The sequence below is a fragment of the Acinonyx jubatus genome, chromosome C2, assembly GCF_027475565.1.
Source record: "Acinonyx jubatus isolate Ajub_Pintada_27869175 chromosome C2, VMU_Ajub_asm_v1.0, whole genome shotgun sequence".
Classification (NCBI taxonomy): domain Eukaryota; kingdom Metazoa; phylum Chordata; class Mammalia; order Carnivora; family Felidae; genus Acinonyx; species Acinonyx jubatus.
The window spans coordinates 15,706,266-15,821,624 of NC_069384.1; the positions used below are offsets into that span (position 1 = coordinate 15,706,266).

The window sequence follows — 115,359 nt, forward strand, 5'->3', positions numbered from 1 at the left end:
ATTCCCTTTGCTACAAATTCCCTGTAAATTGACAGTTGGATCCAGAAACTTGATCAGATTCAGGTTTGATTGATTTATTGATTGATTATTATTATTTTTTTTTTTGGTGGGGGAGAGGGGAGGAAGGACTTCATAGGTAGTCAATACTATTCTTTTTTTATTATTTTTTTTAGTATTTATTTATTTATTTATTTATTTTTAGAGAGACAGAGAGAGTGCAAACAGAGGAGGTGCAGGGAGAGAGAGACAGAGAGAGAGAGAGAGAGAGAGAGAGAGAAAGAGAGAGAGAGAGAGAGAGAGAGAGAGAATCCCAAGCAGGCTCTGCAGGGTCAGCACAGAACTCAATGTGAATACCATCCTTTTAAAAGAAAAAAATATTCTCCGATAGTGACTTAGATCATTTTGATAAAATGTTACTTAAGTAAGTACAAGCATAAAACTATGGGTAAGCTTCTTATGAAACTCTTATTAAAACCAAATTGATGAAGCACTTATAAAAACAAGTTTACAAATTAAATACAAATAAAGCAAAGTTAGAATAGAGTTTAACCACATCAATTTAGTGTGACAGAATGCTTTCCTGGAAATAAGAGAGTACACACAGCTTGAATATAGTACTCATTCTGTGGGGTATGATTCATCAGGGTTCCTCCCATCCACAATGCTCCAAATGACTGGTTGCTTATGGACTCTTCCTGTGTGACCTGCCCGATTGTTGCCCATGACATTGGTCCTCTGTGACCACTCATGCCTGATTGTTGCCCATGACATCCTTGCCCTTCACGCAATAAGTACACATGATGAAGAATGTGCTGAGCATCTGGTGTCTGCAAACATTGGTCTCCTTTTGTTTCTAACCACAACTTACTGTTTCTTTTGTACCATATTAGCCCGTGAACACAGCCTGTTAAAATTAGAAGGGCTAAACCGATATATCCTGAATGCCTTTCTGACATTTCTCAAATGAGCTTGTTTTAAGGTCTTTACTGAATTTATTAACAATTACTAATTAAACAGACTCATTGAACTATTACTAAAAATCCCTGACACTGAGCTGTATGGTTCATTAATGATTGTGGTTGTCTGTCTTCTTGGTGTATGTCTTTACTTTGAAAGCCTCCAACTGGGAGAGTGGACCAAACGCCAGTCCAACCTCTCGTGTTATTAAGGGGAAAGAAAAAAGAAGTTTTAACTTTAAATTAGGCAGGATTCTTTCGGATATAAGAGTCACAATCCAATTTAATATTGGCTCAAATAACAAAAGGCATTTATTGGCTCATATAACTAGGAAAACCAGGGACCTTCTCATTTAAGAAGTGGATTTATCCAAAGGCACAGAGACATCAAGAATCTGTCTCTCTTCACCTCCTGGGCCATCTTTCTCTTGTGTTAATTCCATTTTCAGATGGAGTCTGCCCCTGAGGGGGCATCAGCTTTCTAAACTCACATCCTATCAGCTTTAAAAACTCAGTCAAAAGAGAGTATCTTTTCCTCAGAATACTTGGGCACAATAGTCATTGGCCAAGTCATTGGCTATATCCATCACTGTAGACCGACAAGGAGTAGAGTATTTGGACAGTTGAGGCCTGCATCACAGGCCCACCCAGAAAGTTGGGTAGAGAAGAAATTATTACCCAAACTGATAAATTGATGTTGGATATACCGCAAAATAAAGGAAGGACAGAAAGAAAGAGGGAGGAAGGGAAAAAAAGAAAGGAAAGGAAAGGCTGCTTAAAAATCCTATGCTAATACTTTTGGAATTAGGATATGTTAGTGTCCCAAAAGGCACTCTGATTTCAAGATTTTGGTGAAAATGACCTTGATGGGGCAATAACTATATTCCAGACACTCAGCTAGGTTCTTTTCATACACATGACATCATTTAATGCTCAAAACACTTGTTTAAGATACCTACTGTCATTTCTGTTCTACAGAGGAACAAATTGGGACTGAAAAAGTTTTAGTAATTTGCTCAAAGTTCTGGAGCTAATAAAGTACTAGACTAATTTTTTTTTTTTTTTTGCCAAAATAAATCACTTCATCTACAAACCAAAATCCTGTTCAAGGTATATGGCTAAAGTTGCCTTTGTAGGAGATGCCTTTTCCCATTACCAGACTGGAAGTCTCAAAAAGCCAATCCTTTATGAAGGAGAAATGCAAAGTCTTGGAATATACAAAGTATTAGCCCATTAACAATACCAATAGATACAAATCTGTTCAGCTCATCCAATAAATTAAATGAGTTATTTCTTCTGCAAGGAATCAATAAGAAACCTCCATCATTAGCATTCAGAGAAACACAGAATATTAGACTAGACTAGGATCTTTATCTTCTTCCCGGGGAAACTGAGGCCCACGAAAAGAAGGGTATGCTTTTGAACGGGAGAACAAAAAGTAAGGAGATAAGCACTAAAAGTTCACACCTGTTCCAGGAGCATCATCCTCTTTATGAGCTCTAATTCACATGGGAGTACAGATATACCAACCAAATAGTACTTTTGAAAGCAGACTAGGACTCTTATAAGGTAGGGATTTAGAACATTTAAATTTTGAAAGAAAGAGGTGAGGCAGGAGAAATTTCTAATCTCACTGATCCTTCTCACACAGGACTTCCTTTCCCTCACTTCTGCATGCAGAACTGATCACCAAATTGGGTGATTTCTTCCCAGATATGCTTCACAACATCCAGGTGGTGACTCAGTCACTGAAACTCCTACCTTGACTCTCCTCTAGCTCATCTGCACACAGTCACCTTTGTTCACCTTCCTTTAAAAAGAGGAGGGGGGCCTGAGGCTCCTGGGTGGCTCAGTTGGTTGAGCTTCCAACTTAGGCTCAGGTCATGATCTCGGGGTCTGTGAGTTCTAGCCCTGAGTCGGGCTCTGTGCTGACACCTCAGAGCCTGGAGCCTGCTGTGGATTCTGTGTCTCCCTCTCTCTCTGCCCTTCCCCCGCTCATGCTCTGTCCGTCTGTCAACAATAAAGAAACATTAAAAAAATTTTTTTTTTTTAAGACGAGGGGGGTGGGCTCCTGGGTGGCTCAGTCCATTAAGCATCTGGCTTCATCTCAGGTCATAATCTCGTAGTTCATGAGTTCGAGTACCGTGTCAGGCTCTGTGCTGTCAGCTTTAGCTGGAGCCTGCTTCAGATTCTGTGTCTCCCTCTCTCTCTGCCCTTCCCCCGCTCACACTCTGTCTCTCTCTCTGAAAAGTAAATAAACATTAAAAAAGTAATTAAAAAAAAGAAAAAGAAAAGTGTGAATCACTATCATACTCTGGTGAAAAACATCCGTTGAACAGAGGCAGCTTTTGGGAACCCTCACTCCCATAAACTCCTTCCAAGAACCTGGAAGGGGCCCTTACAATGGGTTCACATAGTCATATGTCTTTGTAGAATCTGCAAAAGTGGGATCGTTTAACTGCACTGGTTGAGATTTCCACGTCTTACCAATCCAACTTACCCTCTGTCACACTTCCTCTAGGGTTGAGTGGAAATGAGCTACGGTGGGAATGTGGCTAAAGGGAAGTTGAGTTAGAGATACATTTATTATCCATGTATGTATGTGATTCCCTGTCTCAGTACAGAGGATGTTTCTGGCTGAGCCAGTGTAGGAATGTCTTCCATTATTACCTCACCACCAACTCACAGTGTGACAGCATCATCGTACAGAGCTACTGGTCATCTCATGGTATTAGTGTGCCCCAGAGGGCATGCATGATTTTCTAGACTATCTCTCCAATAACACCCATGAACTTCAAGCCCTACTAACCAAGATCCACACCCCTACCTCTTTACCTTTAGGTAAAGATGGCAGCTTAAACATTTTCTATTTCTAAAGCCCTACGAAAATGATATAAAGTTTTGTTGTTGCCATTGGTTTTTCTTTTTATTGGTTTTGTTTTTGCTTTTAGGTATAAATCCACAAGGGTGGGGAAAATAGGAAAAGACACAAGACGAACAAAATTTTGCAAGGCTGGAAAGTAGGTGGAAGAGGCCTGGGGAGGCCTGAATCAAACTTTAGCAGGGAAAGTTGAGAATCAAAATAGATTATAATCCTTGTAAGCGGAGGGAAAAAAAAATAAAAGAATCAGTGGTCAGAAGTGTTTTTGGAGCTCTCAGTAACAACACTGAAAACCACAAGGAAATGGAGCTAGTCTTAAATATTCTAAAGAAAGAATTCTTTCTAACCTAGAATTTCATATCTGACCAAACTATCAATCAAGACTGAGGCTCAAGATCATAAAAAAATAATTTATATCCCGTGCGCTTTTCCCAGAAAGCTACTGGGGTAAACCAGAAAAGAGGAAGCCTTGGATACAGGAGACACAAGAGAGAGTAAAATACTTTCAGGATGACAGTAAAGATTTAAATTATCTTCTACATGGAAGAAGCAGAGGGCTGTCTCCAGTCCCCACAGTGACAGGTCCAAAGCCCACAGGAATGGCTCCTTAGGAATAGGAAATGGTTAGACTTTATTGGGACTATATGAGAAGAGATTTATACCATTGGCAGAAGGGCAAACACATTTAGGGTTGAATTAGTGACAATACATGAAAAGACAAAGCAAACTAACAAGAAAATGAACTCAAGAGGCAGTCTGTAGGAAAGTAAAAGTAACTGTAGTTGACTATTTGCCTCTTCTGTGACTAGCATTTACATGACCTTAATAATGTAAATAATGAATATTTATTTAACTAAAATCCTGCTGTTGGAAAGAGGCGGTATAGGAAGGGTGCTTGTGTGCATGATGGCATCAGGGTGCAGAGAGAAAAGAGCCAAATCCTCATCCTCCATGGTGGGAAGCCAGCAGATTATGGCAGAGACCAAAAAATGCAAGAAACTGTAATGCAAACACAATAGGAATGGGGAGGTAAAGACCAACATCATTCTAGACAGTGGGTACCTCTGAATGGAGAGGAAGGGAAGGAGGGCTGCTGGAGGGGTTTGCAACAAGCCTTGAAGAACTACTTGACTTTTCAGTGTACAAGCATGTCAAACTTTGATAAAAATGTCTAAGTTTCCATTTGGGGACTGAGCCTTGCCTAGAAGATAACATTCAGCATTCAAAGACCTTCCCAATTTGGCCTCTTTGCCTGTGTTCATCTCATGTACCTCTCCCCACCACCACAAGGGGGCCACACTGAGACATTAGTGTCCTGAAACATAGCCACAGGGGCGCCTGGGTGGCTCAGTCCCTTGGGCGGTTGACTTCGCTCAGGTCATGATCTCACAGCTCATGAGTTCCAGCCCTGCGTCAGGCTCTGCGCTGACAGTTCGGAGCCTGGAGCCTGCTTTGGATTCTGTGTCTTCCTCTTTCTCTGCCCCTCCCCCCCTCACGCTCATGCGCGCTCTCTCTCTCTCTCTGTTAAAAATAAATAAACATTAAGAGAACAAGGGGGAAAAAAGCATAGTCTTGTTACCAACGTTGTGCCTTTGCAGATCAAGGCCATTTCTGCTGTCACCTCCTCTGTGCAGCCATTCAAGCTCACTATTCCCAGAGCCGTTTGTCCCTTTGCTAAAGCTAAAGGGACTAAGCTAAAGCACTCAGCAGCACCTTGTGGTTTTGTTCTCTTTACACCTTTGTTCCCTTCCCGCATTAAACCACTAATGCAAAGGCACATGCACGGTGCCTGGTTCATAGCAGGAGCTCAATAAATATTTCTGGAACTAAATCGAATCTGGGCTACAAGTGTCTAGTGGGAACGGCACCCAGAGAAGGCAGGGGTATTAGGAGAAAAATTAAGAGATATCAGTTGACTCTGCCAGCATCTCCAGTTTTGTCTACTGCCAGACCTGAATCCAAGATAACCTCTTAACTTTAGATCTGTTGCTGTGAAGAATCCATAACCAAAAACCCACAGCTATGACCAAATGAATTGAGGCACCCCTGCCCTTAAAGTCATGCATAAAGAACATACCAGATCATTGTTTACCAGGGCCTTTGTTTTGCTGAGCGGCATAGAGTAGTTCCCCAATTTATCACCACTTTTGCTTTCTTTGGTTTCTGTTAACCCCCCAGGCAACCATGGTCCAGGAGCAGATGATCTTCCTTTTGACATATATCATCAGCGGGTCAATAGGCCTAACGCTACGTCCCAATGCCTGTGTCATTCACTTCACCTCATCTCATCACATGGGCATTTTGTCATCATCACAAGATGGGTAAGTGCAGTACGATGAGATATCGTGAGAGAGAGAGACAACATTCACATAACTTTTATTACAGCATGCTATTATAATTGTTTTATTTTATTACTAATTATTGTCGTTCATCTCTTACTGTGCCAAATTATAAATTTAGCTTTATCATAGGTATAGGAAAAAAGCATAGCATACATAGGATTCGGTACCATCCATGGCTTCAGGCCTCCACCGAGGGTCTTGGAACACACCCTCCAAGGATTAGGTGGATTACCATTCACTCTTTAGGCCAGAGCTGAGGGGCTCCAGAAAACAAAGGGAATTGAAAAAGCTATGTGAGAAAGAGGAAGTGAAGAAAGGGACCGAAAACAGGATGCCAAGAAGAGAAACATGAGATTCCCAAGGGACAGTGTACGTTTTGGGGGGCAGTATGTGATGAAATCATTCTCTCTATTTCCCTAGGAAACATTCAGGAAAATCCAGTTCTTGATTAATTAAATACCACCACTACCGTCAACCAGTATTTCTGGACGTGTGTATTTTGAGGATGTTAAAAAGTAGTGAGGGGGCACTTGGTCGACTCAGTCAGTTAGGCGTCTGACTTTGGCTCAGGTCATGATCTCACAGTTTCATGAGTTCCCACTTCGGGCTGTCTGCTGTCAGCACGGAGCCTGCTTCGGATTCTCTCTCTCTCTCCTCTCTCTCTCTCTCTCTCTCTCTCAAAAATAAATAAACATTTAAATAATAAATAAATTAATTAATTAATTAATTAATTAAAAAAGTAGTGAGTCTGAACTGAAAGGTGCTTGTGAGGAGACAACAGAGATTACCCAATGGGTATGGTCGCTTTGGAGTATGACACTATTCCTGAGTGGTATCACAAAGGCCAATGACACGGAAAGCTGTAGGATTCATCTAAAGGGGAAGCTGCTGGTATGGAAAAATGTTGTTAATGGTGGTGGTGGTATTTAATTAATCAAATCGCCAACTCAAACTTTTCCATTTGATTATCGGCTCATGTAGATTCATGTTGTCAGAGGTGGGAGGAAAGTAAAATGACTTGGAAGTAAGGTAAGGATGAGAGTGGGATACGGCTCAGCAATTTGCCTTTTTGTGGAAAAAGTCACCAAGGCAAGAATAAAGGAAAAAGGAGTCCACAGAGTGTTTCAGCAACCTTTTCATCTTGGTTCCGCCTCCCACTCACTTAGCCACATCGAGATGGTTACTGCACATCCCTGGGCTACAGTTTTCTTCATCCGGAAAGGAGAGATTTAAATTTTAGGCTCTCTAAAGTTCTTATAACTCCAAACCGTTCATTTTAGGAGAGAGAGCAGCCCCCAAAAATGAAACAAATAATTATCCTCAGGATTCCTTCCCCAGTTTTGAGTAGTAAAGGGTCAACTGGTTTGTAATAAACCAAAAATACATTTTACAGCAACTGTCAAGAAAAGAACAGAATGAAGATAATCCCTCTTCTTTTTCCTGTTGAAGCCAGTTACCAACACCACCCCCAATTTTACTGCCAAGCCCATTTAGTCATCAGATATTTCATACCCCAGCAAAATCCATTCAGTCCCTGATTATACTGTGAAACCGGAGGAAAGTGACAAGGAAGAGATCATGTTTTGTTCATCAAAACATTTTTCAAATTAAGCCATCACGTCCCAAAATAGTGGATTAGAATCACCCAGCAGGACTTCTTCCTGAAAACATGCAAATGCACAATCCTTGTTTAGAAGTGGAGCGTCAACTACTTGTGCAGATACAAAAATGACTAATAGCTACAGCCTAATGAGACACCTGTCAATTTCCCTTTTTTTAGCTTAGCTACTTTCAATTCATAGAAGTCGCCCAACACAAACAGCACTTTGCTGACACTTCTGTGTGTGCTTAAGCAGTGATAGCATTCAAATGAAAATGGAGTTTCAGATATCTCCATCCACTTCTTAAAAATACGTCTTAAGAATTACAGTATTAGCCACAAACGAATGGCGGCCTAGCCTCTCCAATGAGATGCAGAAATAGCATTGTTAAGTCCATCAGAGAAGCGACAGCTTCTCATCATTGTTCCAGCTACATGAGAATGAAGAAAATTTCCTAGAAGAGTCTACAAATAGAAACCGGCATGTTCCTGGAACTGAAAAATCCTAATGAAAAACAGGAGATGATCTCCTTTTGAGATCTGATTATATATTAAATATAAGAAACCTACCAGTAGTTACAACGGAGTTCACAAATGCATTTGTGTTTGTGATAAGAGTTTGCATCATGAACAAAAAGCCTTACTCAAAGTGAGCATGACCAAGATAAGAACCAAAGTGATATTTCACAGGTTGCCAAATTAGACCAAATAATTCAAATTAGACAAGTCGGTAGTACAGAGCCTTTTATGGCCTGAGTTCCATGAAAATGGAAGTTATTTATCAGGAAAACATTCCTGAACATTAAAAAAGCTTATTGCTCTTTTTTTAATTTTTTTAATGTTTATTTATTTATTTTGAGAGAGAGAGACAGAGACAGAGAGAGCATGCAAGCAGGGGAGGGGCAGAGAAAGAGAAAGAATCCCAAGCAGGCTCCCTGCTGCCAGTGCAGAGCCCAGCATGGGGCTTGAACTCATGAATAATGATAACATGACCTGAGCCAAAATCAAGAGTCGGATGCTTAACCTTCTGAGCCACACAGACACCTCCCAAAAAAGTTTATTGCTTTAAAAAGTCCTCTGAACTAACTGTAGCTACTTCATACTTTGCATGTTAAAATTACATATTCAAACTTTTGAATTTATTATTGATGTCTAGTTGACATACAATATCAATTATTAGTTTCAAGCGTACAACATAGTGATTCAACAATTCTATACATTACTCAGTGCTCCCTAGATGGGTGTAGTCAATTTTTAAAGAACTCTTTGCAAAGCCTTATTAACATGCTTTTAGGATTCCATTTCCAAATTTAGATTCTGAAACTCACATGAATCTGAATTATATTCCCTTTACCAAGAAAAGGAGTAAATGAAGATTCATGAGAATATAGAATGAACAGTATTTTGTATTCCACTTAGGGTCTTTAGACAAGATTTTAAGAAAATTTTATCTGCCATTGATCTGTTTTTAATAATTTTCTTTAAGGACACATTAAGAGCAAAACAGAGTAATTTTAACTAAGTCTTTGTAGTTGTGTCTACATGAGCATTCACAAATCTGGAGCACATATGATTACATCACTAACGCTGGAACTAGATTTCTTTTAAATCATCTAAATCATCCTCTGGTTGAACCCACGAAGAGACTGACCCACCATTTATATTTACATTTATATTTTTAAAATAATTTACACTTCTAAGTTCTGTTTATATTTTGAGGACAAGATCCCAATGTTGTTTACTTGACTCTTCTAAATTGATAAAGCTTAATAAGGTAAGAATCCCAAGGCCCAACCAATGACAGTTAGTATAACTGAGGTCTAGTCTAGAGTGCTATGCACTGTAAGTAAAAAACAAAACTCACGAATGACGTATTGCTACAATCTCCCACTGTGCATGGAACATTAAAGGATTCGAAAATGCTGATTGAATGAATGACTTTCGCTGAAAAAAAGCATCGAGCATATTATGTAAATAAACTATGAAGGAAGCAATTGGGCAGACAGAGCCTGAGCCTCGATTTACCACCAACCCACTGTTTCCCTGAAGTAGTGACAACCTCTTCAGTTCCCAGATCACTCAGCTGTCATTTTTCACATCTAATATTTACATAGATGGTATATATGCCAAACGCTACTTTAAGAGTTTTAAGAACAATAATTCATTTTATCTTCACAACAATCTTAGGATCAGGGCCAGCTTCCTGCAGTGACACAGGGTTCCGTGCTCACAAGGACCCCATGCTTGGTTTAATGCTCTGCTGTCACTATCTTGAAATTGGAACTAGAGGCCCAGCATTTTCATTTCACTGAAATTTGAACAGGGGACTCTGCAAATTATGTAACCGGTCATGTCGATGAGGTTACCACTCCCATTTTACAGATGCGGGAACTGAGGCAAAGAGGTGTTAAGTAACTTGCCCAAGGTGAAACAGCTAGTCCTCACTGGAGCTGGGATTCACACGCTGCACACCTCTGAACTCACCGGGAGACACTGGAAGCCATTGCGCTCAGTTCCTAGCTAGTTCTACAATTCTAACTTAGGTCCTTTACTAAGAGGAATGTTGATTTCACTCTTCCCTCCCTCAATCAAGGCTTTTTATAGATGCAGAATTGCAATGGAAAAAGAAAAAGAGATGTTGCATTCACAAACAAGCTGAATTTGAAAAAAGAACTGCTTAGCTAAATGAAAGGCGAGAGGGTTTGAAATGGTCATGGCAGGGGCTTAGCTATTTAAATGACAAGCTAAACAGGATACCTTTGGGGCTATTTCGGGCTCTGATCCCCAAATTAGAGCTTTTAGGAGTGGGATCCAGAGCCCTACATGGGAAAGACCAAGTTAGCCAGCGATGGCGATGCCACAACAGAGGCGGAACACATCAAAGGAAGCACTCTGTGCTGCCTTTTATAGACGTGAAGACAGACCAACTGCCCCGTTGTCCAATGGGCAAACATAAATAAAAGGTTTGCATCAGCTGAGGATCAAATACTCAAGAAAAGGGTCATGATTTCCTGAGGACTCTGAGTCAAAGGTCGAGTGTCCTGTGGGGAGAAGCATCTGGCCTCCTTTGGCTGAGTTTCCTGCCAACCCCCTCCTATCCCCGTCTTCTATCTAAGGTAACTGTGGGTGTTTCACTTTGACTAAAATCTATGAGCTCAAGGGTATGGACTGCAGACATTCCCCATTAATCTAGGGCCTGGTCCATACCACCGAAACTCTGAGAGTTCTTATTGTTTTTATTATGATGATTATTTGCTGTTATTTAGTTTTCTGTCTGCATTCTATGTTTGATTTTTTTTTAATCAGAATAAAACTCTTGTTTTATTATTTGCAAAACTAACTTTGAAATATAGGTCAACAAAAAAGGCCACCCAGATTTGAACAGAAATGGTGAATCCAAAGAGACCCCTGGAAACTGCTGTTTGAAACCCTGCACACTTCTTATTGCTAAATGCCCTTGCCCACTGCCGACCAGAACCATGAAATGAATGGTTTTAAAGCATGTTCGAGTCCTCTGATAAAACTGCATGTTTGATGATTGGATTACGTAAGGGCAACAGGGTCCCATAGTTCTTTGACTATTGTGATTTTCTGATTGGTCAACAGGGTCTCTACACCTTGTAATATTTAGTCAATTGGCCTACAACAGTCTTCTTAGGAGGTCGCCCAACTTCTGTCTCCCTTCTCAGAACTACCAAGGGCCAGGTCAAGATTCCCAAAGAGGCTTCCTTGTCCCCAAATACAATCTGCATTTGGCTGTTATCAGATAACCTGTCCCTCCTGGAATTCCTTTCAGTGACATCATTGTTCCATGTGCAACCAAAAGTCAGAAGCACTGACCCTAAAAGAGCAAAGTTGAGGATGCACCTGTGAAGGCCATAGTTGGCAGCAGGGGAGCTTGGAAAGATGGTGCCTGACCCAGACCCCTGAACACAAAAACCATCCGCATCCACACAGGTCCTTGTCTACATCAATGTCACATTACTATTCCAGGAAACTTGAAAGATGAAGTGTAAAGAAGTTGAGTGTCTCAGGAACTTCCCTAAAATTCATTTATCCAAACACCTAGACGATTCATTGGCCCTCATTAGAGTAAATAACTACCTCTCGGAACAGTACAGCCCTCATCCAGACTCATCAAATGATTCTTTATGCTTTATTACAGCTTTCATTTTCAGTTTGTCCACCAGTTCTGAACTATTCTATAACAAACTTTGCCCAATCCCATCAATCCCCGCCATGTTGAAAGACTCACTTTAAACCAGAAGCTATAAATATTCCACCTCTACCCTCTCACTGCCAAGAGGCTACAGACTCTACTTTGTTTATCAACATTTTTATATTTGAAGGCTCTTTTCAGGGAGTCTGTAACCAATACTCCCTTCTCCTCCACGACCAACTCCAACCCATTTGTCTCCCGTCATGGCACAAATGCCACATAATCAACAACTGGATACAAGGAAGTCTTGGGCTCTGTGCAAGTTGCAGAGGAGAGAAACTGGTACAGGCTTTCTCTCCCATGGGTTGGGAGAGGACCTGGGAATCAGCACTGCAGGGATCTATGGAACCACAAGGAATGGTCTCCTTATCCCTCGAAACAGTGAGGTAAGCCCTCCCCAACCTGGAAGGTGGGAACGCCTAAGAGAAAAGGACGAGAGACTTTCCCTCCAGGTGTCTCAGCAATGAGTTAGCAACCTGCCTGTGTCTATTCTACCTTCCCAGGACATTTGGCTGCCACCATTTGGAGGCCCCAGTGGGCAGAACTACCCCACAGTGAGTGGGCAAAGAAATACAGATACACATATAAAGAGGTTCAGAGGGAGAGAGCAATCAGATTGTTCCAATTTAGCACATGCCAAGAGAAATAGAGGTGGAAGAGAATACCAAGAGAAAAAAATGAAATCCCAGTTCAGGTCCAAAAACAGGTTGGTGGGGTGCCTGGGTGGCTCAATCAGTTGAGCGTCCAACTCTTGATTTCAGCTCAAGTCATGATCCCAGGGTCGTGGGATTGAGCCCAGCATCGGGCTCTGTGCTGAGCAGGGAGCCTGCTTAAGGTTCTCTCTCTCTCTCTGTCTCTCTCTGCCTCTGCCCCTCTGTCCCACTTGAGCTCTCTCTCCCTCTCTAAAAGAAAAGAAAAAACAAAAACAGGTTGAAGCTAAAAATTATAATTTTCCAACTAACATTTCATGAGATGAGCTGGAGGAAAGGAAGGCCATGTTGATATTCAAAAGAGTGGTGTAAGATATCTAAGGAAATGAATATCTTAAGGCACAAGGCAAAAATATAAATAGAATCATGAAAGGAAAATACAGAATTTTGAAAGAAAATGGTTAGAATCCAAGAATCCTATGTCCAAACCCCTGTGAGTACAAATTATAATGAGGTTTCAAGGCACAGAGGGAAAAGACAGGAGGGAATAAAAAATAAACCTTGAATATATACACGCATTCAAACAGATAGATACACTCAAACATACACACATGTATATAGATACATTCATGTATGTCTTGATGATATACATGTAAATTAATAATGATATAATATTTAAGAATGTGCATGAATGTATTAAGAAGTTAACGTTTATTAACGTATGAAAGAGGCAGTGTTTCAAGCACTTGCATGCAGTAACTAGCATAACCCTCACAGAGTCCTCATAAGGATGGTAATGGTATTAACCCCATTTCACCAAGGAGGCACAAAGTGATTAAGTAACTGACCCTATAGACATAAAACAAGGAAGGGGCAAAACCAGGATTAAACCCAGACAGTCTGGGGGCACCTGGATGGCTCAGGCGGTTAAGTGTCCAACTTCAGCTCAGGTCATGATCTCCCTGTTTGTGAGTTTGAGCCCTGCATCGGGCTCTGGGCTGACAGCTCAGAGTCTGGAGCCTGTTTCAGATTGTGTGTATTCCTGTCTCTCTCTTTCTCTCTGCCCCACCCCCTGCTCACTCTCTATGTCTCTCTCAAAAATAAATAAACATTAAAAAACAAAACAAAACAGCAGTCTGGCTCCCAGATTCTAAGTTTTTAAACATAATAACCCTGAATTGTTCTCAAATAGGGACTTTTGAAGAAGAAACATACTGCAAGGAGAAATTCTAACAAAACCATAGAATCAAAAGTTAAATGTTTCATTAAAGAAATATTGGCATTGAGAGTTATATCTGGGGGGGGGTGGGTAGGAAAATGTTAAAGTTCAAAAGGTCTCCTTTGTCAGAAGAAAAGGCAGAAGGAAGAGTAAAAAATATTCTAGGGGCCCCTGGGTAGCTCAGTCAGTTGAGCGTCTGATTTCGGCTCAGGCCATGATCTCACAGCTCATGAGTTCGAGCCCCACGTCAGGCTCTGTGCTGACAGCTCAGAGCCTGGAGACTGCTTTGAATTCTGTGTCTCCCTCTCTCTCTGCCCCTCCCCCGCTCGTGCTCTGTCTCTCTCTCTCTCTCTCTCTCTCTGTCAAAAATAAATAAACGTTAAAAAAAAATTTTTTTAATATTCTGGAGTCAGCTAATCAAGATGGGAGGGACATACAGTGAAGTATAAAGAGCGTCTTGATAAGGGAAATTATTGGTGTCTTGTTTTTAACAATGGTAGAAAAATAAGTAACAATTATAAGAAACAAAAATGGAAAATAGAATGGAAAAACATAGTAATTTTTATAGTAAAAAGAATGAATTACGATTTGATCAGACCTACCAAAGAAAGGAAAAGAAGAAAATAAGCATCTAACAAATATAACAAATATAAAATCAGAGGTAAGGAATAAAATCTAATACCTATCAATCCTTAACCTACAAAGCAGAGAATGTCCAACTGGGTTAACAAAGAAATCCTAACTGTATGGAAACAATTACAAGGAAGACACGTAAAACAAGTGATAAAGAAAGATTTGCCTTCATAAGGACAGCGGACTGCATTTAATTTCCATCTTTCCGAAACTACAGCAAAAGATTTTGTAATGAAAAAATGCGGAGCCTTAAGGAAACAGAGAAGGAGAGGAGGCAACCCGAAGTTTGGGTCTGGAAATATCCAGACGTCAGAGTGACAGATTCTGTGTCTCCCTCTCTCTGCTGTTTCCCCCTTAAAAATAAATAAACATTGAAAATATTTAAAATAAATAAATGAATAAAATAAGGTGGATGGGTTGAAATCTGTTTGAGGCAGTCAGACCCTGACATTTCCTGTTCTACCCCATACTGCCAGTAGAGGACAGTTGTTTTATTCTCCAGAGAAGGGAGAGGAGAGGATGAGCGGGGTCACCAGCAAAGGGGGCAGGGCAGGGTTTGGGGGGTGTGGGTTAAGTGAAAGTATGGGTCTTCCTGTCCTCCCCTCCACAGTGCAGGCAGGCAGGAGACTGGAAGATTCTTCTCAGGAAGATGTGACAGGCCCAAGAAGACAAGTCTAAAAGATACTAATACCAGGAGGAGGAAGAGTTGCCAACAAACACAAAAGCCAGATCACCCTAGGGTACACAGGTCCCCCTGTGCCTTCACAGCTTCCGGCCAGCGTTTAGCTCCTTATTTTTATTTCGTTTCGTTTTGTTTTCTCTTTCATGTTTTGCTTGTTTACATTTTTTGCAATGTTTATTTATTTTTGGGAAAGAGAGACAGACAGAGCACGAGCAGGGGAGGGGCAGGGAGAGAGGGAGACACAGAATCCAAAGCAGGCTCCAGGCTCTGAGCTGTGGGCACAGAGCTGGAGGCGGGGCTCGAACCCCCGAACCGCAAGATCATGAGCCGAGCCAAAGTCAGTCGCTCAACCAACTGAGCCATCCAGGTGCTCCTTAAATTTTAGTTAGTTGGCATACAGTGCAATATTGGTTTCAGACACCAGAGACCAGCAGACACCTCAAGAACATCTCTAACATGGAAAATAAAGAGGAGAAAAAAAAGCAATTTGGAAGGTACAGAGACTGCTGAGAAAGGAAAAACATACTTCTTAAAATATATGTAGCTAGGGCAGGGGGATGGGTGGAATGATAAAGGGAATTAAGAATACACCTATTATGATGAGCACTGAGTAATGTTTAGAACTGTTGAATCATTATATTGTACACCTAATGTAACTAATATAACACCGTATGTTAACTATACATCAATAAATATATGTTCAAATTTGATATACATATTCAGAATATATATATGTTTATTTATATTCAGATTTAAAAGAGGAAACATGCATGAAACAAAAGTAGAATAGCATTTTTTTAAATTTTTTATTTATTTTTGAGACAGAGAGAGACAGAGCATGAGCAGGGGAGGGGCAGAGAGAGAAGGAGACACAGAATCTGAAGCATACTCCAGGCCCTGAGCTGTCAGCACAGAGCCCGACGTGGGGCTTGAACTCACAGACTGTGAGATCACGGGCTGAGCTGAAGTCGGACGCTTAACCGACTGAGCCACCCAGGCGCCCTGGATAGCATTTTTAAAAGAAGCATTAAGAGGGGGGCCTGGGTGGCTGAGTCAGTTAAGCGTCTGACTTCAGCTCAGGTCACGATCTCACGGTTCTTGAGTTTGAGCCCCGCATCGGGCTCCATGCTGACAGCTCGGAGCCTGGATCCTGCTTCGGATACTGTGTCTCTCTGCCCCTACCTCTGCTCATGCTCTGTCTCTTTCTCTCTCAAAAATAAATAAATGTTAAAAAAATTTTTTTTAAAGAAGCATTAAGAGAAGGAAAAGAAGTTCTTTGAAAGTAAGAACATGAGAAGGGCTTGGCTGGCTCAGTGCATAGAGCATGTGACTCTTGGTCTGGGGTTGTGAGTTCAAGCCCCATGGGGGATCTATAGTTCACCTACCAAAAAATTAAGCACATGAAAGTCGAAATGAAAAACTCGATAGAAAGGGTGGAAAAGAAAATTAAGGGCCCACCGGCAAGGAGAACAAAAAGGCACAGAGAAAGAAAATGGAACACGGGAGGGGGGGAGATAAGGAAATTAGAGGACTAGACCCACTTTCAGAAAGGGAAAAAGTAGAAAACGTACTTCAAAGTTAATGGCTTTAGTTAAGATCTGGAACTAATTAATCACGGGTGATTAAAGTACATAATGGCAGAGAAATAGGAATGTATGTTCATATAATGGATGTGAGGTTTTTTATGAAGGAAAAAGATAGATTAATTTTGCATTTAAAGTAAAATATCTGAGCCCAGGATATAATTTAAGATAGTAAAGGAAAAAAAAGCTGAATGAGTACAAGTTGTAGAATTTTTGAAGAAAAGTAAAAGTGCGCTCAAATTTGTTGAATCAAGGAAATGTAAGTCAAATACACAACATCGTGTCACTTTATATGTCATTGTCCTGAAAACCTCTTAAAAACAGATAGCATGGCTTATTGGCAGGAGTGCAAGAAAAACACACAGCTGTGCATTGCTGCATTAATGTCTTCTTGGAGAGCAACCTGACAACATCAACTGAAATTAAAAATTCTGTATGCCCTTTCACCCGGAAGTCCCGCCCCTGGAAGCCTACCCTACAAAAAATGAAAGCAACAGTACAGAGAGTATACGTACAAGATTATTTGTTGGAGGGGCTCCTGGGTGGCTCTGTCGGTTAAGCGGCCGACTTCGGCTCAGGTCATGATCTCACAGTTTGTGTGTTCGAGCCCTGTGTTGGGCTCTGTGCTGACAGCTCAGAGCCTGGAGCCTGTTTCCTTCAGATTCTGTGTCTCCCTCTCTCTCTGCCCCTCCCTCACTCAAGCTCTGTCTCTCTGTCTCAGAAATAAATAAACATTAAAAACAAAAAGATTATTTGTTGGAGCATGGTACATAATGGCAAAAATGGAAACAAAGTGAGGCCCCATGAGCAAGAGAAAGCTAATTCAATCACAGTACTGTCATACAAGGGATTGTTATACAACCATTGAAAAGAATGAGCTAGAGCAATGCCTACGTGGCTTAGTCGGTTAAGAGGCCTACTGTTGATATTGGCTCAGGTCATGATCTGGAGGTTGTGATGTCAAGCCCCGAGTAGGGCTCTGCGCTGACAGCAGAGAGCCTATTTGGGGTTCTCTGTCCACCCCTCCCCTGCTCCCATACTCTCTCTCTCAGAAATAAATTTTTTTTTTTTTTTTAAAAAAAAGGATGAATTAGAGCCATTGAAGCTGGCTTGGAGGGATTATTCCAGAGGTTGTTGAGTTAGAAAAACAAGATGCAGAAAAGCATGTATAATACAATTTCTTTGTGTAAAACATATACATACTCCTAAGTAGGCTTATACATAGCTATGTTTGAATATGATTATGTGGGCATGGAGAAAAATTTGAAAGAACACTTTTATTAACATGATTTGGTAGCAGGAGCAGTGGGGAATGTGGGGAATCTAAGTATGGGGAGAGAAAAAGCCAAGCCAAAAAAGAAAAGAAATTTACTTAAATACGGAGGCAAGTTTTGATCATATTTATTCATTTATACATAGGTATATGAAGGTTTTTTTAAGTTTTATTTTCAACAAATTATTTTTATTTTCAACAATTATTTGATACAATTAATTGTCACTTTGTGAAGCACAGTCTGAAGAGGTAGACGTGTTTCCAAAGACGTACGATGGCCAGCAGGTGTGTGAAAGAGAAGGCATGAACACCTCCAGGAAGACCGAGAACCATCAGCGAGAAAGGCCTTCTTGAAGCACAGAATTCCCCAGGACAAGCTCTACTTCCCATGTTGGAGTCCTAGAGACAGAAAGCAAAAGATCTGGACTGGCCCAGAGGCTAATCCGTAACTTGGTCCCACCACGAGGCCAGGACCAGATACCTGTGTAAAAATCAAACGGCCCCTGGGACAATAAGAGGAAGCCAATGAGAGCTCCTTCCCTTCTCTTCAAGAATCACGCACTTCTCAGCGTGAGAAGTCCAATCTCTAGACTCCTGTGGGTGGTCCTTCATGGGACCCAGAGTTTGGCTGGGGAGAGCTGGTTATTCACAAATAACTATTAAGTGTATTGAGTCAGAGGCAGAGACAGGCCGGTGTGCCACCACGAGATTGATCAATGAGTCGCCAAGGCATGAGAAGACTGTAGGAAGCACCGGTTGAGAAGCCGCATGCAGAAAGAGAATCTCCACCTCGGTTAATGAGGATTAGCTGGAGGACATGGTGTGGTTCATAGCAGTCGTACTTTCGGGGTGATGCTTCCTGGAGTGCTGTAATTAGAGATGGCCACACACACATTCTGTCATTTAGGCAGGTCAACAAATACGCAGCCCTTTCCTGTGTGTGATTCCAAATACTCCCGGCTCAGGACAGTGTCAAGTTTCTACGCAGGACTTTTCTAATCCAGACAAGCTTTCCCTTTGAGCAAAGAAGGTTCTCAAATTCACGGTATGTGGGTAAGGCAGGTCAGCACAGAGTGGAAAACAGCAAAGCTCGCCTCCACGTGGAGGAGTTGATTATTGTTCAGACCACTGTGCAGTTGGAAATAAAATGACCGCCGTGGGAGTCCCAACGCAGACCACACACAATGGGAAGGGAAGAAGGGAACACATTTAACTGTGGAAAGGGGTATGTTCTGCTGGGACAATGAGAGTTTATGTTAACCATAGCTCTTTGCTGAGAGGAGACCTGGAAAATGTTTCTGGAAGGAGAACAGAAAGAACCTCAAGGGAAAATAGTGTGCTGTTTTTAAAGGATCATCTGGCACAGTGCTGATGCTGCTGGTTCAAGGACCACCCTTTGAGTAGCAGGTCCTTGGGGGACACAAGCCCTTGCACAAGACTGATTTGCAAAAAAAAAAAAAAAAAAAAAACATGTGTCAGAAAGAAAAACATGTAAATACACAGCATCATGGCTGGAGTTTGTGCTGAAGGGAGCTCAGCACAGTATGCCCATTGGGCTGCAAAGCCATGAAGGATGAGGATAGAATGGCCCTTTTGAAGTAACTTGCCCCACAGTAATAAGTTCCTAATACAAAGGAATTTGGCAAAAGTTCTTAAGAGGAACGTACAAAAATAGCCTCATTACCTTGATTTTGTCATCTGACCCACAGAACTCAGAGTCAGTTACCAAGAAAGCAAGCAAGAGATGCCCTATGCAAAAGAAGAAATCAAGGAGCTGCTTTGTGTCAAAAACAAACCCAGAAATGAGAAGAAGTACATAATACAAAGCCCACCCCCACTTGGTCAATGCCAGGCTAACGGTGGGAGTGAGTCCCCACAGCACAGTTTTGATCCCACCAGACCAGGCCCACTCTGCACTCCCTGGACCACTCACTGGTCAGAGCAGGGGCAGGCAACGAGGCCATCATGAAAGCAATGGACATGCCACAGGCAATCAGTGTGTCCTTTGGACCCATTCTTCTTTGGGTCAGATCTTTAACTTAGTGTGAGTGGCCTTCAAGGCACCAGGAATCCAGGGTAGTCCAATGTGTTCTGGCTCCCTTCCCTGAGACTGGTGCAGATTTGGAGGGGAGGAGGAAATGATGGAAAGTGGGAAGTGATTTGAGGTGGGAGCAGTTGAAGTTTTGTTACATGGAGCCAAGCTCCCCTGACCCATTCCCCAGTTGCCTTGACAAATTAATATGCTTTTGAGAGGGTTTAGGCTCCTTTCGCTTGCAGAGCCACTTTGTACAAATATGCGGTCACATAATTAAGATGATTTTAGCTGCAAGTAACCAAAACCCCAACTCAGAGAACTAAAACAGTAAGAAAATCTGTTGGGTACAAGACAGAGTTGAGGTAGGCTAGTTCCAGTATGCGTTAATTCAGCGGCTTGATGACTTCATCACAGACCCAGTGTACTAATCAGGATGCTCCAGAGGAAAAGAACCACTAAGATTCACAGAGATATATAGAAAGGAATTATTATAAGAGATTGGTTCATGTAATTATGGAGGCTAAGAAGTCTCACAATCTTCCATCCACATGCTGGACGCTCATGGGAGCTGGTGATGTAGTTCTACTCTAAACCCAAAGGTTTGGGATCCAGGACAGCCAGAGATGTAAGTTCCGAACTCAGACTCAAGGCCCAAGAACCAACAGCACCAGTGGCCAAGAGCAGGAGAAGATCCATATCCCAGCTCAAGCAAGACAGCAAATTTGCCCTTCCTCTAACTTTTTGTTCTATTCAGGATCTCAGAAGATTGGATTATGCCCACCCTCATTGGTGAGGGTGATCTTTACTTAATCTACAGATTCAAGTGCTAATCTCTTCTGGAAACACCTTCCCAGACACATTCAGAAATAATGCTTACCAGCTATCTAGCCACCCTACCCCAGCCAAGTGGACACATAGAATTAACATCACACCCAGGTTTTTGCTTCTTTAAGCTCCGCTATTCTCATTGTGTTGGCTTTATCCTTCAACTGACTCCTGTCATGATCACAAGATGGCAGTAACTGTTCCAGAGATCATAGCTAGATATGCCAAAATCAATACAAAGAAGAAAATGTCTATTCTTGTCTATCTCTCTTAGGAATCTCTTCTATATTCCTCTGTATTACATATCTACACTTATGTTTAAAAAAAAAAACTAAAAACAAAAAAATTACTCCAAAAATTAATACTTATGGCAGAGATTGGCAAATTTTCTTTCTGTAAAGAACTAAATAAGAAATATCTTTGGCTTTGTGGGTCACATAACCTCTATCACAATTATTCAACCCTGCCATTGTAGAGGGCAAGCAGCCATAGACAATATGTAAATCAATACACATGCTGTGTTCCAATAAAACTTTATTTACAAAAACAGATAGCAGGATGGATTTGGCCTTCAATTTATAGTTTGCCAATTCCTGGCTTAAAACAACAAATATCTGTTGCCTCACACTGTTTCTGTAGGTGAGGAATCTAGTTGCAGCTTCGCTGGGTGTTTCTGGCTCAGAGTCTCTCATGAGGTTGTAGTCAACAGTTGGCTGGGACAGTGGTCATCTGAAGACCTAACCAAAGCTAAAGGATCTGCTTCCAAGATGGCTACTTCATATGGTTTTAGCAAGAGGCCTCATTAAATGTACCTCTCCGTAAGGCTGCTTAAGTGTCCTCACAACATGGCGGCTGGCTTCCTCCAGAATGTGAGATCCAAGAGAGAGTAAGGAAAAAGCCATGATGTCTTTTTATGACCTTGTCATACATATTTTGCCATATCCTAGTCTTTGAAATTGAGTCATTTGCCCAGCCTGCACCCAACAGGCAGAGGATTAGTGTCTCCCTTTTGAGGGGTCAAAAGATAAAAACAAGATGATGGCATCGATTCAGTCTTGATGTCTCAGGCCAAGTCTGCTCCATTTCTAATAATTGAGGATTAGTCTTATTCCTGAAGCTTGTTTCTACAATGTACTTGATTTCTCTGTTCCCTGGGCCTCAGTTCATTTACACGTGCTCCTGGGAAACAAGCCACAGGTCTGTCATGCATGGTTGTACAGTTTGAACGCTGTGTAAGGGGCCCAGATGAGATAAAAAATTGGGGCTGAAATCCAGCCTGCACTCAGCTCATCAAGCCTTGTTCCCTGAAGGAAACAACTTTTGTCATTCTTTTGCTTGGAGGGGCCACCTCTGCAAGGATCTACATAAGGTGACTTATGTGCCTGGGATATTGATTTTGTACATGATTTGTCCCCAATCTTGGTATATTTGTCTGTTACTCCAGCCTGTTGAGATTTATTAGGATCCTGGCTCTGACATTCACCACCTTCCCTATCTCTCCATCACTTTCTTTTTTTTATTTTTTTAATGTTTTGTTATTATTTTTGAGAGAGAGACAGAGAATGAGCAGGGGAGGGGCAGAGAGAGAGGGAAACACAGAATCCTGAGCAGGCTCCAGGCTCCGAGCTGTCAGCACAGAGCCCGACACAGAGCTCGAACACATGGACCACGAGATCATGACCTGAGACAAAGTCAGACACTCAACCAACTGAGCCACCCAGGTGCCCCTGTCCATCACTTTCTATGTCAGTGGGTTATATATACCCAGAGAATACACAAGACAATCCTTTCAGGTTCAGGTTTAGACAAAAACAAACTTCTATTTCTAGGAGTTGTTTTGTTTTGTTTTGTTTTTATGTAGAGAAAGAAAAAAATTAAACCTTACTATTAGTTGATTAACGTTGGCAGATGTTTATACATTAATATTGGTAGATGTTTAAAATTTATAAATAAATGTGTATATTGAGGTAGATGCTGTGAAGTTTTTATAGATGCATGATCAAGAATTGCTTTGTATATCATCTAAGTCACTGATAAAATTTTAAATGAGGTCAAGCTGAGAACAGAACCTAGAGATGAACATTGATCCTATAGGCTGTCTGGGTACCATTACAATTTGACCGGCATCTAACCCAAATCAACCATTATGTAACCATTATGTATGTACTCCATGCTGGGCAGCCTCTAAGATGATCCCCAGTGATCCAACCTCATGCTTTTCACACCCACGTAAATGACATTCTGCACAACATATCATGCAGCTTTGTAAAGACCCTGAGCCAGACGTGTCCAGCTAAGCCACCCCCAGATTCCTGACCCAGAGAAACTGTGAGATCAAAAATGTTTGCTGTTTTAAGTTGCTAAATCCAGGGGTTATTTGTAACATGCAATAGATAACTAATACATTTTTCTAAAGGTTTGTAATAGGTATCTCTAAACTTGCAACATTCAGCAGTCCCACAATCCAGATATTATCATCCTGGTTTCACAGATGAGGAAACAGAGGCTCAGAGTATTTAAGTGACTTTCCCAAGTTTAAAACAGCTAGCAAATGACAGGATTCAAATGTTAAATCCAGTTTGGCTCTAAAATCCACACTCTCTCCACTAACAAGAAATGATTCCCTTATCTAGCTCTATGACCTTGGGCAAGTTACATCAATCTCTTATTTTCCTCATCAGCAAAATTAGGAACTGAAACAAATTCTTCATTTCTAATATTATACAATTTCATCCCCCTCCTCTGCTTCATGCACAGCCCAAGAAGCAAGCTAAAATAATTTCTATACTAAGGAATACCTGGGTGGCTCAGTCGGTTAGGCGTCTGACTGGCTCAGGTCATGATCTCACGATTCATGAGTTTGAGCCCCACATCAGGCTCTCTGCTATCAGCACAGAGCCTGCTTCAGATCCTCTCTCTCTCTCTCTCTCTCTCTCTCTCTCTCTCTCTCTCTCTGCCCTTACCCCACTCATTCTCTCTCTCTCTCTCCCTCTCTCTTTCAAAAATAAATAAATAAATAAAAACATTTAAATGATTTTTATAGTAGATAATGTTGGGGGTGAGAGGCAACGGTTTGAAGATCACTTGATTTAGCTGAAGAAATACATAGAAGTCAAAACCCACTGAGGCTTACATCTCCATTGTTTATGTAGCTGATGCCAGCAGCTTCTCTGATGTCCCAGGACTGTCACTCAGAGGATAGAAGGGGGACGAGGTCTATTTCTTAGGAGGAATGAAAGAGGCTTCTGCTCTAACAGAGATCCCCCAGCTGCAATAAATGTAATGAAAGTAATAAAACTTATACATTTGCTGTAACTCAGTGTACACATTCTTACTAGAGCGATGTGACAGAATGTGTGAAACAAAGCAGGGAAAGAAGCAGTGTGGTCTCAGAGAGGGACGCCATGATGAACAGTGTGATAACGGTAGATAGATTTACATGTTCCGAGATGCTGCTTTACCTCATCATACTTTGCTATCATTTTTACTGGCTTTTTCTGTGTTCCATTTTGACTCCTCCAATCTGTCCCAGTGTGCCTTCAAAAACCAATATTTTCAGCTAAGCCTCAAACCCCAAACTGTGGAAGCCACTGCCCTAAGCCCTAGGACAATGGCCCAACTTGGTCAGAATGGGGATCCTTCCAGGAAAAGCCACTTCAAAACTCCATTCACTGCCTTGGCATCTTTGGAAGTTAAAGGAATAGAAAACTTCTACTTTAACCCGATGAGAAGACTACGGTCCTCATAGCTGAGGGTGCAAAGTCCAGATAAACAGACAGGTAGATAAAGGTAGATAAAGATACATATAGTTCCTCTCTTCCTTGATGGAAGGAAGCCCAATAACAAATCTCTCTCAGGGTTTAATAGTATTTGGCAAGACTGTCTAGTTGGAAGCCTATGGACTTTGCTGTCTGATCATTCATTAGCTTCTTCAACGGCTCTGCCACTTAGCTAGGTGAACACAGACAAGTTATTTGCCTTCTCTGAGCCTTAATTTCCACCTTTGCAAAAATGAGGGCATTACGAGACTTCCCTCATGTATCACTGTGAAGGTTAAAGAAGACAGAGCAGTGCACAGTGGTGCAAATAGTGGGAATTCAGTAAATGTTAGATTTTCTTCTTTTGCGTGCTTTTTTTCTCTCAGGGAATGTAAATTTTTAAAATCACCATGACTGCTCTAGGAAACCATATATACATGCAAAGAATGGAAACAAGGAGATGAGTCGGAAGGCTACTGCATTTGTACAAAAGGGATTATAATAATGGCTTGGACTCAGGGTATCAGTGGAAAAGAGGAGAAGTGGGTAGGTCTAGGATGTGTTTTAAGAGTTGATAGCACTTACTGTAGGGCACAAAGAAAGAGAAAAACCGCTGTTAAAATTTATATTTAGCTTACTTCATCCCAAAGAAAGGGAACTTGACCCAATTCTGTCTAGATTAGTGTTGTCCAATAGAACTTTCAGGGATGATGGAAATGTTCTTTGTAGGCGCTGTCCAATATGGTAGACATTAGCCCATAAGCTTATTGAGCACTTGTGGTGTGGTTAGCATGACTAAGGAACTGATTTTTTTTATTTAACTTAATATTTTTTATTAATTTTTTTATTTTAATTCCAGCATAGTTAACATAACAGTGCTATATTAGTTTCCAGTGTACAATACAGTGATTCAACAATTCTATACATCATTACTCAGCGCTCATCATGGTAAGTATACCCTTAATCCCATTCACCTATTTCACCCATCGCCCAATCAGCTTCTGAACCCCCTTGAAATTAAGCATTTTTCTTAAAGGCACTATGGCCAAGTTTATGTATTTACCATATTGCACAGTGCAAGTCTAAGTAATATACTCCCCAGATGGTTTCCCCCATAATCCCTTCAAATTATACTGACACAATTTACAGAACCTACAATTTGCTCTCACATACACTCTTATGATCCTATCCAGTCTTAACTACTTGACCAGTTTCTACTGACTGAGGTAAAACCTAGAAAAAATTATCAAGATTCCACTACTTCTGCTAATCTCCATATTATAACATTAATAGGTAACCCATTTTGATCAACTGTAAGCATCATCATAAAAATTCTATCTTTACATGTTTTAATTAAGCTGGAATATTACTCTTCTGCCTAAATTATGTGAAATCAAATACTGTGGAAACTATGTATCATGTTGTTTGGCCATGGTGCCTCTAGGAAAAATGATTAATTTCAGGGGATTCAGAAGGACGGCTATGACCTAAACAAACTGGTAATAAATCTCACTGTCTTCTAGCCTAAGAACTGAAGTTGTCATCATATCACAGGTACTTACCAGGCATCTCAAGGTTGACTTACAGGGAATTGCAGTGGTGATTGTTAACGTTGAGAAATGTTAATTTTGTTTACCTCATATTTTATTCATAATAGTAATATTTCCAACTTCCTTTTCTCCTTTCTTCCTTTCTTTTCTTTTCTCATTTTCCTTAGGTGAGTTCCAAATATCTGTTGGCTACCATTTAGTCCACATACACGCAATGTGTTCAAAATCAAACTTATCATCTAAGCTGCATTAAAAGTCCAAGGTCTTATCATGACAGGCACACTCCCTCCATGTTCCTACTAGTTGCTTGTGAATATTTATTCTGGTTCTGCCTGCCCCATATCACTTTGCCCTTTTTTTCTGCTAATTGCATCTCCTTTCTCTCTCAGATGATATCCCTGTCCCCCACCTGTGATTTTGATGGTGCAGCCGATCACAGTACTCCTCCTATTCCCCAGCTATAATCAGTGGCCTAGAATGGTACATGATGTGATCAGAGTTCTTATCTGAGATTTTATATGCATCCTAAAAAAAAAGGGAGACCTCGCTTTTCTTCATAGTAGCTAAATGAGATGCTGTAAACCTTGAGCTAATCATGCCTCTACTCATTCCTTGTCATTCCCCAACCATCTGGAGGAAGATCCTCTGAAAGGGAAGAAGCTAAGGCCAGCACATAACGGGAGGTAGAGGACAATAAGAAAGCAAAGAGACAGGCCTGATGGTTTCATTCCCCTTGAGGCCAACTTCACTGATGGACTTCCCAACCCCATAAGCTGGAGGGAGGAAGATAGGAAGGGCTAGAAATGGGAAGGTGAGTCAAGAGAAGTGTCTTAGTCAAGACAATAAATAGAGACATCTGAACTAGGAAGGCAGCTGTACATATGAGCATGGGGGAACAGGGGCACCTGAGTCCTTGAATGCATCTCCCTCCAGGAAACTGTAATGTACTGTCTGTGCCCCATCTCTGAGATAGGGAGGCCTATCTCATAGATCACATAGATCACACAAAGGATTTAGACCTGGAGCCAGACTCCTCGACTAGCTAATATGAACTTTGCACCATTCAACAAGTAAAGACACTGTTTTGCTCTATTGACTAAGCAAAGAAGCCTATCAAATCAACCAGTGCTTATTGATGGAATTGTTTCCAGAAATGGTTCTGAAAGTATGGTCCCTGGACCAGCAATATCAGCATCACCTGGGACGTTCTTAGTAATTCAAATTCTTGGCCATCACCTCGGACCTTCTGAATCAGAAAATGTGGGGATGGGGCCCAGCCATTTGTGTTTGAATAAGCCTCCCAGGTGATTCTGATGCATGCTACAGGTTGAGAGGCACTGCTCTAGAGGAGAGTTTCTCCAACTCAGCACTATCGACATTTTAGGACAGAGACTTCTTTGCTGTAGGGAGGTGTGTGTTGTAAGATGTTTAGATGAGTCTCTGGCCTCTACCTGCTAGATTCTAGTACCAGCCCCCTAACGTGACACTCCAAAATATCTCCAGAATAAATCTCCATTGCTAAATATCCCCTAAGGGGACACAGTTGCCCCCAGTTGAGAACCACTGCCCTATAGTAACAAGTATGGCCTAGACTGGTCCAAACCTAAATCATGATATATAAACAATCATGTCAATAACATATATGTATTCGAGCATTCACAGGTATGTGACAATGTGACATAAACTAAGGTTTGAAGACTTTATAGTTTACAAAGTGCTTTCATATGTATGGCATTTGTTCCTCACATGAATCCTACACAGAAGATAATTATCGTTCTTGTATTTCTGGTAAGAAAACTGAGATTCAAAAATGTCATTTGATGTGCCCAAATTCACTGTCTACTAAGTAGCAGAGCTGGAACTCAAACCCAGATCTTTCCTTTTCATAGACAAAGAGAAATATCTTAGTAGAAGGGTTATAAAGGGAATATCTCTATCCTTGAAAAATATTGCTTTTGGAATAAATTCAATATTAGCTGAGACATAATAGGTGTAGAAATACTTAAGCAGAATGTTCAATATGAAAAATGTGCTGTGTATGAACGAGTAGGGTAAGCCCATCCATAAACAGCATGGGCTGTTACTTAGAAATAAAATCCTTGTGACAGTTTGCATGAGCCTTAGAGATACTAGGGAGATTTACACTCAAATCAGAGAAGTAAAAAATAGCACAGCTAAACAAAGTCAGGAATATTTTTCCTCCCCTAAACCACATCTTCTAGGAGAAAGTGAAACAGAATCAGAATCATTGGCCGAAGGAGAAAAGGAAAGAGAAAGCCCAGAACACCAAAGAGCCGTTGTCCCCCTGTGACCCAGGTCCTTGCAGAAGGAAGTGTTGTTCAACCAGCATTAGGTTCCTAGGGAGCGGTGTGCAAAAAGCCTGCAAAGCTCACAGCTTCCAGAGAGTGGATGTAATACTCATCCCTCAGCGAGCTGGGGATTTCCATGGGCACAGTAATAGACTTTGGCTTCTCAGTGAGCATCCAATCACCAACAGCCAACTCGCTGACCTTTGGACGGTCCTCCAACAAGGCCAAACTTGTTACAGAGCATAAAACTGAAATTCTAAATAAAGATCAAGGCCAAATCAAAGTCACAATGAGACAAATGACCCCAAAGAAACCTTTTGATGTCAGTTCTTTTTTGCTCTGAGAATTTGAAACCGCTTGCCTCTTCTTTAGAGAGGATTATTAATGGTCCTATAAACTGGAGTTTAAATCTGGAAATATTTCTAATCAGAGGAAAGAGCACTGGGCTTGGAGTCAGAAGGCCTGGGTTCTGATCCTGGATGTTCAATGGAGAAGCCAATCAGCCTCCTTTAGCCTCAGGTTTGGGTTTTATTTTTTTCCATAAAGCAGAGAGATGTGATTACAGAAAGCCTAGGATTCCTTCCATTAGTATGATTCTCCTCTTTACCAACATCGTAAACTTGCAGTTAATATGCCCACAACTTGGGAAACACCATGGGTAAAGTTTAAAAAGCCAGGCATTAGAGTCACTGAGACCTAACATGAAGTCCCAATTCTGCCATGTTAGCTGGGCCACACAGGACAACTCCCTCACCTTCCCATCCTCAGATACCCCATCTTTAAAATAGAGGTGATGGGGGCGCCTGGGTGGCGCAGTCGGTTAAACGTCCGACTTCAGCCAGGTCACGATCTCGCGGTCCGTGAGTTCGAGCCTCGCGGTCCGTGAGTTCGAGCCCCGCGTCGGGCTCTGGGCTGATGGCTCAGAGCCTGGAGCCTGTTTCCGATTCTGTGTCTCCCTCTCTCTCTGCCCCTCGCCCGTTCATGCTCCGTCTCTCTCTGTCCCAAAAATAAACGTTGAAAAAAAAAATTAAAAAAAAAAAAAATAGAGGTGATGGTAATAGTACCCAACCCAAAGGGCGATTGTAACTTTTAATGTTTATTTATATTTTTGAGAGAGAGAGCACTCAAGTGGGGCAGGGGTGGGGAGGGAGGGACAGAGGATCCAAAGAGGGCTCTGTGCTAACAGCAGCAAGCCCGATGCAGGGTTCAAAATTGAGAACTGCAAGATAATGGCCTGAGCCAAAGTCAGACACTCGACACGCTGAGCCACCCAGCTACCCCCAGGTCTACTATACCTTTTAAATGGAAGCCTACAGATAAACAATTAACACACAATCCTTGGCACAGAGGGAGTATAAAATAAATGGTAGTTGTTTGAAAGTGGACACCCAGAAAAATAAAATCGAAGGCTTTGATTAAAATCTATACCTCATATTGTTGAGGCGCCTGAGGGGCTCAGTCGGTTGGGCATGTGACTTCAGCTCAGGTCATGATCTCGCACTCTGTGAGTTCAAGCCCCGTGTTGGGCTCTGCACTAACAGTTCAGAGCCTGGAGCCTGCTTCAGATTCATTCTCCCTCTCTCTCTGCCCCTCCCCTGCTTGCACTCTGTCTCTCTTTCAAAAATAAAGTAAAAACATAAAAAAATTTTTAAACTATACCTCATGTTGTGACAGAAGAAATTAGAGCCACTTAAAAAGTGACTAAGAAATATTATTTACATTCTATTAAAAGTCTCTCAGAACTGGTAGATGAAAGTCTCTCAAAGGAGCACAGTCCATTTCTCATGTTTCCTGCTTCCTAATTAGTAGATTATTAAACATAAAGGGTCCCTGCATACATAGCACCATTTTGTAATACACTTTTAGTTATGGATACCCCCCTAACCCTCCCTCACACACACACACAAGTGAGGAAAAAAGGAAGCCCCAAGGATGTAGCAAATTTTTTTTTAAAAAGACTAAGTTCATGAGGGAGGATACAGGCTTGATGATCCTAGCTCCACATAAGGAAAGGAAGACATCAAGATTGATTTTTCTATTAGCAAAAAGGTAATAGAGGTATGCCTTTTACATATTCCATTTTGTAATATTTGGTAGAGGAAAGAAAAGAGAAATTGTACCTCTCTCACCTCTTTTTATTGCATAAGTTTTCTTAATTTTTATTATTGAAGTTGAGTTCACACGCAATATTACATTAGTTTCAGGTGTACAGCCTAGAGTTTTTAAAATTCTATACGTTACACAATGCTCAGCACAGTAAGTGTAGCAGCCATCTGTCACCATATAGCATTGTTATATTATTGACGATATTCCCTATGCTGTGCTTTTCATCTCTGTGACTTATTCATTTTATAAATTGGATATTTGTACCTCTTAATCCCCATCACCTATTTCACCCATTTTCCCACACGCACACCCGTCCCCTCTGTCAACCACCGGTTTGTTCTCCGTATTTATGAGTCCTTTTCTGGTTTTTGTTTGTACATTTGTCTTGTTTTTAGATTTCACATGTAAGTGAAATAATATGATATTTGTTCTTCTCTGTCTGACATATTCCACTTAGCATAATACTCTCCAGGTCCATCCATGTTGTCACGAATGACAAGATAACAGTTTTTCATCTTATGGAACAATTTGTTCTCGGTGGGTCAGCAAGTCTTTGAAAGGACATAAATTGAGGAAAGTGCGCCCTCTGCAGGCTGTTTAGTAGAATTTTAACAGAAAAAAATAAGCCCAGGGAAGGAATCTGTAAAAATCTTGTAGAATGAATAAATGAATGAATGAATTACATGTCACATTATTGCTTTTACAGTTTCCACCATGGATTCAATAATGATGAAAATAAAGGCAAGGGGCTCCCGGATGGCTCAGTTGGTTAAGCGTCCAACTCTTAATTTCAGCTCAAGTTATGATTCACAGTTGGTGGGATTGAGCCCCGCATCAGGCTCCGTGCTCACAGCATGGAGCCTGCTTGGGGCTCTCTCTCTCCTTTGTCTCGGTCCCTCCCTCTCTCTCTCTCTCTCAAAATAAATAAAATAAACTTTAAAAAAAAGAAAAGAAAGGCAAGAAAAGAGGTTTGATAATGTAGAAACTAGTTATTAGGTCATGCCAACTCTTTCTACTTTTCTTCCCTCCTGCCTTTATCCCTCCTTCCTTCTTTCCTTTCATTTTTTTTTCTCTCTTTCACTCTGAGCCCTTCAGACACACCTTTTATATAAATCCTGTGTAAAGACAGAAGCCATAAGGTCAAATTCAACTTAGAGATGCATGCTGCTTATTTCTGTACAATGTCTTCTGAGGTTAATACCTCATTCATGTTTCCAAGCCCAGCCACACAGACAAGGTCAAGACACAGCGAGACCACAAACATTCACCAGCTACAAACTTAATAGGGTCTAGTGCATCATGGTAAGCAGCCCTCAACTTAGGAAGGGGTTATCCTGTTCCAAAGGCAGCTTATACACTGGCCGTTTACAATTGGAAAACTTTTTCTCATTTGCTCAAGGGCAAGCTTGAAAATATACAAATACACATTACACTAATAACACTATTATTTCTACTCTGTCAAATAGTAGTATATCAGTATTTTTTTTTTTTTGGTGGAAGGAGACAAATATAAGGCTCATCTTGGTATCTCAGGAGCCCATCCTCCTTTCCCTGAACAGTATGAGCAGCTCTCATAGCTCTTGGATTTAGAGATGAGAGGTACATACCTCTGGGATACCTATGGCAGATACCTTGAGCACCAGTGTCTTGTTAGCTTTCTATGTTGCCAAAAAAGGGAGCTCACTCATTGGCACAACTACACCCCAAGATTTCTAAACTAGAGAAAAAAGGAAACAAAGGGAATTTCTCATATTAGTGACATCAAAGAAAGCAGAACTACAAAGAAAGAAAGAAAGAAAGAAAGAAAGAAAGAAAGAAAGAAAGAAGAAAGAAAGAAAGAAAGAAAGAAAGAAAGAAAGAAAGAAAGAATTACAAAAGGTAGATTGCCCTGTCTTCTCCAACACACACACACACACACACACACACACACACACACACACACTTTTCCTTGTGTCACCAAAATTCATCCATAAATTGGTCAATTGTAGGCTAAGACTGTCTGTAATGATAATAATAACTGGGCTTCAGTAGCCTCAAGAAATATAGCATTAGTGTTATGGAATATATTTCCTATTAGCATTTTTATTATTTGCAGTGTAATTTATTTTAAAACCAATTTAATTCCTTTTAACCTATCAAATAAAACTAGCATGGTTAAATTAAACTTTGCAGGGTGTGAAATAACTTAAGGAGAGCTTCAGAGAAGGAGATTGGGAGAGCCCAGAAATTATATTTATTTCTTACACATAATTCAAGACATGATGAAAATGTAACGCAAGGCTGCAAACTTGTACACTTTTTGTCAAATACGGATTACATATCTTAAAATAAACAAATGCAGAACAATGCAACAAAGATGTTAGCATTTGTTAGTTGGTGTTTCCTGTGCCTATATTTAAACTTCTTAAGCAAGAATATTTAGAACAGCCTAAATTGTGTGTCTAAACATTTCAGCTTTGCTTCCCATCAACTACTGAAAAAATGAAAGCATCTATCTTGATCAGAGTTATTAGAACATAAGTGAAATATTTTCACAGTTTTGCTCTCTCCTGAGTGCACAATCTTGAAATCCAGCACTTTTGAGCAATATAGGCACTATTTAATAGTGGTTCCGAAAAAAAGTGCATAGCCGTTCAAAAAAGAAGCTCTGAACCCACTCAATTAACTTAGTAGATTAAAACACAACCAGAATCCCCCTCATGGGCATCTAAGTTTTGTTTTCACTATGACCTTTGTATGAGCCCAGGTTTGATGTAAAGAGATCTATTAATCCATGTCATAGCACAGTGGTTAAGAAAATGGGTTTTGGAATTAAGCCTGGATAAATCCTGCATGCGTCTTTACTATTTGTGTGGCCTAAGACAGATATCTTAACCTCTTGATGGTTCAGTTTTCTTGCTCTGGAAACTGTAGTTCATTCATTTATCCAATACTTACCGTGTGCCAAGCACTGTTGTAAGAGATGGGAACATAATAATAAAGAGCATGTGTGGTCCAAGTTCTCAGGAAGTTTACATTAGAATGGGTGGGGATAGAGAGTTTTGAAATTATCATGAACATTGTCAGAGAGTATTCGGTGTTAGGATGAAAATAAAGCATAGTGACTTGAAGGATGTATCCAGAGGTCCTTTGGATGGAGTTGTTGAGCTAGCCCTCTCTGGGAGGTGAGATTTCATCTGGGACCTGAATGACAAGGTGAGGCCATCTGTGCTGAGGTCTAGGAGAAGAGATGTCCAGAGAGAACAGCTGGTAGAAAGGCTCTAGGGAGGGAATGAGGTTGGTGTGTTCCAAGAGCAAAATGAGGCAGAATGAGTGAAAAAGAAGCAGCATGTGAGATAGAGACAGGGAAGATCATGCCGAGCCTTAGAGCTCCTGGTTTAGGGTCTGGTTTTTGTTTGAAGTCCAATGGGAAGTCACCAGAGGATTTGCATCAGGGTGGTTGCAAAGATTAAATGAGATAACCTCCATGAAGTGTTCCACGTAGCAAACTCAAGGCACGTAGTGAGGACTCACCTGGAAGTGATGTCGTCATCATCATTGTCACATGAATAACTCTGACACATGATACCGTAAGTGAGGCCCAAAATGTTTATTCCTATAAAAGTCAGGGTCAAGGCTGCAAACTTGTATACTTGGTGGCTCGGTCAGTTAATCAACTCTTGATCTCAGCTCAGGTCTTGATCTCAGAGCCATGAGCATTGGACTCTGCACTGGGCATGAAGCCTACGTAAAAAGAAAAAACAAAGTCAGGGTCAGTTCATTGTAAGATTAATTGAGAAAAGGGCCTGATCAGAGGGTAGAAGTCAATTGCCAAGCACCATAAAGTCAAATTCTCATTATAATGAGGCTTCTCATTTTTCTGCGGCCTCTTTTACTGTACTGTCTTTCTCATCATGACTATCATCAATTAAACTGAGGTCCAATCTTAGGCCAGCACTTTTCACCATCCTTGACTTTTGCCATCCAGAGTGAAATGATAATGTGTCTATGGCAAAATCAATCTGAAGGAGCAATACTTAATGCTATGAAATGACATAAACATTCGTTAATTTCTTCCAGAGCATCATTGGGTAAGCGGACTTTCTATTTCCCAGGTTTGGTGACAATCCTTCTACCCATTTCCCAGAGCTGGTAGGGAGCAAACACTTAACTGGGCTGGGAATATCAAGAAGTCCATTTCAAGTTGCACACATGGGTGTGCCAAAGAATTATTTTTTTTTCCTGGCCACACTTGACCATCTGTGCCTTCTCTTTCTGTGACACCACCATATAAAGTCATCCTTACTGTGTGGACCATTTAGTTTACTAAATCATGGTTTATTTTTTCCTCAGGATATCACATGCTATTTTAGAGAAGGTTTTCAAAAGGTCTTAAATGACTTGGCTGGAAACTGGTTTTGTATTAAAGGAAAGAACCTTAGAGTTTCAATCGGCACTTCAACAGACGACTAACCTCACGCAGATTGCCCACAGTTGACCAACAACGATAGTTGGCTATGAGACTTCTGGGTTCACTTCTCTCTGCTGCTTTTCTACATTTTTCATACCCTATTTTTAATGAAAACAAGACTGTGGCTGAGGGTCTTACGAGGAAGGGGTGGGGAGAGGGCCGCCATACGGTAAGGTCTGTTGTCACATCCCATCTGACTACTAAAGGTGCAGTGATTGAACGACTTGGTCTCTTCACATGCAAGTGATGCTAACTACCCCAGTTGTCTTTCACAAAGAGTGGTAAAGAGTTAGGGTTCTACATCAAAGCCATCACAGCACTGCTTCAAACAACATACTAACCAGTCATTAGCATTCGATACTGTTAACCATAGTCACATTTCACTCATATATAATATGGGGGGGAATGAGGTTTTCTACAGACATGAATTTTCCAGACAAGTGAATCTTCCCCCCCATCAAGGATCAAAAGATGTTTTTTCATCATTTTTGATAGAATTTAAATGTATTTTACATATTCAACAACCACTTAAACAAGATGCAAGAACCATTATTTGTTTTGTCTTATTTATTTATTTATTTATTTATTTATTGGAAGAGAGAGAGTGAGGGCAGGGCAGAGAGAGAGACAGAGAGAATCTCAAGCTAGCAGTGTGCAGCCTGATGTGGGGCTCGAACTCATAAACCATGAGATCATGACCTGAGCCAAAGCCAAGAGCCAGTCACTTAACCGACTGAGCCACCCAGGTGCCCCTGTTTTATCTTTTAACAGCCAGTGATCGCTGGAAGCATAACACACTGCTGCAAAGGCATGGCTTAACCAGATAGCCCCACTTGACCTCCTCTGTTCCTTCACGTCTCCTTTCAGCATATCAGCTCCTAGGGCGCCTGGGTGGCTCAGTCGGTTAGGTGTCCAACTTTGACTCAGGTTATGATCTCTGGGTTTGTGAGTTCAAGCCCCATATTGGGCTCACAGCTGTCAGTACAGATCCAGCTTCAGATCCTCTGTCTCCCTCTCTCTCTGCCCTTCCTCCACTCGTGCTCTCCCCTCTCCCTATCTCAAATATAAATAAACATTTAAGTATGTCAGGTCCTCGTCCGTCTGGCTATTATCTGTCACTCCTCACTCTTATCAGTAGGACTGACTATTAGCTTGTGCATTCTCACACCTGTTCCCATTTGCCGTGTGTGAGAACCTGGGCTATGGCACAAAGTTTATGGGAGTGAGTGGCATTTTGGGACAATAATTTTCAGTCCAAAAGGCCCCAGCTAAGGGCCTAAGAGTCATTTCATATCTTAAATGAGAAGAAAGTGGTGGGCTTGAGGTTGCATTTTCCTTGCTAACGTGTTTTCCTCTGTCCTTTGGAATGTTTTGGCACCATTGGAGAGTCATCTGGAGATAAGTGACCTTGTAGTATTGCATTTTCCAAACATATTTCCCGTATCTTTCATTTATGCATAAATTATCTTATTCATCTCAGAAACTTAATTTTGGGGTGCCTGGGTGGCTCAGTAGGTTAAGCATCTGACTCTTGATTTTGGCTCAGGTCATGATCTCACGGTTTGTGGGTTCGAGCCCCACATGGGGCTCTGTGCTGTCAGCTTACGATTCTCACTTTCTCCCTCTCCCTCTGCCTCTCTCTCAAAATAAATAATAAACTTTTTAATAAATAGAAAGTTAATTTCTAAGTGTTGTTAGGTTGCATTTTCCTAAGTTGTCAAAAAGATTCCTGTATGGTGATGTAAGGGGATAGATCTTTTAGAAGGGATTTTTGGTAGCCATTACCCTTCTTCTTCATCAGGATCTCTGATGTGATTTAACTCTGGCCTCAGTAGTACAATTTGGCACAGCCTGAATAGTGAATATCTGTGAAGGAATAGAAAACAGTTAAATCAAATGGCAATGAGAACATGTAATTTCTCTAGCCAACCACTACATAAATAGACACATGGATCCGTTCTTACTTTTTTCTCCCTGAAACTGACCCTAATGAAAATCCTAGTGGAAATCACTGCAATAAAAATAGCCAAAACATTAAGAATAGGACAAGCAAGCATGACGATGGCTGATAAGCATTTGAACCATCAAGCGTCCTTACTAATCCAACCACAAAAAATAAGTACTGCCTCATGGGCTAAGTACCCAAAAGAAACCAGGGACCATCTAATATGAATCAATCAGTGTGCGTGCCTTGAGGAAAAGAATTCTACAGTGTTCCTTTAGCTCCCCTTATTATTTTTAACAGAATCTATATATAGTAATGTGAGAGGTTCTCAAGCTTGTTTTATACCTTGGTATTGTCATACTCATTGTTGGTTGTTTCTAGCAAAAATTGTAAATTCTTCTCCCTAAATCAGTGGCGAAAAAAAAATTCTGAAGTGAGACTTCTAACCCCTTTAATCATTCTCAAACCATGTGTAAGTCCATAAACTAGCACGTTAAATATATTTTTTATCCCATTTCATTCCGTAAAGGATTTGTCGTGGCTCATAAGAGCAAACAAAATCAATATTTTTTTTTTTTTGAAGTTGAGACAGTCTGGGCAAAAATAGAAAGAACAAGGAAGAAAATAATAAAACTAAGTAGTGGAGCACCTGGGTGGCTCAGTTGGGTAAGCAGCTGACTTTGACTCAGGTCATGATCTCACAGCTTGTGAGTTCGAGCTCCACATCAGGCTCTCTGCTATCAGCATCCTCTGTCCTCCTCTCTCTGCCCCTCCCTGCACTCTCTCTCTCTATCTCTCAAAAATAAACAAACATTTTTTTAAAAATTGAATAAACAATAATCAAGTAGTAAGAGTAGTATACAAAATGGTGCACTATTGACCCCTATGGTTGGCAAAGCCAGGTTACACATTTGGCTCAAAAATTCCAGCAGTTTAACACAACAGTTGTAAGATTCATAGAGGACATAAAATAAAAAACAATGGTTGAATAATGAGATAAGTTTTCCTGACAAGTCACATAAAAAGGAAATGTAATGGGACGCCTGGGTGGCTCAGTCAGTTAAGCATCCGACTTCAGCTCAGGTCATGATCTTGCACTCCGTGAGCTCGAGCCCCGCATCGGGCTCTGTGCTGACAGCTCAGAGCCTGGAGCCTGCTTCAGATTCTGTGTCTCCCTCTCTCTCTGACCCTCCCCCGTTCATGCTCTGTCTCTCTCTGTCTCTAAAATAAATGTTAAGAAAAAATAAAAATAAAGGAAATGTAATGAAATGTTTGACATCCACAAAAACAGGCCTAGAGACAACAGTCCATTACATTTGGCTGTGCCTTTTGCTATTCCTTATTATAAGACAATGGCATGATACCAAAATGCAATTTGTCAAACTCAGTTCTCCAAAGAACTAGAATTTTGATGGTCTGGCTTGATCCAATGGCAAATTTATTATCTAAAGGAGAATGAGCTGCCTGGTTATTCAGGGGATTTCTCTCAAACATAAATTTTTGCAATTAGGCTTCTGATAAGGATAAAGGATGATTAAAAGTTATATTCTCAAACTAGAATTCCAAGGTGCAGATATTCTGTGTAGCAAAATAAAGCAGAGAAAACTGAAGAACTAACCAACACCCAAGTACCTTTAGAATGGACTAATGTCGTGCCTGCAAAAAATCTCTGAATTCACTTCAAAATATAAATAAATGGCAACGATACCAAGGCTCAACAACACAAAAAATGACCACACTAATTTTTTTTTAATTTTTTAATGTTTATTTAATTTTGAGAGAGAGACAAACAGAGTGTGAGTGGGGGAGGGGCAGAGAGAGAGGGAGACACAGAATCTGAAGCAGGCCCCAGGCTCTGAGCTGTCAGCACAGAGCCCGATGCGGGGCTTGAGCTCACAGAGTGCAAGATCATGACCTGAGCCGAAGTCGGATGCTTAACTGACTGAGCCACCCAGGCACCCCAACCACACTAATTTTTAGCTTGAATCTTTTCAGTACAGATATTACAATCATTCACTGTGGCTCAAGAAAAAGAGAGAAAAATCTAAAACACTGAAGAAAACTTTAGTTCAAGTAATAATGCTTTCTAGTGAATCCTACAAAACAAATTCATTCTGATATATTCCTAAGATGACTTTGCTGAGTAGAATTATTGAATACAAAGCCAATGAATGTTGGAAAACTCTTACCAAAAAAGATTATTAGAGTTTGAGTGGCTATGGTAGACTGCACCATTATCCTCAGCTGTCAGACTTCTTTGCATCTACACTCTCTGATACTGTCCTTCCATACTGATTCTAGACTGGGCCATGTGTCCTACTTCAGCCAGTGAGATAGTAGCAAATTGGACAAAGTGCTTGCACATTTCTGCTTGCTCTCTTGGAACCCTCCATTTCAACGAGCACAAGCCCAGGTAGCCTGCTGGAGGAAGAAGCCATGTAAAGCACAGCTGAATTGTTCTAGTTAACCTCTTAACCTGCTGACTCCCAGCCTACCCACCTGCATATGTACTCTCTAGATACATATGCAGTCCTTGCCCTAATACAACAAAGCCTGGCCCAGTTCAGCCAAGGTGCCTAACCAGTCCTGTATGTGAGAGGAATGATAAGCGGCTATTGTCTTAAGCCACTAAGCTTTGGGGTGGTTTGTTATTGATAACTGATGAAGCAATCATTAACTGCTACAGTGCCTGAATTCGAGCTATTCTTTTATGTCATATTAGAAAATAGGACCAAGAGTTGGTAAAGTCATTTCTTGAGCTTGGTACTCTCAGTAGGTAGTATTTCCTACTTTTATTCTCAATGGGAGTAGGGAGGGATTCAATTAGCTCATCCAAAAGCAATATTGAATATTAAGAAATGAGTAAAAAGAGGGGCACCTGGGTAGCTCAGCTGATTAGGCATTCAACTCTTGGTTTCAGCTCAGGTCATGATCTCTCGGTTTCCTGAGTTTGAGCCCTACCTCGGCCTCGGCAGCTTAGAACCTGCTTGGGATTCTCTCTCTCCCTCTCTCTCTGTCCCCCCACTCACACTATCTCTATCTCTCTAAAAATAAATAAAAATTAACTTAAAAATAAAAGAAGGGGCACCTGGGTGGCTCTGTCGGTTAAGCGTCCAACTTCGGCTCAGGTCATGATCTCACGGCTCGTGAGTTCGAGCCCCACGTCAGGCTCTGTACTGACAGCTCAGAGCCTGAGGCCTGTTTCGGATTCTGTGTCTCCCTCTCTCTCTGACCCTCCCCCATTCATGCTCTGTCTCTCTCTGTCTCAAAAATAAATAAACATAAAAAAAATTTTTTTAAAGGAAAGAAAAAGAAAGGAGTAAAAAGAAAAGAGGTTCTCATACATCGCTGCTTCACTCATCTTTAAATAATTGTTTAATTGATCAGGAAACTGTTCTTCCAAACCCAGATCTCTACATTGGTAATTAAGATGCAAATTCTATGGAAGATTCAGGACTGGGTCCAAGGTTGTACAGTTTAGACTACAACTGGTTCCTATCCTCAAAGCCAAATACTGAGTAAGGATCAATAAGAGATGTGAATGATCTTATCTTGTTCTTGAAAGATTTCTGCATAAAATATACAGAAAGGAAAAATAATTTACTGTGGAATGGCCTTGCCATAAGCCTGTTCCTTCCATAGAATATTGGTCTGAGAAATCCAGATTTGCAATTTGTCATGAGAAACTAGCTAAAAAATTTTTTAAAGAAACACTAATCTAAAAAAAAGAAAGAAACAGTAATCTGATAAATCCATAATTAGGAAGGAGTAGAGGATTTATCTTTTTTTTAAAGTTGGGGGTGGAAGGTTGGGACATACTATATTCTTGGTCCATCTGAGCAAAGTTACAGGGGCATCCAGGTGGCTCAGTAACTTAAGCGTCCAACTCTTGGTTTCGACTGAGGTCGTGATCTCATGTTTCATGAGACCAAACCCTGCGTCTGGCTCTGAGATGACAGCTTGGAGCCTGTTTGGGATTCTCTCTCTCCCTCTCTCTATCTCTCTCTCTCTCTCTGCCCCTTCCCTACTTGAATGCTTTCCCTCTCTCTCTCTTAAATAAATAAACATTTTTTTTTAAAATAACAACGTTAGAAAGGCCAATCATCAAGACTGTAAACTATTTTAAGAACAGAAAATCTTCACCAGAGAACTCATTAATTTGATCTTTTAAATCAGCAAGACTATGAAAAGGAATGTTTTCTGAATATACTGGAGAGAGCAATTTATCTCAAACTATAAATTTGAGAAAAGGAGGACTTGGTCTCTTGCATCATTTATTATTGGATCTTCTTCAATTGTCCACACCAGGTTCATCTCAAAATCTCTCCTGACTCAGCTCCAACTGCCACATCTGAGCCAGCCACAAGAAATTAAGCTTAACAAAACAAAAAATTTTTTAAATCAAGGGTAAAAATTGGATTTGGCAAGATCCTGAGTGACTTCTGAATTTCATTTGCTATATTAGATCACAAGGCTGGCCATGACTGCTTTTAGCTAAAAATCACATACACAGGAATTTCTCAATCAACATCCCATGTGAGAAACAGAAACCATTCCAAGTATTCTAAGCAGAAAGGCTTTAATACAAGGAATCAGATGCTTCAAACAACCGTGAGAGGATTGGCCTCTGGGAACCAATTCCAGATGTCACAGAACTGACTCAGCCTTAGGAGCTATCATTTTCTAAATGATGGGAAAGTTGGGAATCAGGAAACACCACTGGATGGATGGACTGAGACCAAGAGCATCCCCACTACAGCTCTAATGCAGAGAGCAAGAGGCCAGGATGAGGAAGCTGTCACCCCACCACACATTTTGCATGAAGAGTAACTATGGAATCTTGATGCCAAAAATGCTACCCATCATGACTCTGTCTGCTAAAGGACACACCAAGGACTTGTGAAAATAAACCGGGTTTCCTTGCCACCTTCCAGCCTCATATGAATGTGTCTAACTGCCGGGGACTCATTTACATCCAGAATTGTAACTGAGAGGGAATCTGGGAAATACAGTTGGCTTCCTGGCCTCTGCAACACAGGCCAGTCTAGCATGTCTATTGGGAAGCTATGGCAATAACTCCTAGTTTTTCTAAAAGAGGGACTGATGAGCACAGTTTTATTTTATCAACAATCTCTTCATAAAAGCCAAAGGCAAACTTCTCTCCCAGTCCCCCGAGACAGAGGTTTCATCAATCTCCCAAGATCCAAAGCATCACCGATAGAATTTAAACATGTCTTGCTCCATTTCAACTTTCTCATCCCCATAACCTAACCCGTGTAATCCTGGCTAGGTACAAATCGGCCCAGGGACAACTAAGCCATCATTTAAAGTAAGGGGAAATGATCAGGTTCATAGCATCCAAGATCGCCATTCTCAGAATGGTAATAATCAGGGAGTGATTAACTATCGCACATTTCATTTCTTTATACTCTGCTTTGGATCCAGAAAGACTTTAGGGGAGCTATTAACTACAGCACTGCCTTGGACAGATTGACTGGCCTGCTTATGAAACTCTAAATTTGGATCACATGCACACCCCATTTTGGAACAAAACAGCCATAAAGCATCCTTTACACTAAAGTTAACAGATGATCCCAGCCCCTGGTCACCGTTAAGTATGCCAGCAGTTGTTGCTGAGGCCAAGGCAGCCATAGAGGCTTATGGTATCTTTGACTTGAGAATTCAAAAGAACCAGAAGGCTTTTCTTTAGATAGCAATTAACTGAACCAACCAGATGTTCTCTTTTGGGATGTTTAAATATGAGACACACAGATACCCACCTGAGGAGGGCAGGGAAGCTAAGGGACACATAGAGGAAAGGAAACAAGCTGAAGCTAAGATGTAGAGAGAACAAAAAGTTAAAGGAGGTGAAGAAAGCAGATGCCACCTTGGTAGAAGCCATAAGAACGAAGATAAACTAAGGTATAAAAATAGTAACTCAGAGACACCCAACATGTAGCAGTGTACATGGAAAGTCATCCGACTCTGGGACAGATGTATAATTTCTTACTTTTTTATAATCCTTAAAAAACACCACCCTCGGGGGGGTTGGGGGGTCTCAGTTGGTTAAGCATCTTGATTTCTACTCGGGTCATGATCTCGCCGTCATGAGATCCAGTCCCGTGTCAGGCTCTGTGCTGACAGCCTGGAGCCTACTTGGGATTCTCCCTCTCCCTCTCTTCCTGCCCCTCCCCCACTTGCTCTCTAAATAAATAAATAGATAGATAAATAAATAAACATTGGAAAAAAACACAAAAACATCACCCTCCAAAGTGATCTTGGCATGTAGATTTTCTTTCCCGCAACCTCAGAAGCCTAACTCCTACAATAACCCTTCCCAGAATAGAGGGAAATGACTTCTCCAGGTTTATGCCTTGTGTTCCTGTTTAGAATGAGTAGCCTCTGTTTGAAAATGAAGTTGGTGGGAAATTTGCCATTCAACATCTCCTTGGGGGCCCCAGAGAAATGGCTCATGGGAAATTAAATCTGTCTTTTGATGTTTTGAGGTTTGAGGAATGTCTCCATCTGTTCTTTCACAGACCAGGTGTTTAAATGGTTCTTCCTGCTAGGGGGTTCATAGAGTAAATGAACGTCCAAAGATGACAGAAATGTAGCCCAACACCCAGAAGATGGTGGGAAGTCTGCTAAGGGCAATATGTGCATTGAGGGGAATCTCATCCGATTTATCAGAGAAATTAATCAAGACAAAAAGTTTCTATAAGAATGGAGAATGCTACGGACTGAATTGTACCTCCCTCATAATTCGTAGGTTGAAGCTCTAGCTCCCAATGTAACTATATTCGGAGATAAGCCTATGAGGAGGTAATTAAGGTTAAATGAGGTCAACAGGGTGGTGCCCTGATACAATAGGATCAATGTCCTCATAAGAAGGGACATCAAGGATCTAGCATACAGCAGGATGACAGCCACCTACCAGCCAAGAAAGAGGCCTCGGGATAAAACCTGCCTTGCCTGCACCTTGATCTTAGACTTCCCTGCCTCAAGAACTGTGAGAAAATAAATTTCTTTGGCTTAAGCTGACCAGTCTGTGGTTATATTTTTATAGCAGCCTGAGCTGACTAAGAGAGAGCATGGGAGCAATATCCCTGTGCCTCCTGTAAGTTTGAAAAACATGAACATAAGTAGCACCTCCTTGTCTCTGTGAAAGTTTTCCCCCCCTCAACCAGGAAAAGAGGGACCTAAAACCTTGGATTTCAGGATTCCTTCCTTCAAATGACTAATAGTGTGAGAACACATATAGTAAGTTTACTTAGAAGTTTTTAAAATAAGGTCTTAAGGTCCCAATTATGCCACCTAACAGAGGAATTTTATTCATTGGAAGGGAAACAACATCCAGCTAATAGAGAAGAGACATATTGGTCATTGGTGTGGGGATTGGTGTCGGCAACACCTGCCTCTGCCTGTGATAGTGCAGCATCAGCCCCCCTTCTGATTCCAAACATGGCCTCCACCACAGCAATTGGATCAAAGGAAATGCACAGGCTCTCTGAACCAAGAAACCATTCCTGCTGCTGAGCTCATGGGAGATTTAATCATCTGGAGAGGATCTCCTTTGACTGTCACTAGATAAAGTGTCAGGAGTGACAACTGAAACCATCTCAACCCACACAGTGTGACGTCCACATTAGCATGATTTTACTAGTCCCGATGTCTTCATCAACATAACTATTCCAGGAAACACTGACCCAGGAAGATAAAAACTGCAAATAGCTTTATTGTTTATTCCGGGAAGTTCCTGAAATACCCACCAACTCTTCAAAAGAAAGCATCAAATGACAGTTTATACTTCGAGATTCTTTGAACACCTTGCCTCAAATCCTTACCTTGCTGTGCTCATCAATCCTGTATCATGATCTTTATTCAGACCGACCCAAACCCCTGCACTGAAAGACCTTCATGACCCAGATTTCAAAAACTTATCAACATCCTAACTTTGCAACTCCCCCAACTGAGGTCTTACTAAGACTGTCAAAGTAGTACTCTCCCTGACTGCAGGACAATAAACTGAGCTTTGTCTCATAAACATGTGGTCTTGGTGATATTGTAGGATGCCAGTAAACTACAGGCATAAGAAAATAATCAGGGGTATCCAAAGGCTATAAGATCTCTCACAACATGGAGCTAGGGAAGTGTTATTTCAGAAGAGCGGGGAGGAAGGATAAGCATTCAAAGGATGGAATGGTAAGATGGGCCTCATTGAGGACCAGGAATCCCAGCTGGAGTGAGCCCTCTAAGGATAGCCACAAGGAAAAGCAGTGCCAAGGAACTCTAGGGGAATGGCTCTGCCATGGCACCATGGCAATTTTGCATGTATCCACATAGACCACACAGACTAAGGCTCATCCCAAACTAATCTGAGTCTTGGCAGTATGCCTTGTAATCCTTTTGGAACACAAGAGGAGGAGAGGCCTGCAAAGAGCTTCTCCAAGGCCATTTCCCTCTCACCTCTGTTTAAAAAAAAAAATTATTAAAGAAGACTATTTAGATGATAAAAACAAACTTTATTTAACACTTCATAAAGCAGTCACCTTTATGAAGAACTGCAAAATACAGTGCAAGACAAGAAGCTCTTATAGGATACAGAATAAAGGGGCTCCTAGGTGGCTCAGTCAGTTGAGCACCCAACTTCAGCTCAGGGCGTGATCTTACGGTCCATGGGTTCGAGCCCCACGTCGGGCTCTGTGCTGACAGTTCGGAGCCTAGAGCCTGCTTCGGACTCTGTGTCTCCCTCTCTCTCTGCCCCTCCCCTGTTATGCTCTGTCTCTCTCTGTCTCAAAAATAAATAAACATTAAAAAAAAAAATAAGAAAGAGACAAATAGAAAATTTCTGATTGTATTGTCTGGGGTCACAGATTCAACCTTGTTGGGGGTGAGAAAACCCAGGGTTGGCTTGACATTTGGGGACTGGCTGAAACTGGATATACTGAATTTCTGGTCAAGCAGAGCATTTCCAGGGACACAAGAGCAGTCTAAGTTTCAGGTTGCTGATATGCCAACCTGTACAGGAGTGGCTCCATCTTGGGTCTAGAAAGTTCACCACCTCCCCTCCCCTCTGGGAAGTTGTCATGAGGCAGTTTCTCATCATCTCCAGCATTCTGATGAGGTATGGATCTTCCTATTCTACTCTCTGCAGAATAGAGGGGCAGAATATAAATCCAATTGGTCTAGAGTTAGCGCCTCAGCAAGTGAGTATCCCACAACCTCCCAGCCATTGAAATCTCCCAGCCCCTCTGTGGTTCCTTGTACCTTTATCATCCAAATCAGTCAGGACTTGTCCTTGACCTTCCCTTGCCTCAAGTGTGCTTGACAGAAACCGGAAAAGCCGTGAGATTGACATGGTAGTCTGAGGCCCAATCTCGTGCAACCATGCCCCCACCCCATAGATAGAAGGTTAGGAGTTGCAGGTTTGGAGGGAGGTGAAGACCTAAAAGTAACACAGTGGGAGGAGGGTGTTTCTTTGCATTCCTCTGGGTTTCCCCAATCCCCCTGGCCTGCTGTTTCGCTCCTTACTTCCCCTGATTAGAGGGAGTGATCTGGTTTGATAGGTAACTGACATGGAACCACCTCTCTTGATTACATGAAATTAATCCATTAAGAGCTTGTCTTTTGTCATCCTCTTTTCTGCTTCTGCACTGCAATTCAGTGCAATGCAGCAACCATGAACAAGCATGTCTGGGCTTTCACACCAAATCATATCCTCCAAAGTCCAGTGATGCTCCCAATCCCAGTTACCTGACTCCCATGGGATTATTTCCAAACTTGGAGAGGGAACACAGATTCCCTAAGACCAAAGAAATTTGATCAAAACAGAAAAAAAAAGTTTTAATTTACAAAGGAAAATTAAGAGATTTTAACAAAGAAAAAAAATGAAGGAAAATAATAAGCCAATACAAAATGAGTCATAAAATCCCAAAATCAAATAAAAAGAATTAAATTTTAATAGAAAATAGTGAAAAGTAAGGTATAGTAACACAAAATAGATAATACAAATAGGTGGGAGGGGATAGAAATAAAGCCAGAAGATTAGAGACCTAATGGGAATTGGTAAAATTAAATAAGAATACCAAAAAAGAAAAAAGAAAAATCAAAACACACAGACAAAGCAAAAATGTTAAAGCAAGTCTGAAGCAAAAAGGTTAAAACTTTAGGCAAACAAAGGAAAGAGGAAAAAATAGAAGTAGCCACAGGAAACAATTAATGACCTGAGTCTGTATCAAAGTTCTTAGATGGCTTAGACATCCCCAGGCCAACAGTGGAGTTCCTCCTGAATGGGGAGCTAAGGGGGAGGCACCCCTTATCCTCAAGGCATCTGGATGGTGGAAGCAATGTGTTTCCATTGCTACCTAACAAGAGGAACCTGGACTCTTAAATCAAAGCAGAAGAAACCTACAATCTCCTTGACCGTTTGCAAACTCCTGGGCAAACCCTTCTGATTGCTTTTTGTTGTTGCCTGGTTTTACAGCACATTTGTCCAGATGGGACAAATAGAGACTTCACCTCCACGTTCTTTGGTCTCCTATTCTTGACTTGCATTTGGTCATCCATTAGGTCTCTACGCCATGTCCAGTAAGGTGCTGGTGACACAGCACCACCTACTGGTTAGGAAAGATTATAACTAATTTTATCATTACAGTTATGGTAAGGGTGGGCCGCCTGGGTGGCTCCGTTGGTTGAGCCTCAGACTTTGGCTCAGGTCATGATCTCTCAGCTCATGGGTTCGAACCCCGCGTCGGGCTCTGTGCTGACAGCTCAGAGCCTACAGCCTGCTTCAGATTCTGTGTCTCCTTCTCTCCCTGTCCCTCCCTTATTCACTCTCTCTCTCTCAAATATAAATAAACATTAAAAATTTTTTTTAATTCTGATATGTGCTATGGAGGGGAAACACAGAAGCTATTAAAATAACCAATGGAAAATGTCTTCAGAGTCATCAAAGGCTTTCTAACTTGTGTCTGTTTACTGAAGTAGAATGAACTCAGCCAAAAGAGAGCAGAAGCACATTCTAGGTAGAGAGAACAGCAGAGGTTAACACCTGAGGCAGAAGTAAAGCAGACAGGAGGAACTATCCAGGCTGTTGTGGCCAAAAGACAGAGAAGAAGGCCAAGACAGAGAAGATACATGTGAGATAAGCAGGGACCAGAACCTAGGCCTTGAAGCCACATTAAGAACCTATGTTAGGGGTACCTGAGTGGCTCAGTCGGTTAAGCATCTGACTCTCAATTTTGGCTCAGGTCACGATCTCACAGTTCGCGAGTTCGAACCCTGCATCTGGCGCTGTGCTGACAGCGTGGAGCCTGCTTGGGATTCTGTCTCCCTCTCTCTCTCTGCCTCTCCCCTGCTCGTGCTCTCTCTCTCAAAATAAATTTTAAAAAAGAATTTGTTTCTTTTCTACCCCGAGTGAAGAATATTTGACCTGCTATTTGGATCCTGAGGAAATGTTGCCCTCGACGTTTTGATTCCATGCTGATGAATACACAGTTTAACCCAAATAATACAAAGGCAATGAATTTTCATCTAAAAAGCATTTTTCTTAGCAATTAAATCAATTTAATTTTTTGGTACATTACCATACAATTTTAATTGATTTCAGTTATTCCATTTCCTTTTCAATTTACTAAAATTAATGTGAGATTGATTTTTTATTACAAACTTTCCATGGAAACTTGGTTCATCAATAGTTGTCCTCAAGTTTAATTTTCCATGGTCCTCATCAAATTTTATTCCTTAGTCATTTTTAATAACATTTCATCAGTGTCACTTTTATCCCCTTTCAGTTTTATTTTGTGTTGGTTATGTTTATATGTAATCCTCAGGTGCAGATGAATAAAATTGTTTGTCTATTTTATCTAATCCATGAGAAAATCTCAAATGGTTCTATTGCTCAGGACTGATCTATTGCAATGGGCCTCTAACTTTTCAGTCTCAGGACCCCTTTACTCTTAAAAATTATTGAAGTTCTCAATGAGCTTTTGTTTGTGTGGATTATAGTTATCAATATTGGTTGTATTATAAATTAAAACAGATAACTTTTTAAGTATCTTAAAATAACAGTGATACCCCATCACATGTTAACCTACAGTTTTTAGGTAATCCATGTTTATGGATTGGGAGAATAAATACTGTTAAAATGTTGATACTACCCAAAACAATCTACATATTCAATCTACATATTCTATTTTTCAAAACCAATAATCAGGAGTGGCATTGTTTTATATTTTTGCAAATCTCTTTTATATCTGGCTTAATAGAAAACTGGTTTCCCATGCCCTTTACATTCAAACTGTTTTTGGGGTGCCTAGGTGGTTCAGTCAGTTAGGCATCCGACTCTTGATTTCAGCTCAGGTCATGGTCTCATGGTCTGGAGTTCGAGTCCCACATCAGGCTCCATGATGACAGCAGGGAGCCTGCTTGGGATCCTCTCTCTCTCTCTCTCCCTCTCAAAAAATAATAAACTTTAAAAAATGCTTCAAATTGTTTTAATCACACACACTGTGTATCTCTGGAAAACTCCCCAATAAAAGAATGGGAAAGGAGATGTCATAGTCTTATGAAAATAGTTTTGTCCTGATGGACCCTAAAAAGGTCTTGGTGCATCTCAGAGGTCCCTGAACCACACTTTGAGAAGCCCTGGTGTCTTGTAATGTTTCCCAACAGATGGTTCACAAACCATTTGATTTAAGGTGGGAAAAAGTTTTTATTTCAATAATTATGTATTTTAAGTGTTTATTAGAAGTTATAACTGATAATACACTGGACACATCTGATTATTACATAAGGCACACCAAATCTGTCCCAATTAAAAAAAAAAGCAATTTGCAAGTGTCCACGTCAAAGAACAAATATTGAACCAAAACATTCTGCTTCACATTTTCTGTATTTTCTACAAGAAGAATGGATTACTTTCACAGTGTGAAATTATTCCTAAAAGAGATTTCTATTTCCAGGAAGAAGCAGAAGAGAGGAATATAGGTAATGGTTAAAAACTTGCATTTTGTGGATGAAAGACCTAAATCTATAGAAGGTTTATGAAAGAAATCAAAGAAAACACCAAAAATATGGAAAAATATTCCATGCTCATGGATTGGCAGAACAAATATTGTTAAAATGTCAATACTACCCAAAGCAATCTACATATTCAAAGCAATCCCTATCAAAATAACACCAGCATTCTTCACAGAGCTGGAAAAAATAATCCTAAAATTTGTATGGAACCAGAAAAGACCCCGAATAGCCAAAACAATCCTGAAAAAGAAATCCAGAGCTGAAGGCATCACAATTCTGGACTTCAAGCTGTATTACAAAGCTGTAATCATCAAGATAGTATGGTACTGGCACAAAAACAGACACTCAGATCAATGGAACAGAATAGAGAATCCAGAAATGGACCCCCAAGCGTATGGCCAACTAATCTTTGACAAAGCAGGAAAGAATATCCAATGAAAAAAAGAGAGTCTCTTCAGTAAATGGTATTAGGAAAACTGGACAGCAACATGCAGAAGAATGAACCTGGACCATTTTTTTGCACTGCATACAAAAATAAACTCAAAATGGATGAAAGACCTAAACATAAGACAGGAAGCCATCAAAATCCTAGAGGAGAAAACAAACAACAACCTCTTTGGCCTTGGCCACAGCACCTTCTTACTAGATATGTCTCTGGAGGCAAGGGAAATAAAAGCAAAAATGAATATTGGGACCTCATCAAGACGAAAAGATTCTGCACAGCAAAGGAAACAATCAATAAAACTAAAAGGCAACCCATGGGATAGGAGAGGATATTTGCAAATGACATATCTGATAAAGTTAGTACCCAAACTCTATAAAGAACTTATCAAACTCAATACCCAAAAAACAAATAATGAGTGAAGAAATGGGCAGAGGACACGAATAGACACTTTCCCAAAGAAGACATCCAGATGGCTAACAGACACATGAAGATGCTCAACATCACTCATCATCAGGGAAATATAAATCAAAACTACAATGAGGTACCACCTCACACCTGTCAGATTGGCTAAAATTAACAACTCAGGCAAGGACAGATGTTGGGGAGGATGTGGAGAAAGAGGAACTCTTTTGCACTGTTGGTGGGAATGCAAACTGGTTAGCCACTCGGAAAACAGTATGCAGGTTCCTCAGAAAATTAAAAATAGAGCTACCCTACAAGCCAGCAATTGCACTAGCAGGCATTTATCCAAAGGATACAAAAAATGCTGATTTGAAGGGGTACAGGCACCCCAATACTTATAGCCATGCTATCAACAATAGCCAAATTATAAGAAGAGCCCAAATAGCCATCAACTGATGAATGAATACAGAAGACGTGGTACATATATACAATGGAATATTACTCAGCAATCAAAAAGAATGAAGTCTTGCCATCTGCAACAACGTGGATGGAAATAAACAAAATAAGTTATACTAAATGAAATAAGTCAGTCAGAGAAAGACAAATATATGATTTCACTCGTGCAATTCGAGAAACAAAACAGATGAACATAGGGGATAAAATAAGATAAAAACAGAAAGGGAAGCAAATCATACTCTTAGGTACTCTTACCTACTCTGAAACATAGATAACAAACAGGGTTGATGGCTAGGAGGTGGGGGTGGGGGGCATGGGCTAAATGGGTGATAGGCATTAAAGAGGGTACTTCTTAGGATGCGCACTAGGTGTTATAAATGTGATGAATCACTAAATTCTACTCCTGAAACCAATACTACACTATAACTATCTTGAATCTAAATTTAAAAAAGAAAAAGGAAAAAAAGAACTTGCATTTTGTAGTCAGTCAATCCGTAAAGGAATCCTACGTTTAACATTAGTAGTGTTGTGATCTTGAACAAATTACCATTTATAAACTTTTCTATGTATCAAATGGAGATAGCAATAGTTAACTTGTAAGATCGACCCTTAGCTAAAATGTCGCACCTAAATAACACAGAGCCCGGCACATATGATTATTCGGTGTGTAGTTATTCTTACAGTTTTATTTATCGCCTTTAAGTCGCCCGCGCTTCTAACAGAGCAGACGCCCAGAGAAAGATTTTGAAGGGGGGGGGGGGGGGGGGAAGGCAGGTGCTCTGCCTGGAGGTGAGGGGGGAAGGGCACACCAACCCTGACGTTGTGGGTGGGTCTGGAAGATTTCGTGCAAGTTAAATCTTAGGAGGAGTGGGTTTCAGGTCACAGATGGCAAATATCAAACGTCCCGACCTTGGAGTCTTGGCAAAGGGGTTAAATCGGAACGAGTCATAACGGCCCGACCGCTTGCGCGTGCGCCAGCCAGAAAACCAAATGCCCGCCCTGCGAGTGCCCTAATCGATCGACATGATCGAGGATCGTCAACTCAGTTCTGGCTGCGGGAACTGCTTTTTCTCGCGAGGCTTCTGACCAGGAGGCTAAGGAAGGGGAAGGCTCAGCTGGAAAGAAAGGAGGAGCGTAAGGTCGCCGCACGCTGCGTTCCCAGGAGGCTTTGCGTGCCCCTCGCTTCCTCCGGGATCTTCTGAGCGAGCGCGTGAACGGCGATTTGCAGAGGCCATGGCGCTTCACGTCCCCAAGGCCCCGGGCTTTGCCCAGATGCTTAAGGAGGGGGCGAAGGTAAGGAATGGAAGAAGGGAGAGGGAGGAGAGTCGACGTAAGGCTGCGGCGGCTAGAGGGAAGAAGGGCCTGGTAACGGGCCGGGTGTGCTCCCTGGGTACAGCGGTCGGAGGCAGAGAAGATTCCAGAAAGGGAGGTGTTCGGTGAAGGGGGGCGAAGGAGGGGATTCGGCCACTAAGGCGAGCGGGCATTTTCTTTCTTCCCCGATGCAGGGAAGGGTCGACGGGCAGAAGGAGCAAGAGAGGCAAGGCCGCAGGATTCGTATTCTGTGTTTCCTCGCTGGGCAAAAGGAAAGCCGTTCGTGCATTTTCCCTCCACCCCTAAAACCGGGCTCACTTGCCACTCGACCCTTAAAGGGTGTTTTGAGGGTGAAGTCGAATAATGTAGGCTTGGGAATCGCGAAGCCAGTTGACACTGTTCAAGGAGGGGGTAATCCGGAGAGAAGAGGGACAGGGGCCAGTTCTCGACAGTTTTCCTTCGGATGAGAATTAGAGGGCTCCCCGTTTCGTTCGCAGCAGTGCGTTGTGGTAGGACAAACGTTACTCAATCCAAATGGATTGTATGCCAATTTAGGTTAGCTGGCTTGATGTAAAACCAACCCCCAGATCTTCCTTGCCTCATCTTTAAATTGACCAAAAGATGGTACCTTTGACTTGTAACTGTCTGACTTTGTAAGTGTAAGAGACACCCTGGACTAATTAAAACGACTTCGTTTTATGCTCAGATTATGAATGTATTTCAAGAGCATAATTTGTGTAAAACATCTTAATATATACTGCTGATAAATTTGTCTCTTGTGTTCAAATCAAATCTTGGCTTTATTTGTCCCCCAAATTCCCTATGCCTCGTTAAAGAGATCTAATTTATTGTCGTGCAGTTTACAGTAACAGTTTCAGGGAACTAGGTCATTGTTTGCAGAATACACTTTTGGGATAACAGCATATCACATATCAGGGTTTGATGTAAATATTGGTAAAACAGCTTTGCAGGTAATGACATGGACTGCTCACTTTAATTTTTTTTTAACGTTTATTCATTTTGAGAGAGACAACGCACAGTGCAAGCAGGGGAGGGACAGAGAGAGGGAGACACAAAGTCCGAAGCAGCCACCAAGCCCTGAACTGTGAACGCACAGCCCGATGCGGGGCTCGAACTCACGAGCTGTGAGATCATGACCTGATCCGAAGTCAGACACTCAACCTACTGAGCCACCCAGATGCCCCATGGACTGCTTACTTTAAAAAAATTGAAATTTTTTCATAATTTTTATTTTGAGGCTGAAATAAACGATCAAATCAGGATAATTTCAAATAATGATAAAGGAAATAAAGAATACTGTAGTAAAAATAAATAAAAAGATTAGATAGAAAGTACTGTAGTAGAGAATGAAGTAAACAAGTCTGCCTCCCCCAAAAAAGGAAGAGTCAGGAATAGATAGAACCAGTAAATAAGATGTTCAAGGAAGAACTTTTGGCTTAGTTCTAAGTGACAGAAAGAATCAGCCAAGGTTGAAGAGGGCAGTATTCCAGGCTGAAAAACCAGTAAGTATAAAGGCCTTGAGGATGAAAGGAGTTTGACCTGTTAAAAAAGAAAACAGCAAGAGAGGTAATGAGGTTGAAGCTCATCAAGGGAAAGCAAAAATGGTGAGAGATGACTTTAGAGGAGCTGTAGGTTAGGACCAGAACATATAGGACCTTGTAGCCTTCAGGAGGGATTTACATCTTATCCTAAGAGTGACAGCAGACCATTGATGGGATCTGATTTATGATCACATGGCTGTTCCTCAGAGAACGGGTAAAGGGAAAAAACTAGAGTGTAAGCCAGGTCAGACTAAATGCTTTCATAAGAGTCCGTCAACCCTTGACTCTGAAGACACTACTCCTAAAGTAATGATTATTCACCTCGTTTGGATGACAGTTCCTTTTATGAGTAGTATAAAAGCCACGTCTTATGGCCTAGGATAGAACTGTCTCCTAGAAGCTCTTCAATGATGGAAGTATTCTATATTCATTCTGATACAGTATCCGTGAGCCGCATGTGGCTACTGGACACTTGAACTGTGGCTACTGCAGTGGAGAAACCGAATTTTTAATTTTAATTACTTGCAATTTAACCACATGTGACCAGTGGCTCCTTTATTGGGTGTAGCAACTGTATAAAAATGTTCACATGAACAAACTGGAAGCTCATGAAACCCATCTGAAGCTACATGTAAATCTCAATTCTAAAAGAAGCCCAGTGTAAAATTTGAGAATTTTTGTATTGTGAGCAGTTCGGCAATTTTTCAGTGTGTACACATTGGAATTGTGTTGCAATTCACAAGAGCGTTCAGCAGTCAGGATACTAAACATTTGGGCAGCAGGTGTGTTAAGTGGGATTTCCCAGGGATCGGAAAACTGATGGTTTTATGATGCTCAGGCTCCTAACAATAAAAGAAATATACCATATTTCAACTTTTCAAAAAGTAATGATAAACTCTGAAGAGGTATTTTTACCTAAAATATATGCTTTGCGTTTTGACATGTAAGTAGATACATGTAGTCTCTGAAAATGTCATTATATTCAACCAGTGAGCACATTTACGGATCATTTGAAGCACCATGCTTTACATACATAAACCTTGCTTGACTTTTTTTCAACAGTCCTGTGAGGTAGGTACTATTATTATCCCCATTTTACAGATGAAGAAGATTATTGTGTTTCACTGTTTTGTCTAATCAGAAGGGTTTTTGTTTTTGGTTTATTTTACAGCATTTTTCAGGATTAGAAGAGGCTGTATACAGGAACATACAGGCTTGCAAGGAGCTTGCCCAAACAACTCGTACAGCATATGGACCAAACGGTAATTTCTAAATTCATGTTTTAAAAGATACAATACTAGAATTTTGTGTGCTAGCTTCTTCCAACTTATTCTGTGAGAATATGATACATAAACTGAGTTTTAGCCATAATACAAAAGTAATTGTACAGTTCATTGCCACCAGTGTAATGTTTTCAGTTTTTAATCAACAACTCATATCTCTTTAGAAAAATAGGAATCAAAATGTTAATTTTTATCATATTGAGAGGATAGAAAAATTACAGAGCTTTCACCTTTGAGATATGGTACCTGATGTAAGGGAGAAAATCTCTCTTGCCTCCTACCGTCAACTGAATTTAATTGACACAAATGTATGGAAAGCAATAAAACTATACTTTTTTTCTAATGTTTGTTTATTTTGTGGGGGGAGGGGCAGCAAGAGAGGGAGAGAGAGAATCCCAAGCAGGCTCCACACTGTCAGCACAAAGCTTGATGCAGGGCTCGAGCCTACAAACTGAGGTCATAATGTGAGCTGAAATCAAGTCAGACAGTTAACTGACTGAGCCACCCAGGCGCCCCAAAACTAGATTTTTTTGGTCTTTTCTACATGTTAATGTAATTTACATTTATTGAACAAAACTAAGAAGATTGACATCCTCCCAAGTAAACATTATAGGAGATTAGAAAGGACAGGAATAATGACGGGGGTGCCATTAGGGTGCCAGAGTAGATAATATGTGTTGAGTTTTTACAAAGTTACCTTAAGAAATAGATACAAGTTTATATTTCTTGACTAAATTTTGGGGGGTATTTGGAGACAGATTTGAGCGATTTTCCCCCCCTAACTTTTTTTTTCTGTGTTTTGTTTTTTGTTTTTTTAGGAATGAACAAAATGGTTATCAACCACCTGGAGAAGTTGTTTGTGACAAATGACGCAGCCACTATTTTAAGAGAGCTAGAAGTAGGTCATTACTTTGAAGCCAAGAAATGTTTTGGTGATGTCAAAAATTGAGTATATATGTATATATTTTTTAAGTTTATTTATTTGGAGGGAGAAAGAGGGCGAGCACACAAGCAGGTTGAGGGGCAGAGAGAAGGAGAGACAGAATCCCCAGCAGGCTCCATGCCATCAACGCAGAGCCCAATGTGGGGCTCAAACTCAGAAACTGTGAGATCATGACCTGAGCCGAGATCAAGAGTCAGAGAGACGCTTAACCGACTGTGCCAGCCAGGTGCCCCCGAAATTAAACATATTTTAACATAGAAGAAACCTCTTAGTATAATAAGGGACTATTTTTTTTCCCAACTTGAAAATTTATTATGTAGTTTTAACTTTTTAGCCGCTTAAATTTAAAAATCTCCCAAATTATTAATTTATGGAGGCTTGCTTGTGATAAAAATACATTTGCTAATAATTATATCAAATTGCGTATGCTGTCTCATTCTGTAGAGTATGACACCAAAGTGAGTTATTCAAAAATGCAGAAACAGCTGATACTTAAAACAGTGGTTTAAAAAAAAAAAATTAAACCAGGTCTTTGGCTTTGTGAAAATGAAACACAAAAATGGTGGCATTTTGCTTTGCTTACCTGCAGTTTTGATATTGCAGAGTGTGGAGAATAGATTCTGCAGGCAGAATTATAAGTAAAGTCTGGCACCTGAACATCAGAGAACTATTGCTCGTCTAGCTGCTCTGTAGTTGAAAGATGTTTTCAACTTCACGAAATTGTCCTGAACTTAGCTCTTAGAGAATTGTAGCTTAATCTTTTCAAATGAAACTATAGGTGTGTTAACATTTCTCTAACTGCTTAAATAACTAAATAATATTGTTAACATAGTGAACAAAACAAATTTAATTCCACAAGGAGGAATTAGTCTTTGTGAGTGTTAATGTTAGACGATATGGTGGTCTCAGGAGTTATTCAGCCATGATGGAAATATTGCCTCAATAAAAACGATAGTGTCAACTTTGTAGTATTCTCACCGCTATCGGTTGTTACTCCTTGCTTGGTTTTTAAACCCTAAATCCAAAGGATAGACTACTTAAAATCTTGATACCTTTTTTTTTTAAGAAACCTCTGTCTTCTAAAAAGCCACAATTGGTACTCCTTACAATAGAAATGTACATAGGCATTGACACTCATGATTAAATAAGGTGGTTATTTTGGTTTTTAATGCCTAGGTTTGGTTTTTGGAATTACTTTTTTAACTTAGTGAACATGTAATTTTCTGCACCTTATGTGCAGAGATGTATGTACTGGGTGACTGGCCATTAAAAGAAGATGCGGTTTCAGGTTGTTTGCATTTGTAGTGATGCATTTGTGCTGATAGTCTCTGAGGGACTGGGACTCTTCTGGCCACCGCACTGAGTAGTATGTAGCAGTGTGATTTTGGAGTTACCTGGCCCACAGGGAGATTGAAGTGTATTAGCTTAAGAAAAAATGGAAATGAGGGGCACCTGGGTGGCTAAATTGTATAAGCATCCAACTCTTGGTTTCAGCTCAGGTCACGATCTCGCAGTTGGGGAGTTCGAGCCCTGCATCAGGCTGTGCTGACAGCTCAGAGCCTGGAACCTGCTTTGGATTCTGTGCCTCCCTCTCTGCCCCTGCCCTGCTCGTGCTCTGACTCACTCATTCTCTGTCTCTCTCTGGCAAAAACATATAAATATGTAAAAATAAAAAAAAAATTTTTTTTTAAAGAAATGAAAATGAAAAACTTCACGTTGCTTTCAGGATCAAATGTTTCGCACTTTAAAATTCAAACCCCTTCTACCAGGTACAGCATCCTGCTGCAAAAATGATCGTAATGGCTTCTCACATGCAAGAGCAAGAGGTTGGAGATGGCACAAACTTTGTGCTGGTGTTTGCTGGAGCCCTTCTGGAACTAGCTGAAGAGCTTCTGAGAATTGGGCTCTCGGTTTCGGAGGCGAGTGTTCATTTTGTAATGCACTTTTATTTAATTTGTGCCTGTATAGAGTCATCGTTGTAGTAATAGTTAACATTGAGCAGTTTACTCTGTGCCAGACATTGTAGTACATGTGCTGTCTATGCAGTATCTTACTCCATCCTTATAAGAATCATGTGAGTAATTAAAAATTAATAAAAATTAATTATTTTTTATTTTAGATGAGGAAAGTGACACTTAGAAAAATCTTACTCAAGATCTTAACAGCTAATAAGTGACAGCATTCAATTTCGGGCCATCACAAAAGCCTACACTCGTGATGAGCACGTCCTGCCATGAATGCTGTTCTGAAAGTGTGCTTTGTCATTTTATATGGAAAACAAATACCCATATTCGTTGGGGTACTGAGATAAGCTATATTTTAGAGTCATGTCAAAATTGTGTCTTCTGAAGAAACACTTTGGCTTTTTACATTAAAGGTCATAGAAGGTTATGAAATAGCCTGCAGAAAAGCCCATGAGATTCTTCCTGATTTAGTGTGTTGTTCTGCAAAAAATCTTCGAGATGTTGATGAAGTGTCTTCTGTGCTCCGTACCTCCATAATGAGTAAACAGTACGGCAATGAAGTGTTTCTGGCCAAGCTCATCGCTCAGGCATGTGGTGAGTAAATCTCAGTAAATGAAAAGATCCAAACTAAAAATATTTTATTGAGACTAAGATATCTTCTTTGTTGTCTCCATGCATCTTTTGACGTGTCTCGTTTTCTTAAACAGTGTCTATTTTCCCTGATTCCGGCCATTTCAATGTTGATAACATCAGAGTGTGTAAGATTCTGGTAAGTTTAGAAAATGCATAAGTGTTGTCTAATAGGTCCATTATATTTTGCAAAAAGAAAAACTGTATGTGTTTATCAAAACCCAAATTTTACCTCAGATTTTGAATATTTAGGACTTTGTTACATTTGTAACATTTTGGTATTTGGAGGTTGTAATACTACTATTAAATTTTAAAGGGTGTTTGATGTATTATCTCCTTATGAAATCATCATTTTTCCATCACAACTTTGAAGGTTGAGAATAATGCATCAAATATTACGTGTTTTGAATTCTTCATGTGTGCTGAATTAAAACCATAACCTTCAGAACCAGTTTGGAATGAGATGTTCTGTTGATCTACAATAATAGAACTCACATGTTACTGTTGTTAGTATTGAAATAAGAGTATTTTGTATTTAAAAAATTTAGTGCTTCCTGTAGTAAAACCTGTGATTGGAGTTGAGTTTAGCTTACGTAAATATAAGGGTGTGTGTGTATCTGTGTGCACGCTCATGCATGCATAGATGCTGTGCCTTTTCTGACACTTGTACTGCTTTGTTCCGTCTCCTGTCCCCAGTGCTAATAGCTGTGCCTAGTACATTGGCACCAGGTATTTGGTGAGTGAGTGAATGAATGACTTAGAAGAGTTATTCTCAGTCCTTGGTTGTTCCCGGTACCCTGAAGGCCCCCCTTTCATTAATAGCTCATTCTCAGAGTGGTTTCTACCTTAAGTAGACTGGTGTGTTTTACATCCACCACCCCACTCCTTATTCCCAAGAGTCACCCCTTGGCATATTATGTTATGTGGAAAACGTTATTTTTGGTACATGAAGAATTAACAACTGAGCCCTGATGTTATTTTCATGAGATCACTGATGATTTTGGTATTCAATTCCTTAGGGTTCTGGTATCTATTCCTCTTCAGTATTGCATGGCATGGTTTTTAAGAAGGAAACTGAAGGTGATGTAACATCTGTCAAAAGTGCAAAAATAGCAGTGTATTCTTGTCCTTTTGATGGCATGATAACTGAAACTAAGGTATGTAGACTTTAAAACCTTAAAAGTAAAAATTTGGGGTTGCCTGTTCGGATTAACATTTTATGATTTTTAAGTTTTTAGGTGGAGATTGTGCTCTTCAGTGAATACTACATAATTATGGAAGATTGTAGCATCACACACACATACGCATACACGTATATACACTCATAATGTATGTGTATATATATATGTATGTGTATATATATGTTACAGGAGTATTTATTTACTTATTTTGAGAGAGAACAAGGGAGAATCAGAGGGAGAGACAATCCCAAGCAGGTTCTGCACTATCAGCACAGAGCCCGACGCAGGGCTCGATCCCCTGAAACCGTGAGATCATGACCTGAGCCAAAGTCCAGAGTCAGACACTCAACCATCTGAGGCACCCGGATGCCCCAGGATTATATATCTGCTTTAAAAAAAATTTTTTTTGACGTTTATTTATTTTTGAAGGAGAGAGACACAGCGTGAAGGGGGAGGGGGAGAGAGAGGGGGAGACACAGAATCAGAAGCAGTCTCCAGGCTCTGAGCTGTCAACACAGAGCCCAGCGCGGGGCTCAAACTCACAGACCGCGAGATCATGACCTGAGTAGAAGTCAGATGCTTAACCGACTGAGCCACCCAGGCGCCCCTATATCTGCTTTTTAAAGTCAGATTCCCTTTCTTTTCTGAATACCTAATTCAGATACTAAATTTGAAACGTGAAATGGTGGCAGTGTTGTTTATGTTCTAGTATACAGCTCTTCTTATACAGCATGTTCTTATATGCTTGGCAAGTAGAATGTTCACTGAATACAAATACTTGTGTGCTCTTCCTTAATGTATTTTAATATTGAGGTCCTATAGCATCCTGAAACAAAATATGCCAATGTAATTTGAAATCGATAGGTTTGTTTTTAAAAATACATGTTACGAAGTTTGAAGTTCTTGTTTATAGGTCACTTCTGTCTTGGTCCCTAGAATTCTTAAAATCTGAGTTCATAGTTGTAAAAGTTCCACAGGTTGGAGATAGGCCAGGAAGAGTGATTGAGTCCATATTCTAGAAAAAAAATTCAGAACCACAGTGTGGTTGTTTTGGTATGCTAGTTGACGTTTGTCAAAAGACAAATGCCAAGACACCTGCCCAATATATCTAAAATAGGTGTAAGTATTTCTCCCAACTACTCCATCAGAGTGCCTGTCAAAGAGGAAAATGCATCAGTTTTGGGAGTGGGGGGGTCTAGGAATAAGCTGAGTTTCATACATACTTTGTATTTCATAATGCATGTATAATCTCATTATTTTCCCCAAATATTTCTTCAGTAAAATGTTACCCCGTGACTTCGGACACCAAGGTACTAAAATGGTTCTTAAGAGCATGTTTGTCTTACTAGGGAACAGTGCTGATAAAGACTGCTGAAGAATTGATGAATTTTAGTAGGGGAGAAGAGAATCTCATGGATGCACAAGTCAAAGCTATAGCTGATACCGGTGCAAATGTCATCGTAACAGGCGGCAAAGTGGCAGACATGGCTCTTCATTACGCAAACAAGTACAATATCATGTTGGTGAGGTAAGACTGCTGTGTTCCATTAACCTGTATAGTAAATGGCCCTTTGCTGGTGAAACACAAAACACATTCAATACATGGTGAATTCATGCCTGTTACAAAAGGGCAAATATAACATCTTGGCTCCAAAAGCAGGACTTAACTTGATCTAGAGACACAGGAAACACCTATGAGAAAGCTTACATTTGCACTGAGAGGTGGAGCAATCAACATGTTACTTGAAGAGGAAGAGGGAAAAGCATTCCAGACAAAAGAAACAACATTAGAGACCAGACGCAAGCCTGGTACACGCTGTCAGAGTGTGGGATCAGGAATGTCATTTTTAACCTTTGAACCCATTTGTGGGGCACACCAGACACCTGACCTACCCGTTCCCACCTCCAAACCAAATCTGCAGCATAAATCACTCCTCTTCCTCACAGCTCATGCGCTTGCCCAGAGTATAGCAAGTTTTCTGTATACCAGGCCTTCCTTAGTGTTTTAGAACTAGAACTTGTGACATTCTACTGAAACTTGAATTTTCCCAATTCTAGAACACTGCCGTATACACCTGTGTGTGGATTACACTGTGCTGTCCAGACCTGTTCTGAGCTTAAATTCAGGATGAAAAGAATGTGACTTTTGGGGACCAGTGTACGGTTTCCTGTTTCATCTCTATTTTATTGTGGCACCTAATGGTGTTAAAATTTTCATTAAGGTCTTCGGGTTTTTTTAAAGGTTGAATTCCAAATGGGATCTCAGAAGACTATGTAAAACAGTTGGTGCTACAGCTCTTCCTAGATTGGTATGTATTTTGGACAACATTAAAAGATAGTAGAATGTAATGGAATTAAACTTTGTTTTACAGTAGTCCCTTTCTTACAGACTCCTCCTGTCCTTGAAGAAATGGGACATTGTGACAGTGTTTATCTCTCAGAAGTTGGAGACACACAGGTGGTGGTTTTTAAGCATGGTACGTGGAGATGGCAAAGTATGTTTATTTAAGTGGGGGCTATTCATTTGCTTGTAGTAATATTTTTAAATTTATTGACAGAAAAGGAAGATGGTGCCATTTCTACCATTGTGCTTCGAGGCTCTACAGACAATCTGATGGATGATATAGAAAGGGCAGTAGATGACGGTGTTAATACTTTCAAAGTTCTCACAAGGGTTAGTATTAGCAGTGATCTTAATTTTAACTGTTAAGGTAGTTTATGGTTGTTCTTGAGTTAAATATACCTTCAGCTGCTTAAGCATGTTCTTAGTGCTACATCTGTGGACATGCAGATGAGGTATTGTGTGCTGCTCCCATTCCTCACTTTGGTTCTCCTCTTTCATATACCAGACCCTACGTACAGTAAGGTAATTTGCCCAGATTATTCCATTTTTACAAAGTTTGTAATTAGAATTTGAGTAACAGTACCTCTAGTCTGGTTGGAGTACTGGAGTCTGAGAAGATTAGGAAACTATAAATTGCTTCTTAGTAAAATTTTTTTTAACTACATATTGTAGGATAAACGTCTTGTTCCCGGAGGTGGAGCAACGGAAATCGAATTAGCCAAACAGATCACGTCATATGGAGAGGTATAGCTTTCTCTGTATAAATTGCCTTCCTTCATGTTCCTTGAATAAAATACAGTACTAAACACGTTTTTCTTGTAGACCTGTCCTGGACTGGAACAGTATGCCATTAAGAAGTTTGCAGAGGCATTTGAAGCTATTCCCCGGGCACTGGCAGAAAATTCTGGAGTGAAGGCCAATGAAGTAATCTCTAAACTTTATGCAGTACATCAAGAAGGAAATAAAAATGTTGGATTAGATATTGAGGTATTTGGAAAAAAAAAACTATGAATTTAAACTTTTATTTCATGAATGTGTAATATAAAAATAGAAGTAGTAAGTTTAAAAGAAAATCAAAAATGTTCTGATTTTTTAAGCAAATGATTTTCATAACAAAGAGCTCTGACAGAGTTTGTCTATGGTTTTCCTTAAAATAGTCTTTATTTTATATTGTGTGTAGGAGAGGACTTTTGCCTGGCAACTTCCAGGCAAAGAGCCCTGGGGTTTTGTTACTGAGTTAATTTTCACATAAGAATTTAGAGCGAAGGAGTGAAAATTGTTTTGTACCAACAGGCCGAAGTTCCCGCTGTAAAGGACATGTTGGAAGCTGGTATTCTAGACACTTACTTGGGAAAATACTGGGCTATCAAACTGGCTACGAATGCTGCTGTCACTGTACTTAGGGTGGATCAGGTGAGTTACAAGTGAAGTTTTGATCTTTGAAAGTACTAATTTTCATGTGGGTCAGTAGTGTATTTTTATGGAACCAGAATATAGCACAGTTCTCATTCTACTCAAAAGTGTGTTTCTAAAAGTTCCCCCGCCCCCACCCATTTATTTTTTTCTGTTACAGTTTTAAATTGTATTTAGTATATTTCAACTAATTTGAAAGGATCTTTCCAGTGAAAGAAATTTCTGCCATTTTTAAACTGGAATCGTTAAAACAAACTTAAGGTTTATAGTTTTCGGACTTTTTTTAGCCTGAGGATCTCTTTATACAAACAGTCTGGAGAGGGAGTTTACTGTGTAATAATGTGGAATGTGGAAGGCCCATAAAGCCCTGAAACACATGTGTGCCACCAACTTTAAGGAAAACGAAACCTCTACTTGTGCATGGAGGTAGAATCTATGTGTTTAAAGTTCTTCTGGGTGTGACAGATTATATCTTGAAGGAACTAAAACAAAAGTGTTAAAAATCATAGTATTTTTGACCTTTTTTTTCCAAGAGGGTAGTGGGAGGGAGATTGTGGCACAGAGGAAAATGGTAGGTTCAGATATAAGCTTGAATTCAAAGTTTTTCAAAAAGATGTTTTCTAGTAAAACAGTGAAATCCATTTTCTTGCAGATTTCTCGAACTGATTATTAAGCAATAAACTATTTGTAAATACTTAATGGAAAATTGCAATTGCAAGGGGCCTAGGGCAGATCCATTAGGTGGAAATCATGCCAAATTAATTTTGGGAGAAGCAAGTTGTAGGTAAAAACTAAACGAGAAGGAAATTAGACTTACTCTAGGCATAACAAGGACTAGTTCGTGGTAATTACAGCAAACATTCCATTTCAGTAAGAGAAAGAACAATTTTTTCCTAGCTTGAGATGACCAGAAAATGGAGCTGGATGTCCGATTTCAACCCATTGGAAATAAATTGGATGTTCATGTACTGGATTTACTAATAGGTGTTTTTATATCAGTAAATTTAGGTAATTTTCAGTGGAAGAATGCGGTTTTGGAGTTCTGCAATGATAATAGAAGCCTAAGGAAATGGTTGTTTTAAAAATTAGCATGTGGCTAATAGGGGAAACTTAAAATAGAAAGGGACAGGGGAAGCTGAGTATATTGAAGCATGAGGTAATCCGGAATCCTAATAGAGGAACTTTTTTGAATGTCCATTACCCAAATGACATAATAATTGTAATAATACAAGTTCCTTGATCACAAAGACACTTGTCAGTTTTGGTTTTAAACTGGGAAGTCTCTGTTTTACAGTAGAGGATGTTCGTTGTTATGTGTCCCTGGTCTTTGCTAAAATACATGATCTGAAGAACCCATGACTATCAATAACCAGTTCGTTAATAACTATAGTGAACTTGTACTCTTTAATAGTTCTAACTAATTTTGCATAGTATATAGTCTAGAAAGGGACATGTAAATCAAGTTTTAAGTGTTGGATAACGTGGAGCTGGGTTCATCTTTGTTCGAATGTTTATTTCACTAGTTGTCAAGATACAGTCCCCAAATCAACAGCATCAAGATAACCTAAGAACGCGAAAAATTATATATAAATCCTCAGGCCCCTAAGCAGTCCCACTGAGTTAGAAACTCTGGAAGAAGGCCAGGAGTTTATTTTTTTATTATCTTTTTTTTTAATGTTGGTTTCTGAGAGCATGAGCAGGAGAGGGGGGAGAGGAAGAGGGAGACACAGAATCTGAAGCAGGCTCCAGGCTCTGAGCTGTCAGCACAGAGCACAACGCGGGGCTCAAACTCACGGACCATGAGATCATGACCTGAGCCGAAGTCAGATGCTTAACTGACTGAGCCACCCAGGCACCCCAGGAGTATGTTTCAAATAAGCTCTGCAATGATTGGTGCCTTCCAGCTTGAGAACTGTTGTTCTGGCTGTCTTTTTTAATCAAGCTACACTTAGGTTCTAAAATTGTCCTTAGTGCCTTTAATTCAGTCTGAACTTAATCTCAGTAAAATGTTACTTCAAGGATTTCAAGGTTAGATTTCCTTCAGAAGCTTCTGAAAAGGGGTGCTGAATCTGTTGGAAGTGGTAGTGAAGACGTTTTACAATTTAGTGTTGCTTGAGACACATCCCCAACCCCTTGATGTTGTACAGAAAGATCTCAGTCCTGTCAATTTGGGAAGCAAAGAATACTGTTTACAGTTTTGAGATTCAGAATGTAGATTAGAGTTTGAGAGTTCCACTTTGAGGAAGCTAATTTAGCTTCTCCCAATTTTATTTGAACCCAGAGTTGCCACCACCCCGCTTTGTTCTCCAAACGAATCCTTTAAAAATGCTAGATGGTTATATGTGCAAAGTACTCGGTTAATGCATTCTAGATAAATTGGAGGTTTCCTGCTGTGTTCTTTTAAGTTACCAGGGAAGTCTACCTACTTGGATAACGTTTTTTGAATACACACTTCCTACCACTTGAATGGTTTTCATTTTACAGGTACTAGGAAATTTCAGTATTAAATTTTTATACATATTTGTTTATGTACCAACCACTTTAGATTATAATGGCAAAACTGGCAGGTGGACCTAAAGCTCCTAAACCACAAGGAAATTGGGATAAAGATGGTTGGCAAGACGAACTTCATATATAAGTAGCAAATCAGGTGCCGAGCTGACGGATTTATACTAGTAATGCATGCGGATATTTTTCACATTCGGCTCACAGGGCCATCGAGTTCATGAAGTGCGTGTCTCAAAATGCCCTTTACTAACGTGCGTGGATCGTGTGGCCATTCATGTCCATAAAGGCAGGAAACGCTTTGCTGGAAGCTAACAACTTGATGTTGATAGAGCCTCATATGCAGTTTATAACAGATCGCTTATGTTGAGATGATTGCTTCATCCTGAATCAGCCTCAGAAAAATATTTTCTCTTCATTTTAAAGGTTTAGTTTTAAGTATGTGCTTATGGTTTTGTTTTCTCAGATCATCATGGCAAAACCAGCCGGTGGGCCCAAACCTCCAAGTGGGAAGAAAGACTGGGATGATGACCAAAATGATTGACTGCCTTAGTTTTTACTGTAGGGGAAGACTACGTTTGTAGTAATAGTCTAGGAATTGCCTGATGTTTTCGTATTCTCCTTAAATTAAGAAGTGTTTTGTGTTTATATCCTCAGCTGGATGATAAATAAACATGTTGCTATCAAAGCCTCATAGTCTGATGAGCACCGTTCTTGGATGTAAATGACCTGTTTGTCTCAACCTTGGTAATGAAATTAGCTGTGGGACTGAAGGCAAGCCACTTAAGTAATTAGGGGCCTGTTCCTGTGTGTATCTGGCCTGCTGCCTGTTTGCCTACAGCCGTGCTTCTGTATTTACATATAGTCTATGGCTGTTTCCTGCAAGGAAATGGCAATGAAGCAGTCATGATAGAGACCGAGTGACCTACAGGGCCAAAAATATTTGATATCTGTTCCTTTGCAGGAAGTCTGTCAACCCCCAGACTGGATTTCAGGGTTTTTTTCACATCTCTGCTCTGGGAATTCTAAGACTTGAGAGGACATGTTTTTAATACCCATTTGTTGAATGGCTTAGTTAAAATAGTCTAGTAGTGTAGTATAAAGACAGTTGTAATACCGCTGAAAACATATCTGCTAATAGAAATTCGGTTTTTGTAAAGTAGATCTTATTTTTTCTTAAGATCAGTAAGGAGTTTTGAAAAAACAACATGAAAGGTCAACTGATTTTATGGGACATGTGCTAACTCCTATGTCTTGGTCACGTAATAATCTTTGGTCTTTGAATAACATTTTGAAGGCGCCTGGGTGGTTCAGTCGGTTAAGCATCGGACTCTGGATTTCTGCTCAAGTCCTGGTCTGTTTGTGAGATGGAGCCCCGGGTTGGGCTTGGGGCTGACAGCACAGGGCCTGCTTGGGAGTGTCTCCCCCTCCCCCGCATGCACACTCTCAAAATGAATAAACGTTAAAAAATAAAAAGTTACATTTTTTAAAAAAATGATATTTTTGGTATTTGAAAGGAAATTTTGGAAGCAGTAAGACTCACTGGGTCTTAGGTAGTAAGTGTTGAGAGTAATGGAAGTTTAGAGAGCGGAGGCTGAGCCTTGAGGTTTAGGATTGCATGCAACTTCCAGATGCTGGCTCGCTTGGGTAAAAGGACAGTTCGCAGACTTTCTCTGGCATGCTGGCATTAAGGGGACCTGGTACTGAATTACTTAAGAGTCGCAGGAGTGTCTACTTTGGGTCTGTTCACAGAAAAAGAGCAGTCAGGCCTACACCCCAGCTTATGTACACTGTATGGTGTCAGCAGAATTGTGGGTAAGAGACTTCTTCCAAGTATGTACCACTGCCATTATCTAATGTCTGCTTATAAAGTCAACACTTTTTAAAAATACATTTGAGGGGCACCTGGGTGGCGCAGTCGGTTAAGCGTCTGACTTCAGCCAGGTCACGATCTCGCGGTCCGTGAGTTCGAGCCCCGCGTCGGGCTCTGGGCTGATGGCTCGGAGCCTGGAGCCTGTTTCCGATTCTGTGTCTCCCTTTCTCTCTGCCCCTCCCCCGTTCATGCTCTGTCTCTCTCTGTCCCAAAAATAAAAAACGTTGAAAAACAAAAAATTTAAAAAATAAAAATACATTTGAAGTTTCATTAGCCAAACGTATTTTAAAATGTTACGTGGTAGAGTAAGAACACAACTTTACATCTTCCAAGTAACAAAACAAGGTTTGGGGGTAAGTCGATTTATTGATGTGTTACAACCCATCAACCAGACATACTTAAGCACAGAGGACTGGGGTTCAAAATCCTTTCCAGAAACTGGAAGCAAGAATAAAAACCACTATGACAATACAAAACCATTGTAAATTTTTAGGTATTTTCCCTTCAATATTTTAATAAACATTTCTTCTGGCATGTATTTAAGTGAACATGATCTTAGAGTCTTCACTTCTTTATTAAACATGATTTTACAGTCAGTCTTCGCTTATTATTAATTAGAGCCACTTTAAAAGCTATAAACTTGTTTGTGGAGAAAGCACTTTTTGAAACGATTATAGTACTCTCTCATAAAATAGGAGGTACGCCTGTGAGTTCAGGACTTTAGTTGTCGGCACAGCTTGCACGTGCGTGTCACTGATGTGAAACCACTGCCCTTTGGTTGACTGCATTTCAAAATCTGTCAGGAGAAAACATAAATGGGAAGTTCCGTTATTTTTTGGTTTGGCCATAATCCTCTGAATGCCAGAATTTCCCACGCCCTCCTACCTTGTGGAATATCACCGTGGAGAACAAGATTAGAGAGGTGACTGTTGGCAGCTCTTGCCTTTGCATAGGCAGTATAATGCCCTGACCTCATGGTGCCACTGTGTTCAACGACTCCGTATAAGGAATAAAGTACCCTTGTGTTTTCTTCCGCGACATTCTTTCAAAATGAAGAGAATTCAGAAGTTAGTTCTAGTCCCGTTTATAGATGCCATGGGCAAGATAATTTAAGCGAAGGCTTTCTAACCTTTGAGAATGTAAAATCATTCATGAGTCTGACCTTGACTACTATTTTCCCCCTACAGAGTAGTGTCACACTTAGGTTTTTATTAGAAAGTCACCGTTGCGGTCTGCCAGAATCACAAACCAGAGGCCACTTGCCTCAATTGCCGCTTCCCGGCCCAGATACTTCAGTAACCGAACTTGCCAGTTTCCATAGGAGTCCTAGGCTCTGATAATTGCGAAATACCTTAACAGCTCTATCGTTCCAGTTCCTGCCGAGACTGTAAGCCTTTAACAGCAAGAGGGTCGCGTTTAAGTCGTGCCCCAACCACCCCTTATGTTTACAAACGTTCCTCAGAGATTTGGCTTCTCAAGGGTTCACTTCGCTAGCTAGATGGTGGAGGCTGCTTATTCTTTTAAGACCCCATATGCTACAGGGTTGACTGGTGACAAGGACAGGCATTCTCTGAGCTGGGGCTGCTTTCAGACAACTATTCCACTTAGGTTCTCTTGTAAAAAGTCCCCCTGAATGGGCATCATTATCCGTCAATAATACTGACGTCTCTTTAATCTGCGGCCCCCTCTTCACAGAACTTCATCCTTCACTCCAAGTCCCGTCTGCTTCCTTAGGGACTTCAGTTGTCCTTCAGTGAGCTTCTCAGGATTTCTCCTGCCATCCCACTTTAAGTGCCAGGCCTATATTCTGCAATCGATCCCCACCCAGAACTGTTCAACTTCAAGTCTTCCCACTTTTCTAGTCTCCGTTCACAAGGCTTCCGCTCTTCCAGTTCTCCTCTCACCGATCTCCCCTCTCTCTAACCTAACTGGATCCTGGAGTCCTCACTTTCTCCTGGCCGAGGAAGCCTCTCTTGGCCTCATTCCCCTATCAGGTCTGTGTCTTCACTGCTCAAGATGGCAACAGACCGCCAGTGTCAGCATTTACCTGAGGGCTTATTAGAAATGCAGAATCTTAGACCCCCACCCAAGACCTACTGATGCCCAAAGGACATGCATATTAAAGCTGGAGAACTTGAACCGTGTGTATCAGTCTTACAAATAATCTCTCTTAACACCCACCACCAGCCTTGCCAGCACACTGATAAAACTCCAGGGGCGGCTGGGTGGCTCAGCTGGTCCAGCGTCTACTTTGGCTCAGGTCATGATCTCACGGTCCGTGAGTTCGAGCCCCACATCAGGCCCTGTGCTGCCAGCTCAGAGCCTGGAGCCTGCTTCCGATTCTGTGTCTCCCTCTCTCTCTGCCCCTCCTGTGTTTCTGCTCTGTCTCTGTCTCTCAATAATAAATAAACATTAAAAAAAAATTTTTTTTAATTAAAACAAAACTCCTTTCTGAATCCCATGATGAGCCTTCCCAGCCACACACCCAAATAGCTGCTATTGCCAGAAAGCAAAATTACATATCCCTGCAGATTGGTAAACTCACTGAGGACTCATCAGGGTCCCCATGTGACTGTCTAATCTTGGAACCTGTTCCCTAGTTAGCTCCTTAGTTCCACAGCTATCCTTCACAGCAACGGGCCCAGTCTTTAACCACTCCTATAGCCTCTCCTTATCACCTTTATTATTCTCTGTAGCTGACCTCACCTCCCACTTCAGGAAAACAGATAAAACCTACCCAACTGTAAGTTGCCCATTCTCAGGAAGATGAAGTATCCTGTCCCTTTTGTTCGGAAACAACAGTCCAACTTAGTGTCCTCATCCCCGCCCTTCTGGCTTCCTCCAGGGTCTTGCTCAGTCAAACCTCTCTTTTCTGTATCTTTAACTTCTAGATTTTCCTCTTGCTCTGCAAACCCACCTAAGTTTCCCAGACTTAAAAAAAAAAAAAAATTGATCTACCACTTTTCCTTTTCAACAATGCCTCAAACATACCTATATGCTTTATTTCCAATATTGTCATTCATTGCTCAATCCACTGAAGTCACCAATACTTCTTAAAATTTTTACCGTGACCTCTATACCTTCTAATCCACAAATACTTTCTAGGTCTTTTTCTCTGATATGCTGACACTTGAGGCCACCCAGTCTTCTCCCTTAAGCTTGAGCGCAGGGCAATGTAGGCAAACAATGGATTCCTAATACCCTTGTGTTCAAACTAATCCAACCAAAGGTATTTCTGCTTACTGGCAAAAGTGGCCCTGCACCATGGTGATAATATAAAAACAATTACAATTCACTCTGCCCACCAGCTCTGAAATACCTTTCTTGGAGAATTTTAAAATTTTAAGTTGGGAGGAGGATAGGAGAATCTATCATTTCAAATTCTGCACACAAATGATTGTTTATACTGAAGCATCTGAAATCCGAATATAATCCTACAGCTTCTCCAATTGTCCAAATTCTTCAACACGGAGATCTGTCAAGATCGTTGGTGGTGTCCTCCTCTTCTATATATGCCTCTTACACCCCTATGCTCACCAGAGTTGTCATTAACCATCTCTTCTCTTTCTCCATGCTCTACACAGGGGATCCTAGCCTCATAGTTTTAACCATCACCTATGTACTGATTTCCAAATCTTTATCTCCGGACCTGACCTCTCTGCCCTGAGCCTCAGACGTGCACATCTAAATGTGTCCCCCTGAGTATTTCAAAAATACCTGAAACTCAGTGTATCTAAAACCAAATTCATTATCCTTTCTCTACCTCCCAACCTGTTCTTCCTGTATTTCCTACCTCAATGAATGGTACTCCCATCTACCAAATGCCTCGTCACTCAAGCCAGGCCTCAGGAATCATGCTCAACTCTTTTTTGTGTACCCTTACCATCCATTTCAAGGCCTCTTCCTCAGCTTCCAGAGCCTGTATAAGTCATGAGTCTGGATAATTTTACCCCATGAAATATTCTTTCAAGCTTGCCCTCTCCTATCCTAAATTAAGCTCTCACCATCTATTGACTAAATTAATTCAACAGCCTCCAAACTAGAGAGCTCCTGCCTAAAATCCAACTTCCATGCTTCAGCAAGTAACTCGTATAATAACACAGATCTGGCTGTCACCCCACTGCTTTAAACTCTTCAGTGGCACCCCACTGCATACCTAATAAAGCCCAAGTTGCTCACCATGATAATCTTCCAAACCTCACTGCATCTCACTGCTCTGGCTTCACCTCCCAACATTCTCTAGCTTTGTACCAGAAGCTCTACAACTGCTTCTACTGCTAGTCCCTACCCCCCACCATGTCATTTTACTTGTCTTTGCTCTGGCTGGTCCCTCTGCCTGGAAAACTGAATTTCCTCTTGACCCATCACACTAACTCTTACTCCTGTAAAGAGTGGTTAAGGTGTGGTCTACTTCACAGAGCGTTTCCTGAACCACCAACATACTGGGTTAAGTGCATACCACCCCCGCTCTGTGTCTATAACACTCAACCATATTAAACTGAAATTACTTGGGGCACCTGGGTGGCTCAGTCAGTTAAGCCTCTGACTTCGGCTTAGGTCATGATCTTGCAGTTTGTGGTTCGAGCCCCACATTGGGCTCTGTGCTGACAGCTCAGAGACTGTAGCCTGCTTTGGATCCTGTGTCTCCCTCTCTCTCCCTCTCCCCTGCTCGCTATCAAAAACAAATAAACATTAAAAAAAAATTTCTTTTAACTGAAATTACTTAATGTATCTGCTGATCTTTAGTTTTGTGCCGTCAGTTCCCAAGACAATGTCTGCCACAATTAATAGAGATTCAAAAAATTAACTGAAATTAACAACCTAATAATGTTCCAAATGATTCATCACAGATCTTGAAATTGTAATGGTACAAAGATCAAAGACCCAGTCTATTCATTCTTATCAACCTCATACTTCAGTGAGTTACTGTTGGGAGTATCTGGAAAATAAGCTATGATTTCCCTTTAAAGGATTTTCCCAAAAAGACCACTTTCACCTACCTTACATTTAAGGGTACAAAAAGGAGCCAAATCTAAGATTTCTGGAAATTTTATGTGTTTGTTAACTTTGCGTAGGTTAAAACCAGCCTAAAAAAGAGAGACAACAGATTGAGTTATTTTCCTAGAAAAGCTGTACACATTAAGTAAACTGTACTCCCACCCCAATGCACAAAAGAACACCAGCATCAAACCCTAGCTCAGTCTTCTCAGGAGACTCTTTTCTTTCTGACCACTAAATGATTTTTGCGAAGTGCACACCAAACACACACCCCACACCCCAACAGATTAAGAAAGCTGCTCCCAGGGCACATGGGCTCAGTCAGTTAAGCATCCAACTCTTGATTTTCAATTCAGGTCATGATCTCGTGGTTTGTGGGTTCGAGCCCCGCCTGAGGCTCTGCACTGTCAGTGCAGAACTTGCTTGGGATTCCCTCTCTCTCTGCTCCTCCCAAGCATGCATACATGCTCTCTAATAAATAAACTTAAGAAAAAAAAAATCTACTCCCATGAGAAAATTCTCAGTGTTTCTGCTTTAGCCATCCAGAAAAGCCACATTAGACCAGAGGTTTTAAGTGCTTAAAACTCAACAACTGGAAAATACTTTCCTGTACAACACATCCTCTCGAGCCTCCCTCCCTACCCAAGCTTAGTGCTTATTTCAGAGACACCGACCCAATTAATCAAACCCATATAACAACCACAGGAGGGAATACATTCTTAAGGTTCTTTGGAAATTTGGAACTGAGTTTAAAACTTGTACTGCTTACAGTAAAAGTCTTCCAGAAAAAAACAGGGTCACCAAAATGATGAAAATCCAAGGTATCGATGTCTTTTTATCAAGGGTCAGTACAAAGAACGTACCACACACACAACAGAAAAATAGCACTAATTTCTTAACTGTGAAATACAGCTAGTACACTGGGCTTTTTTTTTAACCTGAAATTAAGGATAGAGTGAGATACTAATTTTACTAAAAAGAGCAACATGAATTCTAGTAAAACTGAGGAAGGATTGTGCCTAAGTTTCTCCTCCACCTTGACGGGTATCTTCATCTAAGCTTTTGTCACACCCGTATATATTTCTTACTTCCCTACTTTTTTGAAAGTTAGAATTAAGAAATAACAGAAAACCAAAGAAACACAGGAATATAGTGAGACAGTAACAAATAAAGCATTAAATATTTAAAACAAATTTGAAGTAACAAAAGGGTACCTGCTGAAATCTCTTTAAATGGAGAGTGAGAACAGGAGGAGCAAGAGAGATTAGCATCTGCTTTTTGGCATTGGTATAAACATGTTTCCTTTCACCTAAAGAAAAAAAGAAATTTTAGCAGTGTGGAAATGGTTTTAGATTTCTAAAGCATTCACATTTACTATACAGTTATTTCAAACATCTCAAGCAATCATCTTTAAACTTTCTGGAAAGGGCCAGATAATAAATATTTTGGGCTTTGTGGACCAAGAGGCAAAATTAAGTATATGTTGTAGGTATCAGTAAAAATTTCCTCAAATTCCCACAACTTTTCACTGATGTAATTCTAAATATAGTAACAAATGAGTACGACTACAGTCTACTGAGGGAAAAAATGAAATCATTTTTGGACAGATACCATTTAATTGGGGCTCATACTTAGTACTACCATCAGATCACTTTCAAATGTTCATCAATAAAAACATGTCTAGACCCCATACAAAAACAGATGGCAGACCAAACTTGGCCCGTGGACAACAGTTTGCCGATGTCTGCTCTAAGGCGAACAGAACTGCTATAAAATCAACACAATTTACTATTTGTATTGACATGCAAATAAATAAAAAACTAGACCTTTAAAACGTTTCAACAACTCTAGGAAGAATCCTTAGGAATCCACAATCCCACCTTACCCCACTTACTCAAGCTCAAAAAAAGGGGAGGGGGGTGTTGGGGAGAAAGGGAATTGTCAGTATTTTTCTGTTGTATATTTGAGGGAGGTTAGAGAAAGCGCTGTCCTCCTAGTACCTGGCACTGGGCATATCTCATGAGTACACTGATGAAGTGAAGCTTCCTGGATACAAAGGAGATGAGGGCCATCACAAATGCTGACAGGAAACTGAGGATGCAAAGAAGTAGCCACTATCTGTAAGGGTAAGGACCCTGTTGTGATAAATCCCAGGGGGATAATTTGGCCACAGAAAGAGGTGTTGGAGAGCGAACTGTCCCGCTCTATCTGCTGTCAGGCTGCCACACAGCATAAGCCACTTCAATCTGTTTGTCTATCCTTCTACCAAAATATTTACACAGGAGAAGGAACTTCCAGATGCCATCCAAATCCTGATACAACTACAATAGCAGTACTCTACCTATGCAGTGCAAAACGGGCCCCTGAACATGAATTTCACTTTCAGTGAGAGACTCCAAATACCTTTTACGTTTGCCTTTGGTCCACTATGCTGTCTCCGGGTGCATACTTCACAAAGCAGTTTATTTGCATCTCGAAGTTTCTCATTTCGGGTGAACTGATATAAACAATGTTGGATTGAACATTCATCAGTATGGAAAGCTTCCCTGTTTGCAAGAGTACAGAAAGCAGTTTCTGGATCTTCGTTTACAACTTCATATACCTTGGTCCCAGGAGAATGACTCTCATTCAGAATCTCTATATTTATTTCATCAGGTTGAAGAGCAGCATTCAAGTTAAGGTTTTTGAAACCACTGGAAATGTCCACTTCTCCACTGCTCCCTTCTGTCAGATAGGCACCATTTAAATTCCTAGGACATTCAGTGGGAGAAGAGGCCAGACCCTCCAAATCATTATCCATGTTGACATTTCTCATATCTACTTCCTCTGTGGATTTTTGATTGTCAGTTTTATTTTCTATCATTTTTTCTTGGCCATTCAAATCTTTCTGATTAACGCAATATTCTTTATGTGTGATTTCCTCTTCTGAGATATAGTTGGATTTAACATCCACTTCTCCCTGAAGTGACATTTCAACCTCACATTCATTATCTTCAGGATGGTCGATGGTACAGATATTATTTAAATGAAGAACTTTTCCTTGAATTTTTTGTTGCCTTCGTTGGTTCTGTGCAAAAAGCATAAAACGTTTTTTAAAAATAGGAAGAGAAAGAGTATGCATGTACCACATCAGGTTTTCTTGCTTATCAATCCAAAATAAGTTTATAAGGAAGAGTTCATTCCCAGAATTCTGATCCTAAAAGTTCCTTTACTATCAGGGATCAAAGAAATTATGAAGAAAGTTCTTTAATTTAAAGCAGGAATAAACCATCACCAATCATCAAAATACTATTACACAGGGCAAATAAAACTGTGCAAGGCATGGTCTGTGCTCTAAGAGAAGTGATCTAGACAGAGCAGTGGATGAGACGGTAACTGTTACACCCAAGCAGACTAGTATGGAACCAAGCAGGGAGTCTGACTATACACACAACAGGAATGGGTATACCCGTGCGAGTTATGATTATTGGGTCAAAGGTTCACTGAGGGAAGAAAAAGCAAACTGAAAACTCAAGGATGCACAAGTACAGGACTGCTTTGGGCAGGATGGAGGAGAACATCCCAGGAAACAAATAGCCCAAAATTAGGGAGGAAGCAAGGAAGCCTCATGTACAGAGGACGACAAAGGACTTCCTTCCTAGAAGCATTTTATTTCCCATTTGCAGCCCATTTCCACATAGAAGGGGAAGGCATTTCAGCACACTCTTGTCACTGGAATGCCTGAAGACTCTAGGTAAAATGACAGTCCCTGTGAGGCTAATCTGTAATTCCAGACGGCTGAAGGACAATATGCAGGACACATTTTCCAATGTGTTTTGGCTAAAAACAGTTAAACCATGAAAGAAAAATGGAGAACGGACAGAAGACAATAGTGCAAAGGAAAGGGAACACAAACGACTCAAACATAAAAACATACTTCACTTATGTTAAACGAAATGGAAAATAAAACTGCACTGAGATAGTATTTTCCATCAGACTGGGAGAAGTCATAGAACATAACTGCTGTCGAGGATGAAGAGAAACAGCAAGTCTCGTATGCTGCTGGTGGGAATATAAATTGGTACAACCTTTGTGGAGGGCAGTTAGATTACAAATGCAATCCCTCTTCTCAAAATGTGCCCTACAGATGACAGGTGTATAGGATTATTCCCTGCAGAGCACAGGTTATTACCTAGCAAAAGACTACAAACCTAAATCAACAGAGGAGCAGTTAAATGAACTATGGTTACATCTATAAAACAGAATAGCATACAGCTGTTTAAAACAACTGACTCTGTATCCTGACGCAGAAAAATCTCCAAGAGTCTAATTAAGTAGAAACAAACAAAACACAAGGTCCAGAACAGTGTGTATAATTTTTTAAAGCAGGAAAAACCAAGACTACGTATATGTATTTAATCCTATTTCCCAAAAAACTTTGGAAGGACACGTATGAAACTAAGTAAGTGGTCATCTACGTCGTAAGAGGACAGGCTTGGTGGGGGCCTCTCACTGTACATCTTTAGAGATTTTTAAATTTTTAAATTTTAAGAACTCAAAAAATTGTTTAAGATGAACTAAAATTTTTAAAAGTTCTCACAAGTAATGCAAGATAAAAAACAAAAAAGCACAACCTTTTCTTTCAGTCACTCAGACTTCAAACGCAACAGTTGCAGATATAAAATTAGAAAAGCATAGTTTTCTTCCCAGTTACCCACCTTGGCTTGCTTTTTGGCTTGCTTCTTTGCTTTTTTCTGTAAGTGCTTACTTGTTCCTGAGGGAATGTCATTCCTCTCTTTCATGTAACTGTCATTATCTTTCTCTTCCTCGCTGTCTTTATCTTCATCCTCCATCGTCTTTTTCAAATTTTTATCATTTATACTTTTCTTACCACTCTTAAAATATGGGCCAAAAATAAAATTTTACAACTACTATTTGGTGAAAAGATTTCATGTTACCTAAATATTTTTCTACTATTTTACACTACGTTTACTTTCCACAATGTTTGAAAATATATCCAAGACAAAATTCATTCATCTCAATTACTAGAAAGCAATCCTCACATACTGAGAAAACAAGCAAACAAACAAAACAGTAAAAAAGACAACTTTACATGCAAGTTAACTAGAAAGGAATATAATGAATGTTATTAGGTACATGCTCTATCACACTGTAACTGTGTCTGTTTCTAAATGCACTTTGTGTTTATCAGTGATGTACTTGTCCCACTAAGGCAGCCCTTTTTATCTTTCTCCTTTCCATGTTAAAGAGTTTTAGAAAAAGAGAAAATAAAGTAAGTTTGGTAAGACTTTAATCACTAAGTAACAGCGATTAAAGGGACCCCTCATTCATATTAATTTGAATAATGATTTATCCAATATTCATAATGTGTTTTCTTTTCTCCAACTACTACTTGATAGGAACCAAATTGATATGGCTGAAAATTGAGATACTCTTATTAACGTGTATGAACTGAAGACTTTAAAGGATTTGTGTTTATTCTTAAATAATGAAAAGAAATAGCAACTTTTAATATGAAGAAAACACTTCCCTATATGTATACCAATCAAGTTAATTATCTATAAAGAATTCTAGACACACCAACTATCCTCTTTAAAAAAAAGATATTTACCCTAATTTTTATTCAAATCTTTAAAATTCTTCTATCTTAAATATATGTTTAAAAATTCCTACAAGGGCTAATGTACAAACTTGGAAAAAAATTGACGAGGCTTCTGTTATAAAATCTAACACAGGGGGCAAAAATCTACTTAAATAAAATAAGTTGAGTAAGTCTTACCTGATCATCTAAAACTGGTAGAGACAAATCAAGGAAAGATTCATGAACCAAAGAGACCTTAACCAACCCAAAAAAAAAAAAAAGGTAAAAAGAAGAAAAAGATTCACTTTAGACATTATATAGTAAGATCATGGGGGGAGGGGGACATTTTAAAATAAAGACTTAAGAAAATGAAAAATTATACAACATTGAAAACTTAGGGTTAGGGGAAATAAATTAAAATGTTAAACTAACTCCTTTCAGATCTAAGGGGCGGGTTCATAGTCCCAGGACAGAACTATGCAGATTTGGGCAGCTGAACGAAGAACAGCTTATAAAACTAGATACTTCTGTTTTTGAAGGACACAACTCACAAACTACACTGCATTAATCTTAATGCGTGGATCCAGTCCACACCACAGCAACTTACAGTTCTGCACTCATCACACATGATTGTACTAGTTAGTTCACCACCAAAGATGCGGTCCACAAAGCTTGGTACGGATTTTTTCTTTTCATAATCTATAAAGGGAAAAATGTTTATCAATTACCCTTATATAATTAACTGAGTAAGTTAAAACTATTTACTTACCTAACTTTAAAATTTTATTTTTAATTCTGATCCCATAGGCTTTTTCTGTTCATTATTACTATAATTTTTATTTTTATGCTATCATCAGCAGGATATCTTCCAATTTTGAGCATAAACACAATGTAACACAATCGTGTCTTGTAAAAAGAAAAAGTTCTCACCCTAGATCTAGTCAGTGCAAAATAAACCATGCAAGTCAGTGAGACTTTCTATCTATCAATATCCCCACTAGCAAAATGAACAGATGGGGCTAAGCTACACGATATTCAAGACCACTTCTAGCTCTACCATTCTAATATTCAGCAGCAAACACAGGAGAAAATGCATGTAACTTGTTTTACGAACTCTAAGACTGAACTCCATTTAAAATCAAAACAAAACACAAGAAAACCATCAGGAAAATGTTTCAGACAAAATCTTTCTTTTGATTTTTCTATGTTCCCAGAAATAATCTCGGTAAGTTTTCTTGGTAAGTTAGTGTAAGGTGGCAATTTTACTACCTGGTCACCCAATTTTCTAAACACAAGAAATGTATCACCCTTATTCAAATGACAGGTGTACCCATTTGTACAGAAACACACTTGATGACAGATAGTGCCAACAGGGCAGGATTCTCTCTGTCACTGGCCTGGCCCTAAAGGACACCAAGGAGGCAAACAGGTGCTATGTGTTGATTCTAAACTGTGATTTACAAGTGTGCCTGGCTGGATTAGTTGGTTGAGCATCCAACTCTTGATCTCAGGGTCGTGAGAGTTCAAGGCCCACATTGGGCATGGAGTCTACTTAAAAAAACAAACAACTGTGCTTTACAATATGGTAGCCACTAGACCTTGTGAATATTAAATTTAAATTAATATTAAATAAAAATAAAAATTTAGCTCCTCAGTCACCCCAGTCACATTTCAAGGGTTAAATGGCCACATGTGGCCAGTGGCTACTATATCAGACAGCATAAATACGGAAGAGTTCCATTATCACAAAAGTTCTATTGGACTGATCTGTCCTAAACCTTTAAATTCCACACAAAACAGTAATAATGAAGTTGGTTCCACAATTAATAAGCCAGCTACTGACAACTCACAGACAAGTCTAATTCACATATCACTGCTCATTAGAAATACAGTTGACCTTCGAACAACACGGGTTTGAACTGTGCGGGTCCACGTGCAATTCTTTTCAATAAATATAGTAAGTACTGAAAATGTATTTTAACTTCCTTATGATTTCAATAACATTCTTTCCTTTATTATAAGAACAAGAACACAGTACATAATATATATTACCCATAAAATATGTGTTACTTTACTGTTTATCAGTAAGGCTTCCAGTCAACAGTAAGCTATTGGTAATTAAGTTTTTAGAGTCAAAGTTATATAAGTAGATTTTTGACTGTGTGGGAATGGCCAGGGAAAGGACTGGTACCCTTAACCTCTGCATTGTTCGACGGTCAACTGTGTCAGCTTTTGAAATATAAAACTGTGATGTCATCTTAGCTCTACCTTTAAAAATTTCACTACAATAGTGCATAAAAATACACCAAAAGTTAAATTTTTCCAAAATATTCACCCTTGGAATTCTGAATAATTTTTTTAAATCAATGGTGATAAAGAAAAATGTATGTTAATAACTGTGAATTTGAAATACACGTGCCAATATCTTGTCCTAAGATACAGAAGAATTCAACTATAGTGTTTTAGTTCAAAAAGTCAGACATTACCTTTAACTTTATTTTTTAGTTCTTCATCCAATTTTTCAGTAGAATTACCAAATGCTTTAAGAATTCCTTTACTCACTCTCTAAAAGTAATAAAATGGATATATATATACTATTAAATTTTTAAAGGTTTATAGTTTGTTTTCCTTAGAAAATATGTAATCAAGTCAAGAAAGTGATCAAGAATTAGCTCCCCAAACTTACTGAATAAAAAATAGTATTTCTAAAATCACATTTTCAAAATTAATTCAAGGAGCTAAAAAGAATTATAAAACAAGCACTAACCCCTGAACAAAGGCACTCTCTTACTTCAAGATTTTAATCTATTCAAACCAAAGCTTTTCAGCACATGCCCACCTCCTTTGGAAAGACCACTGAAATATCATGTCCTAGAAGCAGACTGTTTAAATGAGAGCTACAGGGGACTCTGGTCCTCAAAGCCAAGCGCCATCATTACTGGGTGACCCTCAACCAGGTAATGCACTTTTTCCACATCCCAGTTTCACAATCTATGGAGTGAGAAAATGATTAACAGCATCTACCTCACAGAAAGGTTGTGAGGACCAAGTAAGGAAATGCACATAAGATTCTGAGAACAGTGCTCGACATAAAATAAGAGCAAACTAAATATTATCATTAGTTATCACTTGTTATCACTAGTCTTATTATTACATTTATTAATTATACTCAACATCCCCAAATACTTTACTTTATATCCTGGCAATTTGCAGAAACTTCTAAATGTAACTATGCTCCCTGACTCTTAAAAGTGAACGCACTTCCTAGATTCAAAAAGCTGTGTTAAATCACACTCAGAATAAGAGTAGGAATGCGCTGCAACTGGGAACTGTTTTGGGAGAAACATTTTCCAACGCTTTGGAGCTCTCTGGTGTAGGCTAGTACGATAGAACTCCCAAAGAACAATAATGCTCTAACCAGCAAGGAAAACAGAGCATCATGAAAAGGAGAATCGTTTCTAATTCTCTTCATTCATTCTAGTGATAAAACATACTGGCTGAAAACACTGGTATAGAAAAAAAATTTTAAATACGATGGCCTCAGTAACTAGTTTTCATTGCTTTAACAATCCTTAAGACCTCAAATGACAGACAAGTTAATGAAGATGGGATCATAAAATATACGGGTCGAAATATGCTAACTTGTTGTTCTTCTGCTCTCATTCCATCCAATAAATAGCGAAGCAGCTCCTGGCTGTCTTGCTGCTGATAGCCTTTAAACCGTACTGCTCTACAGAAAATAAAAGATAAAGAAAGAAAACAAAACAGAAAAAAGAAAGAGAAAAAGCAATGATGAGTCTTTTAAAATATGAAACTATTTTTACAAAAATCTTAAGATCATATCCAAAATCTCAGAGTGTTGCAGTTTCTCAAAATTTCCCTTTAGTTCACCAACATCCTTGGCAGATTTAATTCTCACATAAAGTTCATATTTTTTAATCCAAAAGAAATAAACCACACTCTAATACATTTACTGGGTTGACTTCTAACGCTACTGAGTTTTTCATATTAATTCTCAGCATCTTACTGAGGCACTGAAAACAGAATCAAGGCAGATACTCACTTTTTACAGACCTGAGAAAAGAGTTCTTTAGGTGTCACGATTCCTTTTTTGGTCTCTTGCATCTCATTAAGAAACTGGCTCATGGCTAAAGTAAGAGGGCCTGGAGGCTCGAGGTTTATTTCTAAGGGTTCCTGAATATGGGAATAAAAATTGCTTTCTTCAGTCAAATTTTGGAAACATTTATTTTACGAAAATGTAGCTAGTATTGCCTGCATTGCCAGTGTTCCTGGGACAAAACTGTCCCATTTAAAAATTCAAAATGTATATCAGGAACAACAGAGAAAGTTCCTGGTCACTGACTATTGATGAAGAATTCAGTTCTACTGTTTTAGTTTTAGAGTATCAGGAGCTTACCACCTAAGAACTGAAAGAGCCAGAGCAAAATATGAATAATTAAAAAAGGGTAGGAGACACCTAGGCACCTCAGTCGGTTAAATGTCAGACTCTTAGTTTCGGCTCAGGTCATGATCTCACGGTTCATGAGTTTGAGCCCAGCATCGGCCTCCATGCTGACAGTGTGGAGCCTACTTGGGATTCTCTCTCTCTCCCTCTCTCTCTCTCTGTCCCTCCCCACTCGTGTTATCTCTGTCTCAAAATAAATAAACTTTTAAAAAAACTGATAGGGTAAAATTCATTTGGCTACACAGCATTTAAGTCACCTTAAAAGCTGTTAAAAAAAATAATGTATGCCTAGGGCTTCATGCATATCAACAACTTTCCCAAGAAGGACACTGAACGCTAGAGCACAGCAGAATAGGACATACACATAGCAAATAAATCTAAAAGCTAAATCTATTAGCCTGAAAATGTTTAACTCAGTAGCCTAAAACAAAAGCAAACAAAACAAACAAAAAAGGTGAAAATGAGCATCAATTATTTAAAATAGCTTAGAATGGCAGGATGCCTGGGTGGCTCAGTCGGTTTAGTGTCCAACTTCAGCTCAGGTCGTGATCTCACAGTTCATGAGTTCGAGCCCCACACTGGGCTTTGCACTGACAGCATGCACCCTGCTTCGGACTCTCTGTCTCCCTCTCACTCTGCCCCTGCTCTGCTCATGCTCTCTCTCAAAAATTATAAATAAACATTAAGAAGTAATAATGATAGTAATTTAGAATGTGTATATTCAGAGAGGAAAATTACTGACTGTAAAAGAAAATCCTGGGGCGCCTGGGTGGCTCAGTTGGTTAAGCGTCTGACTCCTGATTTCAGCTCAGGTCAAGATCTCCCAGCTCATGAGATCCAGCCCAACATTGAGCTCGGCCCTGGCAGGGCTGAGCCTGCTTGGGATTCTCTCTCTCTGTCTGTCTGCTCCTCCCCTGCACGCGCCTGCAAGCTCTCTCAAAAATAAATCAATAAATTTAAAAAAAAAAAAAAAAACTTAAAGTACGTACAGTTAGTGCCAAATCAGGTGGTTCAATTTTTACAATTGTTCCAGACATTTTTACTTCTTTTAGTAGTTCTCTCAGCACTGGTGTTTGTGACAAATTCTGAAACGTAGAATGGAAAAGAAAAGGAAAATTATTTAAAGGCAAATCAAATATTTATTTCATCATTCAAATATTTAAATAATTCAAGTATATCTTAATGTTTATTTATTTTTCGGAGAGACAGAGACAGAATGCAAGTGGGTTAGGGGCAGAGAGAGAGGGAGACACAGAATCCGAAGCAGGCTCCAGTCTCCGAACCGTCAGCACAGAGCCCGATGTGGGGCTCTAACTCAAAAGAGCTGTGAGATCATGACCTGAGCCGAAGTCAGACGCTCAAGTGACTGAGCCACCCAGGCGCCCGTAAATAATTCAAGTATTTCTTAAGTGTCCATTCTATCGAAACAGAAAATCACTATCAACACTGCAGCCTTTATTATATCTATCTCAGGAAACAAAAAGTAACGGCATGCTATTCTCCCTACTTTATTTGGCTCATAAGTACTTCAGTTTAGAGTTTACTCATCACTTCAAAAGGGCACTACCTACTACCCAACATGAAGTAGTTACCCTACCAAGTATTTGTTTTTGTACTAGGTTATCCTGTGTTTCCCCCACCCAAGTGGCAGAATTCAAGACCAGCATGGCCTCTAACGCACCCCAATACTTAGCACAGTGTTTTATTGTCATGCGAAGTCAACCTTTCCTTAAGTATTCTTTAAAAACCCAGAAATAAATTACTTGGGGGGAAAAAAATACTGTTAAGTAACAAGCATGCAAAAACATCCTATATTATGAGGGGAAAAAATTTCTTAATACGGGAAAAATTAACATTGGCACCTGCATAACTGCATTGAAGAAACATGTATTTCCCAAATTACTGAGTCCTTTCACAGTTATTTGGGAAGCAGAATTCGTGGAAGGATTTTCTTTAGCCAAGTTTTCCTTTTTTTCTCGCTCTTGTTCATTTTTACTCTCCTTTTCTAATTTTTTATTTTCAAGTTCAATGTTACCATCTTTTGCTGCTTTAAAAAAAAAAAAAAGGAAGAAAAAAGACTTGGCAAAATGTGTAGTACAACTATACCAAATGCAAAGTAATACTTGGGACAGAATACTAGAATTCGTGAATTTTAACCAACATCATTATTCACCAGCTGTTTCATTTTAAATGTTTTCTAACAAATATAAGTAAATTACCATCAAAAGAGAAAAATCAATAAAACAAATTCAGAAGTGATGTAAGCAACAGTTTGACAAATAAAACCAAACAGTTTATGTCTGGCACAAATCTTCCCTTTTTTACTACACAGAAGCTTTTTGCAAATGAGCAAGCACATCCTACTTTATGAAATTAGAGTATGAAACAATCAAGTGAAGAATGCAGACATGAAATAAATTTTTAAATGAAATTCCATGGGTCAAAAACAAATACTGAAGTTAGGAACAAACAATTCTGGCTGTGCCAAAGATACTTCTGTGACTGTGAAAATCAAAACAAGCTTAAAGCAGCAGATGATGTATGCCAAACCAATTTAACTATGTATGAAGAAAATCTGTGAAATACCTGGCCTTTTGAAGGAGTTACAAGCACTTCACTTGTATATCATCCAAATATAACAAAACACATTCAGTATGAGGCAGGTGTACCTCGAGGCCCCGACAGAAAGGGCATCACCGTTCGTTACTTACTCCAGACTCATCACAGACTCTTCATCACATCTGACTAGGTTGTTCCTCAGATTTCCTTCTGACACATACTTATCTCTGTTCCCACTGTTTTACATTCTTAACCAAAAATAGTTTCATAGTTTGAAATAAACCACAATTAATGTTATTGAGGTTTATGTAATGCCAACTAGTACGGTAAATTAATCTAAATACATTCATAAGACAGGTAACATATACAAGTCAACATTACAGAGTATATTGAGAAATAAATAATTTTACCTGATTTTGGAGTTGTAATTCCAGCTTGTTTTCTAACATAATCAACCACCTGACCCAATCTGTTTGAACTACAATACTGGACCTCATCATCACATAGGTAACACCTGTGTCCCAAAAGATCACAGAGAAGAAAAGTGACAAACTGTCAACCAAAAAAGGGGACAAATTATAATTCCTGGAACCCAAAGTGTGTAACAACCAATTTATCCTATTAAAGAAAGTGAAAATAAAAATTCTGTGTTTTCTTGAAGAAGACTATCCATAGTGTCCAAGATTTACTAATAGGAGACTATTAGTAAGGTTAGCCAGAACCATGGCTATATACAAACAGGGTGAAAAAAACTCCAAATATTTTACTGAAATGGATATTTACAATATTAAAGTCAAAAGTTTTTTTCTACAGATTTCAAAATATAGATCTACATCATCAAAATTAACAAATCTTACAACTGACAGATGATGTTCAATGTACACCACTGTGTAAATGGTTTTTAAAGATGTGAAAATTTGTTTTGATGATGTTACAATACAGGAAATATACACACCAGCACCACATTGATTTTCACGCAAATTAACTGTCAAAATTTTACTATATTCTCACTTCATCTGAAATTTGTTTTCAGTGTCCCAATTTTTAAATAATAACTGACCACATGCCATTTATAGTATCACAAGCAAGAAAAACAAAAGGATGAAAGATTTATGTCTTCTACACGCAACCATTTCTATGCGTGTACAATACTAAGCAAAAGGCACGCAAATATGACATTCTCTAGCCTTCTAAAAGTGATGGTATTTAAAGAAATTCTACAAAAATTTAAACCTTCTTGCTCCCGAAACATTTCAAACACTCCCATTCTCCAATACTTCAAACAGTTTCCAGTCAACCGACAGGCACAAGAGTTGAAACTTACCATACACTCCAGTTGTCCAAACTAAGAACCAGACAATGAGGTTCAGACCTTGGTGTCATATAGTGCTTCAATGCATGCTGTTCCTGAGAATCTCTGCCACAGCCCTAGAGAATCATAATCAGAAACCTCAAAGCCACAGTCGTTCACCAAGAGAATTCATAATCCCTAATGCACAAGGAAGTGGCCTGAGAAACTGTCATTCTTACAATTTTGGAAATAAGATGTTAGATTCTAGACAGAGTCCAAATTTTGTGAAAACTTAAATAGGAACAGGCAACTGAGGACAACTCAGGAAGAAGGTATTTAGGAACTGTGTACTCAAAGTACTCGTCTCCAACTTGTCCTTTCTAGTCCCAACTACACCATGCTAATGAAGTCTTTCACTAGGTATGGTGGGAGCAACTTAACGGCTTCCTAAGCATTTTCCTCACAGTCATATTTTTCAGTTTATTGGTATCTAAAACAAAGTTCTGTTCATACACTCCATTCAAAAATTACAAATTGCTTTGAAACCCCTAATTAACAAACCTGATACCATCTGACCTCAACCTATGTTTCCAGGGTTAACTCCCATATTCTCCTGTATCAAGTCCCACCCAGTCTTCAGGATCTAGCTCAAAAGCCACCTCCTCTCAGAAGCCTATGCTTATTCTCCCGGATGAGAAAACACTGTAGTCTTACTGTAAACAAATTCCTACAAAACATGGTGTAAATTCCTTGTGGCATTCTTTATCTTCCACTTTACATTAAAGTTACCAATGTTTGTATCCTTTCCTCCCCTGGACCATAAATATTGAAAGTCCAGAAAACAGAATTAATCTTTCTGTTACCCAAAAAATGTAGCAAATGGAAGGAGGTTAATAAGCATTAACTGAACAAGTAAATGGGAGATTTCCACCTACAAGATGTAGAGGCCTATTCATAAAAGAACTTGACTGGATTTTCTGCTTTTTGCTGGTCAAATCACTGCTAAGATATATCTTCCCTGTGTATCTATCTGAACCAGGCCACCAACTAACTCCACCGGATTGCACTACAGAAGTGGTCCTGCTTCTATAATAACGAAAAATATACTTTGAAGGGGAAATGTTCGTCAATGGTTTCTAATCTTTTAACTACGATATCAACACTGATGATTTAATTTATCCCACTCAACATTCGATTCTAAAATAAATAAGTTGAAATTTGACATTAATTTTGAAAAATATAACACCATTTGAGATCACCTGAAACCTAAGAATGAGATGCCCTGTCTTGAGAGAATCACCTGCTAACAGGGCAAAAGGTAACTAGAGTAGGACAAAAGTTAACACTTGATAGTGATACTGTCTTACCCTTAGGAATTAAAAAGATAGCAAAATAAAATATATAATAAGAAATGTATTCTGGAAAATTTGAAGTAACAATTCTCACCTATATACTCACCTATATACTTAAGACCTTCAGTGAAAACCTTTCAAATACAATAAATATGTTCTTTGCTAACATTCAGATATCGTCAAATTGTCTGACCCATGAACTATCACTATTCACCTATTGGAATGGTTAAAATAAAGTCATGACAATACTAAATGCTAGCATGAATGAAGAGAAAGTTGATCACTCATACACTGCTGGTAGGAATAAAAAAACATTACTCTGGAAAAGTTTGGCAGTTTCTTAAAAACTAAAAATTCAATTAATACATGACCTAGTAATTGCACTTTGAGGACATTTTTCCAGAAAAAGGAAATCTTAAGTTTACACAAAAACTTGTACACAAATGTTCATAGCAGCTCTATTTGTAATCACCAAATGTGGAATGGGATCAGCCCAAATGTCCTTCAACAGGAGAGCAGTTAAACAAACTGTGATATACCAGGTATAGCCATACCAGGAAACACTACTCAGCAATAAAAAAAAGAACTACTGATGCACACAATTTAGATGGCTCTTCAGGTGATTAGGCTGAGTGAAAAGAGCCAATCCAAAATTGCTGTATACTGTATGATTCCATTCACGTAAAATTTTTGAAATGACAAAATTTTAGAAATAGGGAACACATTAGTGGCTGTCATGGGCCTGGGCGAGAGATGGCAGTGGAGAAGTGGGTAGGATTTAGAAAGGGCAACAAAGAGATCCGTGTGATTTCAAACTACTTGGTATCTCGACTGTGGTGGTGGATCCATGAATCTACTTAGGTGACAAAACTCTACAGACATCTATGACGTTTGTAAAATGTTGCCACTTGGAGAATGGGGCAAACTACATAGAGATATCTCTATTATTTCTTATATTGCATGTGAATCTATAATTATCTCAATAGAAATTTCAACTGAAGAGGGAAAACAAAAGTTCTCTGCCTCATCTTAAAGCTTCATGACAGGAATGCCTAGCAGCCCAGTTGCCCAAAATATGAACCTGACTTGCCACCACTAACAGAAACTAAGAGTCCCTGACCTTCAGCACCACGGCAATATCTGTCAATTGTTCTGTTACTAGATACCCTCCATCCCCCACGATGAAGTTACCCATCCCCCAGCTGCCATAAATGTGGCCTGCTCACAGCTCACAGTTCAGTCTGTCCATCCGCAGGAATTATCCTCAGTAGAATGGAGTTGCCTCGCCTAAGGTTAGTCCCCCTTCTCGGGGGCATCCCGCACCCAATGCTTAGCCTACGCCCAAGTACAAAAGCCTGGCCCCTTGCCTCAATTCAGAACCTCTCTGAAGGCCAGAGTTCATCATGGGATCGGGTGAGGCCCCATCGCACTTCCACTTCAGTTCAACTTCTCCCTGTGCTTAATCCTGCTTCCCTAAACTCTCCTCCAGGTTGTGGTACCAGGAAGCACTCTGCAGTAAACCACCTATCCACAAACCTCAGTCCCCAGATTTGTTCTCCAGGGAACAGGGCCTATGCCAGCTGGTAGCCTACTCACCCAAACTGCGATTTTAGGTAATACCTTCTAAAATGAATTCAAAGAGTTTTACAAAACCCCATGTTGATCAAAACCTAAGCGTACCTGATGGCCACATTTAAGACATAGCCAAACTGAAGGGTTTTCTTCTGTTTCTTCTTCAGATTTATCTTTTACTTTATTGTCCGTCTTACAATCTTGACAAATATTCCATTCCACGTTCAACAAGGCCCTTTTCAAATTACCTTGTTCCAATCCTTTTCTAATGTGTCTGCACGTAGGTTCTATTAAGACAAATAAAAAGGAGTAGGTGAGGTAAAATATGGCTTTCTGCGGTTAATCTCAAAACTTACCATTCATGTGATCATTAAAAATGAATTTACTCCATTAACAAACTGTTAGATAATCTAAAACCTTAAATTCCTGTTTGATGTTTGAATATTATGATTACGTGAGAAAGAGATTTTACACAAATCTGAAATTTTGTTTTTTGAACTCCTAGGTACAACCATTACCATTCCAATCCAATCACTTCAATTTATTTAACTATTTCCTTTAAAATTAAGGCTTTTATCATATTAATTATCCCCTTTATCTTAAAAGGTTCACGGAGAAGGTCCTTCATTCAGTCAACAATAAAACTATCGCAGGGCCAGCACTGTGGTAAAGGCCAGGGAACCTAAAAAAGACCAAGTCGCAGCCCTTCTCTTTGAACAGCTTATATTCTGGCAGAAGCAGATAAATAAATAAACACATAAGAATCTCCAAAATGTGCTAGAGCAGTACAAGAAGGGCTAGAAATTAATAAAGTTTACATACAGGAGGTAACATCTGTACAGCCTTAATAACAGTAATAAAATGTTCTGATATTAAGTACTTACTATGAGCCTAATACTGTACTAAATGTTTTGCATACACTATCTCATTTAATTATCAGATTCCCCCCCTAAAAGAAAGATACTACTATCGTCAAAGACAGATGAGAAAACTAAGATTTAGTTCCCAAGATCACATAACTACTAAGTGGCTATGCCAGAATTTGAGCTCACATCTTTCTGACTTCAAAGCTCACACTCGAAGCTATGAACTCGTGGAGTGAAAAACAACTGAAAAGGCCACATCCCATGAACAGAGTACGGAGGTATAAAATGTCATACTGTCTCCTCAGACTGGCAGTCACACGTGTGTAAAAATGAGCAGCGGGACCTGAGACCAAAAACCCTGTTGGGACCAGATCAGTAAAGGGCTCTGCAAGCCACTCTAAAGCGCTTCAGTTGTTTCAAGGACCCCAGAGGTTCAGAAACCAGTCAAGTGGCACATTTAGCTTACGCACAATGAACTTGCACCAAAAGAAAATAAATACAAATGAGATCATATTAAAAAACTGCTAAATCCCAGCAAGTGGCCAAAGGAACACAAACTAAAAAAAGAAAATACTCTTTTTCAACTAGCAAATCAGCAGGTCTTTACAAATGATACTAGCCAGTATTGATAAAGGTTGGGGAAACTGGCACTTTGTTTCACTACTAGTGGGCCTGTAAATTACTACAATATTTTTGGAGGGCATTTTGGCAACAGAACCAAAAGAGCCTTGAAAATATGTATGCCATTTATTTCAGCAATTCTACTTCCAGAATATGTACTAAAAAGAGAACTGGATGTGCACAGAGATTTAGCTACAAAAATGTTTAAGATCACTCCATTCATATCACTGAAAAGGTAAAGATTACCTAAATGTATAACAGTGGGGAATTACCTAAATTATGAAATCAGCACCCATGGTCCTTACATCAATGGAATATCATGCCATTAAAAATGTTGTCAAGGGGTGCCCAGGTGGCTCAGTCAGTTAAGCGTCCGACTTCAGCTCAGGTCATGATCTCATGGTTCGTGAGTTCAAGCTCTGCATTGGACTCTGTGCTGACAGCTCGGAGCCTGAAGCCTGCTTCAGATTCTGTGTCCCCCTCTCTCTCTATTCCTCCCCCACTCATGTTCTGTCTCTCTCTCTCTCTCTCTCTCTCAAAAATAAATAATAACCATTAAAAAAAATTTTAATGCTGTCAAAACTATTAAATAACATATAGATATAAACATTAAGTTAAAATGCAATTACAGAATGATAATGTACACTTTGATCCCATTTGTACATATTAAAATATATGTCCATTTAGGGATATAAACATAACTTTAAAGATTCAATTGGTGAAATATACCTAAAGATTCAGAAGAATCATCAATTGGAACAGTTTTTCCCTTTGTCCGTTTCTTTCCCATGTTGGCACTTTACGGATTACTTACTGACACAAAATAACAATCTAGAAAACAAGATAAAGTTAGCTTGACAAAAAAAAAAAAAGTAGGTTTTATATTTCTCTAGAAGACAGTAATATAACTAAGCCACATACTTTGCATGTCCATCACACTTTGTAACATACAAAGACCATTCACATATTATCAGTAAGAACTCTGAAGGAGACAGGATAGTATTACCCCTGTTTTTCATAGCTTAGAAAACTGATTCTTAATAAGGTTTAGAGTTTGGCAATTAATGTAAAGGTCAGGAAAGAACCTGTCTTTCTTGAGAAATCTCAGCACTTTCACACTACTGGGAATTCAATTTCTCACTACATAAATGTGGAATGGTGGTAGGCACTTTGAAACAGGATAATGGCCCTTCCTTCTAAACTATGCTTCTTAGGTCTGCAGTCTAAACTGATCATTTCTCCAAGAAAAGTTTAAAACAAGTCTGAAGATAATCTACTAAAGGGAGTCAGAAAATTTACAAATTTCAAAGCCAAATATGAAAAGTCAAAGCCGGGACACCTGGGTGGCTCAGTTGGTTAAGTGTCCGACTTAGGCTCGGGTCACGATCTCATGTTTCGTGAGTTTGAGCCCCGCATCTGGCTTTGTGCTGACAGCTCGGAGCCTGGAGCCTGCCTCGGATTCTGTGACTCCTTCTCTTCTCTGCCTCTCTCCCACTCATGTTTTGTCTCTCTCTCTCAAAAATAAATGAATGTTAAAAAAAAATTAAAAAGTGATCCACTGTTCCGCATTTCCCACACCAGGACTTCCTATGGATAATAGCTGAGAATTTATTACAACCACATTCTCGACCGTTTACATTATTATGTTATTGCCAAAATCAGTTTGGACGACTATGACAAATCTAGCTGCACATCAAGTCTTCACCTCCTTAGTCAACAATTCAAAATTAGAAAACATCAAAAGTGCTGAAAGTACATCCAGGTCTACCTAACTAAATAATAATGATTTTAAAAACTTGTTCTTCACATAGGATAACTTAGTGCCAAAGTCAATTAAATGACTATAATAGTTATTTTACCTGGAGTGCTTATTAAAATTCTGATTACGTAAGTGAAAAGTAGGACCTGGAAGATATATTTTGAAAACACTTCCCAATTAATTCTGATACTTAGCTGTCATCCTGTCCTGGCTTAGCATCTTAGAAATATTCCTCTTCTAGCTCTTAATTGGTTAGTGTAAATATAGTTAATTCAAAATAGTGGAAAATGAGTGCCACATCAAGTAATTATTAAACTTTCCAAGGATCATCTAAAATGTAACAAGTTTCCATGTCTACAATATACGTGAATTAACTAACAACTAACAAAAGAACACAAAGTATATGGATATATATAAAACTAGGGTATACTTTGTGTACATTTTGTCACCCTAAAATAACATGTTACATAATTTATCTTATTCAGAATTGTAGATTTTAGGGGGGAAGAAAATAGTACTCAAGTTCTTGCCTCCAATCCAACTGCTCTAATCTGTGCTGCATCCCAGTACCAGATAGATCTAATAATACCATTTTCATCACATCCATGCTCCTGAGCTGTACATTCACAGTCCTTTATAAACTGTCCCAATGCTCTAGTAATCCTGACTCTCATTACTTCCCCCAAAAAACCACTAAAGTGTAATTACATGGTGCTTTCCATCTTCCAAGCCATTTCATAAACGTTATCTTATTTGATTTTCACAACAACCCTTTAAGTGGGGTATTTTGTTATAAGAAGGAACTCAGAAAGAAAATGATGAAAGATCACAGGGTGGCAGAGACGGATTGAAAACACAGATCTTTCGATTCCAAGACCACCACTATTTACATTCCAGTCAAGCCACTGTCTCCCTTAATGTCCCCTCCAAAACACCACGGCCCCACCTCTAGGCCTTTGATGTCTAGCTGGGAGTTGTCTCCATCCATCCAAATCTCATCAATCCTCCAAGCTGTCCCTTTCAATGAAACTGTAGACAACCATTCTACTCTAAATAAATCTCTCAACTGAATTTCCCCAATCTTTATAATGTGCACTACTCATTTTGTCCCCTAACCTGATACAATAATGGGCGGCTTCTTAAATCTTTGTTCTGGACATGTGTTATTTCTGTCTGGAATCTAAAGTTCTAGGAGAAAAAGAAAGGTTTTAGGCATTACTTCCGAATTGCCTAAAGCATCTAATGATTGTTAGTACATAGTAGGTCCTCAGAAATACTTCTTGCATCGAAATAGAAAAAGAGCATAGTACCTGAGACATAAAGGTGATTACAAGGCGCAAAGGTAGGCACACATTAGAATGAAGCAAACAGGTTCCTGGGAAATCAAAAAGGTAAAGAATGAAGAAGTCTCCAGTAGTGAAGACAACAGAACTAGCAAATCTGGTTTGAGGAGTGCAGTAGCCCAGATTCCAAAGAAAAACTTCAAAGACTAATTGTAACTAGTACAGGGAGAGGACAGTAGGGGGTCACTGCAAAGCTGTGGAAAACGCTGCAGTAAATCTTTAGCAGCTATTAAAGGGCATCAAATGAGTCAAGAGAAGAGAGTGGTGAGTACCATCAGCTATAAAACATCAATAAACCTATTAAGTTTTTCAGGCGAGTCTTCAGAGGAGAGTCAGCTTCTTAGCCAAATTACTCTTTGCAGGACTCCACACAAAATGTAAATCAAAGCTGGTCTTGCCAGCTCGCATATTAATCCAGTTCCCTTCCCTTCCCAGTCTTCCCATACCTGCTCGATTCCATTAAAAAAAAAAAGTGGAAGTATTTGGAAAACTTTGTCAGCAAGTCTTAAATATGGCTTTCAAGTTTGGCACAGGTCTGACCTACCCTAGGTTCACTGACTCGGAGAGATGACAGATCCTGCTTTTCCTACTAACCACCATATGGACACGGCAGCAAACCCAACCGCAACCAGTAGGGTGCTCCGGGCCGCGCGGCGCCCATCACACCTCCCCTTCCCTTCCAACTGCTCCGCACCCACGGAGAAACCTTGGGGTCCGGGGTCGAACAGGGCGCCAGCACCGACAACTCATTGGCCAGCTCCTGGAACTGACAGGACATGAAACCAATGAGAACGCGGTACCGGGCCGAGCCCAGGTAACGTGCTTAAGGAAGAGGAGCCTTCGAGAGGAGAACGAGGTCAAGGCAGGAAATTCGGGCTCGGAACGCAGGACGTCCTGCGAGCGGTGAATGAGAGTCAGTGGGAACAGAACTCACCCACGGCGACAGCGCCCATAGCTGCATCCCCTAATGGGCCTTTGGGCTGGACAGCCAGCTCCGTCTTCCTCCTGGTGACAGAGACAGCGACAGAGCCGAAGCCAGAGTGACCGCTAGAAAGGAACAACTTCCGGTACGCGGCATTATGGGAAGTAATTTATCCCCAGGGGCCGGCGGAGCCCGCGCTATTTTATCGGCGCTTGCGCGCGGCTCCCTCCGGAAGTTCAGATTCAGCTGCTCGGAGGAGTCTAGCAGTTTTTCCCACTCTGGTTAACTATGGGGTTGTTTAAATGCTTCGGAAGCATAAGTACCTGATGGTGGTCAGAGTATTGGAATCTCCTTGATGGGTTACCTTATTCATATTACATCTGAAGGCTGGCCAAGAGGGTGACATTTACATTTCATGCAGTTCCCCTAATTCTGTCCGATCGACTTCTAAAGTTAAGTACGTATATTGTCTTGAACTAATCTTGCCGAGGGAGGATAAATTTTTCAAACATTTACTGTGTTCGTTTTCAAGATATGTACGTGCCGAGCCCCTTGTGAAGTGAATTAAACAAACAGGCTCGCTGCCCTGGGGTTTATTTAGTCTTCTACAGAAGACACAGTAATCGCTTGGAAAAAAAAAAAAAAAAAAAAGATGCAAGCGCCAGTAGAAAAATAGGCAAGGGATATAAACAGGTAATTCACGATAAAAGGACACTTGGTCTTAAAAGATATGAAGAAATGTTCATCCATATTAGTGAGCAGATAAAAGTAGGTTAAGATAGTGGCGTCCTAATCTGTCGAATTGTCCAGAGTAACAATGGTTACATTTGGGTCTTGGCACGGGGCGGGGGGGGGGGGGGGGGGGATCTGGCTTTCCTGCTCTTTACTGCTGATACAATTTTTTAAGCTTTCTTCATTAAGGTATCTTAGCACACAGGCATTTTTATTTTTTCCATTCTAAAACACAGCCTTGGGGACATTGTACCACCTGCTCTCTCTGCCTAGGAATGCTGCTCCCCATGATATTCTGTGGTTGGTAATTGTAATTCTGTTCACACCTTAAAAGTCACTTTCTCACAGAGAAATTGGCTGGGCAATCTAGGTTATATAGCCACCTGATCACTCACATCACTTTATTTTATGCCACTACCCAGCAGTTGTCACTATCTAGTATTTTTTTCTCATGTTTACTTATATATTTCTCCTCCCCCCCCCCGCCCTAATTCCCATACATACACAGAAATGTGCAAATGTAAGCTTTGAGAGATGAAACATCTTTGTCTTGTTCACAGCTCTCTCTTGTACCAGAAGGGTTGGCAACATAGTAAATGCTTAATGCTTATTGAAGGTCATTAAAAATGAAAAATTTTACAAGAGTGTTCATAGTAGCCTTACTCATAATAGCCAGAAAACTAGAAACAGCTCATGTTTTGAACAAAAGAATAGGAAAACTGTGGTATAGTCTTATAATGGAATTCTAAGCAATAAAATTGATAGACACAAGAATATGGACAAATCTTCAAAATATACTGAAAGAAGCCTTATACAAAAATACCTACTAATTCCATGCATGTGAACAGGCAAAACTAATTATGGCAGGAAAAACTCAGAACAGCGGTTCCCTGTTGGGGGTTTGGAGGGGGACTGACTAGGAAGGAGCATTTCTAGGGTGCTAATAATGGTCTATATCTTAATGGTCTTAATATCTTAATAATGGTCTGTATCTTAATAGGGTTTGAACTACAAAGTCGTATGCGTTTGTCAAAACTCAACCAATATACATTTAAGATGTGCATTTCACTTTTACCCCAAAATAAAAAAATCAAATATTTAAGTCTGTTATACATGCTGAAGTATTTAGGGAGAAGTGTGCTAATGTCTGCAAATTGCTTTGAAATGGATCAAAACAGATGGATGGGATGAATGGATTAGATACATGACAAAGCTGGTAGAATAAAATGTTATGATAGTGTGTCTAGATTCATGGTAGTGTCAGTGTCTTAACCTTAGCACTATAGACAGCTTAAACCAGCAAATTCTTTGTTGTAGAGATGTCTTGTGCATTGCGGAAGTTGAGCAGCATGGCTAGGCCCTACCCATTAGATGCCAGAAGCACTCCTCCAGTTGTAACAACTCAAAATATATTCAGACATTACCAAATGTCTTCTGAGACATTTTTGCCCCCCCGGGGGGCAAAATCGCCCACCCTTTTTTTCCACACCCTTAAGAATTGCTCCTGTTTCATTATAAAATTCTCTCAACTTTATGCTTGAAATTTTTCATAGAAGTTGGAGAAAAAATACATTTAATGACATTGGAAAATGCCCACAAACCACCAAGTAAAAGATGACGCCATGAAAACACATGTACTAATCTTATTTTGGGGGGGGGGGGTAAGTGCGAGTTATTAATACTAGTGAATATCAGCGTTTACCAAAAAATCTTGAGATTTCTAAAAATAAATAACATCACAAAGAAAAAAGTGCATTACCGATATTTAGACTGTGAAGAAAAATCTAAAAATTACTCTCATGGTGGAGTCGCCTTCAAACTACCCTTTTATTAGCCGAGATAAAGTTCTATGCATGCACATGGCATTTCCTAAGGTCGTCAGCCACAGCCAGCATCCAGGCTCACCTCTCCCTAATGCCTTGCCATTCAGGGGCCAACAGCATCCCTATTGTGTGGGAAGATGTTAGGAACGCAGAACAGGGGGCCCTATATCTCCGTACCGAAACCCAAGCTACATTAAACCGAATGATTCCTACACAGGCTTGAATTTGAGGAGCGTTAGTTACTTTAATAGGCCATTCCTTGACCCAGGAAACAGTGCTAATACTTCTCCCTGACAGTGGCAGCAGCTGGCAAATCCCCATAGGGTAGAATAAGAAGAACTCTATGACTGAGAACAGAGCGGAGCCAAGAATCCCAGCCACCCAGCAGGTGCCAGGACCAACCGGCCAGCATCACTGGGCTTCCGGGGCGCGCGGCCCCGAGCGCGCGCATGCGCCAAGCCGGGAGGGTGTCCTCTCACTTCCCGTAGGCCGCCCCGCTGGAGTTTGCGGGCTTCGGATTGCCTAGCTCTGGAATTCTGAGGCTCCTTCTGGATGAGACCTGAGCTGTTCGTGCAGCCAGAAAATCCGGGGTTCCAGCACGGAGGGGATCCATCGCTCCAGGTGAGGTTTCCGTCTACTGCCACCCAGCCGCACCGGGGATTTCCCATGTTGAGGGCCTGTCTTCCCCTAAGGCAACTTGGCGACGTAGTGGCACCGCCTTCCAGCGGGCTACACGCTGCTCATTGGTTAGAGCAATTCCTGACACCGCCCACAGCCGGGACCACCCCCTCCCCCCCTTCTCCATCCGCCACTACCCCCCGTGCGGGTCAGGTGTTAGGGGCGACGGCGCCTGCGCACAGCGCTTCGGTTACGGGCTCCAGCCGCTTGCCGAGTGTCCGGTCCTGTGCAGCCTGGCCCCCATCCCCTCTGTAAAATAAAAATTTGCGAGGAAAAAAGAATGACTCCACTTAGGAAACTCAAGTTTTATTCTACGTTTGTACAGCATTAATTGAAATCTTGAGTCAGAAAATTCTCAAGATTTTTTTGTTTGTTTGCATTGAAATCTCATGTACGGAAATAAGTTTGACAAGTAAATTATATATTTGTGACATCACTCCCAGAGTTGTCCGCACACGGGTCTCAAACTTCTTTGCTGGTTCCATTTCATCTTCCAGACCTCCAGACTCTGTGGGACTTTCTCCCAACTTCACTCACTCCCTGAGTGACCAAACAAACATGCCTTTATTGTATGTTGGTTACTCCCAAAATTACATCTCCACCTGGATACCTCATAAAGTGCATAATTACATCTAACTGTCTGCTGAACATCTCTACTGAATAGGTGTCTTAATAGGCACTTCATTCCATATTTTCTTTTTTTAATGTACTGTTAGAGAATTTTTTATTTTTATTTTTTTAATGTTTATTTATTTTTGAGAGAGAGGATGTGTGTGCGAGGGGGGAATGACAGAGGGAGAAAGACAATCCCAAGCAAACTCCATGCTGTCCGCACAGAGCCCCACACGGGACTGGAACTCACAGACCGTGAGATCATGAGCAGAAATCAAGAGTCAGCTGCTTAACCAACTGAGCCACCCAACAAACTCAGGACTGTGAGATCATGACCTGAGCAGAAATCACAAATCACAGGCTTAACTGACTGAGCCATCAAGGCACCCCCATTCCATAGTATTTCTAAAACCAGGCTTCAAGTTTCCACCATTTTCCCTACCTAAATAAATGCCAAATCCATTCTTCCAATCTCTTAATGCTTTAGATTCATTCTTCAGTCCCTCCCAGTCTCTTCCTTGTAGTCACCTTTAGCAGAGAAGTGGTCCCTGACTACCCTGTGTACAGTTGAAAAACCGTCTCCTCCCTCCTACTCACTTGCTCCTTGTCCCCTTCATCTTCTTCAGTCTTTATCCACTAGACATACATATTTGGTTTTTGTTGTCACGGTCTTCTCCCACCGAATTAAGTCTCAATGATAGCAGAGATTTTTGTGTGATTCTTGTTCACTGTTATAGTCTTAATGCCAAGGACAATGCTTGACACACAATAGGGACTCAAGAAACATCTGTGGATGAATAACAAATAACAATCATAGCAACCACTTTTATAGTACTTGCTGTATTGCCACACATTGTTTTCAGCACTTTCCACACATCATCATTTAATCCTCAAGTGACCCTATCATTCCCATTTTGGAGATGGGGAGATCGAGGCACAGAGAAATTAAGCCACCTGCCTAAGGTCACACAGTTGGCACGGGCACGTTGGCAGTCTAAGTCACAGGGTACATCCTTAAGCCACTATGATAAAAAGCCAAAGTAAATTCATTTCCTCTAATAGCCATCTACCCAGTTGTTTCTTGGATTCCTTTTAAAACAGATTAGGGGTGCCTGGGTGGCTCAGTCCGTTAAACGTCTGGTTCTGATGCACAGGTCATGATCTCACAGTTGGGTTCCTGAGTTCGAGCCCCATGTTGGGCTCTGCACTGACAGCACAGAGCCTGCTTAGGATTATCTGTCTCCCTCTCTCTCAGCCTCTCCCGTCCATGCACTCTCTTTCCTCTCTCTCTGTCTCTCTCAAAAATAAACATTTAAAAAATAAAACAGACTAGAAAAGATATTCATGGAATTCCAGTGAGGTCAGGGATTTTAAATACTTACATGAATATTTTTTTTAATAACAGAGAAAATGCTTAAGGTAGCATGTCAAATGGAAATAGGGTATAAAATTATACGAAGTCACTAGTAAAGGAAACATTGTGTTTAAGGGAGGGAGAAGTGTTTGCTGCTCTAACAGTTTTTGAAAAGGCCTAACGATGGTGAGTAGCGCTAGTAATATTTAAACTACTTAAATTGGTTAGAGGACAAACCAGGGATTCCTGATCTGTGTAGAAGGTCTAGGGAAAAAAATGTTCTGGGGTCAAATAGGTTTGGGACACTCAGTATCCTAAACTTCTTAGAAATTCACAATGCATATTGGAATGTAACAATAAAGACCGAGATGCCACACACAAAAAGTGTGCCCATATAATTTACTTTCCAAATGGGGTTATTTTTGTCTAAGATAAATGCTAAACTAAGTTGGTACAACGGCATGACTCATGGTCACCCTAAAGAAGCTTGTTAAACTTTGTGTCATTCAGCATTTCCAGAACTTATTTAAGCCCAAAATTCTTTGTGTAATTTTTTTTTCCCCCAGCATGGCAGTGACACCCTGATAAACCATGTTTTAATGACTTTAAGTTGAAAAAGCATTGGGATTAGGAATGATGTGTTGGCATTGATTTATGCTCTGATCTGTGGAGATAGCCTATTGTGTGCAAGAGTGCCTCACATTTTCCTGATTCCTATCCAGTTAATCCTAATGAACTTAACACCCACCACATTTAGTCATTCTCATAATCCTTGAAGTGTTTGTGACACAACCCATTACTGTTACTGATCTGCCACCTGTGAGTAATTGACATTTCTCTTATAATAATAAAAAGTAGAACTTTTTTATTCTTTAAAAGTACCATACAGTGAACTAGCTCAATTGTCAACCAAATACCATTTTCTGATATTAAAGAAATGATCAGTTATATTGGATGGAATAAAGAAGATTTGAATAACGGAAGAGACATGTTGCTAGAGGGCTTGATAATGGATCATCCAAGGCACCTTCATGACCTGGATCCCCTCTACATGTGCTGGTGTTTTGTGCTACCAGTCTGTGAAACTAACAGCCAGATCACCAACTGGGATGAATTCACTCCACCAAGTAGCTGTCAGGGTCTTGGGCTAGTTTGCCATCAACTGAGGGAAACCTAACACACCCGGACCCCTCCTCTCAGACTGCAACCCTCTCACTCAATCACAAATTATGTGAACATTTCTCTATTAGATAGTTGGTACTCTCTTGAGTGTCTTCATAGACCTCTGTTAGACACTGCATACAATATGTATAATGACAGTTTAGCGCATGAGTTGGTGGAGGCAGAGTCCAGGTAAGAGGAGTCAAGGTTCTAAAGGGAAATAGATATACACTCAACTTTGAAATTTTAAAGAGACTGCTTAATGAAGGGGCTGTTTACAGAGGTATGGCCAGGTTTAAAGAAATGCTTACTACCCCGAGGCCTGAAAGGTCTGCTGGCACTGAGGAAGAAGGACTGCCCACAAAAGCTATGGTCTTAAGGGGTCACAGCCATTGTTAGAATCCCACCCAAACAGGAAAGGGGTAGTGAAGAAATACCCTACCCTCTTTCTCCTGCCATCCTCCTCCTCTCTGACGGGGCATTAGCTGAACCTAACCATAAGAAAAGCAGAAAAGTTGAACGGTATAGGCTGCAGAAGTCAGTTTTTCAGAGTCCAGAGCAGGGAAAAGAAGGACCAAGCATGTGTTTAGGGGACAAACAAAAAGTAACTAGCACAAGAGAAAATTGTCCAAATGATGAGCCCCTAACCAGGCCTTGGTGGTCAGGGTTGTGAGGAAGGGACAGGTTCAGGCCCATACCAGTTTAATTGTGCTTTCCTGCCTCACAGACCTTTCTTCTCTCCCCACTATGTCTCCTTCTCCACTGGTCTCAGCCTCTCTTCAGGGTTCGACTCCAATCCTGTCTCCTTCCTTAAACCTTTCCTGATGGCCCATTTCATTGATCGTGCACTCCTCTTAATCCCCACGATAATACCTATACTGGTCATTTAACGCTTAGCCTTTTTATCTTCATTGTTATATATCTTATTAGATAATACGTCCTGATCCTCAAACTAAAAAGAAAACCCCAGGAAGGAGTGAAGGATGAAGCTCTACATATAGTAGTTACTCAATAAACGTTTATCAGAGGTGAGAAGAATTCCATGAAGACAGACAGGATTAACCAAGATAATGGTGTTTGATTTCACAGAGTAAATTCTCTTGGAGAAGGTAAGCCATATTTCCTTTGCAGCAGTGGGACTGAGCTCTGTTTTTCTTTTCAGATGTGTAACCTTTCTTTTTTTCTGAATTCAGAAGCACTAAATAGTAATCCTAAAACTTCAAACAATACAGAAACATACAAATCAGTCCTTCCCTTCTTCCCTCCACCCACATTTATCCAACTGTTCATAGTTTGGTAAATTCTCTTTCTGACTTTGTTCATGTATGTGTAATGATACAACAAGAATAGTAAGACCATAATTGTTTATATCCTTCTACAATCTACTTTTTTTAGGTAACCATGTATCATGAAAATCAGTGTTAATATACATTTTTTTAATGATCTCATGATTTTCTACTATTTAGATACATATTTATTTAACTGATCTATTGTTGAACACTTAGGTCATTTCTGATTTATTGTAAATAATAAGCATCCTTACAAAAAACTTTTTTTTATATAATGTCTGATTTTTTTCCATAGGTCAGCTTCACAGAATTGGAATATTTAGACCAGTTTTTCCTATAGCAACTTTTTCTTCTGTGACACTTACCAGACGTTAACCACCTGTGTGTGTGTGTGTGTGTGTGTGTGTGTGTGTGTGTGTGAACACATGCCAATTTGATAAGTTAAAATTATCATGTTGGGGGGACTTCCACTTTTGGAACAACATAATAGGTATACTTTTCCTAATTTGTCCTGCTAAATACAACTAGGAATCTTGAACATTATTTCTAAAGCAAACACAAAAGAAGTGGAGAAGAAGGCAGATCAACTAGGGACCTTGGGACCCAAGGAAGGACACAGTGGTAACTACCTTTGGTATTCTTTTTTGCCTCAAATATCCCAGACTTGATTAAAGAAGCAGCAAACCAGAAATACCAAGGGTACAGACCAAAAAAGAATTTTAAAGCCCCCAAAAAGCCTGCTCTCTCTAAAGTACCAAGAAAGGTGCAGCCAAGCAAGATGGAAAACATTTAGATAGTTAAATGCTCTACACCAAGCAAATAGCACAGAAAACACTGTAGCCTCTACCTGACCCACACCAGCAAAAGGAGCCTTGATTCCATCGTCACTGAGCTGTAATAAGCACTCAGTGCCCACTCCTTGTCAGGATGGTACCAAAAACAATCTGATTAGGGACCCAGGACTTTCCTCCCTGCCTGGTGATAAGAAGGACCTTACCACAGTTTTGGTGTTAGACCTGTGTCACATCCATGTCAGACCACATGGGGAGCCTGTACTTCCACTCTGATGCAGTGATAACAAGGCATCTCTCCTTCACCCAGCTGCAGTGATGTCCAAAAGGCCTAGTGGGGAATCCAGATTTTCACCACCGCCTGTCAGTAACAAAGGATCCCCTCAACATGGTGTTAGCAGAGGCCACATGGGTAGCAATAAGGAGGCACTCCCACCCCTCCTAGCCATAAGTCCCCCATTTTTTTACCCTCCTTTCTGGAGCAGTATCAGAAAAAGTATGCTAAAATGGAAGATTTGAGTAGTGTTCAGTCTCACAATACCTAAAATGTCCATATTTCAATAAAAAAATCACTCACATACCAAAAACAAGGAAAATCTCAAACTAGGTGAAAAAGACAAAAAATAGATGTCAATGCCAGGATAACAGAGATGGTAGAATTACCTGACAAAGATTTTAAAACACCCATCATAAGTCTGCCTAGCTGGCTTAGTTGGAGGAGCACAGGACTCTTGATCTCTGGGTCATGAGTTCAAGCCCAATAGTGGGTATAGAGATTACTTAATAAATAAATAAATAAATAAATAAATAAATAAATAAATAAATAAATAAATAAATCTTAAAAAATAAACGAAACACCTATCATTAAAATTTTTCAGTGAGCAATTACACACTTCAAGCAAAAAAAGCAGGGGGTGGTGCAGCTGGATGGCTCAGTTATTTGAGCGTCTCTTGATTTCAGCTCAGGTCATGATCTCACAGTTAATGAGATCGAGCCCTGAATCAGGCTCTGTACTGTCAGTGCACAGAGCCTGCTCAAGATTCTCTTCCTCCCTCTCTCTCTGCTCCTCCCCCCCTTCTCTCTCTCAAAATAAATAAACAAGAGTCTCAGTAAAGAAATAGAAGATATAAAGAAGAACCAAATGAAAATGTTAGAGCTGACAAATGCAATAACCAAAATTAAAGACACAGTAGATAGACTCAACAACAGAAGGAAGGAGACAGAGGAAAGGATCATTTAACTGGAAAACACAATAATAGAAATTATACAATCTAAACAATGGAGTGAAATAGGCCAAAAATAAATGAACAAACAATTTTAAGAACATGTGGGACTATAACAAAAGATCTAACATGTCATTCCAAAAGGAGAGGACAGAGCTGAAAAAGTACTTGAAGAAATGATGGCTGAAAATTTCCGAAATTTGTCAAAAAGCATAAACAGATTCAAGAAGTTGAATGAATGTCAAGCACAAAGAACTCAAAGAAATTCAAATCAAGACATCATAGTCAAACTTCTGAAAACTAAAGACAAAGAAAAGGTCTTGAAAGCAAGCAAGACATGAACCTTAGCTATAAGGTTCAAATAAGAGAATATTTCTTGCCAGAAACTGGGGGCCAAAATAAAGAGGCATAATATTTTTCAAGTGCTGAAAGTAAAGAATTGTCAATCTAGAATACCACATCCAGTGAAAATATCCTCAGGAATGAAGGGTAAATCAAGACAATTCTAACATGAAGGAAAACTAAGAGAATTTGTCACCAGCAGACCTACCCTAAAAAAATGGCTCAAGTAAGTTCTCTATATGGAAAAGAAACAAAAAAAGAATTATTATGGAGTAAATGTCATGAAAAAGGCAACAGTATGGTCAAATAAAATGGGTTTCCCTTCTGTTGAGTTTTCTAAATTATACTTGGTGGCTGGAGCAAAAAGTATAACACTCTTGTGGTTCTAAATGTATACAGAAGAAAATTTTAAGGTCATTATATTACAAATGGGGGAAGGTAAAGGAACATAAAGTAACATAAAGTTTCTGCACATCAAACTGTTAAAATAAGACACTGGTGATGTTTTACGGGTGTGTGTGTGTGTGTGTGTGATGTTTTATATAGGTGTGTGTAGAATAACCACTAAAAGAGTTATAAAAAGAAATGCAAAAACTTTATACATAAACCAAAATGGAATTCCAAAATATCTTCAAGCTACAAAAGGCAGGGAAAAGAAAACAAAGAAATGAAAAATATAGAAAGCAAACAGAAAATAAAATAGTTGACTTAAGCCTTAACATATCAGTAATTGTATTAAATGTAAATTGTCTAAATACAGTAATTAAAAGGCAGAGATTTGCCCCCCTCACCCCCACACAAACCCATACATACAAAGAATTATCTGGTCTGAAATATCAATAGTTCCAAGATTGAGAAATCCTAAACTAGAATCTAGTTAAGTCTAGACTCTAGACTTTCAACAAATTCATGTTTTCTAGCTGCTTTCTAAGGTACCTAGTGCTGGTTCCTGAGCCTTCCTAAAGTTCTGCAACTTCCCTACCCACCTGACCAAGCAACTAATAGAGGAAAGAAAGCTGAAATCTAAGTTAGTTATAACTCACTTGCCACTTTCCACCTTTCAAAATTTTGTTAATAGCTTTTGTTATTCCCTTTCCCTTTGTCTTTGAGAATTTATCCTTTTACTCTCATTTTAATGGGGTCACAGAGAAAGGGAAATATTTATGCAAGACTCATCCTCCATGTTTTATCAGAAGTCCCCACACTTTTTCGGGAAAATGCAATTAAAATTATCTTTAAAAAAATCCTACTTGGGGGTGCCTGGGTGGCTCAGTCAGTTTAATGTCCGACTTTGGCTCAGGTCATGATCTCACGGTTTGTGGGTTCGAGCCCCAGGTTAGGCTCTGCACTGACAGTGTGGAGCCTGCTTGGGATTCTCTCTCTCCCTCTCTCTGCCCCTACCCCACTTGCACTTTCTCTCTCTCTCTCTCTCTCTCTCTCTCTCAAAATAAATAACTAAACATTTTTTTAAAAATCCTACTTGATTAGCATCTCAGTAACCTTTATAAGCCTGGAATGAGGAAGACTTCTCTAACAAAGATTCAACATCCAGAAGCTATGAAAGCAAAAGTTGATGAATATGCCTACTTAAAAACTCATGAGTGGTACACACAGACACAAACAAAATACCACAAAAAAAGACTATTAGAATTTTCTTAGGATTGCCTGGCTTGCTCAGAAGAGTGTGCCACTCTTGATCTCAGGGTCGTGAGTTCAAGCCCCATGATGGGGATAGAGATTACTTAAATAAATCAAAAATGAATTCTTTGTTTTTTAAACAGGAGAGGGGTTACTATGTAAAAACTTAAGCTTTAGTATGGCAACTTTTGGAAGACAACTTGGCAATATCTGCCAAAATTTTAAATGTTATACCTATTGCTCCAGCAAGCCACCTCTACAAACTTACCCTTGAGTACACAGTATTAACAGTTTGCCAAACTGTATATCTAAAAAGAACTTCTATTGTAGAAGTGTTCATAACAGCAAAAGTGTGGAAACAACCCAAGTGCCCATCAATAGGTAAAGAATGCAATAAATCATGACATGTCTGCATGATTCAGTCTGACAGTCAACCACTAGAAAGAATGAGACAAACCCCTATGTACTGACTGTGAATAGATCTGCAACATATATTTGGAAGGGAAGAAGTGGGGGGGGGGAAGATATGTATATGTGATCCCTGTGGGTATACTTTGATTATATATCTCACTTTTTACATACATTTAAACTTTATACCACCGTCTATTTTCTATAGAGGTATATATGTCATGCCTAAAATGTTTTGTTTCTGAAATACCAAAACTCTTTGCCTTGGACGGGAGACTTAGGCAGATAGAGGAAGAGATCACCAGCAGAAACTGTATCTTCATTTTTCAACCTTCTACCACTGGACTTTTTTACCTCGTCCTTTTTTTTTGTTTTTTTTTTTTTGTTGTTGTTGTTTGTTTGTTTTTTTAATGTTAGTAGGGGTTACTTGCACTGTGGATTATTAGCATTTATTTTCTCTTCTTCACAGTCTTCTGCTTTTTAAAAACCAGTAAACACTAATATTAAGAGAAAAATATTTACCATCTACATAACTAACTCTACTCTATTCATTCTAGGTTTCCAAAGTAACCAGTCATAGCCTCTCTCCTGGCTATATCATTGATATGACTCTTGACTACATAATTAGTTTACTTCAAGGAAATTGCTCATTGTGGTAGCTCAAGATGCCAGATCAACTATCTAGATACAGAGGGATATGGTGCCTGGTTATTATTAGAGTTTTATGGCTTTCACTGGATTGGCCTATGGTTTGGATCCTTAGTGTATTACATCTGTTTAAATTTCGTGTTTTATGAAGAAATCAAATACACTTTCAATAAGTACCTATATTGATCTATTAAGTTCTCCCAAGATTGTATTTATAAATTATCTCTCTTATCCTCACCTCCTTAGAATTTTGCAGATATCCAAAAATGATTGAGATTGAACAGGCGGAGGCCCAGCTCTCTGAGCTAGACCTGCTCGCCAGTATGTTCCCTGGTGAAAACGAGCTCATAGTGAATGACCAGCTGGCTTTAGCAGAAGTGAAAGATTGTATTGAAAAGAGGACAATGGATGGACGATCTTCAAAAGTTTACTTTACTATCAATATGAACCTGGACATATCTGAGGAAGAAATGGTAATTCAGTTTGCTTTTGGAAGAACTAAAATATATCAAGACTTAAAACAGCACTTAGGACATGTTCTTCCTTTTTTATCAGGTGATGTTTTCTCTGGCCTGTATTCTTCCCTTTAAATACCCTGAAGTTCTGCCTGAAATTACCGTCAGGTATGTTACAGAAATTGGCCAACATTAGACTTCAAATTTATCTGAAAATGAAAGCAATTCTTAAGTTTGTTTTATGTTGCAAGAAAATTGATTTAGTTTTTGTATTCCCTATCTCTTCCATCAGATCAGTATCACTAAGTAGATCTCAGCAGACTCAGCTGAACACAGATCTAACTGCATACCTGCAAAAGAACTGTCTCGGAGATGTCTGTATATTGAATGCCACAGAGTGGGTTAGAGACCATGCTTCTGGCTATATCAGCAGAGACACCACACCTTGCCCTGCTCCAGGAAGTACAGTCCAGCCAGTTGATCTCATTCTCACAAGACTGTGGATCTATAGCCATCACATCTACAACAAATGCAAAAGAAAGAATATTCTAGAGTGGGCAAAGGAGCTTTCCCTCTCTGGATTTAGCATGCCTGGGAAACCTGGTGTTGTTTGTGTGGAAGGCCCACAAAGTGCCTGTGAAGAATTCTGGTCAAGGTTTGCTTTCATAAATTTCGTATGCTGGGTCAATAATTTTAGTAGTAAACAGGATACTAGAGATGAGGGAATTAGTATATCCCTGGGATTGTACCTTACGGGGATTCAGTCTCAAGTCAGTGGATAAGACAGAATTTACACATGGCTGGCATCACCCCCCCTTCCCTGACACAGTGCACATAGGAGATGTTCTATAAATAACTGTTGAATTGAGCCGCTGCCCAATATGCTATGATCCCCTCCAGTTCCATTGATCTGATTCTTCTTACTGATGTGACAAACTGTGCATACCTATGAAACAAAGGGATTTCTAATCTTCTCATTTCTGTACTGACTTCCTAAATGAATTTCTAAGACGTCCTCTTGAGAATCTGAGAGCAGTTTCCACATTTCTAAAATGTTGATATGAGGCGGTAGCAATAAATGAGTTTGGGGATAGGATGGTGACCAGTATCATATTTGATTAAAACAAATCCCTGTGAGATAAAAGTAAGTTTCTTTACTTCCAGGAAGAGGCATTGCTAAGTCTGTTATATAACTTGTATTTTCAGTGCTCTAGAAGGCAAAACAAATTCTCAGTATTTCTACTTTGAAACTTTCTTTTCAGACTCAGAAAATTAAACTGGAAGAGAATTTTAATTCGCCATCGAGAAGACATTCCTTTTGATGATGCAAATGACAAAATTGAAAGAGAAAGAAAATTTTCATGTTTTGAAGAAAAAGTATTCAGCGTGAATGGAGCCCGAGGAAACCATATGGATTTCGGTCAGCTGTATCAGTTTTTAAATTCCAAAGGTTGTGCAGATGTTTTCCAGATGTTCTTTGGTGTGGAAGGACAATGACTGGGCAGAGGAGTAGTTGAAAGTATTTTGTCACTGTTGGCCTTTCGACTTTCCCCCCCCCCCGCCCACTGTCTCTTGAAAGATGAAGTAATTCTTTTTTAGCCCCCTTCCAGAATGTTAGGGGGGGAAAAAGAGGGAAAAAAGGTAGTATAGCTGAAATGTATCTGTTAAAAAGATGTCATAACTGAAAGAACTGTTTTAAGTATAATCTTAAAATCGTTGATAGAAAGTTCTTGACATAGAAATTACCCATTTTGAAAGAGAAATTAATTACACCAGAGGGAGAGGCAGGTCCAGCTTGCCGTCTGCTCCCACCTGTCCCCCCAGCCCTGCTTCCACTAAGAACCTGGAAAAGCTAGATGTTCACTCTCCCAGCCTCTCTTCCGCTAGGGGTGGTCTCAACACACGGCTTTGGGTGGGGGACTACTGGGGAAACTTCTGCTCTCCTGGTCAAAAGCGCAGATGCAGCGAGGGCACCTCTTCTTCCCCTTCCTGCCACAGACACTACAGAAAAGGCTGAAGCTGCAGTAGGGCAGGAAGGGCCAAGAAAACCACAGAGATGCCCGTCCCCACGTTGTTGAGCTGCCGATCCAACACCAGCCCCTGCCTATCTCTAGACAGCTTGTTACGAAATAAAACCAGTTTCGTTTCATTTTCTGTGCCTGTTACGAGCAGCTGAAAGCCAGATTGCCAAGTAGACTTTTCCCAAAGTCTTAGTTTTGCATCTACCCAGCCATTTGATACACAAACAGGTGGAAGTTTTTCTTGAACAGAGTTGGCAGTTCCTCTCTATTTTGGTATACTTCCCTTGTCCCTGTCCCTGGGCTCGCCTCACAGAAGGCTGAGGCACCAGAGCTCAAACTTTTTAACAGATTTCAACAACTCATCAGATTGGTAATTTACAAAATTTGGTCTTGGCAAACTGGATCAACACATTTTTCATACTGGAAATGGCTTTCTATAAATTTAGTTTCAGCAACTGACCTAGAGTCAAATAAACACACTACCTGGTTTTTGTGGCCCTCCGTAAGTCAATTTCCAAAATACTTATCAAATAATACTTACTAGCTGCCAGCACTCCAGTCAGTACCATGCAATGAGTATTCCTTGAAGATTCAAACTTGGTTAGAGGAATGGGTGGGGGCGGGCGGGGGCAGACACAATACATTATCTATCTTAGTAAAAAGTTGGAGGCAACCTATGTGCCCATCACTAAGTGAATCAGTAAGTGCAATATGATACATATGATGCAATACTATGTAGAATTCAGAAGGAATAAAGTAGAACTAACAAGGCAATGTGAGTAGATCTTAAATATAAAGGTGGTTAAACACCATTCTGTAAAAGGAAGGGAGGTATATGCAAAATGACCTCCAAAAACCAAGGCCCTAAGACTGAAAAGGCCAATGAGTCCAGCTTGACAAGAAATGGTTTATTAGGGGGACTTAAGGACAGAAGGGACAGAAGCGTGTCTTGGATGTCCACAACATGAGTACATCTCCACAAGTCCATCTTTCCTAGGACCTACTTTTTTACAGCCCTGGAGGCTGGGAGTATATGCTGCAGGACCACTCAGGAGGAAATACCTGAGAACAGTTGTATCTCCAGAGGACATCAAAGATGTTATGCCCCAAGGATCTACCTAAGGGTGTAGTTAGACCAAGAGAAAGAATGGGGAAAGGTGGCCTGTGCTCAAGAAGGCTTCAAGTCACAGAGTGGTCATCATGGCAGATTTGTCCAAGATGTTTTAGTCTGCTTCACACAAACACAAATAAGAATCAGAAAGGTATTTATAGCACAGGGCCTATATTGGATGAACACTTACGCACCTCTCCAGATTCCACCCCTACTGCCCATTGTTGTGTCAGTTGCCCTGTAAATACCAATCCTTCCTTTGCTGTCACAACAGTCAGATGGACCAGCTGTTCATGCAGAGTGAGTCCTCCAGTCACTTCCAGATGTGAATGAAAAAGCCTATAGAGCAAAGGATCTGACATCCCTAGAAGCCTTCAAAGGGGCCAGATGATGCAGTTACTTTTAGCAGGACCAAAATGCTGAAACTTTTTCAGTCTTTGTACATTATTTTAATTTACATACCACATTTCTATGTACAGATAATCTCAAGTGTAACATACAAACAATGAAATTAAGTAGCTTTATAAGTTCTCTTCCTTGAGACCTTCTGTCAAATTTAGACATTAGATTATTAAGACATAGCAAGAGGGATGCCTGGGTGGCTCAGTCAGTTAAGCAGCCCACTTCAGCTCAGGTCATGATCTTGCGGTTTGTGAGTTCAATCTCCACATAGGGCTCTGTGCTGACAGCTCAGAGCCTGGAGCCTGCTTCAGATTCTGTCTCCCTCTCTCTCTTCCCCTCCCCCACTTGCACACGTGCTCTCTCTCTCTCAAAAATATTACAGAATTTTAAGTAAAAAATGTTAGAGGCATAAGAAACATGGCTTCCTTAGACTATTACCAATGATTACATACTTGATATATAAACATCCTTAATAGGAAAAATTGCTTGTACATTTATTCCACAATGACAATCTATCACTGTATTAATTTGATATATATCTTGAACTGGACATAATCTACAAAGAAATAATGTCAAATTCTGAAAAGAAACTATTAGTACCAAATCAAACTAAGGTTAAAAGTTCAAAGGATTATTAGAAAATAAAAGTGTGGGCAGGAAACATTGTCCACATGTCCACTTTTACTTGTAAAAGTAATTCCTGTACAAACAATTAAGTAATTTTTTTAAAAAATTGTGAATTGTAAAATTAATCCCGTCAATCCTAGTTTAATTTGCACTAACAAAGTCAAAGTCACTGTTGTCATCTGCACATTAATTTGATAAACTGCATTTTCACACAAAACTGCATCTGCTGCTGTGCAGAACTGATGACCACTTTTAGCACTAATATAAAAACTTCCAGACTTTTTTTTTCAGAAAGTTGTAGAGTAGGATATGAGAGAAACCCAAAAATATGTCATTCGTGAAACTCCATAAAGACTGCAAGGCAGCTAAGAGTTTATGGCATTTCAGGACTGATGAGTGTTGCTTCCTAGGCACCCACCCCCTGCAACAGTGATTACAACTATTTCGAACCAGCTGAGCCCATAAAAATTCTGCAAAGGGACACAATAAGCCTTCCGCGCGCGTAAGCACAATTTGGCAACCTGCTCCCGGCAGGATGGGGGAGGGAGGGAGGCACGTCTTTTGCCATCCCCACCAAATATCAAACATCAAAGTCGGAACCCTTTGAGGAGCACGGAAGGCTAGCGACTGGCTACCTGCCGACACCCAGATCCCCAGAGGGCTTCAAATGCTCCGGGGCTTTGACCGACTCCGTGGCCTTCCACTGACCCTGCACCTGGAGCGCGCGGCTTACCTGGAGCGCGGCTGGGACGGACCTAACGACGCTTCGCGCAGGCGCCCCACCCTTTTACCTACTTGCCTGGAAACTGCTAGCCCGGTGTCGGGGACCTTAGTGAGTGTGGGAGCCCGTGGAGCCGGTCGCGGAACCTCAGCTACCAGCGCTGCCTTGCGGCTGTGGGCGGAGGCTTTGGACCCAGGGCTGTAGTCCTAAACTGCGGACTCACTCTTCTGGGGATCTCGCAGCCAGACGGGAGCGGCCGTGCTGCCAGATGGGGTGCTGTTGTTATTGTTGTTGTTGTTGTTGTTGTTGTTGTTTTGTTTTTAGCACTTGACTATCTTTGGGAAAAGAGGTATCGGTCTGCATTCTTCTTCTGGGTTTCTCCAGGTTGCCGCAGCCGGGAGAATTGGTGGAACGATGCTCTCTGGGATCCGGGCGGTGTGCAGTCGAGGTCCACCATGTCTCCAGATTTTAACCAGGGAATTACCTAAATGGAGGTTTAATCCACCTCCAGCCCCTCACCCTACCCCCCACATTTGGCTGTTTGGATTTTGTAAATCTCTTCTGTCTTGCTCCCCACCCCCATATATAAATGCGTATGTAATACATTTTTATTAGAAAAGATGATCATTATAGGAAATGTAGAGATAACTGGATATAAAACCCGCCCTAAGGGGCGCTTGAGCGGCTCAGTCAGTTGAACCTCAAACCATTATTTCTGCTCAGGTCGTGATCCCAGGGTCGTGGGATCAAGCCCTTCCTTGGGCTCTGAACTGAGAGTGGAGCCTGCTTGGGATTGTCTCTCACCCTCACACTCTGCCCCTCTCCCCCACTGGCACATGCCTGCATTCCATCTCTCTCTCTCTCTCTCTCTCTCTCTCTCTCTCTCTCTCTCTCTCTCAAAATAAATAAAACCCACCCTAAGTCTGCCCCCAAGGAGACAACATTTTCCATTATATATATATATATTTTTTTTTTTTTTTTTTTACTTATGTGTATATGTAGTATATTCTTTTTTTTTCTTTTCTTTTCTTTTTTTTTTTGAGTTTATTTAGTTTTTGAGAGAGAGAGCGCGCGAGCAGGGAGGGAGAGAGAAAGAATCCCAAGCTGGCTCTGCACTGTTAGCATTGAACCTGATGCAGGGCCCAACGGCACCAATGCTGAGATAATGACCCCAACTGAAATCAAGTAGGACTCTTAACTGACTGAGCCACCCAGGCGCCCATGTGTTACTTTCTTTTTTAAGCAGTTAAATTATACTGCACATACTGTTTTGTATTGCCTTCTTTCACTAAACAATAGTTTTGGGGCATCTGGGTGGCTCAGTGGTTAAGCATCTGGCTTCAGATCAGGTCATGATCTCCTGGTTCGTGGGTTCGAGTCCAGCGTTTGGCTCTGTGCTGGCAGCTTGGAGCCTGGAACCTGCTTCAGATTCTGTGTCTCCCTCTCTCTCTCTCTCTGCCCCTCCCCAGCTTATACTCGCTCATGCTCTCTCTCTCTCTCTCTCAAAAATAAATGAAACTTAAAAAAATAATAATTAAAAATAGATTTTAGATGTCTCAATGACATAGATTTTTCAACAACATTGTCAAAGAGAATTGTATTGCTGAGTGTACTGCAATTCAGCAGTTCACTGTTATGTTATGAG

At 40.1% G+C, this 115,359-nt stretch overlaps 3 protein-coding genes across 11 annotated transcripts; 2 read left to right on the forward strand and 1 right to left on the reverse strand.

Annotated features, from left to right (window-relative positions):
- The first annotated feature begins 52,473 nt into the window (after window positions 1-52,473).
- CCT8 (chaperonin containing TCP1 subunit 8) lies at window positions 52,474-67,163 on the forward strand. 2 transcript variants are annotated; one of them, XM_015076815.3, is made up of 16 exons: window positions 52,474-52,632; window positions 55,384-55,474; window positions 56,314-56,393; window positions 58,208-58,357; window positions 58,816-58,996; window positions 59,110-59,171; window positions 60,052-60,189; window positions 61,563-61,741; window positions 62,456-62,522; window positions 62,603-62,690; window positions 62,772-62,887; window positions 63,230-63,301; window positions 63,380-63,544; window positions 63,851-63,970; window positions 66,516-66,620; window positions 66,942-67,163. In XM_015076815.3, the coding sequence occupies exons 1-15, from the start codon at window positions 52,573-52,575 to the stop codon at window positions 66,606-66,608; spliced, it is 1,662 nt and encodes a 553-aa protein (XP_014932301.1). In that variant the 5' UTR covers window positions 52,474-52,572; the 3' UTR covers window positions 66,609-66,620; window positions 66,942-67,163. The 2 variants fall into 2 exon arrangements, with proteins under 2 accessions (XP_014932301.1, XP_014932302.1); XM_015076816.3 differs by lacking the exon at window positions 66,516-66,620.
- A 1,531-nt stretch (window positions 67,164-68,694) lies between these two features.
- On the reverse strand, window positions 68,695-95,848 carry USP16 (ubiquitin specific peptidase 16). 7 transcript variants are annotated; one of them, XM_015076818.3, is made up of 19 exons: window positions 95,690-95,821; window positions 94,723-94,787; window positions 92,383-92,484; window positions 90,275-90,453; window positions 87,276-87,379; window positions 86,362-86,465; window positions 85,255-85,439; window positions 84,382-84,477; window positions 82,991-83,121; window positions 82,570-82,657; window positions 81,414-81,492; window positions 79,535-79,626; window positions 79,126-79,182; window positions 78,044-78,220; window positions 75,750-76,413; window positions 74,561-74,655; window positions 73,349-73,435; window positions 69,234-69,390; window positions 68,695-69,144 (listed from the first exon to the last, which is right to left on the reverse strand). In XM_015076818.3, exons 3-19 carry the CDS (start codon window positions 92,441-92,443, stop codon window positions 69,020-69,022), a joined length of 2,481 nt encoding a protein of 826 aa, XP_014932304.1. In that variant the 5' UTR covers window positions 92,444-92,484; window positions 94,723-94,787; window positions 95,690-95,821; the 3' UTR covers window positions 68,695-69,019. The 7 variants fall into 7 exon arrangements, with proteins under 7 accessions (XP_014932304.1, XP_053076626.1, XP_014932303.1 ...); XM_053220651.1 differs by lacking the exon at window positions 95,690-95,821 and adding an exon at window positions 95,300-95,504; XM_015076817.3 differs by lacking the exon at window positions 94,723-94,787 and having other exon boundaries at window positions 95,690-95,841.
- On the forward strand, window positions 95,581-110,981 carry RWDD2B (RWD domain containing 2B). 2 transcript variants are annotated; one of them, XM_027041757.2, is made up of 6 exons: window positions 95,581-95,822; window positions 102,968-103,146; window positions 108,624-108,850; window positions 108,933-109,000; window positions 109,125-109,487; window positions 110,095-110,748. In XM_027041757.2, the coding sequence occupies exons 3-6, from the start codon at window positions 108,644-108,646 to the stop codon at window positions 110,327-110,329; spliced, it is 873 nt and encodes a 290-aa protein (XP_026897558.1). In that variant the 5' UTR covers window positions 95,581-95,822; window positions 102,968-103,146; window positions 108,624-108,643; the 3' UTR covers window positions 110,330-110,748. The 2 variants fall into 2 exon arrangements, with proteins under 2 accessions (XP_026897558.1, XP_026897557.1); XM_027041756.2 differs by lacking the exon at window positions 95,581-95,822 and adding an exon at window positions 98,149-98,853 and having other exon boundaries at window positions 110,095-110,981.
- Window positions 110,982-115,359: the final 4,378 nt, after the last annotated feature.

Bases quoted from the DNA above. Each gene is read 5' to 3' on its own strand.
- RWDD2B (XM_027041757.2), top strand. From the start codon at position 108,644: ATGATTGAGATTGAACAGGCGGAGGCCCAGCTCTCTGAGCTAGACCTG. The intron at 108,851-108,932 runs GTAATTCAGTTT...CTTTTTTATCAG, and splicing joins ACATATCTGAGGAAGAAATG to GTGATGTTTTCTCTGGCCTG. The intron at 109,488-110,094 runs GTTTGCTTTCAT...CTTTCTTTTCAG, and splicing joins TGTGAAGAATTCTGGTCAAG to ACTCAGAAAATTAAACTGGA.
- USP16 (XM_015076817.3), bottom strand. From the start codon at position 92,443: ATGGGAAAGAAACGGACAAAGGGAAAAACTGTTCCAATTGATGATTCT. The intron at 85,440-86,361 runs GTAAAATTATTT...TTTTTTTTAAAG, and splicing joins AATTACAACTCCAAAATCAG to CAGCAAAAGATGGTAACATT. The intron at 78,221-79,125 runs GTAAGACTTACT...CCATATTTTAAG, and splicing joins TACCAGTTTTAGATGATCAG to AGTGGTAAGAAAAGTATAAA.
- CCT8 (XM_015076815.3), top strand. From the start codon at position 52,573: ATGGCGCTTCACGTCCCCAAGGCCCCGGGCTTTGCCCAGATGCTTAAG. The intron at 56,394-58,207 runs GTAGGTCATTAC...CCCTTCTACCAG, and splicing joins CTATTTTAAGAGAGCTAGAA to GTACAGCATCCTGCTGCAAA. The intron at 58,358-58,815 runs GCGAGTGTTCAT...TTTACATTAAAG, and splicing joins TTGGGCTCTCGGTTTCGGAG to GTCATAGAAGGTTATGAAAT.